At 40.3% G+C, this 144179-nt stretch overlaps 1 protein-coding gene across 5 annotated transcripts; it reads right to left on the bottom strand.

Annotated features, from left to right (window-relative positions):
* Positions 1 to 57245: 57245 nt before the first annotated feature.
* On the bottom strand, positions 57246 to 118516 carry CTBP1 (C-terminal binding protein 1). 5 transcript variants are annotated; one of them, XM_030450363.1, is made up of 11 exons: positions 118287 to 118466; positions 96813 to 96901; positions 95097 to 95313; positions 91682 to 91836; positions 82980 to 83124; positions 78850 to 79056; positions 72460 to 72674; positions 68471 to 68601; positions 66182 to 66309; positions 64004 to 64121; positions 57458 to 58740 (listed from the first exon to the last, which is right to left on the bottom strand). In XM_030450363.1, exons 3-11 carry the CDS (start codon positions 95101 to 95103, stop codon positions 58554 to 58556), a joined length of 1293 nt encoding a protein of 430 aa, XP_030306223.1. In that variant the 5' UTR covers positions 95104 to 95313; positions 96813 to 96901; positions 118287 to 118466; the 3' UTR covers positions 57458 to 58553. The 5 variants fall into 5 exon arrangements, with proteins under 5 accessions (XP_030306224.1, XP_030306220.1, XP_030306223.1 ...); XM_030450364.1 differs by lacking the exon at positions 96813 to 96901 and having other exon boundaries at positions 57246 to 58737; positions 118287 to 118505; XM_030450362.1 differs by lacking the exon at positions 96813 to 96901.
* Positions 118517 to 144179: the final 25663 nt, after the last annotated feature.

Here is a 144179-nt window from a genome sequence, read left to right as displayed (position 1 = left end):
CAGTTTACCAAACTATGTAAAGCATTCTTGTACATTAGTTGTTTAAGGTAACTTAATGCACAAATGAAAAGGTGCCAAGGCACAATATTTAGTAGAGTCAAGCACAATACAAATTGCAGAATCATTCCCTTTTAAATATTGTTTGTTTTCAGTCTCATTAGATACCGTTACTCAAAGCAGTTCTAAACAAGAGCAAGGAGGGAGGGGGAAGTTAATTCATTCTGGGACTAGGAAAAGGATGTTATTCCCCACTTCCCAAGACAATTAGTAAATATGACTTCAGCTTCTGTCTGTCTTGGACTTTTAAGATTGTCCTAATCAACCAACCACCACCTAGATGTGGCCTTTTCAAGTTTCATAATAGATTTTATGCCCCAAATAAGAAAACTGCTTTGATTTCAAGGAGCACAGGCTGCAAGCAGAGCATAAAGTCATTGCTCCTTGCAACCCCAGACCCAGCATCCTCAAGCAAGTTCTCTAAATATTTGCAAAAGACCATTGCATAACATTTAATTTCATATTCAGTAATCATTTCGTCACTGGATTCAGATGACAAAGTGGATGCAGATGTTCATTAGCAACAAAAACATATGCAAACAAGGAAACCAGCCAAGAAGCTGCTAGCAACTGAGAAGTCCAAGGCTGACCATTACATGTTGCAATCACAAACATCTATCTTTAGACCAAAAAAAGAAATCTGACCTCTCCGCCACCTATAGGAGTACAAATTAGATTTTTCTCAACCTACCCATACTTCCAGGGTAAGGCCATTTTACACAGGGTATATTTAAGCCTCGGTGGCAATAAGCATGCAGAACAGTTTGCAACTTTCCAGCTACCCAGGATTTGGTCCTACAAATCTTCCCATACAAACAGTCTTCCCTGTCACACTTTTTTTCCAGAAAGCTCCACTGGTAGAGACTCACTGGCTTTGCTGATCATATTGCTGGTAGCAACAATAGGTAATCAGAAAGATTCCTCCTGGGACCTTTTCCAGAGGTATTTTCTCCCCTGGCTTCCCAGTGGAAGAGGACACAAAGCAGATCATCTGCAGGGAGCGACAGCTTCTGTTTGTCACATCAAACATCCCAGACTCTATCCTGGTCCTCTGGAGGGAATCATTCACACGGAGAAGATTATCCAAATGGATTAGCACACAGCCGGATTACCCAGACACACAGCTCAGTCAGCTAATAAACCAGCACCTCGATGTTTTTTCTGCCTTTTAACCTCTGGGTTTCCAGACTTCTGATACTCATCCCTTTAAGCACCACCATACTTCAGGAGATGCTGAAGGCACGGTTGGGATGTGGGAGCCATTGCTCATCAGCCACAAGATGTCAGTGTTGCTGAATCTTATTATTCTTACCTGCAAAGAAGCATCTACCGAGGCTGGGGAGGGCAGCTCTCACCACTGGCTTTTATTCAGTCAATCTAACAAAAATAAAACCAGAAATAATGCAAAACCAAGGAAAATAAAAATCTTCATGGCAACGTGTAATTTGGGATTAAGGATAATAATTACAACTTGAACTACATAGTTAGTGCTGCCACCTTCTCCTAACATGCAAATCCCTTGTCTTCCAAAGTCCCAACTCCTGCAACACTGGAGCTTGGCAGGTGGTTCTTGCACAGCAACATTGCTTGGGAAGGAGCAACCAGAGGTGTTTCATTATGAAGACATCAGCTCATCCCACCAGCAATGAGACTGTTCAGGAGGTCTGACTCAGAAATTGAAGAACATGCTATTAGTTATCTCCCTATTTTACCCTTGGTTTGTACTCCCACACCCCTCTGGCTCTGCCAGCAATTTCTGCCCTCATGGAGATCTCTCTGTGCCCAGACTTGTTTTCTCTCTGTCTCACATCCCCAGCTGTATGAGAACATGTTTTTTAAAACCAAACTACAAATGGCATTAGTGGACAATCTGGTTTTAAAACACCCTCTCCTATTCCCAGCCTTTCCAAAAATGGCCAAGGTCAGGCAGAAAGGGAACTTTTGAACCAATATTGTTGTGGACTCCATGTATTGTGAAACTGCACCTCGGATTTCCTCTGCAGACTGACTGACCCAATGTCAATTATGTTTCTGCTTCCTACTTGGTTGCAGGAGATTTGTTTCACTAAACACTGACTTGACTTCCACTGCTAAGTATAGCAGGGCAAGGAGAAAATTAGCATGAGAATTCCTGTTTACATTATTTGCCATCATTCATGGCCTCTGAACTTGTTTACTTTTCAAATTGAAGGAAGTAAAACTGTGGTGGGAGTAGAGACAGGACTCCTTACCATGAAAAATAAGATTACTAGAGATAGATTAATTGATAAACACCTAGAGTTATAAAAATACACAATGGAGACATGGCTGTTTGAGTTGGGAAGTTAAGCAGACAGTTTAATACAGCTGATCCATCTATACTTTCTTTTCAAAAACATGAATATATCTCACAATAGCAAATCCAGATATTCCAGTTGAGGTGGGGGGAGTGGGTGGGTGGGAATATCTAGGGGAGAAAAGAAGATTTTTCCTAATTCCTACAACATTCATCTGCTTTCCCTGTTTCTCCTTTTCTCCCCAAAACACAATCCATTCTTTGAAAAATGCTGCCATGGGCAAAGCAACAAAAATAAAGCTCGAGAAAAGTCTTCCCTTCACTTGTGCTCAACACCTCAACTAGGAAAATCCATTCCCTGTTTAATAAAAATCAGACAAGTTCTGACAGCACCTCCTTGTTCCATTAAACAGTCTGGTTGTAAAGACCATAAATCCCTATTTTTATCTCTGTCCTGACTCTGCTTTGTGTCGAAGGCACCTTTTTCTCTGCCAGACTCAGAGATTCTGTTTGCTTGACCCATTCCTGCCTGCCCTGTTGGTGACAGCAGGCACAAACGTGTCACTGCTCTCAGGGCTGTAATTCCCAGGTTCTGGGCAGAGCCACGGGCTGGCTCCTCACTGCCTGCACAGGGATCACTTGTCTGCACTTTCCAGCTGCCTGGAAATCTGGTAGATTAATGCCCAAAGTGGTGGAGTTGGCAGGAGCGCAGTGGAGAGATTCTGAGAAAAGCCTGACAGTTTCTGTTGAACTAGCTTGCCTTGTTAAGAAGTTGCATTTGCCAGGGTCATCTCAGGATGAGGTTGACTGGGATTTAGGTTGGGGTTTTTTTGGTTGTTTTTTTTTTCCCTTGGGTCCCACTCAGTCAAGAAAGTTTTCAAGCAATTTCTAAAATTTCCAAGTTATTCACCAAAACTGCAGAGAGCTGCTGAGGGTCTGATACAAACCCTCAGGGAGCTGGACGTTAGTTCTTCATATAATTCCTGGAAAAGTTAAAGAGGTGCCTGCAGCAGGGTTATTTGATCCATCTCATATGTATAGAGCAGGCTGGCTTAGCTAAACAAAGGATTGTGCTTCAAATAACCAGAGCAGCCTAAGAGGAAAGGTTAGGATGGCACGGGAAGGGGTTTCATCAGCCTGAAATTAATAAAGACAGGGATGGAAATACAAGACTTAAAAACTAGAGAGTGGAGGAGGATCTAATTTCAGGCACTCTAATGGAAAGGTGAAGCAGGCTCATTAATGTGCACCCTGGCAAAAGTCAGTTCTGGCACCACAGCCCTGCCCTAAAGGGGATGCTCTTTTCACCTGCTTTTTGGTTTCCTCTCCCCTAACAAACTTGGGATTTTGCTGGTGGGAAGCAGGGCAAGGCATAATCCCAGTGCACTTAGGTTTTTTTGTTTTGAGTTGGGACTTAAGGAAAAATACAATTCTTATTTTACATTATAAAAGGCTGAACTTCAGCTCTATTGCTTAATTCAGTTTCACATGCAATAACCTTTCAAATGGTGCTTGAAAGTCAAGTCAAATTTCAATATAAATGGTATTGCCAGGTTAACATTAATGTATGAGACACTGCCCTTTATGTTTCACTATCATCCCTTTGAATGTGTTGAACAGTAATTTTAATAGAATCATAAAAATCTTCAATTTCCTCTGTGGATTTAACCAATGAACGAGCAGTAAAGAGTTATGCTCCTGTCTCATTTGTAAGGTTTGTGGTTATTTTAACATCTCAGGTTTTCAGGTCTTCTGTACCTAGATCCCACTAAATCTGTTCTCTCTTTTTTTAAAAACACCTTCCCAGTTTGAACTGCTCAGACTCCAGTGTGCTTACTTGCTTCTTCTAACAAGGATATTCAAACTGGAAGCTACAAGTGGAAGAAAAAAAAAATAGAAAAGAGGTATGAGAACATTCTGACACCAATGTTCTTCATAATTTGATTTCAGCAAATATTCAGTTCTATGGATTAAACAATGGCCCTGGAAAGCTATTTAAAGATGTATCAGAAGTTGGTACATTTTCAGGGCTTAAAGTGAGAAATTTAAGCCCACAAAGTGATTTCTTGAGAAACATTCAAATGAGAGAAGGCATTGGGGAGAGCAAAGATGCAATCTCAGCTTAAAATATAGCCTTCCAACACAGAGCTCTGTGGCTGCAAGAGGAAAACAAGTCACTGCAAGAGCCAGGGGGGCAAAGAGGGTGTGGGAAGGCTGCAGAAGTGTCACCCCACACCTGCAGACACCAACTTTGGTGGCCCTGGTACCATGGCCAATGCAGCCACCTCAGTCAGGTGCAAATGATTATGTACAAGGATGGAGAATCAGTCCCTGGGACCCAGGAATACAGCTTTCCTTACAGGCTGAATTAGCTGTACTGGGTCAGCTGTGAAGAGCCTGATTCATCCTTTCCCACAAAGGGACAAAACTTGGCCATGAGCAACTCTTTGTCTTTCCAGTCAAACACAACCCATGCCCAGCAGGGAAGGATACCCAGGGCCCATCATACCACCCTGCCTTCCCGTTCCCAGCACTTCCCAGCCTTCACATCCTACAGATCACCCTCTCTATGCCTGTAGGGTTTGAGCAGCAGTCTCACTCATGTTTTTCCTTGCCTGATTTGAAAGAGGAATCACACACATCAGCTGAGTGCCTTTAGAAATGATAAAATGCTGCAAAAAAGAATATAGCTTTCCAATTTTTAATTATTCTGCATTCAGGCTGTGAGCAACGCTTGACTGCTTAGACAGAGGTGGCTTGAGTAGCACCTCATAACTCACAAATACCTGGATTCACTTATAAAAAACTTTGGCTGATTTTTCTGGGTTGGTTTTTGTTTTGGTTTGGGTTTTTTTGCCTTGACATCTCCAGGAAAAAAACTATCATTGAAAGCTGCTCTGCTTTTTCTTAGAGAAAAATATTGGTTTGGCCCTGTGAAAATGCAAAATGAAATATTCCAGCTCACCCCAATGCTTCTGGAAGCTTGAAATACGACTGGAGCATCATTTTAAGGATAGGGGAAGCATTTTGCTGCTGTTTGAACGTTTGCTCAAACTTGGCCCAGCCAGCACTTCATCTGACACACTTTCAGCCCACTTGTTAAGGTTTAAAAGTGCAACTTCCAAAACCTGTAACAGCCAAAAAAAATGTAACCCCAGTCTCAGAATGCAGGAGCAAAACTGGAACTTCTCAGGCTTCTCCTGCTGCTTCTCCCTCCTTGATCTGCCCTCAAAAAATGGGTTTATTGGGCAGTAAGACATAGGTTTCACATGTATTATGGGACAAGTCTCTCATGGATGACCACTAGCAGGTCATTTATTTTTTCACATGCCTTACTACAGACACCAGCTGTATGATTTCTGTGATCTCTGCTACAAACACATAAAAATAGGATAAAATATGAAAGGGCCTGAAATAGAGGATTGTAATCATCTTATTCTATTGCCTGTCCCATACAGAAATTTCTGGCTTCATTCAAATCTGTATGATAGATCCATGAATGCCTCTTCACAAAGCCATTGTGAACAGAAATGTAGCATTTTGGGGGAATCCTTATGATACTGTAACAATTAAAAGGACAGAAGGAAGCTTATGATGAAACTAATTAGCCCACAGTACAAACAAAGCCAGTACAAAACAAAGCCAGAGGCCATACTTAATAATGGGACTTAAATACCTGTGATCACATCATCTGAGAATTCAGTATGATGCAAAAGAATCAGTGTCAGAATGGGATTTCAAGAAAATCTTTAATTATGGTATTTTTAATTTAAAACACTTGATTTATCCTTAACGTTACCAACATGTAGGGGTTTTTTCTTGCACTCATACCTTAGCTCTACAAGGTAGCCTTTCCAAATTTTTATCTAAAATAGCCTGAATAGTTGATATTGATTGATTTATTATGTCCCAAATGGTCGACTTATTTTTTAATTATGGACTAATATTTTAATTTCTTAAGAACTTCCTTTAATGCTTTGCAAGGGAATCAATGATTTATACAATTGCATACAATTAGCAATACCCAACCTTAGATCCAACCAAACCCTAAAACCTTAGGGTTTTAGTGGAAAATGTCCTAAGATTTTACCATTTCAGCATCAGTCCTGCAGTGACACTGACCTACAAGAACACAGATCATTCCTTTTTGAGAAGGCCACCTGTATAACATCAGAAGGACACAAGGCTCTGAGCCCAGACAATTCTTAAGTGTGTTTCTGAATTGGGGCCTGGATTATACATCAGCTGCAGTTATTTGCAAGTCCCATTTCAATACCCAGCTTTTTCAGGCTGTGTTTTTGTAGTTGCAACTTTCCACCTCCTCCGCACTGACTCCGGCGATGTTATTCTTGGCTAATAGCAATGGTGAGAAAACTGAATTCCATCTGCTTCCACCAAAACCAGAAAATAGACTGTGAGAATCAATAGAAGGCTGCACTTGTTACACACATTTGTCACAATCAGTGGCTTTGCTAAGGAAACGGGGCCACAGGTCTGATTTGCAAAATAAATAGCAAGTCACAACATCTGAGCACCACTTGGCTCAGGTCAAAGCCTCCTTTGGCAGCTATGGGTCATCAACTTTCAGGTGTTGCATGGCCCCTCCAGGCTGGTTCAAGGGGAAAGATGTGTTTTGCTGTACAAATGGACAGATCAGGGTTTTAACACAAGTATAGGTCTGGCTGTGTATTTATCAACAAAGGTTTCACTTTACATTTGGTAGTTTCTCCTCCATGGTGTCACATTCTTGTCAATAACTCCCTATCCCTTGTAATTTCATATGTAGTTACTGGGCATCACCAGAGATCTCTCTGTGACAAACAGCAGCATCATTTCAGGTTTTCTCCCTAGTCAGTATTGCCAGAATTGAACCCTGTGGTTCTCCTTGGCTGAGCTGTCTCATTCATGGTCATGACCAAACCACAAAGAGGCAAGCACACAGGATTTTAATAAACCTTAGTGCTTCATGTACAGGCACAACACCACTCTTCCTTCAAATCTATATTCTGACCACCTGGTAGAACATACCAGTGCCTTGCCTGCATGTTTTTATAGCAAGCATCAGCTGGGTAGATGATTTCAGTCCTTCATCAAGAACTGCTGGATTCCTTCTCAGAGTATTGTGTGTTTAATGTATATTTTATCACAGTTTGCAACACATTTGCCTGATTCTGATACAGTTTCTGTGGAAAACAGCATATTTTTACAGATGGTGCTGTGACATAACCAGTGTCAGCTCATGGTTTCTTCCTGTGTCAAAAAAACCCCAGATGGTAGCAGAGCATCTCCTTCAGGCACCACGTCCCTCCACAGCCTGCCCCCATCCCCAAATAATTCAGGATGCAGGGGGAGGTAGAACCCATCCTCCCAGGAGATTGGGTGTTCTGTATCTTGGGATCTCCTCAGCACCCTCAGGTCAGAGGCACAGAGATAAACTGGGTTCCCCTCCACCCACTGCCACCAGGAAGAGAACCAAGGCCACCCCAGCTGCCAAAATTTTCCCCTAGGAATAACAGTGAATTTAAAAGGTGATTTGGAGGTTCCTCAGTCCTCACAAGGCATGCAATAAAGTACCTAGAACACTTTTCATAAAAATATGGATGCTTACACTGAAAAGCTCAAGTGCCTGGAGCTTCAAATTTAATGCCTGTTGTTTGCCAAAATACATAGGGAAAAGGTGTGCTTGAGTGCTGCACAGCACCAGTAAAAAGAAAAGTCATTTAAAAGGAGCATTGTTGGGTGAATAATGCCCTTATGTTAGTTAACAGGATGGCTTCAGCTGGAACGCTGTTTGCCATACCTGGGCTTGCATTTTAGCAGTGCATGTGTGCTGTAAAACCTGGGAAGTCCAAGGTGGTTAATTCCAATGTACAGCAGCCTGAAAAGACTCCCATAGGCAGAGAGATTTAAAGCAATATAACAGCCTTTAACTTAGAGGGAAGCAAGTAAAAGGTGGAAGAACAGAGGTGTGTAACATAAAGAAGAACTTGGGGAGTATAAGGTAAATTCAGGCTTTTAGTTTTTCCTAGAAGCTTCCCTATAGCACAATGCAGCTTAAACATAAAAATTCTTAAATGAGCCAAAGAAATATTTTCTATGTCTCCTAACAGCTATGAAAATGTTGGAGGAAACAAGGAGTCAACAGCTTTAAAAGAGGATATGATATAATATTATCATATCAGCTGTCAGGAAGGTGAAGCTCGTATAATAAGCTGTATTTCCACAGTACAGTGAGTGCCATATGTAAATATGTTCTTACATTGACTGGGGAAAAGTTCAGGAGTTTTGTGCCAGGAATTAGACACTTTTATACTTGTTTGGGTTTTGTTGGATTTTTTTTTTTAAGGCTAAAAACCAAACAGTGAAATAGATCATAGCTGGGAGGAAAATTAAGCTCTTCAAGTATGGGTCAACTGAAAAGCCCAGGTCTGAAGGTACAAGCTGTGGCAGCCCCAAATCCTGCATTAATCAGGCAGATAGAGCAAAATGTTCTGTGCTTCTCTGCTTCCTGACTCCAGAGGCAACATGTCCTGACCACATGTGCCCTAGGACAGCCCCATAAAACTTATAACCAACATCTATCTTGAGAACAACAACCAAACCCAGGGCATCTCAACCTGAACATGTGAGCCAGACAGAGAGGTAAATGTCATAACAGGGCTGAAGCAAAGCCACATCCTCTGTGTATTAGGCACATATAGATATAGCTATATACATATATATATATATCCATGCCCATTGATGCTAAGCAGTGAATTACTCCAGCAACTTTATGAGCATTTGAAAGGGTCAATATCTTCCCAGATGAATTTCCACTGACTGCCACTTACTCATCTCTGTATTTTCTTCTTTTGAATATCTCTGTGTATATATATTAACTCAGTCTTTTAAAAATATTACAGAAGATAGAACATCACCTTTTTTAAAAGCTGTTTGAAGTTGTTGGTTTTTTGAAACACCTTGGTTTTAAAGATTTGGTGTCTGGTCTTCTAATAAGACTTCCTGAGTTTGAATCTTTCAGGTGTACTCAGGTCTGATTTCCAGGTCGTTTCTCATAAAGGAGCAGAAAGCAACCAGAGTTTTAGAAACAAATTTTTTCTTAAAATGAATTGCCCACAGGAGGTGAAGTTTCAAGATTGGTCATTAAATCATGCAAGATTCATAACTAGAGTCATTTTCTTAGCAGTACTTCATCAGATTAAGTTATTTTAATCATTTTGATACTGTCAAACACAGCTGTCAGTGCAGCTTGCTGGAGACCAGCTTGTGCATATAAACCTGGCCCCTCTTGCTGCTAGATTTTCTGCTGTTTCCCCCCAAACACAAACCATTTCACCCACTGGAGCTGTAACAAGGCTGTGTCTCCTGTTCCATTTCTGTGCTAGCCCAAAAGAAGGTTATCACAAGAAAAAATTTAATCTCTTCATCATCCCTGCCTTTCACAGCTGAAACTTCATTCTTTTTTTGCTATCACCTGCTCCCAGTTACCTGGTTTCCCAGTCCAGTTTGCAGAGATATTCAGCCTTGCTGAGTTCCTGGCATCTGCTGCATCTGATGGTCAGATGGTGGTTTGTGTGTGGTTGTGTCATCAGGATGCTGGGACAGCCCTGCAAGTAAAAAAAGACATAGTGACCCAAGAAGCATCCAGAGGAGCCATTAAATATTTTGATAGAATGATAGAATGATAGAATGATAGATAGATAGATAGATAGATAGAGAGATAGATAGATAGATAGGTAGATAGAAAGAAAGAAGATGGAAAGAGAAGGATAGATAGACAGAAAGATATGAGAGATTGAATTATATACATATGAGCAAATTATTAATGTATATACTGATATTAAAACCCCTCTGAAATGGAGGTGAGCTAGTTCACAGAGTAATCCAAATCAGTTTTATTCTGGCACAGTAAAGACAAATACTGACTTGGCACCCATGATATCCCTGCTCCAGTCTCTCAAGCTGAATTAATGAAAAGCTGTGCTCTAGAAATTTTAATAATAAAAATAGCATCATCACGACAAGCAGTGCAGTGGGATGGCTGACAGACCACACTGCTACATTAAACAAGACCAGTAAAGATAAATAAAAGTGATCCAAGAGGCTGAATATTCTTAACTACTATAGAATCAATCACAGAATCAAGGTTGGAAAGGACTTTCAGGATCATCAATTCCAACCATCAGTCCTACACCACCATAACCACTAAGTCAACTCCCAGAGCACCACATCTGCTCATTTTTTTTTTATACCTCCAGGGACAGTGACTCTACCACCTCCCTGGGCAACCTGTTCCAATGCTTCACCACTCTTTTGGTAAAGAATTTTTTTCTCATATCCAATCTGAACCTCCCCTGGTGCAACTTGAACCCATTTCCTCTTGTCCTATCACTTCTCACTATGGAGAAGAGGCAAACACCTGCCTCACTACAACCTCTTTACATGTGGTTGTAGGGAGCAGTAAGATTGGGACAGGCTGGTGGAAAAGATAGGTGAGAGTCTGGCACTCAGAATATTCCAAAAGCTTCATGAAAAGCCTTGTACTTGCAAACTCTTTGCCCTTCTTGCTCTGGGAAATGACCCCTCCAGCCCCCTGCTTCTCTCTGTTCAGCAAAGAATTCACACTGCTAACACTGAATTTCTGTAAGCAAGATCTCCATGATGTTCAGCACATCTCTGAAGATTCGTGCTGCAGTGTGTGGGTGAGTGTCCTGAGCAGAGCAGCTCTATCTTTGAGTAATTTGTGAAGAGCAAAACTGGTTCCAGTTCATTTTTGCAAGAGCATCTCAGCCACAAAATAACATTTCCCATACTGTGATATTTATCAGCTGAGCAATCTGCAGAAATCCCTGAATTTTAAGGGGAAAATTTGACAGATTGTTTGTTAAATGCAAGTTACTGAAAGCAGTAAATGACTTTTTTTTTTACTACCTCTCCCTGATACATGCAGCTGAACACACAAATCACCGAGTTCACTGCAAGTCTGGAAAAACTCACAGTTCCGGAGTTAATCATTAATATTGTGGGGCTTCAAGGAGGTATTTTTAAGATTGCCACAGCATGTGGGAAATTCCCATGTGCATTCCCTGCAGGTTTTCAAGAAATAGCCCTTTCTACTTGGCTCAACTGCTTTTGTAATTGTTTACATAAACTGAATTGAAATAGCAAGGTCAGATATTTTCCAGAAAGCCAAGGAAAACAATTTACCATTCAGTTGAATGAGAACACACCAGAACAATTCCAGCATTAGCCAACTTCCTTTTCTTTTTCTTGCTTTACTACAGAGTACAGGATAAAACACTGAAACTCCCTACTTGAAAGGGTAGGCAATCTTTTGGATGCAGAAACCCCAAACAGAGAGGTAGGAACAAGCTTAACCTCACATATATACAAAGCAAGGCTGTTTCCCTTCATTTTATTTTCCAGGCACCCAGCACAAGCAGCAGTATCAGCACAGCTCCCAGCATAAGCTCTGGGAACCTAAAATATACATTTATTAAATTATAATTGCTTATTTTTTAAGGGATCTCTACCTCTCAAGTAATATTACCAGTGGAGAGGACAACCAATAATAATCTTTTTCTCTTTTTCCTCTAAATTTAATATATTTCCTACTAAATCAAACCATTTTCTGCTGACATTTTTTTATCCAAAAAAACTTCACTCAGATGATGATGTTTGGGCTGCTTAATCCCAAGGGCTTTGGAGGATTTTTGAGAGCTATGTAACTGGAAAAGTCATCCAGTCCTTTAGATGCTTTGGGAAGAGAAACTCTTTTCCATCTTAACCCTGCTCAGCTGGGATAGAAATCTACTGTAAGACACCCTGGCCATGACCTCCAGTGGGTGTTTTTTCACCATCAATGGATGTTTCAGGATTAAAGGAGTGTAATACACACCCAAAATGCCTGTATTTCTTCCAGGAGGGGAGAATCCTTTCAATAAACCCCCGTAATACATACATCACAAATCTCATAAAGCTGTTTTGCTGAAGTTTGCACCATAGCTGTCTCTCCTGACCTGCTCTCAAGGTCAGCAGCTCACACCAGGTAATCTTTTCTACAGATGCACTGCTTGAGACATTTCAGCTGATTTAGATATCTGGAGACCAACACAGACCTGTAAAAAGTATTTCTGAGAATTAGACATCTTTTAGAATGGTGCCAGTATGCAATTTTACCATCTTTACCTCCTCTTCCCATTTAAAATTTAGCACTCCCTGGGGTACTGGAGTACCAGCAAAGATGTTGAAGCTCTTCTGGTCTGTACTGCCTATCCAAACACCAGAACAGACCCAAGGCTGGGCATTCCATACTATCATAGAAAGGCTTGGATGGGAAGTGACCTAAAAGATCATCTAGTTCCTGCCTTTTTACCAAAAACTGTTTTAATGAAGGCTCCTGAAAAATCCTTGCTGCAATGAGCAACACACCCCTTGCAAAACAAATATCAGGATGAGAAAATGCAGCCACTGAAACAGTGGTTTAGGCCAATGCTTTCAGGAAGGACAAAGATCAATTATTCTGAACCCAGAGGGAAACAACAAAAATGAGGGGAGGTTTAGGACCCATAAATTATGAGGATAGATTAAAAGGATGGGATTTGTTTAGTCTAGAAAGGAGAAAACTAGGAGGAATCATGATAGACTCCAAACAGATGGCCTTGTAGCTGTAGAAGAAAGGAAATGACCATTCCCTGTGCTCCCTGGGAGCCTGGAAAGAAGCATTGGTGTCATGCTGGCCTCGAGGGGGACATGAGAAAGGCAACAAGGAAAGGAAACAAGTTTCTAACCCAAAGTAGCGATAAGCCCTGGAAGCATTTCCTAGGGAGGATGCAAGTCCTCTGTCACTGGAGGTTTCTGAAAAGATGAGACAAACATGTGCCAGGAGCAGTTAGTGTGAATATGATCCCACCTGCATGAGGAGATGGATTGGGTGACCCCCCAAGAATTCTACCAGACCCAATTATTCTGTTCTTCCCTTCTTAAGATGTGTGGAGCTGTGCCTAATCACTTGACACAACCCATCTATAAAAATCAATTGTCTTACAAAATTCCAGTAGGATAATCCAGGACAGCACATTAGAAGCAAATTCTGAATCTTACCTCATTTCTTTACACAACTGTCTTGACACCACAGACTCTGGTGTCCAGTCCTGTTTTCCCTCTGGGTGCCACAGGTTGGCTTTGAGTTTTTTAAGGGCACATTCAGAAGCTTGAGTAAAAAGTCTCTGTCTTAGTAATTAAAAACAAAGCTGCAGATGTATTCAGAAATGGAAAACAAGGGTTACTAATGCTATAATTGATGGTAAGGCAGTAGGAAGGAAAAGCACACAGACCAGGATTTATTCTCCAGTCATGCACTGCACTTCAAGACAAGCAAATTCACAAATGAATTCAGCTATTTGGTTTTGATGCTCCAAAAACATCTCTGGAAGGAATACGAGTATGCTGCTCATACAGACTCCCTTCCCAGCATCCTCAGTAATTCAGGTCCAAAACTTATTTCAGTTTGGAACTCTGTTCTATTGGGTACCAGATAACTGAGCATCACTGTACAGATGAGCCCAGATTTATAGATCAAGTCTAACATGAGCTTGGGGAGCCTTCCCAAGGCTGGCTGGCCATGGCAGGAGCCCACTTAAGGACTCCAAGTGTTGTTTGCCCAAAGTTGTGATCATAAAGATCTCCTGTGAGCATGATTTACCTAAGAGCAAACAAACCCATCCCATTGCTTAACATCTCATGCAGGCCCAGAACGCTTGGTAAAAGGTCAGAAAACCACAACAAAACCATTTCAAAATGTTTTTCATTACTTCCTCCCACCTAAAAATGTTCCTCTGTTTTGGAGGCTGTGATCTTTGCAGAAACTTTCACAGACTAAAACCTTTCTTATTCTAAGAGGTCCACAACTCTTGGGATCTTTTTTGTTTTTCTGGTGAGGTTTTTTGGTTTGCTTTTTTTTTTAAATCACCACCACCACCACCCTCATTTTTCAGAAATTCAGCTGGCAATTCAAGAGGTCTATTTTTGAGTTAATAAGTTACTGTACAATGTCTACAAAAAAAAATCTGAGACAATCCTGCTGTTGTTTGGGCTGACTGTGCCCTCCCCTGTCTTTTTTAAGGGTTTTGCTGCTTCAAAACTCCATTGAGATTTTGTTGTGATTGTTTGGACATATGTTGTGTCCTGCAGACACTGCTCTTATTCATAGGCTTTGGAAGATCAAAGAATCATTTCCAGCCTTTGAAGCTCACCACTTTAAAATCTACCTTCCAAATCACTGAAGAGTTTTTCCCCAACATCCCAGCATCCTATGGTACCTTTATAAGCTTCTCTTGCAGACCCACACAAGCACAATGCCCACCTTAATCTCACCATCAATTAAATGCAGTTGATGAAATGTGGTGCCTGTCCCCCTGCTTGGTTGCAGAAATCATCCTGCTGGAACCCTGCAATGGAAAACCAGGTGAGGAAGAGAAGAATTTCTCCAAAATTAAGGACACAACATTCTCCAGTCCCATTTCAGTGTTACCCTGGTGCCTCCACCACCTCCTTGCCCAGTAGAAAACTTGGAATGATGCCACAAAGGTTCCTGAGGGATAGCATTTTCATTCCAGGGAGATGGAGACAAAGAGGTGGAAGTGGAGTTTGCCACACTGCTTGCCTGCTCCAAGGGGAAGCTCAGTCTGACCCCCTGCATGACAGTTGATCTTATGGGGTATTTTTTACCCAGGTAAAACCTATCAGGATAGGACTTTTTCAGCCTTAGTGGTGACACTGGCTCCCGTTCAGCCATCCATAACTTTAATGCAGCCTGCAAAGCCATGTGTGTTCCTGCTGTTTGAGGTGGACTGCTGGTGAAACTGCCTTTTAAAAAATCACAGTATTGGGCTAACGATGGGAATATTTTAAATTAATGAAAGGATGTGTTCTGATCATAACTCATTAAGTCTAGAGTGATAAGTGTTACTATCCAATAATCCTAATTACAAGCAATAACTTCTTTCTCCTTGGAAGGGAGAATTTCAATTCACTGCAAATCCAAAGCAATTTAGCAGTAAGCCTGACAGCAGGAACAAGAGAAGAGCCACATCTATTTGGGCAACATAAAGCAGCGCTTGCTTTACAACAGTGTTTAGTGACTGACTGAACAACTGGGAAAACTCAGCAGGGCTGCTTTTTGAAGAAAAAGATGAATATATGTAAATTCATTGGGGCATGACAAGCTGACAGTGAGCGCAATAGCAACACAATTATCTGCCTTCAAACAACAGTATGGAAGGCACGTTTCTTTAATTCATGTGATGCCATTAAAAAAAATAAATAAACAAAGTGAAAGAGGCACGTGGGCTGCTGTATTATCCCATAGAGATGGTAGAGAGACCTTCTGCAAGGGCAGTAGTCCCCCAGGCTCAGCTGCAGAGAACACAGCCCCACACTGCTGGGAGAAGGTTTTCCACAGAATAATAAGCCAAAACCAACTGTGAAAAGCTTTGGGAGTCTGAGTCCCTCATCCTCATCCTTCACAGTAAATAAGGGATAAGTGATTGGTGTCGAATGAAAACAACCTTCTCCTCCACATTAGAGAATGGCAAAAGAAATTATAGAAACCTCCAAATTCATAGGGATCTCCTGGCACAAGGCTGTGGCAAGGAGAGTCTGGAGGAGTATGAGAGTAATTATTCCCCACAATAGTTTTCTTTTTGTGTTGCTTTGCACTAAGGATGCTGTGTGGATTGCTCTCCTCTCAGTTCCCAGAGCCAATTACCTCCTGCAACCTGGGAGCCATCTCATCAGCCAGTTTTGGGATACTCTGGAACAAAAGGTCTGGTAGGAACCCAGAGACGTGTGTAAGTCTTCACGTGCATACTGCAAAACAAATGTCAAAAAGTTTTCAGTATTCACAAAGAAACACAGAACAGCCTTAAAATAAATGGATTGATAAATATATAAATAAATGAATAAAGTGTGAAGAACTGCTCTCCTGTTTCTTCTTAAACAGGATGAGACATGAGGATTCTTCATGTTCCTGCTGGAACAGGGAATGCCAAGGATCACCACTTCTCAATTATCATTTTACTGCTGCACTCCACCCACCTCCCCATCTTGCTTCAAACAGGACCAGCTGACGTTTCCTCTGAGACCACAAATATGATATCAAGCACAGCAAGCAGAACCATAGAGCATTATGGAGCCTGATTTTGCAATCCTTTTTTTTTTCCTCCACTTCCTCCCTTGTAATAAAAGCCTCATGTGTGGCAGTGTCACACTAGTGCAGACAGAAAGTCCTCTCCTCCTCCTCCTCCAACCCAGTTTCTGCTGCTCCAAGCTCATTGCCATGAAGGACACAGCTCCTTACAGCAGCAAATCTGAACCATGGATTAAATAAAGCCACCTGGCTTTATTTTTTTTTTTCAATCTCCCCAGTGCTAGGGAGCAAAGTGATTCCAACCTGTAACACAGAAGGCTCTTCCCACAGACTTTCTTGGAATATGGCAGAGCTACTGATTTTCCTGTAAGCCTTGTTTCCTGTGATGAGTTTGAGACCAAATTTAGAAAATACAGTTGGCTGTACATTGTTTTTATATAAAACACAGAAGGCAGGTTTTAGCCTAAGAAATGTCAGTCTTTGAAAACATTCAAATTACACTTTTCACAGCAGCTGAGATTAATTAGCCTGAGTTTCTCAGGCTTTTCCCTTAGATTAATAGACTGCCAAGAGGAAAGAGTGCAAAGGTGCTCCTACCACCTCATTTCATGCTATTTAAACATCCTTGATATTTAGTCTTCCTTAGAGCTCCTCCTTTAGCCAAAGGAAACAACTTAAAGAGGCAGAGCAGAGCCCACTGCTATGATCTCCCTGGGCAATGCCATGGAAGTCTGTATCACCTTTCCAGATCCTTAACAAGAGATCTTACTTTTGGAAGACTGATGGTAGATGGGATGAAAGGGATGTCCTTCCTGCAGACTTCACCTGAGCTCTTACCCAAGAGCTTTTTCTACACTTACCCTCTCCTGTTTGGCACAGAAGATCTTGTACCCAGTTCTGCTGTGCCTTTGGCCCCTCCTATCTGGCTTACTGGGCTGAGAAGGATCCCAGGTTCTGCTGGAACGTAAGGTAGAAATCAGGGTTGGGAAAAAACTGCTGTCCCAGACAGCTCTCAGAATAAAAAAAAAAAAAAAAAAAAAAAAAAAAAAAAAAAAAAAAAAAAAGAAAAAAAGAAAAAAAAGCCAAACTACCAAACTAACTTGTTCCACGATGGCCAAAATGTTGCAATGAGGATAGGGCTTGCAAACTGAAACCAGACAAAACTGGTCAGTCATGACACTTCAGGTCTATGTTTCCCAGAAGTTTCAGTGAAATATCACTCATATTTCTTCTTGTTACCAGAAGGCATGTGGCAATATCAGAATATCAATTTTGAAATGCCACTACCTTTCAAGCAGACCAACCTGCTGGAGCTGAGCCTTTCCTGCCAGTATTTTCCACTTCAAGCCACTAGCAGGTCCTGACAAAATAATATTTACATTAAAAAAAAAAAAAAAAAAAAGGCACATCTGACTAGTTCTGATAACCTTGCAGAGCACACTGCAGCGTGGATAGAAGCAACATCAGTCAAGTGCAAATATTTCCTTGGTTCCTTCCCACAGCTTCCCAAATGACAGCTATCAAATGGATGTTGGTCTGCCCAGCCAGCTGAGAAAGTGAATAGAAGATTTTGGAGCCCTCACACCTTTGGTGAGTTTAAATAAATGACACAATAAAATAATCAGCCTGTTTATGTATCAATATACTTTTTCAAAATATTAAGCATATAAGAAAGCTCATACTCAAGAAGGTGGCTTGAGAAGACAAATTCATCTTCTTTAACTATGGTGTAGATGCTTTTTTGAAAGACATAGGCACTGGTAGATATTAGTTTAGGGCATTTTGAGTTTTTGGATTGCAGTATTTCCCTATAAGGAGTTAGCTTTAAAATACAAGCATTCATGTTCACTCTTCTGCTTTGCTTCCCAAGACCTCTCTTGGCAACTCTGTTTTTTCCAGCATGTGGCTGTGCATGGTTTTGTTTTGGAGGGAGAAACATCCTCCCTGGCTGCTACCAAAATTAAAAATCAGCTCCTGATACTAATACAGGTTCTTGGAAGAGTGCAGCAATCCCATTTGCAGCTAATTGTCAGGTCTGAGATTCATGGCAGAAACTGATGCTACAAGAGGCACAGATGCAACACCTTCAGCCTGGTCCTGATTCCAGGAAATCAAAGGACAGGAGCTGAGAGCCTGAAATCATTCTCACAAAGGGTAAGAGTGAAAGATAAGACCTCAGTCTGGGTCCCAAAGAACTTCAGGGATTGATGCACCTTGAGCTCATCTCCCAGGGATGGATGATGCTCCCTGTGCCTGGGCTCTCTGCACCCCCACCTTGAGCCTACGTGCAGCCCTGTGTTTATTTGAGGCAGAAGGATTTTTTAAAAGCTTTCATTGGCTTGCACTGGGAGGCAGGTGGCAGGATTAATAGGTGTTCTTCAAAGCTATAAACTGCATGGTGTGTTTGCTCAGACTTTGAGCCGTGAGTTACTGCTGTAATTAAATCCAGTAGGAGAGACCATAATAACATTCTGACTTGATTTCCAGTGGCAGAGCATTGATTAAGAGAGCTACATAATAAATGAGGAGCCTTTCAGAATCACACTGTTGATGCTATCTGTAATTTTTTTATAATTAGAAAAGCCCAAAGTAAATTGTATATTATCATTACAGGCATTATTAATCCTACCCTCTTATAATATGAATTCTTCTGTGATTACAGGTTGCAGCAAGCTTTTTGTAATTTTTTTTTTAAGATATGCAGTGGTTTGGTCTACAGAAGTCCTTCAAACAGCAGATAAATTGTACCATATTATTTCAAACACATGCAAAACCAAAGAAAGTTCAAGCTGATGGCCCAAAAATCCAAAAGGGAACACATAATTTAAGGGCAATCATTTTCCTATTTAAAGTCTGAGGCACAGTGAGAAGAACATTCATATAACAATCTTTTATTCAGTCCTTTGCACAGAAGTTTTGAATAATAGAATGTGGAAGAAGTTAGAGTGGGATATTTAATGATTAAAACCCAACAATTTATAGTTCATTCAGTTCTTTTTGAGGGGAGTGACCTGAGAACAGGGTTTTGTTCTTGAATAAAATTCTACCCTTTTTTTTTTTGACTCTTTGGTTTATGATGTATCTTTTCTCTATCTTTGCAGCTCTCTTCAGTGAAATAAGAGTTACCAGAAGATACATGGAGACTTCTAATTTACCAAGAAGGATGACTGATAACTGATGACTCTTACAAGCACCCCCACTGCATTCAGAGGCATTGATTTCTCCTGTGAGCAGCTGATCAGCAAAGTGAACACAGGTTGAATCATTTGGACAGCATTTCTTCAGGTCAGATTTAGCCTAATTCGTTTTGTTTGATGTGACAGAGAAAGCCTGGGCACCACTATTTTTTATGCAGTTCTCCTTCCCAGCATTTTAGAGGGACATTTAAGGGCCCATTTTTTTGAGATTGCAACATGAAAATTAACCTTAGATGAGTAGCTAAGCTGCACCTTTCATCACCTGTTTTCTACCCACAGTTTAATTTCAGGTAAAAAAGAAACAGAAAACAAAAAACATGTGAGATGCATTGAAATCCCTTTAAGCACTTGAGGATTAGCACAGCATCCCTAGGGCTTCATGCACTCACAGCAGACAGCAGGAAGGTCTCATACAGCACTTGAGCTGAATCCTTTGACCCATGTTTGATTGAACAACAGATCTGCTAATGTCTGATTCCCCTTTTAACTGATTTGATGAACATACTCCATGTTCCAAGAGAAAAAAGAAAGTTTTTAGCAACTAGTAGTGCTAAAGCAAAGTGCCTTCATCACCCTAAGGGAGACAGAAAGAACTGGAACCACTTGTAGTGAACCACAGACCTGTCCTGAAACATGAAGAATGAGGATAAGAAGCTGCCAGAGAACGGAAATGGGAAAGTGCAAACAAAAATAGACAATTCTCTCATTTCTGACCCACAAACACTGAGAATCACCCAATCTCAACAAAAGCAGCCATCATGCAGAACAGATCCCAAGATCACTTCTTCCCAGAACTGAAAAACCACCCTGCCAAGACCACCAAGAAACCAGGACCACCCAACCCCAGCCTTTGCCAGCCAAAAGCCTACAGCTCCCACTTGGCTCCTGAAAATAAGGCTACATTAATGCCTGGTAAAGACTATTTGGAGAATAGTTAAAAGGAGATTCTGAACATGTTCCAGTCACTGAGTGTTGATTCTGGCAGCCACAAACTGAGTCATGCTTGGTCCCACACTGAGCTGCTGCACTGCAGGCTGGGGCTCCCTCCAGATGGTTGCAGATGCCTCTGAAAGGGGAGCAGCTGGTTAATGTTTTCTTGCCTTGGTTCCATGCAGATAAAACCATTTCCATCATGGTTACCTTTTGACAGAAAGTGGTTTTGCTCAATTCACTTCAGGCTCAATGAAAGGTGTTTTTTAGCTGGAGACAAAAGGGTTATTCTGGCAGGTTCTGGAAATGTTTTGCAGGTTTGCCTGTGATTTAAACTCTTGAGCCAATCTTGCCTGAACTTATGACAGATGTAAATGCCCCAAGTGGTCCTGTCACATTAAATGCATTGGTTGTCTTGTTCACTTATTAGTCTCATTTTGCCATAACATGCACTGACTGGCAATGAGCTTTGATTTCAAGACTTTTGGAGAGATTCCAACCCAGAAGAGCATTAGTCACCATCTGAACTCTGTCTTCATCAACTTCTCATGGAATTTTAAGACATTCACCTTGAAGAACAAATTCTTCTACCCCCAATTCTTGTAGGCAAGAGTTTTCCTTCTTTAATTTTTGCAATTATTAACAATTAAAAGAGATGGAAAAGCAATATGATGGAGAAATTCTTTTGCTCCCCAGCTGGCCAGGATTATATCAGCACAGAGGTTCATAAACCTGAAACAACACTGATTAGTCCAGGAACTGGCACTTGATCTGATCTTACCTTGGAAGTTTCAATGTCAGAGCTCATCCTCAGAGTATATTTAACTTTTATCTTTATTATAAAGCAAAGATCCCTCCCACCGACGAGCATCCTTCAGTTTTTCCCTCTCTTGTAGGAAGAATTTACTTTCATCTGACCTGCCAAATCCCACTGTGTCAAACCTTCCTTCACACAGGATTCCTCCATCCAATATTTTGAAGCACTTTGCTTCAATGCTATGCAATAACTGGGGTAACCCAATTTACCTGACCAGGTTTAGAAGCCATATGGTGACTAATCAGTCAGATTTTCTTTCTTAATCCATAGATTTTTACAGTATTACTATTAAGAAGCTATTAATTTCTTAATACATTCTTTTAAATGTTATATATTGATATTTTTCTCTTATCCTGAAACAGACCAGGTATCTCATGGTCTAAAGTACCTCTTATTCCTCTTTGACCATGAGGTCAAGAAAGACACACATCAGGAGTGTGGATTTTTTTTTTTTTTTGTCAGATTAATCCTTGGTCAATCTGGATTTACATATTTGAACCCTGAGACTTACAAAACCAGCTCTGTTATGAGCATGAAGAGCAGGTGTCACAGTAATAAGCAGTTCATTTCAACAGGAAGAAATTATTTCTTGTGAAGTGTTATAATTGACAGTGATATAAAAATCACCACAGATTCCCTTACCTCTGTTGGGAAATGTGTTTTGCTGGTACACTGTATATGGAAGCACAGTATAAATTGTCAGCATTTTCTTTCCCCACTAACTGCTTTCTCTGCCATAAAAAGAGCCTCTGCCTGAAAAAGTAAATTGATTCCATGTGCAAACACCTCCACAAAATTAGTGCACCTAATAGTAGATGCACTGCCCCTTTATAGAAGCCCCTATCACTTGCTGCTCTGGGAATAAGGCTGATGGGGTGATTCAAGACCATCTTATACAGCCCACAAGCAATTATTGCTGGAATAAGAACCCATTTTATACAAAGCTGTATTTATCCTTAGTTTGAAATGATGCTGCTTCAAATTATCTGAGTGACTCTTCAGGGACTGTGCTCAGGCAGTTAACTCATTAACATTGCAGTCTCCAGATGGGCAAAGACAGATCACACGGATTTAGATCTTTAATGAATAGCCAAATACAGCAGCTCCTTTAAAATTTATTGAAATATTTTCTAACATAGCAAAGAGGTCTCTCTGATCTATCTTAGTGTGCTGCTTACAAAATCTATACTGCCTTAGAAAGCAATCCATGGGCTGGTTTGTCTTTAAAGGTGCTGAAATACTTGCTGAATGTATTTGGCCACCTGACTTGCAAAATTATGGCAGAAAAATCCTATACTCTGACTTGGAATAAACTTTATTTCATGTGTTTAAACTTCAAATGTGTCCCATACCTATGGTTCATGTACATGTGGTTGTATTTCAGCTGCTGGCCTAAGTGATTGAAGCTGAATCAAGTCTGACAGACTGAGATGTGTCACTGTACTTCTGCTTAAGAGACTGTAAAGCTCCTCCTAAGAGAACCCTAGGAAATACTTACTTCTAGAATAGCCCAAATCCTAAGGAAAAGGTGAATATAGAATTTAACCTAACCCTTTTGTAGCCATTTGCTAAAAAAACCAAAACAACAAAACAAAAACCACATGAAACTAAAACAAAGCAAAGGGGAAAAAGAAATGACCAGAACAAAACAAAACAAAAAATGTATTAAGGATAAGCCAGAATAGGAATGTTAAAACACTTGCAAATGCTGGAGTTATCATTCCTTGAAGAACCAGAAAATGGCACAAACCTACAATCTAGAGGGCTTCCCAATTCCTGAATGAAATCCCTACATCAACAAATCACTGCTGTGCAGCACTGTGCCTGCACACAGACTGTTGTATCACCCAAAGCCTCCACTTGCCAAGCTGTATTCTCAGATGATGCTCCACTGTCTTCATTCAAGCCTTATCCCAAAAGCAAGCACCCAGAATTTGGTTGTGATTTGCTACATTCCTCTGCATTGCTTCAGCAGAGGTCCAGCCTGCTAACACCTACAGGACTAAAACCAGAGCTTTGCACCACAGAAAGATTTGGTGCTCAGAATCTGAGGACAAGGCAAATCAAAATAAGTATCATCTGGAGAAAAATGCAGCTGCAGCTGGAACAAGTTTGCTAATGGTGGTAAACTGCCTGCTCTAGTGAAGACAGGAATATTGGTCAGAAATCAAACAGAAGTTACAGAGCAAGGATTCAGTGGGTGAGAGTCAATGGCCAGGGCTGTGAGTTTGCTGTATAATCTGATATGTTTTGGACTGAAAACCCACGAATATAAATCTTTTCAAGTGTCATGATTTTGATTAATTCATCCCTCTCCTCTCTTTGTGACACTTCTAAGCAATTCACAGAGCTCTTGCCTGATTCTTTTCTCTCTCCTAGGAGAAGTCTACTGTTTCACAGAGGTAATTCACTTGTGTTATTAAAGCCCCTCAGCTCACAGACAGATTCACACTCCTATATCTCCATGCTAACAGGAATTACATGAAACATGGCCTCACAACTCATTAGAAGTTCCTGGAATAAAGAAATTACCTCAGCTCCACCATACTGATTTCTTTGCCATCACTGCACATCCCATCCCCATTGCTTTTTGCCTCCAGTAGTCCTGTCCTGAACATGAAGATCAGAGAGAGAGAAGAGGGAAACTGGTGCCTTGTTTAACTCTCTGCCTGATGCCAATACTCTTCTTGTTGCAAGCCAGAATAATCAAGGACCCAAAGTAAATTAATTCTCGATTCAAACATTCCTATCATTCCTATGGCAGAGAGATCCCTGAAAATCACCAGCACATTGAAAAATTCTTTAGAGGTTTAAAGCTCCCCGGGCTCTCTCAGATAAATACAATATATTCAGAGAAGGCAACAGCAAGGGAGTTAGTGATGAACAGCATCCTGTTGCCTTACCAGAACACTTACCACCCAGATGGTGGCACCTTTGATCAGTTGAACCCAAGCCCTCCCATAACTGGTCTGACAATTGCCCTCTCTCCGCTCACTTCAGGTATTTAATTACATGTAAATGAAGAGCAATTATGCAAAGCAATACCCTCTCAGGAAGGAGAAAATGACATGGCCATGAGAATTTCTCCCACTAAGTCACTTACATCTCTAGATTCGCAGGGACACATCAAACAACAGCCCTGGAAGGAATCAGAAGTGCCTTTACTATCAGTGGGCACCATTCCTGACAGATGTTTGACCAGTCTGTTCCTAAAGACCCCACAGTCACAGGAACTTCACAACCTCTCCTATTCCAGTGTTTTCTTGCCCTTTGAGAGGTTTTCCTAATGCTCGGTTTAAATTCCCCTTAAATTAATTTATGAACACTTTGCCCTAAGCATCATGAACACAGAAAAACTTCTCATCCTCTTTAAAATGGCCTTTCTGGAGGTGGTCAGCAGGCCTTGCTTCAGCCTTTTTTGTGCCACCACATAACCCCAGCTCTTTCAACTTTTACACACAGATCAGAGGTTAAAATAAAAACAAACCCACAAACCACAAGGAAAGCCCCCATCTTTAAAGAGACCTTCATCAGAAGAGGATATTGATACTTTCCTGGAGAACTGCTTTATAGCCAGTTACTTCCCATTCTATTTGCTTAGCAAATTATTTCTGGCTCAGAGTACTTTGCACTTGTCTCCTGGTGAATTTAACTCTCTTTTTTTCAGATATTTCTTTATTGTATCAGACAAATAGGCCTTCCCAGATGTATGCCTGTTGCAAAGTTACTAAGAAAACCTTCTTTAATTTTTTTTTCTTATAATTGAGCTGTAAATTTTGTTCACTCCCAACCCAATCCACAAGGGTCTCTACTGCAGTTTTGCAGTAAAGGAAATTAGAAAGGTTTGACCCTTATTTTTGACCAGCCCAGGTTGACTGCTATTCATTTACCAATCATTTTTGTAAATATTACAGACAATTTACTATGGTTGATTTTTTTTTTCCTCTAAACTGTTGTTAAGATGCCTGGACTATAATTGCTAGGCTATTCTGGGAAAAAGGATTTTTTCCTCCTTCTCCAGTATTCTTCAAGTTTATTGTAATTATGTGCTCACAACTTTCATTCTTGATTGAGTAGCAGACCAATCCCCCCTTTGATCTTCCTCATTCTATTAATGGCTCTCACAGAATTATTTCTGTTTCTATTTGAGGTCTCATTTTGTGCCTTGGCCTTTCTGGTTTTATCCCTGAATATTTCTGCTCTTCTTTCAGATTTATTCATAGAAATCTGACCTCTTATTTTCTCCTGTGTGTTTCTGTCTGGTATTAACATCCCAGAAAACCCCTTCATCATCTACACAGCTCAGCACCTACTGAATTTCCTAATTGTGTCCTTAGCTTACTCTGAGGAACTAACAACTTTATTTTCCTCTTGTCTTACCTCTTGGGAGATCTGATTCACAAAATTTCACTCGACTGACATCTGTCTTCTTGAAACCCATTGCTTTTATTATGGTCTCTCCCACCATCTCCTTCTGATACACAAGTCCTGAGGCAATTTAGAAGAAAAAAAAAAGTTAGAAATCATCCAGCAAATAGAACAGTTCTCCATCATTAAATGCTAGTAAAGTTGAATATTGAGAGGAACAAACTAAAATACTTCATCTGTCAAGTAGGGAGAAACAAAAATTGGGAGGGGAAGATGTAAGAGAAATGGGAAACTACCAGCATTTGCTCATGTAGTGTCAAAACAAATTATTGTTTTGGAGAGCTTTTCTGCTCCTTGATTCAGTGAGCCATGCTCTCACAATCAGACAGTTCTGTTCTTCTGCTTACCCTCAAAAATCAAAGTAATAATCTCCATCGTGCAGCCAATGCAGGACACAGGAGCCCAACCCCTCTCCTTGAGCAGGGGCTCCGTGTTCTGACACCCTCTGTACCTGTTTGCATCAACAGCTTTCAATTCCTTCTGTGGGCACAGCATCCGTTTTTAACCTTGAACTTCTTAAAACTTGTTTACTCAATAAAGTAGCTCTCTGTGCCCCAGCAAAGAAAGGGAACCCATCTGCATCTTTTCTGAGGTGCATTCACAAGCAGGCACATGAGTTTTTAAGCAGCAGCTTTAAGACCCAGCTTCCCCTGACAGGCTGCTTAACCCCCAGTGGAATAACTTCAGAAAACATGGCAATCAGTCCAAACAAGCCTTTGACTCACAAGCATTTATCCACTACCCAGAAGCAGATATTTGAACAACTGTGGGTTTGGAACAGCATCCCCCAGTGCTGAAAATAACCCAGCAATGCACCTCATTACAGAAACCAGCACAGCCCCAACTTCTGCACTGCTTCCTCCATACCAGGCTTCAATTCCTGGACCTGCTGCCTTTTCTCCAAGGATGGAAACAGAGAGAGGTTCCTCATCATTGTTGCAAGGGATTGGGGATCTGCAAAATCCCTCATTGAGGTTTTGTTCATTCAAAGACATAGACCAAAGGTACAATAATGCTGTGGGTACTCTCCAGTACTCCCCAGTTTCACTTCTGATGCTGCTGAGAGAGAACCAAGACCCCTTTTTGTCTGGTGGGGAAAGGACGTGGTTTTTGGAGGCTCTCAAGACAAATCAGAGTGTGCAGCAACTGATGGCCATGGAGATGGTGCCTGCAGAATATTCCAGCACCACACTGCACACATGTAGAGGTATTTCTTTGGGTGCCCCATCACTGCAGTAGGTAGATGCCTAGTTTGGGGTCTTTCCCTCATAACACAGGGTTTATGGAATTTGACAAAAAGGGAGAAATAGGGATAGGAGTGTTTTAGATACTTGTAAAATAATAAACCCAGGCAGGACATGGAGTTGTTGGAGCAAATCCAGAGGAAGGCTACGAAGATGCTCAGAGGGCTGGAGTCCTCTGACGAGAGGAGATGAGAGAGTTGGGGTTGTTCAGCCTGGAAAAGATTCCAGGAAGATTTGAGTGTACCTTCCATACATTCCAGTACCTGAAGGGGTTACAGGAAATATGGGGAGGAATTTTTTATGAGCCTGTGTAGTGATAGGATACAGGGGAATGGTTTTAAAATGAAAGACATCTAGATTGAGATCAGATATTAGAAAGAAGTGTTCAAGACCAGGCTGAACAGGGCTTGGAGAAACCTGGTCTGGTGGGAGGTGTCCCCAGTCTGATTCTATGGAGCTGGGAAGAACAGAACAATGTTAGCCTTTCTCTCTCTCTTTTTTTTTTTTTCTTTTTTTTTTTTTTTTTTCTTTTTTTTTTTTTTTGCATTTAGACATTTTACTCTCTGGCCTGTGGAAATACAGGGAACAGCTGCCCTTTTGGCTGGACAGATGAGCCCCAAAACACTGCAGGCACCAATGGCCAGTTAGTTCTGGGCAAGGGTCCAGGGGCTGATCTCAGTCCCCAGCCTTCTGCAGGGCTGGGGAGCAGCCTCTGTAAGACAGCACATGTTTTGGTTTTTCTCTCTCCTTTTGGGATGATTATCAGCAAGAACCACTCTCAAAATGCCTCTCTCTCAACATTTGAAGAGGCAGGAGAACACCCTCAATGGAAAATCCCCATATCTGAAAGATCCTGTGCCTGGAAGCTGGCCAGGGCTTGCTGGGCCACAGACCAGATTGTGAGACTCAGCTTTGCAGCCAAGAATTTTCCCTGCTGGACCAAAGAAATGCAGGAGTCTGTTTCCAAGCAGCAGCAAACAGAAGAAGAGAAAAAAAAAAAAAGAAAAAAAAAAGTGCATGGGGTGAGATGAGTCCCAGCAGCCCACAGCAGGCAAATGTAAGCTGATATTTTGCATCTCCAGCCCCTGTCTGCTGTGTGGTCCTGCAGCATTGGTGTGCCTGAGGATGTTTCCCAGGAAGGAGATGGTAAGAAAGAGCAAATGTTAAGAAGACAACAAACCTGAGTCCAAACCACCAAGGAAAACTGCCTGCACTGACTATGGGAGAATATCCAGGGAAGAATGCAGTTAAATGCCTCTTACTCCTCCCCACCTGAAATGACCAGCTCTGGCAAGCACCCATGAGTCTTCTCTTGAACAAAATCCAGCCAAGAGAGATGGTGACTCCCTATATTCAGTCATCTCTGGTTAACAGACTCACCTGAGACATGGGTATAAACCCTAAACGAACCTGAGATTGCTCAAACCCCATCTTCCACAGACTGGGGAGTATTTGCTTGAGGGGTTCTGTTAAATCCCTGAAAAAAAGCTTCAGCAGGAATTACTGGGAAGCAACTTTCCCTCTCCCAACCCCTTTTCATAATGTGCTTGTCAACAGCACAGTCCTGTGTAATGCAGAGGGATTACTTTTATAGCCATCTGCAGCAGAGATGCTGATGAATTACCCACTTTACAGCACTGGTGTTCAGCCCAACTTGCTGCAGACAAGGCAGGATCAGAGTGCAGTCTTGGCAGGGCTAAGGGATTGCTGGTCCACTAAAACTTCTTAAACTTGTTCTTCTAGTTACAGCTGGCTCCCCAGAGCAGCTCCCATTCCAGCCAGGGAAGTAGCATGCTGAAAAATTAATGAGGAGATTAAAAAAAATCTGATTAAAAGATGGATAGAAGATAATAAAGAAGGAAGATGATGTGGTTTTTAGAGGGAGAACAGGCTTGTGGACGCCTCTGGTTCTGCCACCTGGTAGGCATAACTTGTTTCTGTGGTCAAAATAGACCCAAAAATCTCTGCTTCAGAGGAGATCAGACTCCTGTCTGGACCTTGCTGCTCACCTCTGTACTTATGAGAAGCTGAAACTTCTCTTCCTGGCAGTCCTTACTAGCCCCTGCTGCTTAAGTTTTGGCTATATGTTAGAATCATAAAATCATAGAATTATTTTGGTTGGAAAAGACCTTTAAGACCATCAAGTCCAACTGTTAACCCAGCACTGCCAAGTCCACCACTAACCCCTTTCCCTCAGCATTACATCTACATCTCATGGCTTTTAAATGCCTCCAGGGATGGGGACTCCACTGCATCCCTGGGCAGCTTGTGCCAGGGCCTGACAACCCTTTCAGTGAAGAAATTTTTCCTACTATCAAATCTAAACCTCCCCTGGTGCAACTTGTGTCCATTTCCTCTTGTCCTACCCCTTATTACATGGAAGAAGAGGCCAGCACCCTCCTCCCTGCACCCTCCTTTCAGCCTCCTTTTTTTCCAGGCTAAACAACTTTCTGCTACTTATTTTGACACATGGTAGTGGTCAGTACCAGGGGAAATTAGGTTTCCTCTGGTAACAGCATCTTCCCTGGTCTACTGAGCCAGATGTAAGTTTTCAGTAGAATTCAGCCATTTTCATCCCTGTTTTAGGAGAAGGAATGGCTTGACCAGATTTGCAGGTGTGCCTGCAGGCTTGAATTGGTCATGATATTGACTGCACTCTCAAAAAATGTTTCATCCCTTAAATCAGATCTTTTCCCCTCTTTTGCCAAGAAAAGAAAGGGTAATTAAGAAAAAATTAGAATCACAGTATCATAGAATAACTTGGGTTGGAAGGGATCTCTCAAGATCATCGAGTTCCAACCCTCTTGCCATGGGGAAAAAAAAAAAAAAAAGTACAGTGAAATAAATGAACACTACAATAATGAAATAAAATTATCTTAAAGGTGGAGATTCCTGCAGAAGGGCATGAGAACTGAGTGTCCAGAGTGCTGTGCTGTTCCCAGTGGGCTCCAGACTGGGTTTGACTTTAATCAATGACACATGGCATTCCTGTAAAAGACAGCCCAAGGGCATGCTGGGGTGAATTAGAGAGACAATTTCAACCCTATCCTGATTTTCCTGCTTTTATGAGTTTAAATCTGATCTTTAACATTGTTTGAAAACAGTTTTTGTGGTTTAATTAGATCTAGTTGCAATAAGTCAACAGCCAACAGCAGCCCTAGGAGCCTATCTACACATCTTAAAAGCCTTTCAAATCTGCAGCTTAGCTCACTCTTCCACATCTACCAATCTGCTAAGTGTCCCTGTATGTGCTAATATTTTCAGATATCACCACCAAAGCTTGAAATAATATATAGATGCTTTTGTTCAAAACCCATGTCTAACAGTCTATGTTTTGATAGTTTAAATCTTCTCTTCCATTTGTCAAGCCTGCATTAATTTGCAGGGGGAGGCATGATTCAATCTGAACCTTATTGATAAAACCAACTAATGGTTGGAATTTACATAGAAATAATGCAGGCATCAAAAGACATCCAGGAGTTTAAAGCATCAGAAATAATCACAGTGCATTGAGTAAGATCATATGAATAATTCAAGAGCTTTAGCATCACAGTTTTGGATTCTTATAAGATCACAGTTCTTTATTCCAGAATTGTAAGCTTAAAGGAAAAAATTAGCATCAAGCTTTGTACATTTATTTAGATCATTAAAAAAAATATTACCCCCCCAGTAGCTCCCTATGACTGATAAAAGTAAAACCAGGTGTGCAGAACAAGATCAGTACTTTTTTAAGAGAAAGTTTTCTAAAATATCTACTAACAGCAAGACAGCAAAACTTCTGATGAGAAACAAAAACTAGGTATCATTTTTAATTTATTTTTTTTAATTTTTAGCAATTGCCTTAAGTATTTCTATCCTGCCCATCTACGTGGGGGCTGCAGCAAAACCCTCATGGCAGCGACTATGCCCAGGGCTTTCTGTCACTTCTTGGCTGTGTCCTCACTCCTGGCCTGGTTGCTTAATGCATTTGGGCATCTTTCTCCCACCTGAATTTCTGCATGGCTCTATCATCCATTTTTATTCTCTGTTGCCCTCTCAGTGCTCAGGAGGATGCTTCAGCCCTTGGACTGCATGGCCCAGATGGGAGTAGTCAGCTGCCCTTGGAGAGGGGTAGAGGGCAGACCCAGGTTTCAGCTCCTTCTCTAAATGTGTTTATTATAAGAGATACAGAAGGATCTTGTTTGAATAGACAACAGACAGGAAATTAACAGTTAAGGATGAAACTCCAGTCCTTCATTCCTGTGATTAAAAGAAAACAGATATCATGCTGAAAGAAAAAGACAATTTCAGCTTTCATGTAGCGCTGTCCTTCAAACAGTGCCTCACATCAGGAATTATTTCTCTGCAGAATCCAGCCACTAATTTCCTTCATTTAAAGTAAAAAGCATCCACAGGAGATTATAAAATGCTCTGTATTCCCCAACAGACAGATCACAATGGCTCATCCTGAATATGCCATTCTGTCCTACCACACAGATATTAAATGGCTGAGATAAATCGTGGCTTGGGGGTTTACAGACACATCATATCAGCAACAGCAGTGGATGACAAACTTCCTCCTTTAGACAGCAAACACCCAATTACCAGCATCATCTTCCTTCATGTGTTGAATAGTGAAGGAGGGGTTGGCATCCACAATTTTTCACTTCTCACTAGATGGAGGCTGATACCACAATGCATGCTGCAACGGAACGAGTTGGTACCCAAAGTCATTCATAAGTAAAATGCCACATTACACAACCTGTGGTGATGTTACAATGAGATCAAGAAGTTTACTCCATCTTTGCATCCCTGTATAATGTGGGCATGTGTGAGGAGGCATGAAAACAGTCTAGGTATGTTTGCATCACCAGCAAATATAACACTTGTGATGAAAACACGTTCTCCAGTATAGCAAATACAATAATCTGGTCTGATCTCATAGCTGGCCCTGTTTTGAGCAGGTGGCTGGACTAGGGACCTCTTTAGGGCCCTTCCAATCTGCATTATCCAATAAAATGAAAGAGAATAGATTATATCAGGTGCCTAAAATCAGCTGGGTCTTTAATATTTGTTCTCTCCCTAGACCAGGCAAACAGGGTTCAGAAAAGGTTATTATAAGGAGCAATAACCATTAGATCCCTGCTTGGCCAGCTCTCTGCACACTCTCACCAATGGATGAGGTGGTCAGCCTGTTGGAGGATCCCGAACAGGCTGGAGAAACAGGCTGATGGGAACCTTGTGGGATTCAGCACAGCACATACCAAGTCCTGCATCTGGGGTGGATTAAACCTATCCAGCAGTAGAGCAAGGGAATTGAGAGGTACTGTAACTAAGGCTGAGAAATCCTCTTTGGAAAGAAGCAAAACTTGATTGGGCAAGAATTAAGCAACTTCAGCCTACTTTGAAGATGGCCCAGCTAGAAGCAGAAGCCAGACCAGATATCATCCAGCCAAAATAATTCAGTGAATTCAACCCTTGACCTGCCCAACACTTCCAAGCATGGGAGAAGTCTCCTAAATGAAGTGCTATAAGAGCTTTCTTGCTGATTTCAGTTCAAGATTTTAAAATGTTCTTGAGAAACTTGCAAGCAATAAAGCACAAGAGAGTTAGCAGGCTGCCTATGATGGTCCCGTGAGCAGATCATTGGGCTTGGACCCTCTGTGACCAGAAGACCACAAGATCACAACTTAAAATGGCCTGGTGTGGTTAGAGGGGCCTGCAAATTCTTTTTAACCATTCTGCTTGGGGAAAGGCATCCAAAACCTAGAAAGAAGAAACACCTCACCATTCCTAAGGGGAATACAGATCAAGAGACAACTGGAAGAGGATGGTTAGCAAGTGGGCACATCACTAATGCTGCAGTTGTAACTTACAGGCATTAAGTATTGGAAGCAAATCCCACACTCAAGTCTAGCAGCATCCAAGTTACCTCTCCCAGCAAGTCCCCATCTCCATTTTTCACTGCCCAGCAGCAGCCTTCATTTTATTGGGTATTAAGGCACAGCACTGGGCCCTCCACAGGCACAGCATTCCCAAAACCAAACATGGGATGAAGCTGCAGAGAGGGAGGAAGAAATCATTTGCATACATTAACCTCTGGTAACAGGGACCCTGCAGAAGGGTGACCCAATCCTTTACTCCAGCAGACCCATTTCCAGGCTGAGCCATTCCAGCTCAGGAACTAGGAAGGGTGCAGGGCCTCAATAAGAGGCTCAAGGCACACACACACTGTTCAGTACCTGAGAACACAGCACAAGATTTTTATACACCTGTTCTGACAGCTGGAAACAAAGGAACCAACAGGGATGCACAGCCCCACCTCAGGTCCCTTTCAGCATCCCTGCTGCTCAGAGGCTTGTATCAGGCTGTATGTTGTGTGTCTCCAGCTCATGTCAGTCATTTCATTTGTAGGCAAGAGATGGTGTCTGTTGCTCTTTTAATTATGGAAAAGTTGTCTTTGCACAATTGAAACAGACCCCTCTTCTGCTCTTTATCAATATTGAACATGCTTCCCATCTCTTCAGCACTTGCAGCCACACACCATTTGCTCATAGCTGCAGGCTATGTCAGTGAGACTTTGAGAGAGCAACAGAAGAGTTCCTCATCCAAACAAACAGCACCAGGGAGTTGACCCGGGTGTTGCAAACGCTGTGAGGATGGCAGCCAACTGGAGCTGCACCTGCTGGAAATGGTGTTTTTCAATATGTACACTGAGTACTGTGACAGCCCCAGCATCTCCCTCGGGAGGTGTTGCTGATGCTTCCATCTAACCTGGCCTTTCAGCTGTGAGTGAGCATCCAGGCATGGATCCCAGCATCCAGGAGGCTGGGGTGCTGCTCTGCTAGGCATCAGATGGATGCACAGGGAAGGAAAATCTCCCCTGCAACAGAGGGACACACACACAGAATACTCTGAAGGCCCTGGAAGTCCTTCCCACTCTCCACAGGGAAATCAAGCTCTGATCATAGGCATCTAATGTAGCCATGCAGTGCTTACTGATGCAAATACCTCAGGGAAGCATTCCCAGCCTTCAGGACAGGGCACAAGCAGTGAGGAAACAGCCCTGGAAGGGAGCAGTGAGTCCATGTGTTTGCCAGAGATTCCTCTGACCTTCTCCAGACCTGGGAGCAGCATCCATCAGGGACCAGCAAGAAGAAACCTGGAGGGTGCCAAGCCAGCTGGTTAATGAGTGGCAATAGATGACATCTAAGGGTACTTTTTTTAATCACAAGAGATTTTTGCTTCTCTAAACCATTGTAGTTTGGCAGCAGGGAAGAAAGTTTTCTGCTGACCTTGCCCTTGCAGCCCTGGTGTGGGCAACATAGAAATATTTGGGGCGGACAGAAAAACTGTGACTGCCCCAAGAGTGGCAAAAAAAACTTGCTCAGTAGGGGCTGCTACAGAGGCAATGGTCACTTCTGCTTGCAAATCTTTTCCTCCTGCTCCCTATCCCCAGGAAAACTCACCTTTAGCTCTTTAGTTCTGGTTCACACCCAGAGGACTTGCTCCTGGGGATGTAGGCCATCCCACTGCAATGTCAGGCTCATTCCCATGGAAGTGGGGATAAAAACATGAAGGAGAGACTTGGGTGACCAGGAGTCAGCACTGCCAGCAGAGTACAGAAAGATTGCAAATAGAAGTGGTCACATCCTGGAGCCCTGGACACACACCTCACCTTCCCCCTCTCTGCTCAACATAGGTGGTCTGGATGCTCAGTCCAGGCAGTGACAGCTGATAGTGTCCCAGAGGCACCAAAACTCCATTTAACCTATCTTGGATAACAAAGCTGTAAAATTTATTTTAAGTTTTCCTATGTTCTTTCCCTCCAATTAGAAGAACACTTCAACTCACAAACTACCACCAGCACTATAAGGCAAACCAAGAACCACTGTATTTATGCCTTGAGTCATTTCATCACAGAAGCAAAATTAGGCTTTTGCTGATTGCCAGTGGCTGGGAAAATTTAATGAATTGCTTTTGTGATAGAGGATAAATGACATCAAACCTAGCACACTCTAAGTGAGGGCTTAGCTTTCATTTGCATAGTGATTAAAGCAAAGTTGTGAATCCCATTATTACACAGGTAATAACTACCTGCAGCTTTTAGACAAAGGCTGACTTATTTCTAGTGGCTTTAGCAATAGTTTTTTTCCAGGACTGGTGATTCTGGACCCTTCTTTCTGAGCTGTTCAGCCTAACCTCATCTCCAAATGGCTTTGAAGGTCAGCACCTTCCAAAACTGAAATGCCACTGAGGGCATCCTCCTGCACATGCAGAAAATCACTCCTTGTTTTTTCAAAGCCCAGCTGTCACTGCTCTGTCTAATGACCATATATGAGCAAGCATCAAGAAAACAGAAGATCTGTAGGCCAGAAAAAATGCTAGGAGGGTGTGACTGTTTTACTGCAAGAACAATACTAGGGTGTGTAACAATATACAGAAGAAAAATGACACTAACCAAGACAATCCAAACAAACGTGACATCCTGGACAAGTGCTGGCACTTGAATTTCAGTTTATGTCATTGGACTTTTGCTTCCCAAAACTCCAAATGTTAGAGCCTGAACATTAGTCAGAGCAAAGGTCCATCCAGAGCCCAGAGTCTTGTGATTTGCACAGGGAAGGAGAGGATGTAACTCTTGGACAGACCCCCAGGTTTCTGGCAAACCAGAAGTTTAGCAACAACTTGACCAGGAGGAGCATTTGAACCCCTGTTTTGGTCAGTTGTCACCATGTACTGACCTTCTCACAGTTTGCCAAAGCCCTCTCTGAATCCACCTTTCCTTTTGCAACAACCTGTGCCAAGAAGGTCAGTGACACCAGTTATATTCTGGGTAAAAACTACTTCAGTCAGATTGTTTTGTTGTTGTTAGTTCTTGCTTTGTATAAAACAGCAAGGAGTCAAGACTGCTGTGCTCTGCTGAGCAAACCCAGAGCCCCTGGAGAGGATCACCTCTAAAACACTTGTTCTTCCATAGCTATTACCCCTCTTTGGACCATTTCCAGTTCTACTTAGTGCTCTTGAGAGAATTTGGCCAGATCAGCAGGAAGCATTTAAGCTGAGAGCATAATATGGCTTTACACAAGAGGATGATGAGGGTCATTATACCTTGCCTGGAAGTGTTTAGATGCTTTGCAGACACCTTCCTATCAAGTATTCAAGACCAGAGATGAGTCAGCAGATGCAATAGCTTCATATTCTTGTGGACTTTCAGAAATTATGATTTCAGGTCTCCCTTGCACCTCAAAACATAGTGCCAGGAGCCAGGAGAGAAACAATCCTAAAATTTAAAAAGCACAGTCAGGATGTCAGGGCCCAAATGCTTCCCAGTGCTGGCTGTTATCTCAGCTCAACACATCCAGCACTGCACTCTGGGGAAAACAAGCTCAAATTATCTTTGGTGGAGGGGCTGTCATGCACTGATGTGTTCAGAGCACATGAATGGAAGCTCAGGTCCAGCAGAGGTGGCCCAACAGATGATGTGTCCTCCTGCTTCCCTTCTGGAGCTTGAACTGAGGTTGCCTTCTGGCTTAGTTTTGAGGTTTTACAATTTGATTGATCAAGTGCTTAACTCACAGCTCCCTCCCTGTGCTCTGGCTGGCTTCAGTACAAGCTGGAGCCAGAATGTGCAGCTTTAATTTATACCACTAGAATAACACATTCAGTTGTTCTACCAACAGAGAAGCACACGTCTCAGAAACACCTTTTGCCAGCTTTTTCTTCTTTTTTTTTATAACAATCCCTCAGCCAGGGGTGCCCTTCCTTCCCCAGCAGCAGAACCCCAGCCTTCCTCTGGCACTGCAGCTCCAGCTGAAAAGTCCAGAGAGGGTCCAGAGAGGGTCTCCAAGGCACCACACAGCTGCACTCTGCTATTTCCCACCAGACAAACACTGAAGCAGAGGGAGATCTCTGCAATTCCAGAGGCTTGTAGGAAGTTTTCTCTTTCAGGATGACTGGGGCTGCTCAGTAAACATGACCACTGAGGTGTCAGAGCCCTTTTCCACCAGACTGGGTAGGCAAGAAACATGTAGGCACTGATGTCAGGGGCTCAGCCACAGCTTCAAATCCCTGTATCCCTGAGGCTGGGAAGGCACTGTTGCTATTCCCATAGGGAAAGAACTGCACCAAGCTCTCTGCCAAGGCCTGATGTGAGCACAGCCAATGCTGTGTGTTCACAGCCCCAACCCTGCAAGCACAAAAAAGCCCAGATAGGAAAATAAAATTGTTCATGGTGGTATAAGTAACCACATGAATATGCAGGAAGACCATAAATTCTTTTCAGACTGCTTTGGCACACTCACACTTGCTGATTTCTCATGGAGGAAAGGTGAGGCAGAGAATGATGCTTTATAAACTGCAGATAAGGGCTCAACTGGGAGGTTTATTGATAGAAATGTGATAAGAGAGAATAAATGGCAGCACTGAAAAGATGGTTCTGCTTCCAAAGAGTGAACAGAAAAGAGTGTTTAGCTGCCTTTGTAATCATGTGGCTTTTATTTCCAGCTGCAGTTAGATATCACCTGGTGTCTCAGCTATGCAGAAATTGGAACTAATACAATAAAAAGTCCTTTCCCATGTGCAATTTTCAAGTGCCTGTAGGACATTTTATTGCTCAGATGATAGCTAATGCTTCCAAAGGTATGCAAGGCAGGTAGGAATGCTTTTCTTTTCAGCTATCACTTGGATCTCAATCTGCAGGGTTTTTAGGCAGTTAACTTCTGGTAAGGCATTCAAGTTTCACCACTTTTCATGAAAATCAAAGTGGGCTGATTAAACAGGAAAAAAGATATCAAGGATCTTTCTGTACCAGGGATTTAGGCATATAAGTCCCAATGCTCTACAACTTCAAAAGGGCTCTAAAGATCCAAAAACAGCCATAAACCACCACACCATGGGGGCTGCAGACTCACCTTCTAAATTCTACAACAGCAGCCAGGACTTTTTACCAGGGCTCACATCTCAGTGGCCTGAAACCTCATGCTGGTATTTCAAGCAAGGTTGCAAGGACACAGGACATTTTGTCTCTTGGTTTATTCAGTAGTATTTGGACCTTCTGCTGCATGCTTCATTACCTTCCCTTTGCATGTCACTGCTTTTTAATGGCACAGCTAGGAATCAAGCTTGAACTATCCTTGATGTGTAAACACCTTTGTTTCACATTATCAATCTACTGAGAAAAGAATTGGAGCTCTGTTTTCCTTTCTTCCTGAGATACCTTAAAGCATTTGTTGGTTTTTTTTTTTTCCACAGGAAGGCAGCTTCTCTCTGAGACCACTTGGAAAATGACCTTTTGACACCAAAGTGTGTGATGAAACATATGGCCAAGCTTTATCTTGGCATGGAGAGGAGATTAGCAGAGGTCTCTCCCAAACCAGGTCACTGCTGCTGCACACCTGCCCCCCAGCTGGAGCTGCTGGAGCTGGACCCAGCACAGCTCTGCCATGCAAAAGGGGCCATCCCATGCACAAACAATTTGCAAAACCCCAGACAACTTCTACCTCCCATCCCCAGTCCACTCAGGCTCTCATCCCCTGGTTGATTTCACTACCTGCACAGAAATTTTCAGCTTGGGGTTCATTTGGGTGGGAAACTGCACCTTGGATGTCAGTAGCACGAAGGGCAGGTTTTAATGGTTCTGATTCAGCCTGGAAGTTCATGGAAATGATGGAGCATTTCATTACTCCTATAAATCCCAGTCAGCAGGGAGGGCTGCAGCTGTATGAAACTCTGACACTGCTCTGGAAGTACCAGCCCTGCTCAGCAACCTGGAATGTCAGCCCCACAGCTGAATCTTTCTAAAATGTTCATCAGATGATTCATTAAAGTTTCTTCTTCAGGAAAATAACAGATGGGGTGGGTGGATGCAATAAAGGCCTGAAAAGCCCACAGCAGACCCATTTTCTGTAAAGTCTGGCAAATGCAGCCAAGCCCTAACAGACTGTGGTAACACACCTGCTAGTGTAACACTCTTACACCATCTCTTAGGATCTAATGACCATGGTCTAAAGAGCACTGAATGAGGTCAAAAGCTCTTGGGGTTCCAGTGATACTGATGACTTGAGAAAATAGAATTCACATCTTTAGATAACCCTGCAGAAAGTCAGTCATACTCATTCGGAGAGCAGCAATTCCCTGACTCCCAAAGTGCTGTGGGATATGCAGTTATTGTGTGGTCCAGGCACCTTTCCACCATGTGTACCACATTGCTACATCTAAGTCCACAAATAAGCCACCTGAAGTACTGTACAAAGTGTTCTCTGGGTCTCTATATCACCAGGAGCCCTCAGACTCCTTTGTCTCCTTTGTATCTTCCCTGCTCACCATGTCAGAGACCTTAGGAAGGAGCCAAGGCAGTTGTTGTGGTGCCAGGGGATATGGAGCAGTCAGCTTATCCCATAAATAGAAGCACACTTGGGCAACAGACAGTCTGGATCCAAGTATCTGTCCCTGCAGCTCCTGCATGCTGGTTCTGAGCTGTACTTCAAATAGCAATGAGATGGTCATAAAACCAGGTGAGATTAGACAGACATCAGAGTTTCTCCCACTCAAAGGCAGGTTATTCTAGTAGCTATCTGCATAGGAGACTTCCCTCTACTAGAAACACTGACAAAAACTCAGATCTCAGCATCTGGACATATCACTATCAAGATCAGTAAAATAAAAGGCATTTAAAATACAGGTTGAGAGCAAGGAACTAATAGGAATGCAACACGTGTACCAGCACTTAATACTTACTTATTGTGAACCATGGCACTGTACAACCCCACTGAAACATGACTGATCCCTCAAGGTTGGCTTTGGCCCATGGGTATTTGAGCCAGCCCCAAGGACAGGTTACTGAGGCTCTACCACATTCATTTATATTTCTGATGTAGTGCTCTGGAGGGAAAGAAAGTGAAGAGTTGTATCCTATCCTCTTGGTCTCATTCCATCTCAGCAAAGGGGCTGAGAACAGGTCCTTCCAGCAGGGCCCTGCCCAAGACAATGCCTCTGATCTCCAGGGCAGCCAACAAAGCTCTGAGCAGATCCAGCATGGTTACAGACATGATGGGAAAAAAATGACCTATTTATGGGTATCCTAAATAGGAGACAGCCTGATACTGGAGACTAGTAGAATAAGTCACCAATGCATAAGAAGTATTACACAGGATTTAAGTGGAAACTGTTTAAATAACACTTGGTATTCCTGCAAAAAACAAAAAACAAAAACAACCCAAAAAGATTTTGAAGCTGGAACTTACCTCTTAAGTAGATTTTCACCAAGTTCAGAGGATCAATTCCATAATGCTTTCTTAGGCCAAGTTAACTGCCCCACAAGTACCAGTGTGTGATTCCAGATGGAAATTAAATTGAGGACTCCACTGAGCAGGAGAAGTGTCCAACAGTGCTTTTCAGTGCCATGAAAATTCTAGGGAAAAGCCAAAGTGGATGGGTTCCAAAATATTTCAAACAGACAAACTCTTCAGTCCAGACAGCTGAGAAAGTCATTGATAGATTATTAGAGAGTGAATGACAACCTGAAAAACTGTTGTCAGCACACCTTGGAATCTGTGACAACTGAATTAAGAGAGGATTGGTTTACAAGGAAAAAAGGCAAGAAAGTGTTATGAAATTTGTAACTTTACTGAGTAATTTTTTGGGTGGATAACTGAGAGAACTGTTCAGTCCTCTTGTAATCAGCTATAGCTGGGGTAAGAAGACAGAATGTCTTCATCTCACCATTTCTTCATCTCATATTAAGAATTAAATGATGCCTGTGCAGGTCTACCTCACATCTGGTACTTCCCTCCAAAGCCTTTGCCATCCTTTAACCCTCCCATCTTTACTCCTCTATGCTGAGTAACTCAAATGCCATTTTTATTTTAAAAAATACAACAGCAGAGGGCAAAGCAGCCTTAGCTTCACATTGTGCCAGGCCTTGGCCAGGACCAGACAGATGCCCTCTGCTTGGGCAGGGCTGACATTATATATACAGTTCCATTACTGGGGGTCTTTAGCACAGCCATACCTGGGTTCAGGTTTGAATATTTGCTATGAAATACAAAGCCTTGCTAGTGACTAAGCAACTGCTTGTACTTGGAACCCACTAAAAATAAACCTCTCAAAATAATTTTAAAAAGAACTTTTACCCCTGATCATTTCAGTGATCCAGTAACAGGACAGAACCACCAACAGCTGTTTTGACATGAACAGAATAGACTATTCCAGCTGAAAGGGACCTACAAAGATGATCTGGCCCAACTGCTCAATTCAGGGCTGACCAAGTCAAAGAATGTCATTAAGGACATTGCCCAAATGCCTCTTAGACAAGGCTTGGGGCATCAACCACCTCTCTAGGAAACCTGCTCCAGTGTTTGACCATACACGTGGTAAAGAAAAACTTCCTAGTGTCCCATTTGAACCACAGATTTGAACCATTTCAACTCAGGCAATGAAGGGTCAGGAAAAAGCAATTGGGGAGAAGGTGGCATTTCTTAAATCAGCTTTGCCAAGGATAATAGATTTAGATCACTGTTATCCTGATAAGGGACTGCCCCCTGATGCTTCCCTCAGCCACCACTGTTCTATTCCCTCAGACCATGGCTGCCACCTGGTTCTGTGGTTGCTGCTGCTCCCAGACTCACAGCACATCACAAGGTGAAGCCCAGCATGGTAGGAAACCACTTGTTTTCTCCACCACTCATCCAAGATGTTTGGGGCTTCCCAAGGAGCCTTATGCCACCGTGCCACATTGACCTCTCTCTGCTGCTGTCTGCATACCTTGCTGGTATCACCTCATCAGAAAGGAGGAAAACAGCTATTCACTACACCACCCTGCCATATTTTCTTTCTTTGACAGTTTTACACAGTTAACAAGTTCAAACAGCATCCTGTGCCAGGGCTTGTGAGCACATAACCCCAGCAGGGTAATGGTTGGCACATTGGTGCTACCCATGTGCTGCTGGGGGTCCTCTCCAAGGCTTTGGGAACTCATCCCTCCTCTCTGCCATGTATGTTTGCTGTCCTTTGCTGCACAGAATGGACAAGTCCAAAACCCTGCTGCTCCAAATTCAGGTCCAGACACAGAGGATGAAGAGTTTCTCACCTCCTGGATACCTGACTCTCATCACTGGCCTGCATCTCCTCAGCCAGCAGTTCCAGCAGCACCACAGTGCCTACAGATGGGTCAGTTTAACCTCATTTTTCATTTTCTCCACACAAACATGAAAACAGCTGAATGATTGACTGCACCCATCTCAGCCAGAACTTTCCAGCTCTTCTGACAGTGAGGCAAGGGGGAGCAGGGCCAAGAAATTTACCTCGGCTGTGCCTCAAGTGAGAAAACCCTCGGGGTTGGCAGCCAAAGCCCTTCCCAGTCGGTGACCACAGTGAGCAATTTCCCCCTGCAAAGCACTTAGCTTGAAAGCACGAACTTTGAACACAGGACATAAATCAGATCTCTCAGTGCTTCTCATCCTTTGCTTCTCTCAGATCCTGTTGGAGAGGTACAAAAAGCTCAAGTTACAGAGTACCAGAGCTGCTGATTCACAGCAGAAATCAGCAGTAAAAGCAGCAGCCTCAGCCTGCCAGGCTACAGTCTCCTGTGTGACCCTCTGAAGAGGTCCAGGACTGGAGAAACCTCCTACAGTGCAGCTTTGATGGGGTGATGAAAAGTCCAACCCAGTCTATGCCTCACTATAGCATGAAGATGGCAGAAAGCTCTTCTTCCCAGTGAGCCTCAGAATTTTGGTGGGGCTGCTGGGGGATGTGCAGAGAATCACACATAAAGCTGCTGCGAGAGAAGAGTCACAGCATCTTACCCTGGCAATGAACTTCATCTCTCATTTCCATTTTCATTGGAATATCAATTTGCATTTATTAAAAAGCCCTTACTCTCCTCTCTAGGAAAAAAAAGAAAAAAAAAAAAAAGAAAAAAAACCCACAAAACCACACCATACCACCCTGATCTAAAGAAAGTGATTGGTTTACACAAAATCCTATTAGTTTAGCTGATTGCTTCCAAAACATTTCTGAGAAAGCCTTCCATTACCATACAAATGGTTCTGGGTCTTTTTGCAGTCTAAAAACTGATAGATAGAGCAATGATTTGGGCAAAAATTCATCCAGGCAGCTGCTCCTGCAAGCAGGGTGTGAGCCTGCACATCATGGGAGAAAAGAGCAGGAAAGAGCTGGGCTCCATGAAGGCAGTGAGCTAAACACATGGGAACCACACGTGTGGGGTTCTATGGAAAAGGAGGAGGAGGAAAGAGATAATGGGAGAGTTTGGAGAGGAGAAGGAGGCTGGTGGGCTCATGTGAGGGGATCATGTGCTGGAGAAGAGCAGCGAGGGAGCGTGCCCACTGCCTTGGCTGAGAGCTGCATTCCTCTGCCCTGTCATCATTTTCTCCTCCTTGCTGGAATAACCACGAGATCCCAGAGGCTTTGCCTGTCCGATGAAGCCAAGAGAGCAAACAAGGCTATAATGTTATAGACCTCTGTGTAAACAGCTTCTGGAGGTGTTGGCATTAGGTCCATCCCGGGGCTGTGGGTCACTGGTTGCCTCGTTGGGATTGCAGGCAGCTCCTTGGGTGACATGAAAACAGGAGGGAGCAAGGAGAGCACCTTGGGGAGAGGGCATTGTGGTGGGCAGGAGACTCCCTGGGTTCATAAAAGGGGAGCTCACCACTGAAGAACTTGCAAAGTCTGCAGACTTTGCCAAATCAGGGGTTTTGAGTCACCAGACAAGCACAGATCTCTGCAGTCATGTGGGTGCTGCCTGCTCCTCTCCTGTCAACTCAGCATTTCTTAAAACAATCCCCAGAGGGGCTTTTGTGAACCAGCCAGCCATGTGAACAAGATTGGGATCCAGATCTAAAAAAACATGATAAATCTGGAGGGGCTGATTTCAACCCCCAAGATCCTAAATTTGGGAAAAGACCCTGTACAGAGCTTGGCTTTTTTTTTTTAAACTTTAACAACAACCATTGCAACCACCTGTGACAGAACAAACATCTCATTAATAACAGTCATGGGGCACAACAGGATGCAGTAACAACCTCTGTAACCAATGGAATACAGAAAGCCACAATCAGCCTCACTGGCATTTGACAAAAAAAACAAAGGGTGAAAAAAACAATATCAGTAACTACTAAAGATGCAGCATGAGAGAGCAGTAAAAGTGTAAACATTCAGCAGCTATTGCACATAACATTTACATGCAATTTCCTCCTCTAATAAGCCAAATAGAAAGAACGAAATATAGAAGAGCTACCAAGGATACCAAGGAGACATCATCAGCCATTCCTGAAAATAAAATAAAACATTAAATCCCTGGGACTTCTCATCAAGAGGGAAGGAATCAAACAAGTCCTAAAGCTGTGTCTCTACTTCCCTGCAAGCACCTGAAAATCCCATGCCCCGAGCTCAAAGCAAAGGAGCTGAACTACCCAGTCTGGGTCTGACCAGCCCTGGTTACCTCAGGCCATCCTGTTTCAGGAGCACTGCATGGAACCCAGATGCACAAAGGGATTGTGAGGGGCTCTTCCACCTCAAGCATTTCAGCCACCAGCACATACCAGTGGCACAGGGCTGGCTGGGCTGTGACTGACAGCCAGACAACAGGCATTGGGTAGTGAGGGGTATAAAACAGGCACCCAGTCAGTTCAGCAGCTTTGTCCCCATTCCAGTAAATTCTTCCCAAAGTCACCTCTTTCTTCACCCTTTTTTTTTTTCACACATAACTTATCACTTGAGGGTCAAAATGGCACCAGAGCTGAGCACATGCCCTCCTGCTTTTTGGATTGAGATGAGAAAGCAGAGAAGGTCCATCCAACAAGAGCATTAATCACAACTGGCCTTAATCCTGACTTTTAGAGGAAGCTGGAAAGATGGATGCATGAAAAGCATGAACTCACAACACAGCACTGTCAACACCAGCAGCAACTTCCACACCTGCTGATGGCCACATCTGCCACAGCAGGACAGCACAACACCTGTAACACCTATTTGCAGGTGGATGGGTAACCTTCTATCAACTGACCTAAGCTTTCTGGGAATGTAGGATCTGCACTAACCAACCAGGCTGACCTCAGACCTCACACCAAAGGTCAGCAGATGCAGGAGAGACTACCAAAAAAACAGTTTCCTTTCCCTGCCGGCTCCCAGCCTGGCTTTCCCTTCAGCCAGGGTATAAAAACAAGGAGCAGCAGACAGGCAGCAGACAAAATAACTTTCTCCTTCCACTCATTTCCAACCCTGCCCAGAGTTTTGCAGCTGCAGCCTGTCCCTGATGCCATGAGAGAACTAGAGAGGAGCCAAAGGGAAAAACAAAAAAGCCCTTTCTGAAGATATCAGGCCAGTTGTACACTGGGAAGGAAAACCCTTGCTGATCTGAGCCCCCTTCCCATCTGCTCCATGGAGGTGACTGGCCGAGGCAGTAGAGCATGAGATTTGATTATAATTATTGTCTTAATGCAGAGCTGAAATTGTTCCGAGCATGCAGAGCTTCTGGGAATAGGCAAGCATCCAAAATAATCTTTGGACAGTAAACTCTGTGACAAAGAGTTGGCATAAACCTTCAGACATCACAAAACCCTTCGGAATCTACTGCCCATCGAGCAGGGTTCTCCCTGTCAGTCTGTGGTTTCACCTCCAAACAGCTCCCACCTTCAGTCCAGCCTTGGCAGGCACATTGTTTTCCAGCAAGGAAAAAACCACATATATCAAGGGACCTGAAACCAGCTCAGCCCAAATAAATCAAACCCGGTGGCTGCCACTCTGTGCTTCTCTCCAATCAGTCAGTCCCAATCCGGTACCACTGGGGACTGCAGCAAGAGAACTGGGATAAAGCCCAGATCTCTAAAGGTATCTGGGTGCTTAAATGGCTGTTGGACAGCTAAATACCTTTGTGGACTGGCACACATTTCATGGGACAGAAATAAGTTTTCTTACGAGGAAGAAACCAGCTTTTTAACCAGATTTTTTTCCTGAGAACTCCTGCCAGGCTCCTTGGGCTCAGCAGCACCTGTATCTCAGGCTGTGAGCAGGCAGATGCACGGGGCACACCCCTGTTCCCCCATCACTCTTCTCTTTAACTCCAGAAGATGGAAGCATTTACTGTTCCCTTGCCTGTCATTAAATACACCTGACTTCCTGGAGGCCCTGCAAAGCTTTTAGGAGTGAGCAGCACACAGCAAATTCGAAATAAGGGGTTTGCTGGTTAGAATGGATCGTGCTGTGCATCCTCAGGAAAGGTGTTTGCTGCAGCCCACATCACGAGTGGAAGCTTTTTGTCTGTTGGGTGAATCCTGGTGGTATAACAGAACGTGGGGAGCACTGGGGGAATTTTCCCTGATAATTAGCAAGTGTGCACAAGGCTGTTGGCATCAGTGAAGCAGGATTTGGTCTCTCCTCTGAGTTTTCCTAATGCCCAGCCACCACAAAGGAATCTAAACAGCTTAGGCTATTCCAGGTGGGCAAAGGACTGTGTAGGGCAGGAGCTCACATAAAGTCAATCCAGGAGAATTAGTATTCCTCCTGGCTGTTATATCCTGCCTAATTCTAACTCCTGTAGGAGTTGTTTCACCACAGCATCTGCACGCTGGGCTATGAAATTCCTATTGTGCTGACTTGGCTGTGGGTACCCCTGCAAAGGAAATTCACTTAAAACTCCCTCTGGAGTAATTCAAAGTTGGAATGGACAACGATAATCTGCAAGAAGGTTGCACGGGCATTAGTCTGCATTTTGAATGGAAGTTCCCCTCAGTGCCTTTATGTTTCAGGTTTAATTTTGTGACTCTCAGGTAATTCACAGCCATGTTTCCCTCTTCCAGCACACTCCTGGAGCACGTTTTCTCCTGGTATCTGGAAGAGCAAAGAGCCATAAGAGGTGGCCTCGGCCAGGTGTGAACCAGCCTTCCTGCTGGGAAAGGTCCTGGGAAAGGAGACTGTGGACACTGGGAGTGGGTGCTGCCAATACTCAGTTCTCATCCTGTTGTCAAGTGCAAGATGTTTTTATTAATTGTGCTGCTGAACCAGACCTGTGATCTCTGCCTGCTGTGCCCAGGCTCCTCTCCCAGCAATCCCATGCTGTGCTGATTTGCTTAACCTCTGCTTTGTTGCACATCTCTATTACTCTGAGTGGTCAGAGAAAGCCCCATCCATTGATTATAAATGCTGAACATCTTCAAGATACCTGATTAATAAGCACTTTATAAGTCTGCTCATGCATGTATGGGGCCAGATTTCCTCATTTGGTATGCATCAGAAAATATTTTTTGCTTAGTTCAATAAAACCATTTGTATTCATCCTCACTGATTCCACCATTATTTTCCCTTGCTCAGCAAGATGTATATTACAGTCTGTTTAATTGTGTGTTTGATCTTTACTACTTAACCAGATCTATTTATCATTACAATGCATCAGTACATTATAAAGCTTTCAGGCACATTTATCTGCATAACAAAGCTCCCACTACAGAAGAGTCCTCCTGGGAAATAAAGCTACAACAACAAATACTTTAATGCAATTCACTTAACAGTACAAATATTTGTAATTACAAAAATCTTGAAGTGTGCTTCTTCCATAAATGGCATGTTTTTACTTGAAATTGCTTTCATAATGTGTGATAGTGCCTCCAATTTAAGGAGCTAGTAGTTTCCTTACACTTCAGAAAGCAATGCCAAGTTAACCAGTGTTTTCCCTTTTGCTAAGGCAGAACTCAAGTTCACTAATGTGCTATTGAAAATTCTGTTGCACCTAATAAAATGAGAACATTTAAAAAACACTAGTGGGTGATTAACAACTGCTATACATACATTACAGCATGAGTGCAATGTTAGAAATAGCTGCAAGCCATGTGTGAACTAAATCTGCAACAATCAATTAACCATTAATTGCAATGTCTGTTAGCCATTGATTAACCCTTTATAAATAACAAATACATCACCCCAGCTGGAAATGGGGACCACCAGGTTATAGTATATGGCTACTTATGTTTCTTATGTCTACCAAAGACAAATATATGTTGCCAGCTGTTGTCATTCCAGTATCATTTTTATGCATTTAACATTATTGTTACTCTATGAGCAGAATTATTTATTTTTGCTTTTGCCTTGCAGCAAATTACTGCACACTGAAGGACACCTTGGGAAATCAGCTTTTGTGGCTCTCATGTCACAAGAAAGGCCTGGAGGTAGTTATTTTTTCTTATCCTGAAGTGTGTCATTCCCAGATTGTCTGGAATATTCCTGATCTGGACAGTGCAACTGCAGCTCTCTGTATGGAAAGGACCTGGGAGCCCTGGGAACAACCTCAGTGGGTATCCAAGGGACCACTGTGGGCAACCTCAACTGAGCTCTGAGCACCTTGTACATTTTGTTGAGAAATCAGGCCCAGCAGAACTTTTCAGACCTGCAGCTATTCTCCCACCTACAGGAAATCTCCTGCCCCCAGACAGTGGCAATGGGAGCCTGACCTTACCAGAGCCATCACACCATTAAAGCAGCCAGAACACCCCAAAGCCACAAAGAACTAAAAATGAAACTATGAATACAAACACTGATGGAGTTAAAAAACAAACATAAAATAACATCACTAAGATTCTGAAGGTAACAATTCAGAATTTAGCAAAGTCCAGACTTCCAATACTTCATGAAACCTCAGCATGGCCACATGAATACTCAGATCCTAAGTAACAAACATCATTCTCTGTTTCACATAGCCAGCATCTATCACCTTCCACTCACAAGACCAAAGCTCCATTATTAAATAACTGCTCAAAGATCTGCTTCACATCCAGTGTGTCTGCTTAGACCTGACCCATTCCTCCTATGCCTCATTTTAACACACAGACTGAAATGTCCACTCTGCCAGAGGCACAGAAGTAGAGGAAATCTAATTCTGCCCATGTTCCTCATTGCTCCAGAATGGTAGATTCCCACTGCATTCCAAATATTTCAGATTATTATTCCAGGGCAAAACAAATAATCTTCTTTCTCAGCCAAAACTTTTGCTGAGTGAAAGGGATTGAACACAGCACTGAAAGCCATGACAGGAGCTGGGTGTGCAAGGGATGAGATTCTTGTCCCAGCACCTATGAAGAGGAGGTGCCACTTCCTAAAGAAGGTTCTGTCAGCAGAGCAGGAAGGTGCAGAGCTGCAAGCAATATTGTTAGGGAACAGGACAATAAGGGCAGGACAGGCTGGGATGTGCAAAAGTTGTCTGAAAGGAGCCAGCCAAGAGCCAGCTGCTGTCACCAGAGAGAGGGACCTGGAAATTTCCCAGGGAGAGCTCCTAAAAACTACAGAGAAAACCAAAAAAACAGACCACGGTGGAAATCTGGAACTTGAGACAACTCCAGTTGTGCAAAAGCACAGGGACATGTTTCACAGAGGAAAAAATCTATTATATAGAGTCAGGATAACAAAGAGCTTAATCAATACCCAGGATTAAGAAAATGCCCAAGGTGTCTGTATTAACCCTCTCTTGGGTTTGGGTTTTTTTGACAAATCTTCCTATCCGTGCCTGACAAACATTTCAAGCAGGGACTTCAGGAAATCATTAACATGTTTATACCTACAACAAACTGTTTACAGGGTCTCTGTCCTGAATTTAAGAAGGGAAATGACCTGAGCTGGGATGCAGAGGTGAGCCAGGACTGGCACAGCTTTACTAAGAGTCCCACCAGGCTGTTTAATACTTCCTCCTCTTCAGATTCTCTGATATGATGACAAATTCTGCTGCCAAAATGCTCCAGGCAGGTTTAAAGTTTAAACACCCAACACGTCATTGAGAACTGGAATATCTACAGACTTTAAACTGAATATTCTCCACGTGCAGTACCTAAATATGCCATAATAGATTATTAAAAAATTTATATTTATCGAGGTGGCTTAAAGGCAGCCACGTTTTAACGGGGGTTTCACTCAGAAGTTTCGATGCACACAGTGTCTGCTTTGCCACCTGGTGGCTACTGCAGAGAGATTATCAATGGTTTTGTGTCTGTCACCTAAAAGGCCCATCAGGTCGCAGATCTTGGAAAAAAATAGCAGAAGGAGAAAGCAGCAACTCGAAAAATGTGGCATATATAACAATCACAAACCAGCTCACCCGTAGTTCTTAAATTTAGCAGAAAAAGCAGTAGAAAAACTCATGAAAAAAAAGGCTCATGAAAAGCTCATACAACCTGACTGCTCCAGAGCCAGGATAGGGCCCTGGCTTGGAACAGGGAGCAGCAAGGGACTTTTGAGAAGGGAATTTGAGGAAACAACAGCTCAGCCCCTGTCTTCATTCCTATTGTAAACTGCAGAGGTTGGCACGGAACAAGCTTAGATCATCTGTGTCACTGAACCCAAAGTTTGGGGTTGGTACCACAGCAGCTGCTGCTCTGTACCTTCACAAGCTCAGGCTTGTCAGATGGAAAAGCAAATGATTACATCACGTTTTTCTAGTACATTTTCATATTTTTACCTTACCCTGGTGGTCAGAATGAAATTTCTATCCCCTGACACGGCCACCCAGGCAAAGGTTGCAGCAAGCAAACTCTTCCTCCCCAAGCTGAGCAGTCACTACATTTCTGAAAATTCAGAGCTCTGGAATAAATAAGTAATTTTTAAAAATTAACATCAAAAGTAAAAAAAACCACATTGCCCCCTACCCAGGAATCTATCTCCCCAAAGGGGTTCAAGAGGCTGGTGGAGCTGAGCCTAAGCAACTTTGAACATTCCTAAGATTTGGAGTTTTACACCTTGTAATAATGGGTGATATTTGAGGTCACTTCCACCCAAACCATTCTACAATTTTCTATTGGGGGTAAATTATTGGATTATCAAATTAGTTTTTAAAAGACAGCACCACAGGTTGGAGAATTTTCATCCTTCTGTCTCCTGGAGAGGGATTTTCATTGGGCTGCAGGTACCTGGAGAAGGGACAAGAAGCAGCACACAGAGGCACCTCTTCCAAATGGCATTTAATTTCTACAGAGTGCATTTCCTAAGGAATGAAGCCACTTTGAATCTAGAAAATCAGATTCCTTGCCATGAGTTTACACCAGACACACTCAGATCTGCACAGACCATCCCTGGGTTATTCTACTGCAACTTCAAGCAGCTAATTGGAAAGACTACAAACCCAAGGAACTATTCCTCTTAAGCTTTCATTTAGGCCACCAAACACAAGCTGAATGGGGAACCCAGACAGATTAAACTAAATCTAAGAACAGACATCACCTCAAGGTTAGTCAACAGCCTTTTCAAAGGTGCTGCATTGGTGCATCTGTCTCAAACAACACAAACTACTGGGGGTCACTGGCAGCTGCACTGAGAATTCATTGCAGATGGAAACTCAAATGCTTTGGGCATGATAACAACATCATAAATCTTACCACATTTCCAGCAACATTGGACATGGCAAGTGAAGAGATTTCTCCAAATGGTGAAGTTTGGGCCCAGAGCCTGTGTCATCTGTGAGGACATTCCCTGGAATGACACACTTTGCTCTAGGATGCATTTGAAAATTCAAGTGGGATGTGTGCCACAGTCCAAGGGGTGACAATTTAATGCTGCACTTTTAACAAGACCTATTTTTCTGTAAAATGGGATTAATCTCAGCTACTATTTACATGATGCATTAATCCTTTTTAGAGGCTGAAAACCTCTAAAAAGGATCTTTCTGTTTCAGGGGAAATTTTTCATCTCTTACCTGTGCTTCTTTCAATACAAGGGCTGTATTAGTCCTGTGCTCCTGGTCTGTAGCAGGAAAAGAAAAAAATAAAGCAGAGCTGCTCAGAACATGAACTCTTGAAAACCTCCAGTTCCAGCAATCCATTTCAAAGGACAGGCTATTCACTTCATGCTTGGAAAGGAAAATGATGGCCTAAGAGCTAAGTACAAATAGCTATAATTTAAGAGATAAAATAAATCTATCACCATAACTTCATAACACGATAACCACATTTCACACTTGCCCTTTAAAAAAAAAAACACTGGCAAGCAAACAGCAAAATGACTTAAATCCCATAGCAAGAAGTTGGAAGTCCCTTGACTCAATTTTAATATGAAAAGTAATGGTGCTGCTAACAGCAAATACATTACTGGAAAACACCAAAAGCAGATTATCTTTCGGTGGGGGTTTAACAACAGTAAAATACAGCACAGACTTCACTTTACAGGAAGGCTTAACCAAAATCCTGCTGAACAGCAATGGAGATTTACATGGGATTTACTCGGATGCTCTTAGGTGTTGCTGCCTGCTCAGTTCCTGGGCAAGGGAACATGCTGGGAAGCCAGGAGCTGTGTTGGAGGCAACTGGCTGGAGAATTCAATCCACTGCATTGGATAGGATGTTTTGAAAGTGGACGGAGGGTTTGGGAATGTCAGCTCCTCAGGAGATTTAATTTTAGAAGTCGATTTGCTTCCCTACCCCTTAGAGTTCATCCAGGGAGGACCAGCTCCATAAGCTTTTCCAAAACTATACAAGGACTTTACTTTCACACCACAGTTGAAGAAACAGTGCTGTCCCACTGGCACAGAATTGCCTTCCTCTAAATACATCAGATTTGATGTGTAAAAAAGCTCTTGTGGCAATACAAATTAATAATCTTGCTCCTTTATATTACTTTAAATCTTTGAAGCTCAAAATAATTTAAATGTATTATTTTAAAACTTCCATACTTTATTTCTGGAGCAGATCATCCACACTTCCACCCAGCAACTCCTTATCCATTTTAGGCAACACATGAAAGAATGGGGACAGACATAGTTAAAGACTGTACAAGGAACAAATGTCTTTGACAGACAGACTGACTGACTGGCATGCTCTGAGAATGATCTAAATCATCTTGGAAATATCTCAAACCCCTCTCATCATCCCAAGGACAAACTTTAGCCTGTTTATGGTGGCCTCGTCACAACTGTCCCCCAAAACTAACGTGACTCCTTCACTCTGTTACATCTCTGAGTAGATCTGGAAAGGCAAAGAAAAGCTCTGAGGCTAAATTTGAAGAGCCAGAACTGCTTCTGTAGTACAGGAGCTGCATAAAAAAAAAAGACTAAGTGGATGATACCCAAGGCAAAAGTAGACATCAAAAGTAGAATAATGGATTTGGGTTTTGCACGATACTGTGCATGGAGGTCAGCAAAGGATAGAGGGGAAAAAACATTTCTCTGTACTGAGCTGGAACTCACAGATGCAAAACAGAACCAACCAAAGGACATTTCTTTTAAAAAGGGGAAGAATTTTAAAAGTAACTTTCCAGGTCCCCCGAACACTGGAAAGAAAAAGAATCATAGAATCTTCTGGGTTGGAAGGGACCTCAGAGATCATCAAGTCCAACCCTTGATCCACTCCCACTGCAGTTCCCAGCCCATGGCACTCAGTGCCACATCCAGGCTCTTTTTAAATATCTCCAGGGATGGAGAATCCACTACTTCCCTGGGCAGCCCACTCCAATGCCTGATCACCTTCTCAGTAAAGAAATTCTTTCTAATCTCCAACCTAAACCTCCTCTGGCACAACTTGAGACCCTGCCCTCTTGTCTTGCTGAGAATTGCCTGGGAAAAGAGACCAACCCCCCCCTGGCTCCAACCTCCTTTCAGGGAGTTGTAGAGAGTAATGAGGTCTCCCCTGAGCCTCCTCTTCTCCAGATTGAACACCCCCAGCTCCCTCAGCCTCTTCTCATAGGATCTGTACTCAAGTCCCTTCACCAGCCTAGTTGCCTCCTTTGGACCTGTTCCAGGGCAGGAGGCAGATGCTGAGGGAAAACCAGGCTGGAATGAAGAAAGAGACCCAGATAAGGTGCATTCTGCAAAAGGCTGACACACACTGGGGACAGATGCTGGGTGAGAGGGAGCACTGGGGCTGTGAGAGAACAACCACTGCATTCAGCATCTACTCAAAATGGAGTCCTCACTACCAGGGAGGTGCTCAGCTCTGCCAGGACAAATGCAATTTGAAAACTGAAACAATGATTAAGTTCTTCGAGGGCTCCTGACAAGAGAAAAATTGCTGACCAAGGAAACTGGAAAGTCAACAGAGGCAAGAAGACAACAGCTTAAAGTCAGAGGTCAAAAAGCCCTTGATTCCATCTGCAGAAGATAATCATATTGGACTATGTCATTCAAATGGACAAAAATACAGAGCCACAAAGGAAAGGATGTGCAGTATAATGAAAGGAACTGGAAAAGAAAACAGATGAATAGCAGTTTGGTCTTCCTGGAAGATGTGTCACTGACCTCAGTAATAAGGCAAGTTGGCTAATGTGTGAGATGCTCAACAAATTCAAGTCAGCCTCTGTGACCTCACAATCAACACAAAACAATAACTGGAATTTAGAGACAAGGAAAGCCAAATTAAATAAAACAGTTTACAAATTATAGTGATGGTTATGCCCATTTTAAATAAACTGACAAAGGAAAAGAGAAAAAGCCCCATCACTCGACATTTTAATTCAAAGACTAGAAATCTTTTGGAAACGTTTACTTAAGTCAAAACACAGTATCAGGTTTAATAAAGCAGCATACCACATTTAATGGCTTTACTAAGTGGTCAGACAAAATGAGCCAATATTACTTCTTGCCCTTAAAACCAATTTTTTTCCTCCTCCAGTTTACAGAAAGCAGAAAGGTTGGAGTGAACTGAATAAAGGAAACAGTGGCAGTGCTGCCTTATCCTTCAAGCAGAACAAGTGACATTATCGAAGCATCCACTGAGATTCAACAAGAGAAGAAAACTCTTGATCTGAAGCAAGGAGTAAGTTGTTAGAGCAGTCACAGTCATTTGGAAAGCCAGCCTCAATCATTTGAGGTGGAAGGTTGGGCAAGAAAATAATAGGGCATTTTCTCAAAAACACACACTAAAAAAGACAAGACTGGAGGCTTGTTATAAAGGAAACAGAAGTGTTTAACCCTGAATGGAAAAGGCCTCTAGTTTTTGGTTAGCAACCTGGTATGACCTTTAAACAATGTTCTCACATGCTGGAATGGAAAAACAAAGTTTTAAAAAAAACCACAACCCAACAAAATCCCAACCACAAAACCAAACCCAAAAAACTCAACCCAAGCTGTACAGCCCTCAGGACTGACTCTCAGTCAGATTTCTCCTTCCTCCTCAGTGTTTACCATTTATAGTCCCTTCCCCAACTCAGCCTAACCCAGCCCAACCCCTTGGGTTTCCTTTCATACTTTAAACCCTCCTCACCTTCAGTCATTTTGTGACATAATCTTCATAATCTTTGCTGTCACTTCAGCTTGAGTTCACCTTTTCACAAATGCATGACCAACACTACACACCAAATGCTCCAGGTCCAGTGTAGCATCTCAGATCCATCCATATCACTACCAGAAATACTGTACCAGATGCATTTGCCAGCATCCTGCCCATTTCCATGGCTGCCCCACAGTGACAATCCATCAGTCCTACCATGGGAAAATTCCCAACAGATCCTTTTTCAGGCAAGTTTTTGTCATGACTTCAAACTACTTGGTTTTGCATTTGCACAACCCATTTTTCTGATTCTAAGAACTTTTTTCTGTGATACCATCCAATTTCTAGGCTGCAGTTACAGTACACCTGCCCTCCTTCTTGGACAAGATCCTCAATTCAAACACCCCCAAAAATCCTCTCTGAGGCAGGAACTTTGATTGCCTCCTCTCTCACCTTTCAGCACTGCCTCAGGTCACCTCTTCTGTCATTAATTTCCCTACTTTGTATTTTCCCACTGACTGCACCTTCTTCTGTCTAACCTGTATTTAGCACACCCTTTACCAGATGGAGGAAATCTCATCACATTTCTACTACCCAGCAAAAAGCAGTTAGAAAAGTCAGGCATGAGAGCCTTTGTTAAGGTACACTTTTCCAATTAGTCATTTGATCCAACCTTTTTTTTTAAAAAATAATCAGCTTTTCAGACCATAACCCAGAAGTCAGTACTCATCAGTCCTGCCGTTGCCAGGGTGGCTTTTCCTTTCCACTTCAACGTTAACAGGAACCTGGAGTGCACCCTAGCAGTCAGAGGAACAGATATAAATCAAGCACAAGTAAGAAAGTAGCCAAGACCTTACCAGCACAGCAGCAATGCCCTGTTGAGCCCATCCATGAAGTATTCCAGACTCAAATCCTGCAAAAGGTTGTGCCCGAGCAAGCAGAGATGACTCCTCAAAACCAGGTAGCTGAAGGACAGGAAGCTTCAGCCCTGAGCCCGAGCACCACACAGAGTAAATCCTGGTACCTTTATCTCTAGTTTACCCATTTATTGATTCACTGCAAAGAAAGCTTCTCTACATAAGCCATGTTCAAGATGAGGCAAAAGAAGTAAAAAAAAAAAAAAACAAACCATCTTGGTTTTCCTCAGGAAATTTGGTTGCAAGCAAGACTGTCAGCAATTCTTTGCAGCAAGATGTTAAGTCTGTTTTATGCATGTTAAAGAAGCACCTTCAGCCTGATAAAGCACCTTGTAATATGAATTACTAATGAAATACAAAACAAAAAAAACCTATTGCAGAAGACCACACTTGATTTTGTGTAAATTTTAGGCTACAAAGCTGTTAGAAGTGTCTTTTCTGCGACAGATTGCAGATTTAAGGTTGCTTTCTACTTTGCTTCCTGGGGGGAGGACAAATCCTTTTACAATCAAGTAAACTGCAATGGGTGACATTTTGGGCTCTACATGTTCAAGGCAAACAAGCTTCCCCCATGGAGACAAAACTTCACTTACAGAGTGCTCCTTGGGCACAGACCCCCAGGTGTCAATCAGTCTTTTGTGACTTGCAGCCTCTCCAGATTTTCCTAACAAAAGTGGAGGTCACTCTGCAGACCCTGCAGGAATGAGGGACAGTGACTCCTCATATATCCCATAAAATCAGCTCACTAACCTTAGCTGCAGAGTTACTGGCTCAGATGAGCAGTGAACAAGCAGACTACCAAGGAGGTTTATGTCCAAGCTCACTTTTGCCCATCCTGAATTTCCTTCTTGCAGCAGCTAAACTGTTGTCTTGTTCTGAAATTGTGTAGGAATCTTATCCAGGAGCACAGGAAAGGCCAAAAGAGCTTCCAGCTGAAAATCCATCTGCCTTAAAAACAACTCTACCTGTGCTCAAAGAAACAAACTCCTTCAATAGAGCAAACACAATTTGATCCTGCTGCACACTTCCATCATCACAAAAGCAAATAAAACAATGGACACTTCTCACGTTGGACTTCGGCAAAAGACGTTTATTATTATTATTATTATTATTGTTGTGTTGCTGTTGTACCTCCTCTGCTCTGCCCACAGTGGTGGCATAAATGCTGTTACCATATTGTAGCTGATGATGCCGGTGTACAAATCAAAATCCATCTTAAGTTCAAACTCCATTAGAAACACAGGAAAAAAGATCAACATTTACGAAATGTAAAGGGAAAAATGGTATGGAAAGAATTTTTTCTTTTTATTATTTCTCAAGCTTCCAAGACAGTATTACAAACAACAGAGAGCAAAGTAAAGCTAGAAATGAAATACTTGACAGCATCTGTTTAAAAATTACAGCTAAGGAACCTAATAAAAGCTGAATAAACAGTTACTAGAAATAAAAATTTTTACACATATGATATTTGTCTGGGATTTTTATTTCTTTAAAATAATTCATACAAATGGTTACAGTCACAAACATGATTTTAACCAAAAATATTGCTAGCCTACCACATTACCAGGAAGGAATCAATGTAGGCAATGAAATGCTGCTACTTTTCAGTAGTCTAGTGCCTTTTTCGCATACCACCAATAATATATACTTTAACTGGTGACAAAAAGCACAATGCTTGTTTATACAAAACCTTTTTTTTTTTAATTTTCCTCAAAATCTCTTTGCAAGGATGTCTTCATTTTGAAATAAGGGAATTCATGCCAAAATTAGGAGAAACTGTTTCTCTTCTGTTTACTAAATTATTCTAAAAAATAAGACAAGCAGGTAGAAAAAACAATGCACTGTGTGGCGTAGAAAGAAAAATGGGAAGAATTCATTGTCCTGAGAAGTTTGCCAACTGCCTCATTTTTGGGCATGTTTTAAAATATAAAAGAAAGGATTTTTAAGCTCAAAATTGGTTTGTTGAATGCCTCCCTTATGTTTTTCCTTGTTGACAGCTAAGCAAACAAACCCTTTTTAATGTTCTAAAAACTGTACACAGACAAGTACATTCATGATATAATTAACTACTAACTTCTCTTGCTTAACAAAGAACCCATAGGACACAGAAACAGTGAATCAGTCCACTGGACAGGGACAAACTACAATTCATACGGAGGAAAAAAATGTTTCCAAATCTTCTTTTTTTTTTTTTTTTTTTTTTTTTGTCTCCCACCTTTTCCTTTTATACTGTATATTGGACCAGTTTCTAAAACAATAATCGTCTCCTCCTGTAAGTTCATGGTTTTGCCTTTACTGAAAATCCAGGGTTTGGTTTTGTTTGTCTTCCACACGCTGAAGTTGAGATCTCTGATGCTGGGAATGCTGTTTTCATGGGCTACAATTGGTCGCTTGGGTGGTCTCTATCAGCTTCTGGTTTGACAGTTTGGCCTGGAGAAGGAGCATGGGGTGGGTGGGCTACAGCAGGGAGGCCGTGTGATAAAGACATGGGGTTGGGGACAATTCCTTCTACTGCTGCAGGTATGCCAGTTGAAGCCACACTAACAACGCCTGGGGGATACCTGCTGAGAGCAGAAAACAAGGACATGCATTAAAACCAAGGGGTGACCGACTGGAAACCCCCCCTTTGCCTCCTCCTTGAGCTATAGAGATCCTTCTTTTGTTTTCAGACTAGTGAGAAACAGGTGGGTTAAGCTCCAGATGAGATACCGTATGCAGGTGCTGCTAAATAAAGCAAAAGAGGATGAATTTTACCCAAATGAGAAGTAAAGGCTTCCTAGATTGCTGCTGCAGGTTTCTGATTGAGCAGCCTGAGTGACAGCATAGCAAAGGAAGCTGACTGTAAGTACTGCTCCTCTCAAAGTGTGTCTCAATACATATTCAGGTTAGGTCTGTGCAATACCTATCTGTCTTCTTATGAATTTCCCACAGGTTTGGCCTTTGGGATTTTTTCCTCCTTCATTCTCATGTAGAAATTCTAAAATTAAATTGTTGTGATTTTTAAAAGTATTTCTTTAAACTGCAGTTGCAGCTTTCTGATGGCCCCCCAGAAAAGCCAGCGTACCCACACACTCATAAGATGACAAATTCAAACCTATTACACCTGAATAACTTTTCCAGCATCAACCTTGCCACTACACTGGTCTGGAAGAGAACTACCAGTAGTTGTGCACAGGACAAGTGCTTTAGACAGACCGAAAGAAATAGAGATGCAAACACAAGAACTATGGATGGTTTTAAAGATTTCTTACTCTATCTGGATGAACACCAAGGTCTAAATATTTTATGAATTAAAAAAATAAAAAATCCCCCTCTGATTCAGCTATTTTCAGATTTTCTCTGATGCTCTTCAGACTAGAAACAATATTGTAATGCTACTGTTTCAATCCTGAAGTACAGATGTAATTGATGAAAGCAGGTATTTCACAGCACTGTGTATAAACAACAGCTCTATGTACACAGTTTTAACAAAAAACATGTTCTTTTTTAGTGAAACACCTCAATACCCAGTTGCAAACTCTTATGTTGGCCACTTAACACCGGCCCTTTGCCTCCCCTCCCCATGAGAAAGCTGCACACCCATTCCTGGCTCTCTCCTGATACATCCTCCTCAGCCAAGCATCTTTGGGAGAGCATCATCCATTTAAAAGCCCAAACACACAAACCTAATATTTACTCACTGTGGCATTTGCTACCCTAGTATTTACTACAGAACTAAATTGGGAGAAAAGGCACTTGTAGTCTTGTCAAGCTTTTTCAAATATCACATTATTCTGCTGTTGATTTTCTTCTCATCTCAGTTCAACACTGAATGCATCAGGGAATTTCACTTGGTTTCTGCAGAATCTTAAGTAATGCTTGTTTGTGCTGCTCATCCTCAATTTCCTCAAACTGACAGAAAATTAGTGCTGAACTTATGCAAAATTCAGAGGAGGAAAAAAGCTGGATGAAAGCACATTTACTTGCTCTTGTTTCTTCCAGCACAGAAACATAATGGGTTTTTGCACACGTGGTACCAGAGGGGCTCAGTGTGCCCATCAGTCATGGCACAGGGACAACAAAAACACCATACAGTGAGTGGCCTGGTCATCCTGGAAAATATTCCTACAGATTGTACCCCTAACTGTAACCTGGGATGTATAACCAGCATGTGAAAGATGATACTACCTGTAGGTCAGAGAATTTAGTTTGAAACTTCACACCTATTTATAGGGCTTCCTATGCTAATTTCTTCTCCAGAGAGGTTCCTTAGAATTAATTTGCAGTTGCTAATGGAATTAGTTGCTTGTTTCAGTACCTCAATTTAAATCTTATTAATCACACTCCTATGAAATCTGTCAGACTGGTTACTGATTTATAAATTCAAATTTAATTCTGGAACATCTTATCTGTTACCCTAAGTGCTTTGTAAAAAGCACAACATGAGATGACAAAAACTTCCATTTAAAGGCCTGACAGCAACTGTTTCCAACACAGAATCTCTACTTTCTAACAACCTACCCCCTGAGCATCAACACACTGGAGCTGGGAGAGATGAATGAGAGAGCCAACTCCACAACTGCATTTCCCTCAGGAAGAAAAGTCAGAGCCTCCCCTTGTGAAATGGGTGATCTTAGACCAGGAGCACTAACAGTACCTTTACAAGTACAGTAAGCAGCTCAACTACACAGGTTTAATTCTCCTTTAAGTCCAAATATTCAAATTGTGTCTCTGAAAGTAGAATATATAAACTCAACAGCCTGAACAGACGGGCACTTCTACATAACTTTCCTCTTATGTTGCTATTTTCTACTACTCTCTTCTTAACCAGCAAATATATTCCCTTCAGTACTTCTTAGAGTTGCTCTCAGTCTTCCTCCACTGGCAACAATAAGTTGAAATAGCTTCCAGGTAAAATGTCCACTGAATTAAATTTGTTTTCTGGAAGCAGAAGTGAGGGATCAGTTATACCTTCTCTGTTACTTCATACTCTTCATTCCCCTTCCCAGATAAAGTCTTAATTTACAAAGAAAAACACAGTAACCCTCTTAATTATAACTGAGAGGCAACTCTAAATTCTATGGTAATCTCCTGTATTTTTTAAACAGCAGAGGCACCTTTAACTGTGTTAAGCTCTGTTCAAGAAACTGAGTCTGTCCCAAAAGATCTTAAAATTTAAATGCATGCTATTATCTTACATTACAGAGTCTGAAAATCACCAGTGAAATATCTCAACATGAAATAACTTCTGAATTACCAACTCTATTCTGATCCAAGTACCTCTTAGGCACCTGGATATTCTCATCCTCTACCTGTTAGAAGGTAGGAAAACATGTCAACATGTCTATAAATTGCAGTGTCAATGTTTATTGACTGTCAAATTTCACTTTGTCTTTGACCTGAACGTCCTGTGACACAGGAAATGGCAGGGGTTTTTTTAACAGCCAGCTCAGTAACAAATAGGCATTAACAACACAAAACCAAGGTGTATTATTGTTGCTTCATCAAGACTATAACAAACAGTTCCCTCTCAGGAATATTGTAAATCTTCGTTTATGGGATAGCTGCTGTTTGCTTGACCTTTTGTGTTGATAGGGTGTCTTGCATTTCACACAGTAAATGGTTTTGCTTTCCACAGAATAGGATAATTTTCAGATTAGATTCTACTGATCAATGCTCAAGGTTTCTTTCTTGCATTAACATCTGCTAATTTAAGAACTGTGTCCTACATCAAAATTAAGAAAATTATATATCCAGAACAAGCCTTGTTAGTTTTAGTTCACTAAAAGAGCTATTCACATTTTTTAAAACATATAAATAATTATGCCAGGTCTTATCTTTTAATGCAATTACATTACTATGATGTGATTAGCACATCTGAAACATCATACTGCCTGTGAAAGACTCCAGAACTCAGCTAGCTGAACATAATCTTGGACTGCAAAGAGATGACAAAAGAATTTGTTTTAAAGAGTCAGTTCACATTCTTTACTTAATCCAGGTAGGAATTAAGTCTTGGCAAACACTGCTACTGAAACCAATTCCTTCACAAAGCTTGAGCTTCAACGTCTGTGAATTTGATACTGCACAAAATAATAACTGCCTTCACCCACACTCAAGCACCATTCAATCATCCCTCCAAAAAGAAGCTTTTCTCTTTCTGTATGACTAATTTCTCCCTCTAAAGTCCCCAAATGATTTTTGAGTTTGAAAATAAATGTCAACTCAAAATTTATATATGAATGATTTTCTTCAGTAAAATAACTGAGACAATGTCTTAAAAATGCACTCAGTTCTGTGCTTATTAAGCTTAAATTAAATACATATTTTTTTACCTTGTAAATCATTAACTTCCAAACCATGCTTATATTAAAATCCATTTCTAGCTGTGAAGCTTGCTCCTGCTGGACTTGTGACCCCCAAAATGAGAATAAAAAATGCATTTTATTTGAACACACAGCCCTGCTCCCAACTGCCAGGACAGGCTTGGAGTTACTACCCCTCCTTGAGCTACACCTGCCTTGAAGCCTCAACCACATTCAGCTCTAGCCTGAGTACTCCAAACTGGTCATGAAACCACAGGCAGTGTGGAAGAGAAGGAATATGCTTGAATTTTTAATTTAAGCAAATAAAACACCCCTTCTCCAGATATTTAGGGCTACAGGCATTTTTTTTTTTTAAATAAACATCCTGATGTGATGTGAGATATGCATGGTGATCAAGTTACCCTTTGCCTTTGGTGCACTTATGGCTGCTGATAAGGAGATGATGACACTCCCCTCATCATCTCTAAGTTGCTTTCTCATGAGACTGTCAGAAGTCACTGGGACACAAGAGCTTTGCTTCAGCACTGCAGATAGAGCTGGGTTCTGATATGGTGTAATATCAAAAACAAATAATCCTGTATCTATTTTAAAATGTGGGGTAGCCCTCCTGAAGAAGGACAAAGATAAGGGGGATGTGTGACAAAGGACAGTGGAAAGATTAGGACAAAGAGGTATAGAAAAATAATTTAAGGATTGTACTGCCCCTATCCCCAAGGCTCTGAGGGAAGCAGCTGTTTGTAGCCTTCTCAGACACTTTTATCCTATTTATGAGTAAATGCCATACTGGAAGATAAAAAATTGCAGACATTTTTCATAAATCAAAATTGTGTGAAGCTGGCTAATAGGAAAAATTTGCTGCTAAAACAGCTGCTAGGGATAAAGGGACAGAAAGACTCTCAGGCAAACAAAGTAACTATGGAACAGACAGATGTAAAAAAATTGCCTCTTTCTATTAATTATTAAGAGCTGATTGCACAGTTGAGAATACGTACATCACGTACTTGAAAAGCTTTTGCTTAAAAATTAAACATTTCATTTAGAAATAACTATTTCAGTCATATTTCCATAATCAACTCAGACTATTCCACTGTATTCACTACTGAGTTATTTGTTCTCTCTTCTGTCTGGAGGCCACCAAACCACACAACTAGAAGACTTTCAGCAGTAAACTATTGTTACCTACTGCTGTATCATTACCTTCACATAAAGGAACATAAACTTCCACTTCACTCACTGGAGATGACCAGTACAATTTTACTGGAATATTCAAAAATATTTATCTTGTTCAGATATTACTAACAACACACACAGAGGTAAGAAAAGGAAACATACTTATGCACTGCATGACTGACTTCAACCAGCAGAACAAGATTATTCCCATGAATGCAACAATTATGAAAACAATATACCTGAGGCCTAATCAAACCCCACTCAATTTATTAATAGGAATGTCTTTTATTTATCCTGGAATACCCACCTCTGAGTTAAGAAGGTATTTATTTTAGACCTGCAGCATGCTTACCTGTATGCAGCACCATTGAGCTCTGGATGAACAACTGCAGGATCCATGCTGGCCCAATGTGTAGCTGCAGTCAAATGATCTTTGTTAACACAGTTTTTCAGACTGTCTGGAATACGACCTAGGATGAAGTGAGGGAAAGGGAATTTAAAAAAAGCAAACAAAAACCAACAAGAGATTTGTGTCTTATGCTCTCAATGCACTCATGTTAAAAACAGTTAACTACCTGCTGATTTCTGTGGGCATGTTCTGCCCCTCTCCCCTTGCAAAAGAATATTACATTATCTGTGTAAAATTTATTTCATAATGATCTCACCATGCTCACTTTTCCATTTCTTTCATTACTGTTTTTAGTGCTTCTCATTATTTAATACTTTGGATGTTTTAATGTTCAAAAATATATTCAAAGACACTAAATACTTCTTTTTTTTATACAGCAGAAAATCACTGACCTTTTTGGATGAGACAAACAAATTAACATCTTCATTATCAGATAGGAGTCCCTTCCTTATGCACCACTTCCCTATCAGTTTCTCTCTCTCCACCCTCTCTCTTCTGTGTTCCCCTATGGCTTTCACTTATCCAGCTTTATCCCAACACTTGCTGTATCCATCCTACAGTAGTTTCACTCCAATTCAATGTCATTCTCACCTCTCTAGTGTTGGTCTCAGTTTGATCTTGCTACAAACCATGTGCAAAACACTGAAGTGCTGACAGCTTGAACAGAAATCAATGATTTAGATCACTGATAGCACAATCACACACCTTTAAGAAAATACAGGTCTGTCTTCCTAGGCACAGATGTTTGGGTTATTGCACAATATTTAACATAAAACTAGCTTTGTATAGCAGACTCTTCAGTTTTCAGATCTTAGCCCTCTTAGCCTATTAATGTTTATTTGCAAATCAATCATCACTCAGGTAGGTATCATACACTGGTTTGTGCAATATCTCACAGAGCTATTTGGGAGCAGGTGATAGTTATGAATGTACAACTTAATAAATGCACTATTAAGAGTCCTTCTGGAGTCACCTCTAAAACAGAGAGAAATTGTCCTGTAAAGGGCAATTCAGATCAGGAGTTTAAGAGGGGCCTTTAAACACCATCCAGAGGAGAATCTTCTTTTTGCACAGGGTATAAAAGGAACTAAATTGCTGAGCCCCTCTAGGAAAGGCTACTGCTAGTGCTTTTTGTATCACAGAGCAATGAGTTGGCACTGAACTACTCTCAAGGTGACACAGATGGCCCTTCATGTCTGCAGAGCATTCAGTCTATATTGCCAAGGGGGAAATAGCAAAGTCCTACTAAAGAGAGAACATTAGAGCTTAATGAATCATTTTCCAGTGTGAAAATCCTTCCTTTTATTTTAGGCTACAAGGGATTCAAACCAATGCCAAATGGCTCACTCTTCTCATTTTATTTATTAGCAGTGCATGTTCAAGCAATAACTGTTTTCTCTTATGTGAACAGTTTACAATTACATGGTAGTTACATAAGAAAGAGGCTTTGCTCTTTAAAATGCCAGACTTCTTTAGCAGTGCTTTAAAGACAGGAACATCTAAAACACTGTATCCTCCCAAAAAGATATTGAAAACTTTGCTTTTATGTAAAGAATGAGTTGTTGAGTTATGAGCATTACTAGGAACAGCATGAAGCTCTAGGTGCTTTATCTTTGAACAGTAGAGCCTTAAAGGCACTGAAATTCTAGACTGTCCTCGAAGACAAATTTGGATTAAACTGGAAAATATAAAGGAACTGAAGAGTAAAGAATAAAGGAAACAGAACTGCTTATGACAGGTGTAGGGGGGCACTTAGGAAAACCTATGAAATACATCAGCAATATCTGAATGACTTGCAGTCAAACCCATCAAATGGATAATACTTAGAAGAAAAAAAAAAAAAAAAAGGCTGATATTTCACAGATAATACATTTCTGCTACACGGAAAAAGTATTGATTTTGCAGTGCCTGCCTTCTCTGTAACTGCAACAAACCTCCAAAATGATCTATTCCAGTTCTGAGAGGAGACGTAGTGTATACTTGCTTGTTTTTATGCTTCAAATATTAGAAGTGGTAACGAAACCTAAGGTTTGTTCTTTCCAGCATCTTTCAAGACTGAACAACGAAAAAGTTTGTTATAAAGAACCACAGAATAAAGGAGTTAATAAAGCAAGTCAGTACCTGTGATTGCCCTTCTGATCTCTCGTGCTGCTTCCTCCCGCATCTCAATTGAGGCTTGTTCACTATACCAGGCTGCATGTGGGGTACAGATCAGGTTTGGTGCATCCTTCAAGGGGCCCTGACTAAAGCTAAATGAAGATTTAAAACAAGATCAAATGACAAAAAATATTGGGGGGAAGAGGGGAAGGAAGGGGTAAAAAGGGGTAAAACCAAACAGATTTGTACATACAGAGAGTCATTTCTGCAACAGAAAACAACTGCATTTCTATTTCTATTGTTGGGGGTTTTTTTAGCTCTATAAGTTAATTTGATACACTATTAATGGAAGAAACAAGCAATCACCTCTCATAGACTCAAATGGTAGAAACTAAGTACAGTAGCAACATTAGCTTCTGCCCAGTGCACTTACTGCTAACTACAGTCACTGCCACTCCAGCTCTGGTGTAAAAATGCATATAGCAAGACTAAAATCAATTCAGGATGCCATTCAATTTGCCCATTTCATCATTGTTTTGCTTTTACTGCATTAGCCAACAAAGCTCTGTTTTCTCAAGAGTCACTGTCAATGTGACAGTCATTTCAGGTAAAAAATCATTCAATTATTTCCAAACAAGAAGTGTGTCCATCAGCAGCCTCAACTTTTTTAGATGATTCAGTGATTTTTTTTCCTGTTATTTAAACTACTTTTCTTCCCTGTTCCTTTATGGAAACTCCAAAGAAAGAAGGAAATTTACAGACTGATTTTCAGACAAAGCAATAAATCTGTGTAAAAGTGCTATCACATATAACAAGTAAAGAAACTGAAAATAATGGAAACTTGCTCAACCTATCAATTTTCAGTTTTAATCATCTTACAGACAATTGTAACAACAGGAGAACACATATTTTAAGGAGAAATCCTGCTTTCAGTTGGCCATCATTCATAAAAATGACAGATTTCATCTGTAGTTCAAACATCAGAATATCTGGCAAAACTCTTGAATAAGGAGTTGCATGCTGCCATCAGATAGACATGCAGCACTGAAGCCAAAGGAAATTGTGGCTGTAATCCTGCAACTGAATCTCTGCAGATGGCATCTCCATGCAGTAAATGGGGCTTCCTATAGGTGCAACAGTCTGCTTGTGCAGATCTGCTATCAGAATTGAGAAGAATTGTATGTAGCTGAAAGTCCCTGGTGCTGTTCAGACTCTGGCTTTGCACAGTACTACTGCATTGTGTTGACCACATTTAGAAGTAAATGAGTGCAGGGTATGTATAAATAAAACTAAATATTTGTGATGTGGCATTGTGCCTCAGTAGATATAAAAATTCTGCCAAAAAAGATATTGTTCTATTTTTTTCAAGCTTCTATTCTCCCTTGAAGAAGCTGATATGAGACTGTCCTCTTTCTTGTCTTTACAACCTGCCCTCAAATCCTTAATCTGTTCCTCTTCAAAGTTATGTACATTGTTTCAGATAAAATTAACATTTCTCCCTGCCCAGACTTAATAACTGAAAAAAGCTTGTCACATACAAGCTGTAAACTAAAGCAGTCTGTTCTCATAACTATAACTCAGATTCAAGATTCAAGGGCAAATAAAACAGGCTCATTTCTGATTATCAGTACTGATACCATAATACCAATGCCACTCTGTGGAGTGGTATTTTTCTGCCTAAAACATTGGGCTTCTCAGTGTCATTCAAAAAAACTAAGGCTTGTTCTACCAGCTCTGCTATCGACAGCAGTACTACTACCCTGATACAGGGTAAACAAACCAAAACCTGCACTCTGCCCACCTTCCTTATCTTAACTTTTCTTTCAGAGTTGTGGCTTTCCTGCAGAGGCAAACTGGGCAAAATGTCTATTCATCCAGAAAGGTGTCAAAGTAATTCTTTCTCACACCAAATCTCAACTCTGTCTTCCGAATGGGTCTGTTCCAAGATCAGCATTAGGTGCCCCCAGAGCTGCATCAATAACACAGGAATGCTCCCCTCAAAAGCCATGCTGCAAAGCCATGCCCAAGGATTTGAACCCAAGTGCCTGCTATTTCTGCTGAACAAATTCATTGGATTATTCTTTTTTAAGGCATTACAGCTTGGGTGTCACTTTTTTTCACTTCCACAAACACAAGCTCCATCTACATTTGCATTAGTCCAGTGCTGCACAGATTCAGGTTGCTTTGCTAATGAGTATTAAGCTACCAAATGAAGGGAAAACTCAATTTACTTGTTGCTGTTGCTTGTATCATGCACTAAGACTTAAAAACAAGAAAGTGAACAAAATAAAAAGAAAAGAAAAGGAAAAGCACCTGAATGGTTCTGACTCATGTACATCTAAGGCTGCCCCTCGTATCCTTCCTTCCTTCAGGGCCTGTGCAAGTGCTTTTTCGTCTACTAACCCACCTCGAGCTGTGTTGACCAGGAAAGCCCCTTGTCTCATCTAGGGAAAGTTAAAAACAAGAATGATGAAATAAAAATAAATGAAATAAAATCGTTGTGGCATTATTTTTTGTACTCAAAAGAAGCATCCATTACAACAAAGGCTATTCAGCTGATTCAACCTGTAACAGTTGTCTTCCCTTTCCATCAGAAAGTACCACAAAATGTGATTCTTCTAACATAAAATGCTATTTCACAGCATTTAATAACCTTTTGTTTCTTGTAAGTAGTGTTCTTTTAATAGAAGCGTTGTTTCAGATATTGTGCAGTAACATGATCAAAAGATACAACTGTGCATATGAAAGTGACAGATCATTTTATGCCTTTTTAGTTCACTGTGAAATTGCATGAGACAGAAACTACAGCACATTCTTAAACAAATTCATATTTTGTGGTTTTCAACTTTCACACAAATAAAAGCCTACATGAATTTTTCAGGAAAATAAATGCTTTTGGATTTTCAAACACTTTTCCCTTTAGTTGCCAAAACACAGTAGATCTATGTTTTATTTATTATTGTTACTTCAGCTTCCTCCTCACTGTGAGACTTTTCAAATAAAGGTCTAAAGAATTCACATATTATTCAATCAAAAGGCATGAAAATGAATTTGATTGAGAACACTGTGTGCCCAGGAGAGAAGCTGCTCTGTGCATTGTGCAGATTAGCATTGTAGATGACACTGTGTAGGGAGAACTACATGAATTTACACCATAATATATCCACAACATGAAAACAAAGTGGGAGTTTAAAGAAGAGAGATGGTACTGAAAAAAACAAACAACTACATCCTGCTTCCAGACACCCTGATACTTTATCTTTCACCAGATACCTCAAACACAGCTTCTGCTCTCTGAAGCAGTTTTGTGCAGGAAGGTCAGTGTATGAAGAGCAGGAACCATGGGGAAGACAAATGATAAAAAACTCATTCTGTACTAAGTCCACCTCTCATCATAAGAACAAGAAACCCCCAATGTTTTGACACCAAGTCCACTTGAAATGTACACATCAAACTAAAGCTTTGTAAATGGATCCTTACCCTGAAGGACTGATTTGAAATACAAAATTCATGAAGATCAAGAAAGTCTGGATGAAAGTCAGCTATGAGATTTTTTTTTTTTTTTACATGAGATCATAGGAAAGATTAAAGAATTAACATGCATATTCTTGCAGTAAGGCTAAAAGAAAAAAATCCAAGCTAATTTTACTGGCCAATTCACTGGGTTTAGTGTCACTCTGCCTACCTCCACCTGCAGACTCTTGGGCTTAAAGGAGAACCTTCTGTTGGTCTGTAGAGCAAAAGCCCACTTACAGGAACAGACTAAGAGGTACTTCTTTTAGTTTTATGTAATTACCATGGAAAATTAGAACAGTAAAGAAATGGCAGAATGATCTTAAATTAGCCAAGTAACAACCAGATGCTGTGACAGCTTCCATCATCCACTACTCCATCTCCACTCCTTGGCAGCTGTGAGAACTAGGTCAAAGCCAGCACAGGAGGAGCTCACCGAAGTGGCAATCCCACTTTCTGCAGCCATGCATATATGCTCACTGAGGCTTATATACCCTTCCTCTGGGCTCTTGCAATTACATAATTTCAGTTTTAAGTATGACCTTGTGTATCTGTATGCCCATTAAAGGACTTAACAATTTTATTCAAAGTAACCTTGCTCAAGTTTTTTTTTTAGGACTATTTACAAAACTCTGAAGCTAGTACTAAGACAAGTCCAAGTCAAACAAAACATGGCTGCAAAAATGCATTCTGCTGGGAATTAACTACATGACTCATGATAAACTATAAGAATGGATGGAGCTGGAGATGACCCTTAACAAGGGGTGGAAGTTTGAAAGAGCTTCTCAGCTAGAACTCCTGACAGCTGTTAAATTCACCTACACTAAACCTACACAGCTCCTTTAAAAGTTGTTGAGTTTAAAATGCAGTGTCTGCTTCTCAGATGTGTAAAACTAAAGACAACCTCAGCTTCTCTTAAGAGCACTTGATTACCATGAGTTTAACAAACACAAGCTTGAAACACTTCTCTGAGCTTATCTGGCACCTAAAAGGCCAAGCATGACTGCTAGGCAGAATGCTAACTAATTAAAGGGAAAAGCTTCTGAAAGACTGACAACAAATTTTCAAAGACATTTTAAGGTTATGTAATTTCAGATTCTAAACAAAATTCAAGGTGAGACTAGTGAAACAAGATGCCTCATTCTTGTCTGTACTGTGTTTAAAATTTGTTTTTTATGAGCAAGCAATATTGGACAAAAGTGACATGCAATGCATTCTAAACATTTTAGACCAACTAACATCTGTCAGCCTGAAAAACCTGTTCTCTTTTTGATATGTAGTCAGAAGATCTGCTCTACACAAACTAAGCAGTCAGAGGTGTCACTATTTTATGGTTTACACACCAGCTGTTACAATGCAGGATGCTTCATCCCAAATTTTATCCAAAGCAAGAACTATCTTCTAGCATTTTAATCCTTGCTTTAATCGTGAAGGGTAACATGATACTCTTTACAGGACAGACTCTATTATATGCATTTCATTTCAGATGGTATCACTCAAGTTTTAACTTGTTTTGTTTGTTTCTGATTAATGCTGTAAGCCCTCTCCAAAGCTCACTGCATTTATCCACCACCACTCAAATACTTCCTGTGATAAAGTGTTCCAAGTTTCACAGTCCACTGTATCATGAGTAAACCACTGCTAAACCTCCAGACAGTCCCACTGAACTCAGTGTGCTTGGGTCTAGATGTCTACTTGCAAAGACATCTCAGAATGTAATACCCATTAAATGTACCTGAGGACACATCAAAAAAGAACATTCAAGGCAGGGTGACACAGCTCTGTTATCTTAGAGATTTGCATTTTACACTTCCTAATTTTTTGAGTTTTAGATCCCAAACCCTGACTTAAGGTTGGGGTGGGTCTGCAAAATCTGTAAAATCTTAAATCAAGAAGTGTGCTGTACCATCAGTTTTCTGCCATCATACATGACTGTGGAACATGTTTAGTAATTAATTTAGTTCTAAGGTTCAAAAGTAGAAGTGAAACTATTTCTCAGAAGCCAAGCAATGATTTGAGTGCAAAAGGTTGCTGCCATCATTGTTACAACACATACAAACACTGCATTTATAAACAGCAGCAAAACTATTACATCTTAAGAGTTTCTTTTCTGTACACTACCTACATTCTTATATCTCAACATTAGATTTCTCACTCTGACCTACACTTCAAGTCAGAAACTAAACATTTAATGTAAAGGTTTACTATTATATTAGAAAACAGCAGAGAAGTTTCTACACCTAGATTTTGAAATTATTTTAATATTACCTAAAACTTTGGGGAGAGATTAGTACTAATTCCAAGAAACATTTTTCCAAATAATGCAATGCTGTAAATGTGATCCATCCATGAAGTGCTCTGCAAGCATCAGGACTGAGCACAGGGGGGAGCCATTTAGTCATAATCCTTAAATTGCATCTAAAAAACCTCAAACTGAGGAACACGAGTGAAAGGCAGAACTTTTACCTGAAAATGCACAGGTTAAGGAAATAGCTACTGGAAGACATATATAAAGTGCTATTACATGAATGTGACTTTATTAAATCTGAGCAACATTAAGAAGAGGAAATAGTTTCCACAACCACAATGTTACTGAGCAAAAATGACAATAAAATCAGCAAAACCTAAGCTGCCAGCTACTTCCTAATAAACTATAAATTTGCTTGATGTCAAAGCAGCAAAAGGGAAAGAAACAGCTTTCAAATGAGAATCTGCCTGTTTACATAAATAAATTTTACACAGTGTCAGCCACTAGCACCAGTGTGGAGGGTGCCCACAGAGATTATTACCTGCTTTATGGTGAAGTCATTAATAAGATGATGATTGTGTTCATTCAAGTTGCAGTGCAGGGTTACACAGTCACTGTGGAACAGCAGGTCCTGCAAAGTGCTCACCCTCTGCAGTCCCAGAGCACGTTCCATGCCATCTGAGAGGTATGGGTCATAGAAAATCACACTGAAGCCAAAGGCTTTGGCACGTAGTGCTACTGCTTGCCCAACACGCCCTAGAAGAAGATAAACATGCAATGAGAACAGATGTGAAGCAGCCGGTGTAAGGTAACCTCATCCTTCCTATTGCAACTGCTTGTAAGAAACTGTATAGTTTTGTACAGTAAATAGATGATAATAAAAAAAGAGGCAGCTCCCACCCCATTTTAAATCATAAGTGAGATCAGAAATGTTACATTTGGGCTGTTTCACATTGCTTTGTTCAAAAAAATGGAGGATGTTTGCACCTTTTGCAACCAGAGATCTGAAATGCCAAAAGATGTCATGTAATCTGCAATAATCTCTGTAAAACAAGGGCTTGCCTGCTGGGCCTGTTTATGGTAAAACACTGCTGCTTGTGAACACATCCTGCCAAGGACTTAATCTTATCCACGTCGGACCAGCTGGCTTTAATAAAAAGCTATAAAATTAATCCTCAAAAATGGATGCAATAAAAGATAATTTGTTTAATCTGAAACTCAACCATTCTCAATGCATGGAATCTCCTTTCTGAACTAATCTTTCATTTTGAGTAACATTCTTTCAGCATTAAAATACCTAGAAAAATCTGATCATCTAAGGCTCTAAAAAGTTTTTTATCTATCAGAAGTAACAAAGAAATACAGTCCAACACGTGGCACCTAGTGAGGAAAGGTGTGGTATCATTTGGTACCCACATTGACCTTAGCTTTTTTCTGTTCCACCTTCCTTACTGTGGTAAATGGTGACTTTGAGTTGTGACTGAATCACTGTTTGGGCATGACTCTATGCCACAGGAGGTGTGTGTTCCCCTTAGTTACACCACTGCTACAACAAGGAGAAAAAAACCTGAGTGAGTACACCTAGTGAGTAAGGGTACTTTAAAGAATAGGAATTAACACATTTTTCTGGTTAGAAGACTAGACAAGAGATACTCATATTGGAGTGGTATAAAAGTTAGAAAAAGGCATTTCAAAGCATCACTAGACACACCATAATAATCATGTCTCATTTAAAAATAAACTCAACAAGTTTTCTATTGTAACATCTGAATTTGTTCAAAAATGCATCAAATTAACACAGGGAAATTTTGTGTCTTTCCAATTGTGCTTGAAGGGGTTTCCCCTCTGCTGTTCAGTTTCTCTCTGAATAAACTCAGAAAGCCACAGGAAGAGAGGTTTTTTTTGTTCATCCTTTAACCTGAACACAGCAATTCTGCAGTGCTTAGTGACAGATGTGCTTGGAATATTAAGCAGTATGTCAATCTGAAGGGGGCTGCCTGCTTTTCTTCGGGTACACCAAGTTAAAATAGCCTTCAGAATCTTTTATTTCAATACTTGCATACATGTTATTTGTTTGCTTTTCAAGCTGCTTTTTATAAACTTGAATTAGACAATTTTCAATACAAACACATTTTCAAATTTTGGCATGTTCACAGCTCAAGGAATCTTTCACACAATTGTAAACAATTTTTTTTATATAGGAAGCGTATCACTTTTACTCCAGTTTCATTCATTTACATATGCAACCTTCTGTCATCTGTTCTTTTTAACACTCTTTACAACACTAATACCTGAGGGGATTCATGACAGTGAAATCTCTTACAACAGACTCTGCAGCTAGAGCTACACTTTCCATTCATTGCAACCACGCTAATAAACCAAAGCTCTCTTCAATGTGCACAAAGTTCCTTCTGAAGCACCTGGGAATCATATGCATGTACTTCTGCCCACAACTGCCTGATTGCAATTATTTTATGGGATAAAACTCTTATGAAATTGACAATTCATAGTTAGTCTCCATTGTCAGACAAATACATGGGTGGACACAGAATATGACAACTCCCTTTTAAACTACAGTCCAAAAATATGGTACAGACACAAACCTAAAACGTTTTTTTCCTTTCCTGAAAAACTTCTATTATGTGAGACTCTCCCGGGTATGATGGGTGGCTCAAAGCCCACCTCTGCACATCAACTGCAACAGAACAGCACACAAAGCATCCCACCTTCAGTACAGCTCTATGTTAAATGCATACAAAATTGTTATGAATATTTTTGGCTGCTTCCAGGGAAGGCAAATTCTAGAGTTTCAAATATTAAATCAACTTCTTGGTCTGGAGTGTGGGAAGAATGCTGAAAATGCATGTTGCATACAGTTGCAAAAAAAGCAGGAACTAACAAATGCCTATTTTAGAAATTAAAGAATTATACAAAGATCTAGGAAAGCCCATTCATCATTCCAATGACACCAGAAGTTTGAAAAGAGACTCATCAAAAACCCCTGGGTCTCCTGTTACAGTCTGACCCATCTGCTCCCACCAAGTCTCCCAGTTTATAGGACTCTCTGACCTTGCCTTTGCCAATGACCTGATTTGAGTTTGACAGTTTAGTAGCTGCAGCTGACAATGACTCCAGCCCAGCCCTCAAGCACAGAATGAGCATCCTGTGCTGTATTTTGAAATTTTATAAAATGCTCCTGATACCATGGAAATGTTGATGACTTGTCTGCAGACTTCCATGGAAAGAAAAAGTGCTTTGACTTAGCAGCTCTTTCCTCTCTATGCAACAATAATGGAGAATCTGGGTAATTTTTCCTACCTCTTGGGAGATTTCTGAGAAGTGGAGAATGCTGGTCTGTTACATTTCCTGCTGAGCACATAAGAGACCTAGCAGGACTGCTCAGGGTACATCATTTATTGCATTGTAATACCACCCAACTCTTAAGCCTTAATATTGTCTGATGATGCAGATCAGTACTTTGGCCAACATCTAGTCAGGACCATGGGACTGTTTAGAGAATAAGGCAGGTGAGGAAAGACAAACTGAATGAGGACATTAATCATGATGTGGAGACAAATGTATATGGAGGAATTTCACCTCTCCTGAGTGAGGAAATGCATTAGTTATTAGTCATCAGCATTTGTAACTGGGAAGGAAGGGGAAGGGAGTGTGACTACATTGCCTTCACTGCTGTAAAATTATCATTACAGCAGAACTAGGTCCAGATATCTATCTATCTATCTATCTATCTATCTATCTATCTATCTATCTATCCAAGTACTTACGTACTGCTATCCTTTCAAAAAAATCCAAAATATCTATAGATATATGGCTTTCTTTTGGGTTTTTTTTCTGAATGCAGGGCCTCCTATCCAAGCCTGTGATGCATCACTTGAAATACAGGGCACTGGAAAGTAATAAAGATTAAAAGTGACAAAGACAGCTGTTTAATCATGTGATATTATTATTTATGTAAGGCTAAAAGAATCCCACACTTCATAAAGACAGAAAGACACACTGGCTAAGTGTGCTCAGAGGCTAACCAAACAACAAAACAATGATGGTCTCCAACAAGCACATGAAGGAGGCATTCTGCTGTTGAGTCTCTGCTTATCTTGAAGCTCAATACAAGCAGAGGATGAGAGATGGGGTTAACTTTAAGGAGGAGCATGGAGCAATAGGATTAAACAGGATAGACCAAGTGTCAAAGCAGGGATATGCATGAGAAGAAGCAATTAAAAGAGAGTGGGTGATGGAAAGAAAAAGGCAAGTGAGTCCTGAGATTTGGCTACACCAGTAGATAAGGAAGCAAGTAGCTGGAATTTGGGAAGGAATGACAGTCATTCCCTAGCACAGAGATAGGCAAGAGCTAGGGTGTTTATCTTTAACAAGAGCATAGCCCAGGAACAGATGTGAAGAGAAGGTCTGGTGTTAGCTATTTCAGCAGCAAAGTGACAAATTTGAGCAACCACTGCTAAAGAGACCACAAGTTTAAGAAAAGAACAGAGAAACACAGCTGTGGTTGAGATGACCTTGGACACACACTAACAACACTGCACAGAACTAGAGGAAAGAAGGCCTTAGTAACAGATGATGAGAATTCTTTGTTCTGTGAGTAATGTATTCATTTTACAGCCATTTAGTGGCTCATCACTGCTGAGGGTGACAGGGCTAAATAAGAAAAACTAAACTGAGGGAAAAGTACACATGTGGGAACAGGCCACTAGAAGAGAAACATACCCCAAAGGCACTCTGTTCAAGGTGGTTGTAAATACACCATTTTAGTCTAAAACTAGAGACAGGTAGCATCTCACAGGGCTCTGTCATAGAAAAAAGTGTATATCACAGCTTAAGTGCCTGAAGTGGTCACATGTAAACTCCAGACCCTACAGTCTGGAGAAGAAAAGGCTCTGAGAAGACCTTACTGCAGCCTTTCAGAACTTAAAGGGGACCTGTAAGGAGGAAGATGGCAACAAACTTTCAGGTTTAGTTTGTAGTGACAGGACAAGGGGTGATAGTTTTAAATGAAAGAAGGCAGATTTAGACTAGATATTAGGAAGAAATTTTTTACAATGAGGTTGGTGAGACATTGGCACAGGTTGCCAGAGAGGTTGTAGATGCTCCATCCCCTTCAGACAGTCAAGATAAACCTGGACAGGGTTCTGAGAATACTGATCTGCTTGAAGATGTCTCTGCTCACTGCAGGGGGGGTGGTTGGACTAGATGGCCTTCAAAGGCCCCTTCCAACCCAAACGATTCTAGGATTCTATTTCCATATCTTCTAAGACTACATTTTTATTCTTCAATAATGCATAGGTACAAAGGAGTTGTCAGATCAGGTCAGAATCAGAATGTTGTGCCCATTCACATGCATGCACAAAAAGAGACAGTGGAAGTTTTAAAAGCTGACTTAAAAACTTGGATTTTGCTTGAAATTGTGAACATTATTGTAGGAAAAGACAAAGCAAATATATAAAAGGCTAGGGAAAATTACTGGTTAATAAGTGAAACAGATGTGTACCTTTTAAAATCAGATTTTGCTAACCTTTTATCATATGCACAAAAAGCTTGATTTTTAAAAGGAAAATCAAAACCTAGCCTTTTAAATTGTTCCTCTATACTTTTCAATCATTTACAACAAAAACAACAAACACAAGATTCAAAAGTCAGTAACAAATTACCCCTTTTTTTTTTTTCTAATCTTAATCTGGAATTTCTGCAATACAAAAACTGCAATGTCAATAGGAAAGGTATCTCCAGCAAATATGCACCCAGCTTGGGAGCAGAAGCCTAAATTTTGAAAATAAGGTATGCATTTCCATTTTTAAAGCGCTGCAGGCAATAGTCTATTATTTATGTACAGATACTGTGACTGTGGGTGCAATAATCACTGTGTGTTTAATTGAAGTGCATAATTATATGGGTACAGATTTGAGAAAGCAACTTGACGAGTAACTTTATGAAAGCCATATTTTAAAGACAATTCTTTGACTGAGAAGAATTTTTTGCTGCCTTGAATACTCATTGAAATGAATACTATGAAATAACACCAGGCTATTTTCAGCTTCCAAACGTAAGAGTTCGTGGCTTGAGTTTTTTGACAGCAATGTGTAACTGAACAGTCATTTATGTATGATGTCTTGTTGTCAAGATCATATTATTAATTCCTGTGGATGAATACCACAGCAATTACATCCACAATCTATCAGATCTTTTATAAGACTGAATAGTTTTTAGACAAAAACTGACTTGCTTGTTTTTCTTCTGCACTTCTGTAACAGACAGTAATTAATTCATCTCAAGCAAGCCTGTCCATCTGTTAGATGCTGAAACACATTTAGGGCCATTCGCAGAGGTAAGTAGGTGATTTTATTAGGTCTGGAAACATTTAAAAGTTGCATATTTTTTTTCCTCTAATTTGAGCTGAAATAAAAATTCAGATGCAGCCTCACCAAATGCCTTATATAACAACTCTGCAGATTGTTTCTGAAACAAAGACTCTTCAGATATGTTAAAACAGTAAAAGGAAAAAAGCAGAAACACACCCCAGATGTGACAACAGATAAGAAATATACACATGTGACAGTGAGATGAAGTAGCAGGAACCTTCTCCTAAAAAAGGAAAGTGATGGTGTCTCCTTTTATTACAACCAGTGTGCCTGAAACCAGGCAATATGATAACAGAATGATGTACAGAAGCTCAGAGAATTCAGAGAACATCAGAAAAAAAAAAGAAAAAAAAAAAAAGAAAGATGATGTCTTAAGAGGAAAAACTCTAGGCACACAAAGATCAGAGATGGAAGTATTATACAGAATGCTTGAAGTCGAGAGGAGTGAACTAAGTGTTCCATTTTTATAGCTCAAATCTTCATCATGTCTTTTCAAGCAAAGAAGGTCAGGAGCATTAAACCACCTATTCAAGCCAACATACCTAATCCAATAATGCCCAAAGTCTCCCCTCTGATCCTGGCAGCTCCAGAAGCCACTTCCCGAATCTGTTCAACACTCTGTACTCTCGTGCCTTCTCGCAAAGCCTGGTGAAGCCAGGTGGTTCTCCTGTACAGGTTCAGAATGTGGCACATGGTAGAGTCTGCTGTTTCTTCTACTGAAGCAGCTGGCACATTACACACTGCGATCCCTGCAAAGAATGGGGGAAAGTATACAGTATACCAGTTGCCAAATGTTTCTTACTTTTTCCCATTTACAGTAATTCAAGAGTGTGATGTTTAAATTTGTAAGTATTTCAATACCTATTTTTAAACAAATACTAAGTTTCTGACTGTACTGGCAGACAGAATACTTGAATAACAGTTGATAACTACATGCAAACATTTTTTCTGATTGTATTTTTACTATTTATTGTGTCCAGAAGCTACAATAAACAGTAAACTGACCACTGAAAACACAAAGTACTGGAGTTGTCAGGTAGTTCAGAAAAAAAGTGTTCATTTCATGTTCACAATGAGCTAGCAGTTTGAAAGAGCACAGAGAAATATGCTTGCTCTCAATAGTGTAGTTAGTGATCACTGTTTAGATTTAGTTGTGCAAGGAGATTTCCACCAGTGAGCAGATATCTTCCCAGAAGTTATCTATACAAGTTATAAAAAAGGTAAAATAATTTATAATGATAACTTTTATAAAGCTCTCATAAGATGAATCTCAGTATTTCCAACTGGTGTCTGAGTAATCGTGACACAGGGAGGGACAAACTGTTTAGTGTTGCACTTGGGATGTAGAATTACAACAACAAACAGAATCCAAGTCCTTTTGTGGTTTCTCAAATTGGAAAGATAACTCAGCTAATTGTCAACAGAGAAATACAAAATCTGCTTCTCATGGCATTTAAAGATAATGCAGAAGTAAGTTCATTTTCCTAAGAGATTAAAAGTCACCAGCTGAAAAGGGTGTAACATCAAGAAGATAAAAGACCATTACAGACTTCCAGCCAACTGTGGAAGGTGGACTGATTAAAAACTCTGAATATTCCTTCTTTACTTCAAAAAAAATATCAGGCAACAAGTGATTATAATTGCATGCAAGTCATCCTATTCTGCTTCTACCTTCCAGTACTCAATATACAGCAGTCAAGAGAAATGTTTACTAGAAAAAGTTTGAACCTTTTTTCACTTCTCTTCCTTCTTTCTGTTTACTACATCATCTCTCTCTAATCATCAGCTCCCACAAATGTTTGTTTCTCAGTTCTGCTGACTGAGATCACAAACACTATACAGTATAATTTCACTCAGAAAAAGTGTTTTGTATTCTAGAAAACACCCTAATACTGTTTTCACTCTCTAGATGTTTGGGTTTTTACATAAATAAATATTCAGCGAGTCCTCAGCTAACACCAGTGTATCTTACAAAGCAAGGAAAAAAAATTCTCTTCAATAATAGTAATAACAATAATGTGACAACAACATATTTTACATGTTTTATGTTCATATACCTTCATTCAAATGCTCAGTACTTTTTTATAGCTTTCGTTAGATCAGTAAAAACCAACATAGGAACCTGCAGGACTACTTTTCTCTGTTGTGTAGATGGTGTCTGCCGAGTCACTCTGAGACTTATATAAAGATAAAATAGCATCAATTGCAGTAATATTAATCCTGGCATCCTGCTAACATCAACAGTAGTATGAAAGTCACCATTTTTTAAAATGAAAAAAATACTGCAAATGAGAAGTACAAGACTAAATAGTAGCATCCTTTTCAGTGCCTAACATTAAACAGATGCACTTGTTTATACAGCAGCTCTTTCATGGAGCAAAAATGCAGGTTTTAGATGACAAAGCAAATTCAATAAGCATATCTCCTGATAGCTGGCACCAACAAAACAATGCCTTAAAAGGAGCTTAAGAAGTTGTATGACATATCTGGGAAGAGAAATAAGGAATTGCACTCACCTAATACCTTCCTCCCTAACACGTTTCCTTAGGGAACTTGGGGGAGGATAGGTAATTTTGCTCCTAAACTGTAGGAATTTCTTTTTGCCTATTTTTCACCAACTTTAGAATCAAATAATTTCTGAAACGCAGAGACATGGTGAACCACAAAAAACACTAAGAGAGGGGCAAGGAAATGAAGAAGAGAGACATTTCCAGTAGGAAAAGACAGCACATTTCTCTCATATCCATTACTTCTATGCTCCCTTTCCCCACTACTTTCAGTGACCTTGTGCTGAGGTTCAGTGCTGAAAATCTTACAAATCAACTGGCATCAGCCTTGACTCCCACTTCACTTGCATTCAGCTGGACTCACAACTAATACGTTTTTTCTAACCAACAACTAATAAATGGGAGAAAAATTAGATTAGATCTTGAAGATTTTTATCCAAGAAATATCTGCTTTCGTGCCTTTTAAGCAGAAGAAAAGTGCTAATACAAAGATAATACTGAACAGGGAAAGCTGTTAACAACCCCAGCAGCCAAATCATTGAAAAATAATTCAAAGTTACTCCAAAAGGTCAGGAACGTACCTAAGACTTTTAGACTTTAGGTCTGATTCATCACTGTATTTCAAGAATGAATCAAAGCTTTTTTTATAAAGAGAAATTAACTCTCATGTTATCTCCTCAAGATGCATATTATTTCTATTAGTTCAGCAAACAGAAAGTGGTTCATCCCATTATTTGTGAGTTAGTATTTCATTTCAACCATTTTACTCTAACTACTAAAATCAGAGATACTATCCTGCGAGCCCTCCAGCATTTACTGGCTGTTGACAAGAGCAGAAAATTGTATTTTGTATATGCTGGAATGCACAAACAGGATGGATCTTAACTACGTAACTTATGTTTAATCACAACACAGAAACAGACTGATCAGAAATGTGGCCATTTAACATTTCATACAAATGAGACTGTCCCAAATTTGTTTTACTCTGACTTGAAGAATGATGCAGATGCAGTTAGATTATAAACTTGGGTTACCATCCAGCATGGAGACTTGCACAGAGAGTCAACAAACCTGCAGATTTTCCACTTACCAGGGTTCCTCTGCACAAATCAGACTCCTGACTGGCCAGGGCCTTGGACCTGTTACTAGTTCTTGGCTGTTGGTCTCAGATTTAACCGCAGGCCAACCTCTACTTACATAGGTGTTTTCTGGGGCTCACAGAGCATGCACCTAACTGGGGCACTTGTTGTAATCCTGGAACACAGCCTTGCATCCTTTCAGACCTGATCTTTATAAAAACTCAGAGAAGTTGTGAGCTTCTGCCTGCTGTGCACACTATGAAGCCATTAGGAAAAGGTGATTATTTTACTGTAATTTACTGATAGACCATATTACAGCCCCTCACCATCCTTGGTGAGTTGGAGTTTTTATTAATGGAGTTAATAATGGAGTTATTACTAGAAGCGAGTACTTTCACATTGCAGTAAATGTTTTCAAGATCTTCTAACAGCATAATGGGAAATATACTTGGTCACCTTGATCTTAGAAAAGAAACACAGTAGACAGACATTTATTCTGAGTGATAGTGTGACCTTTAGATTATAGGTAAGAGAGGGTTTGTCCTAAAGCAATAAAAGTACAAATCAGACTGCTGTTTTTTACAGTGGAACACTAAGAACCAGTATCTTAATTTATTCTGAAGAACCAACAATTGAGTCTCCTATGAAATCTGTATTTCTGTTTTATGGAGTGGTTTGGTACTAAATCTCATGCATCATAACTAAGTCTGAGACAATTGATAACTTTCTCATTTCTTATTTAAACAGTAGTATGCCATGTTGATGGAATTATATTTTGTGATTGGATTACAGCAGCAGTAGTTAAAATAGACAAAGGGTAAAAGAGAAAGAGATGAAAAATTACAGCCTTAGTCCTTGGATTCATATTGAACGAGTGGACTCATCCTGTCACAAAGCTGCTAATGTTATCACATAATTAACTACTGTATTTCCAAAATTATTTTTAAACAGTTCCATGAGAAAATTATACAGCTAACATACCATGTTAGTACAAACTGTACAGAAAACACTTATGCGAAGACTTAGTTGCTATCAGATTTCTAGAGGTAAGCAGAAGAGGTAAAATAAAGTCTTTAGGAGTCATACCTAAATCTCCAGCAGATTTGATGTCAATGTTATCAAAACCACTGCCAATTCGGACAATTATTCGAAGTGCTTTAAATTTCTCCAGGTCTTCTCGTGTTAAAGTGATAGTGTGATACATCAGTGCACCCACTGCTTCATTTAGTACCTACAAATAAAATGGAAGAAAAAAGAAAAAAAACCAAACACATTTTTTTTCTGTCATAGTCTCTCAGCTCAATCAGCATACATATTTTCAGGTATAAAATACTGTCAAAATCCTTAAATCCAGTTTATTTATTTTAAGATTTATTTCTCCAAATATCCTCCAGCCTCTACTTAGTATTTTTCAGCTGATGTATCCGTTCTAGCTTGATGAGATTTGCTTTAGAAGAACTAAGTGACCTATATTTGTGTTCTTATTAAGAAGGAAAACTCTTCTCATTTCAAAGGAGATGCTCTGCAATATCAAACCCAAAGTAAAAGTACCACCGGACTGCATCTGCAGATGAAACACAACATGGGACCAAGCACTCACTTTTAACACTTATCTTATGCTTAGGCAGCTGACATTCAGTTTTGAATGGAGTCACAGAGCAATATCTCTTTGCCATCCACACACTGGTACAGACATTCACTGCCCTATTAAACAACTTGATAACTGAATAAAAAACATTCAGTAACCATTACAAAACCCTTAAGACGACAGAGAGTGAAATCTGTCCATTAAGATGTAAGAACAAAGTGTTTGTCCCTTAGAGTATTTGTACTGCAACTGTGTAAGACCTCACTGGAAAACTGGAAGGCACATGAACTGGTAGAGCTGAGATGCCAAACTAGACATTATGCAGAAAAAAGGAAGAAAGAAAAAAATTCTACAAAAGCAAAAAAAGTTGCAAGAGAAAAAATTTGAGGGGGTGAGCCTAAAAAGCAAAAGTAAATTGACAGCATCTTAAAGGCCAGAGTATCTTTTAAATTGTTAAAGAGTTCATCCAACCTAATCAAGAGAGGTGAAGAGGAAAGGGTACAGAGGAAAGTGCCTAGTATGCCATTCACAGCAATTCCAAATTCTACTACCAAATAAGCAGTGACACATCTGACATGTTTCTTGTCCAGAAAGCAGAAATTATTTTCTTGTCTTTATACACAAATTGTATCATTTCACTTCTTCAAAACAGTTCTGTTTTCACCTTCAATGCACTGCCTACTATCCTCATTGTTCTACAAGATACAAAACACACACAAATCTTTTCAACACCTAAGTAGGTGAAATTACTTCAATAGGTTGCTGTGATGCACTTCACATAAAAATTCTGCAGAAGCTTCATATTTCTTTTTCAATAGACTTTGGTACGTGTATATTGTGTTATCCAAGTTATTTTTGCTCACGTGGGTATTTCTTAGGGTACTGCAAGATAAGTAACAATAATGAACATCAATGTAAATAACTTTAAAAAATTTCAGCACAACACATTGCTGCACACAGAGGATTACAACTGTTGGAATCCAAGACCTGCAGCAGTGACTTTAAAATTAAAATACATAAAGAAGAAATCCAAACTCCATAAAAATGCAAGATAACCACTTCTTACTCCATACTTCACAAAATTATATTAATTCAACAGGTGCTTCTGGTTTGGTAACCCTAGTTCTACGTCAGATAAGGACCAGAATCCTTTAAGCAGAATTTTGATTTGTCAGAGTAAAAGCTGAAAAAAAAAAAAGTTACACATCCTTAAAGAATGCAGCTACAACATAATTCAAAGAACAGCTGTAGGCTCTGATCTTATAAACTATTACACACACACAAAACTCCTTGATTTTAAAAGGTACAAAAAAGTCCTTTGGAGATTACATCTAGCATCACCAGTCAGAAAGGCTGCACTCAGCAGAATGTGTTTCCTTGTGCTGTTACATGGTGTTAAAACAAAACAAAACAAAACACCACACAAAACAATTCATTGGTTTTGCTTCTACAGCAACATTACAGACGGCAGGAACCAAGTCAAAGCCCATGCCTGGGGCAGTCTATGCAAGACACAGAATCTCTCACAGACTGAGTGTTCACCTAGAATGTCCTTAGGGGTTTTTTGGCCAAATAATTCCTAAAAGAAAAGTGTTCCTAAATCTCATAGCTCCAACAATATGGAAATTTCTTCTCATTCCCAGCTTCAATTTGTTCACAGCCCAGCTTGTATCCAATTGTTCTGGTGCCAGTGTTGGCCATTGGCTTGAATTGTACTTTCTCTCCTTGGCATTTCCAACCCAAGGGTATTTACAAACAATTGTATCCCCTCTAAGCATTTGTCTGCCTGGACTTTACAAGCCTGGTCCTTCTAGTCATGTCTAGAATGATGTCCTTCTACCCCCTTGATCAGTCTAACACTTCTCCATTGAAAAGAATTCTACAGTCAGCTCTTCTTGGGTGATCACGACTGCACCCAGTGTGCTACTGGAGGTCTCTATGTTACACCAGTGCATGTACTGGAAATCTCTCCTGCTCAAATCTCACATGACATGATGTTTCTGCATGGCCATCAGCAAGCTGCCAGCTGACTCTCTGACTAACACAGAAATCTAGATCCCTCTTCTTGAAGTACATGTTTCTGTTGCACTCCCAAGTTTACGGTAAAATTTCTTCCTTCGAGTCACAGCACTTACTACTTCAAGCATCAAGATCCTCAAGGTCAGGATACCCTGGGTCCTCTCCAATTACCCAAATCCTTCATTCTGGGTTTTATCACATACCTCTCCTTTGTCCCTGCAAGGGTTGCTCTAGATGATCATCATGCAGGAGAAAAAATCCTCTGTTCAGTTATCTAAGGTCAAAACCTATACTGGCTGGGAGCTTATGATGATTTGCCTTACATGTCACAGCCAGATCCTTCCTTCCCTTCTCTCCAAGACTGGCAAAAGCCACTGTTGTACCCCACAGTTTTGTATATTCAGATAGGACTGCATTAAATAGGGGCTAAAAGACAGTGCTGTGGCTCAAACACTTATGTTTTAAAATCTTTCACTTGCGAAGCTGCTTTTCATTTCAAAATCATCCATATTTTCTTAACCAGTCAAGACTCTAATTTGGACTCTTAAGAACACCAGTCTGGACCCCTCACACTGTATTTTTGGGCTCATCTAGGTTATGCTTGGCACTACGAGATGAAAAAATACTGGGAAGCTTGGGAACATGTTCAATAAAAGGAAAAATATTCTTATGTATGGCTTAATGCTGACACTAGCCTTTTCCACAGGATAATACTTACACATGGTATGGGATACCCATTAAAATTTTTTTCATTTTCTTTTTAGTGTTTGAGCCTCTTCCAGGATTACAGACCAGTTATAGCATGGCAATGCACTGCCAAAAATGTAATCTGGGACTGTGTATTATTTCACATTAATGTGATAATTAAATTATATTACTGCTTCTTGCAACTAGCCATGTGATTGAAGTATAACAAAAAGGCAGAAAATAATAGCAGAAAATCTGAAGTCAGAAACATTCATCATTGATTAATGTTAATAATGCCACTTAAAGATTAAAAGAACTAATAGTGAAAGTTTCTGTATATGAGGAATTATTTGTATAAATTACATTCTCAGTCATTACATTCACTAAGTGCACACAAGGAAGTCTGACAAGCTTGTCAATGAGTAAAATCAAAACTTGAACTAAATCCGAGTACAACACATGAAACTGAAATGTAAACAGTTCTGGGAGATGAAATAATCTTTATAAAAAATAACTGCATAGGAGTAATTTACTGCTCACTTACAGAAGCACACCCAGTGGTGGATGCATGAGAGAAACAGGGAGTACACGTGGTTCTTTTTGTCACTTTCAGTAATGAAATTTATACATCATTCACCAAAATCAGTACAATTTTTTACAAAGATATAAACTCGTGTCAGCTTCAGGGAGATAACATTTAACATGCAAGCCAGAGATTTCAGATCAGCACAAGCATGTGGCAGTGTGACAATACCCTTTCACAATCTTCCCTGTGGAAAGAAGAATAAAATTTGATAAAGCACAAGCAGAGGTGGCCACGTACCTTCTACAGCCACTCCTCTCTTCCTTCTTTTTCAGGAAGAAGGCATATTAGATGGAAACACAGGAAACAAGCTGCCTTCCTTCTGTTACCAAATGATTATATACTCCATCTGCATAATTTCCATGCCTTCAGACTTACTTCCAGGTGAAGCTACTGCCTTTTCCATGCCCTCTTCAATGAGATGGCATCCTTTCCAATCACAGCTGCCTGGACAGCTCTGTCTGTTGCTCATTAGCCTCAAAACAACTGCTCTGCTTCCTCAACATGCCAGGTCCCCAAGGCTCTTAGAGAACACATGACACTGAAGTAGGAGACATTTCTGTTCTGAAGAAGTTAACAAATCTCCAGCACTGGAAGTTGAAAGCCTTTACAAACACTTTCTGATCTATTATTTTCATCCTATCTCAGCACAAGGCTACTCTAGCCATCATGCCAAAATGCTGCAATACATACAACTCAGATTATTCGGTGAAGAACTCTTCAACCTCTTGTTTATTTTGACAGAAAAAGCATAAATGTACCATAATATGCAAAGAACAGAACAGCAAGGCCTCCTATTCTATGGTCACCTGAAGGTATATTGCTAGACTTTTTTATGAGAGCCGAGATATTTTGCACATTTGGGCAGAAAAAAAAAATTCCCTAAACTAAGCAGGACTTCCAAGAAACAGCTGCACACCAAATTTGTAATCAATGATCTGCCATACAAGGGGAGGCTGCAGCAGACCTGGAGCTGCTCTCAAAGCCTCACTACATTACAAAAGGTCCATGTGAAACCACTGACATTAAAACCAAAAAGAAAAGGCAGCTTGCTCAAATGGTATTTAGTATGTCTCCAAAAATCTGCTGCTCTTTACAAGTTCCTGTTTCTTTTTATGAGATTATCAGCTCTATGTTAGGTTCCTGTGATCCATGGTGCTGTCAGTTAACCTACCCATTTCATGATACACACTTTAGTCAGCCAGGATAGAGTCTAGTGTAGATCCTAAATGTTAATATTTAAGTTTATACTGTACATAAACACAAACACATATAAAGTTTTTAAACAAGCATAAACAAAACTTATTTGCAAGCTTCTGAAAACTCTCTTTAAAATCTACTTATCTGCACACTGTATACAATACATTTATATACATGACATATGACAATGCATTTCTAGTCTTTCAAAAGTAGATTTATGAAAAATATATGCACATACATACAAATACATACACAACTAAACAAACAACCTGCATAGCCTATAGGAAACTTCCTTTTAAAATTATACTTACTGACAACTCTAAGCAGTTAAAGGGACAGAAGTGAATTTGAGACTACAGACTCTGAAGACACTTCTACTAAAGAAAAGATTTTAATAAAAAATCTTTAACAGGAATTCACTGTGTTAACTGCTATGCTCTATTAATAAGACTGATTGTGTTTCATTTCCATTCACATTTATCAGATGCTATGATGGACTGAACATCTATACCAAGGGATCATTACATCATGAAAAGTCACTGATGACAACATATCAACCCACAAAACTCTGCCTTTAAAATCCTCTTAATAATCACCAGCAATTTTCAAGGCCCAATGATTCACACTAAAACCTGGTATTGGGAAGTGAAAGACAAAGCTATTAGATAACCAGCAACACTTGGCTCTAATCTGTCTGTAAGGTTGATACATGCTGCTTGCTGGGTACAGCAGCACTTCCATTCTGCTTTTTTAAAGGGTATTAGCTCAGAGCAGACATTGGCACCTTGCCCCTTCTTGTAAGGCTGCACTTAACCTGAAACATTGCCACTGGCAAATCCAACTTCCAGTCTCAAGATCTGAAAAGTTCATTTACTACACACCAGTGATAACAGAACATTCTCAGTGTTTCTAAGGCAAGGTATTCAGTCACAGAGGAATTCTTTGGATGCCTCAGAACTAAATGGTGCTGATGTCAGTAAGCAAAGCATAAAAAATATACACGTGGTGCAGCTGGCAGTGTTATGGTGTTCACTTCAACATGAGGCTGCTATTAACTACAAAAAAAATTGGAACAGCATTTATATTATTTGTTGTCCACATATTATTTTGTCCTTGTAAATAGAATCCATCTGTTTCAAACTTTTGACACTGCTGTGAGATGGGAAAACAGCAAGAATAAAGCAACTTTGTATTTATTTTTATAATGTTGGAAGGAGGTAAGACATCACATTTTATTTCTCAATATATAAAAAAAGGGAATCAAGCAAAAAAAGCTTGGGTTGAATATTCATCAAAATTGAAATAAATAATTATCATTATCATCTTCAATCTTTACAAGATAACCTTGTTAATTAAAAAATAAAGCCAAAACCCCCAACATTATCCATTTGTATGAATCTCCAATTATGAATGAAAACAGAAAAGCTTTCACTTCTTTCATTTTTTCTCAGGTAAGTTATTTTTAAGATTCTCATTCATTATCAAAATATTGAATTCAGTTGTATGCACAGCAAAAACACTGGTCTTTTTTATCAGATGTTAAAGAGAAGGTTGAAATTAACATTAGGTTTTGATAAAACCTTACTGTTCCAAATTAAGACTGTCACAACAAAATAGCTTAGGTTCTGAGTTTATGCACTGTAAAGATGGTCTTCCATATGACAGTACAAGCACATTAAAAAGAGATACAAGATCAGAACTATAATATTGCCAACTCCACATCTATCTTATAATTCAAAAATCATCCAAAAAGAAGATTTTAACTATACTATGAGAAACAACTAATGAACTGGAAAAAAAAGATGTTTGTAATGCAGATCATATCCTAGTAGGCACAATTTTAATTTTTTCTGTTTTCCTACTTGCATCAGAATTTTACTGTGTCTAAAACACATGTGAAGAAAACAAGGTAGTGGTGCTAGGCAAGTACTGATGCAGCAGAAAATAACCTAAGAACTCATTATTGACTACAGTTCTGACAACAGCCTGATCTTGTGTGGGAAGGAGGGCAGAAGGGCAAAAAGAAATCTGAAAATTTGTAGTTTTCCACCAAGAAACTACATTCAGGACTTCAGGTGAGGGAAGCCATCTCTTGTGTTTGCCTGAATGATGAGAATCTGCAGTTCTTGTTTGCTGTGCTGATACAGCATAGAGCTCTTTAGTCTTCTCTGTTGTTTATAAAAGAAAGAAAACAACATATTATCACTTAAAGATTTTAAAAGTTTTAACAATTAAAATGTAATAAAGATGGTTTGTTAGGAAATAACAAGCTGAACAGTTGGTTGATTGGTTCTCACCAGAAAGATGCTGACATAAAGTGGACTATAGAAAATAAGCTTTATTCAGCTGATAACAAGTTCCTGTTATTTTCAAATTGCTGTCTTCTTAAGAAAGTCAAAGATATTAAATCTTTCACCCTATACACTTTAAAATGTTTAACAATGCTATGTATTTCAAGAACATGAGAAGCAAACGAACCATCGTAATAGTGATGAACTCAAAACAGTGAAAAGCTTCTGAAAATCTGTCACAAACCCAAAGGCTGCTTATAATTACTGTAAGTCAAGCCTAATGAGGTATCTGTAGAGAAATAGGAAGACTGAGGCAATTTGGGTCAGTTGACACAACTCCTTCACACCTGAATCAGGCTCAGCAGCACATGAGACAGGACAAACACCTATTGAGCCTTTAAGTCAATACTTGGATGTGCTTTTGTCTGCTGTGAATCTTTGCTGGAAACAAAGAAAATGTGTTCCCAAAGAAGGCCCTCTGAATGCCCTTCACTGCACTTGACCACTCCTCTGCTGCCATTTATTACATTTTTCACCTTCACAGAAGCTGTAAGGCCTGGTTTCATCCTTTATCAGCTGAAGGAATATTTGGCCTTTGAGGCCAGTGACTTCAGCAAAATTAATTCTACCTCAGCAGAAATATGGATGTGGAAATGTTCTAGCATTGGGCAGCAAGGATTCAGGGTTGACATGAGGCTCGCATGCTGAAAGAAGTCTCTGAAGAGAAAATGTAGATGTATTGGCCAGCTGACTCCCTTGGCTATTGTGATAAAAAAATGAGTATCCCTCTAAGAAAACGAGATAACCTCTGGCAACATTAAGAATCACAAGTTGCTTTACAGCTGCTAAAGCACCAGGAAGGGTGTTAGATACAGTCAGAACGGATTTTAAAATTACTTTCTTTTCTAACTACATTTTGGGCTAGCATTTGTTTTGAAACTCTTTGAGCAGTGTCAGTTCTCAATGCACAAGGCCTCCCAACCAGATCTGCACAACTCCTTGGCTGAAGAGAGATGTTTGCAAGTTCCTCATACAGACAATCCAATACTAAGATTCAACTTTTCAGCTGCAAATTAAGCAACAATGTTTCCAGGAAGAATTTCAAAACACCATGTAAAAATAAAATTTTCCCAGAGGTATCTCTCCATGATTCTCATCAACTCTAATTCAATAGGCAAGCATATGAACAACATCCAGTCAAAGATACACCACACAAAAGCAAACACAGATATTTTCATCTTTGTTTCATCATCATATTTCATCACTTACTGGCACTGACCAGACACTCACTAAATCAACCATTAACTAAAATGCAATAACTCAACATATTTTCATAGCTGACACAACACTGTATCTGCTCATCTTCCTTAAAATATTTCTGGTTTTTTTGAAACCTCTTAGTTGTATCTCTAAACATTACCTTTTCATGAATTTCTTGTGTAGACTGAGCATCACAAAATGCCACTGTGGCTACATCCTTCAGAATAGGCATTTCTACTGTACAATCCCTGCCATCCAGCAACGCTACCAAAGGGCGCGGGTGCATGGGCCCATTCATGATCGGAGGTCGAATGCCTATGAAGAAAGAGAGAAGATTTGTTACTCAGGCCATGAAAATGGAATAAAACCCCTAGGTTAGAGCTAGTCTACTTATTCTGATGGCAGAAAAAGATTTCAAAGACTGAAGCTAGTAAAACAAACAAGTTTACAGTCAGCAATCAACCAAACCCTGAAGACCTCAGAAAAACGTGTCATGGTGGTTCACGAAGATGAAACAATGAAGACTGATAAATCCACTAAGGGAATAGTACAGTTGTTTTACATCCTTACTATTAAGAAGTGTCAGTGCAAGCTTACTCAAGGTTTATGCTTTGATTGGATTCCACACCTTTGTGAGCTCTAGACAGAGTGAGAAATTCCCTGTCCAGACTTGTAGGAGTATAGCTTATGGAGTACCATAAGCAACTCAGCTGAGGATTTGAGTATTCAATTTACATACATGATTATGATCTGCTAAAATTTAACTGAAAATGCAGCCTGCAAGAACAAAACTTTGAGTTTATTGAAGATATACTGTGCAAGTGTGCAAGCTGATTGCTGATCTACTTAGGTCTGCTTAGACTTAAAAGTTTTACAAAACAATTCTGTAGAGCTTAGTCAAACACACACATCATAATCCACCACTGAAAGCTCTTCCAAAATATGAATAAAATGTCCCTCCCTGAATCAACATCATGCCTGGAACATCATGGAGCGACAAAGAAAAACACAGTAAATATCTGGGGCAAGAAAAATCAGTTGAAAGTGCAGACTTCATTTATATCCTCTTTATGGAGTCTTAAAATGTAAAGTAATCCTTGTAACGAGACACTTAGAGAGCATCTTTTTAACAGTATAGATGCTATAAATATACAAAAGTACTCAAGGGAATAATATTAAACCATTACATTTACACAAAAGTAGCTAAGCGCGGGTGGAAAAAAAGGGACTTCCTGAGGAGATAAGGAAAAAGAAAAACAAGAATAAAGTACATGATATTTTTTCCCTTCTTTAAAACAAGTACTTTTAAACACTGCAAAGTGAAGCAGGCTAGATTTCTTGTATGTAAATTTCCATACAGATTTTTTTGCAATGTGAACTTAAAAACATTGCTTTTTGCTTGACAATACAAGTTAATCCAATACTAACACAATAGACAAAGGTTCTCCAGCTACCTTCTACAAGCAATCCCTGCATCTAAAGTCCCAGCCTGTGTCAAAAAGCAAGCCCCAAAAGACTCATTTGCATTTTGGTGCATAGAAAATTAGTAGAATCCCATCTGTACAAAATACCTGGTGAAGAAAAACAACTGCTGGGGAAAAAAAAGGTTTTCAGAAGTCAATAGAAGCAGCATGCTCAGGGACCAAGCTCAGGTTTGGGGCTGAAGGAGACACTCTCAGAGTCTCAACTGTTCACACCCTGCACCCATAAATTCTACATCTGCCCTTGATTAAGTCAGGATGACAGGCCAGTCCTTCAACATTCTGGCATTCAAGTTCTTTAACTACTGAAACAGTTTTTATCCCTCAAGAAGACAGAGCAAGGGCCACTACACTGGGTTCTTTTCTGTTCTCCCACTGTCTGCCAACAACTCATGATCCAATGGGCTGACTCTGAGGTGCTCCCCACAGCAGACAGGCAGTCAGATGTGAAAACCATACACTGCTTTTCCATGGGTACAACAGCCATAAAACCAGCAATTCCTTAACCTCTACTGCAACTGACATGCATAGAAATATTTCTGGTACACAGATTCTTGCAATAATATCCAGCAATCACAACTAATTGGAAGCCTTAATACAATTTTTAAAAATCTTGCATCTTGGTAAGTTACCATTGCTACCAGAAATGGCCATAAAACCTTCACACAGTCATTTTTAGAAAATAAATCCCAAACTAATAGTGTGGTAAAGAATACAATACACAGTGTAAAGCTACATATTTATCCAGAGAATAATTACTATCATTGAATGGAAATTCATTATAAAACCCCACATGAAATTTACTTAGAAACACCCTAAAAATAAAGCATGTTCATGTTTCTTTCAAACTAGTCTATATCATGGCATTAATAAAACATAACTGCCTTGAAACAAGTCTAGAAATGACATGGCAAGTTTCATTCATATTGCATAGAATAACTGTGCTCATTTTAAAACTGAAATGTTATGGTCATCCTCTTAATTGTCAGTCCAGCAAAACCAGGATTTGACACCAAGTCTGAATGCTAGCAAAAAGGAAATTAAAAAAGGAAACAGAACTATATAAGTTGTTGAAGGTGAACGGGGAAAAATATGGCACGATTCCCTTAGAGCTACAACTGAAGCACCTCTGGATTATATTTGCTTTTCTGTTGACAAACAGGTAACAGAATATGACATTATAAACTCTTACTTTCAAGTCACTTTTCTGACAAGAGCTATCTCAGAAAATCGTTACATATAATACCATGAAACTCAAACCTTAAAAATAATGGTTTATCTAAAATACATAGAGGTGTGGTCTGATTTCTCCCTCACACCACAATATCTATTGATTTCAACCAAGTTATTTCTGTCTAATGTTGGTGCTAAGTGGCATGCTAGAGCCCCCAAAGCATAGAAACAAAATTCAGAAAAATAGTTAGGATAAAGCCTCTTCAAGAGAATCTCAGACTTTGTTAAGAGTCCCCAGAGCTAAAATACATGCACTGACCTTGACCACAAAAACAAAAATCCTTTCTGAACTTCAGCATAGACTTCCTGTTGCACAATCTTTCTGCCTAAATACCATAGCACAATCACAGACAATAACTCAACACTTAAGTAAACTTACAGTAACCTAATCACAGAGGCAGTCACTATTTAAAGTTTGCATTTGGAAAGACACAGTTTCACTATGAATCAGAATCCTTTGAACAAAAAACTTACTTCTTCCACCATTTAGATATGTTCTGCCTGTTTATCTAGAAATGTCATACTGCAACGTGTGTTTGGCTTTGTAGCAGACCCTTGGAGTGGCAGGATATAGCAATGTGTATTTAAGAGCAGTGTTTTCCACTTATTTAACAGTAAATCAAGCAACTTGGTGCCAGAGAGGAATAGCTTAAACTGGTAAAAAGTGATATTCAAGTCCACAAATGTAAAACTAATTAAAAAAAAAAATCACTTAGATGGCTTATTTAAGTATATGGTATTGCATTTCACATAACACAGATAAAGCAAATTATACCATCCACCCCCACATCCTAGAACTTTTATTACGGGAAAACAATCTCAGTTTATCCTAACTTGAGGTGTTCAGGAACCCCTACCAACCTGACATTTCTTAATCTGAGCTTGATTTCCAGGGTCATGAATTCGATTTCTCAATGCTTTACAATCTTCAGTATTCTGAGGCAAAATAGCAGCCTGTCATTCCATCCTCATTTCCATGTCTTTAATTTTTCTTGCAGCCTCCTGTAATCTTGAACCAAAGCTTTTAAACTTCTTATCCACTGCAACCTCTGTAGCCTGGATGGCGTTCAAATTTTTACTAAAAATTAAACACAAAAAATACATTAAAACAACATTAAGGGTCTGACTCATGCTCACAGAAGCCAGGAAATTCAAAGTTAAAGCTTCTCACTGCATCTGTACCCTTCCCCCTTTCCCTGCTGGCTTCCCACCACTCCTGCTGTGCTGCCACCAGCCATTAACACATCAGGGGAACCAGGGGACTGTTCAGACAGACACACAGCACCTTGCACAGGACAGCAGGTGTACTGTAAGCAGACATCTCTGAACAGTCAGCACCACTCATGCAATAAATATTTTGCCTAAGTAAGCAGGAATCTGAGGAGTGTGTGTGACCCCAAATAGGACCCATCCTGGAGAGCCAAGCACTCCAGTGAGCACTGAAGACAGTGTGAGAAGCCTTAACTCTGACCTTCCTGGTTATGCTGGGTAAAAGTCAGGCCCTTAAGGTTATCTAAATGTATTTAAGAAAAAAAACAAAACTCCCCTGAAAGCTCTAATCCAGCTACTGGTTTGGGATTTTTTGCTCCCCCACTGTCCATCCATTGTGTCCATCCCCCCTATATGGTGGTGAACCTCCTGCCCCAGTAACAGCTACAGAGCCAGGGACTGATGGAATTTTTTTAAAAGAATACCAGGTCTAAATGTGCAAGAACAGACAGGGCAGTCGCCTGTATACAGCAGCTATTCACCACACACCTATCAGAGGAGTGCCTTTTCACAGCTGCCATCTGGACTACCTGCTCTTAGAAAACAATTCAGAAAACCATATTCTGGTTCAGCTTTTAGGCAAGAAAAAAAAAAAATCTTAGAAACTTAAAGAGCAGCTTTCAGCTGCAGAACCCAACAGGAGGCCAGCCCCATGCACAGGCATTTCAAGTGATTGTGACACTCTCAAACCAGAGGATTAATGAATTTATCATTCTGCTTCATAACCAAAACTTGAGGACAACTCATGAATTATTACCTCCACATCTCTGGCAGCATGGGGACTTACAGATTACCAGACTGACCTTAGCATGAGGTGTACTTTTTTGAGCTTGAAAGAAAAAAAAGATCTACCTAGTTTCCTCCCTGCACCCCACTACCTGCACCTCCTGTCACTCCTGAAACAAAGGTGCACCACTGGGTATCTCAGTCAAGGGGAGAGGGGAAAAATTGAAGCCAATACTATTCTACATACTCAAAACTGGAGGATAAGAAAGCTCTCCCTAACACACTTTAGGCTGTTATAATTTAAGCTTTCATAGAACAAGCTTTTATGTTACAAACTGACAGTAACTTAAGGTGATCACACTGCACAGAGAACTCAAAGCAGGCTGTCACCATTTGCTGGCATCAGGAAACATACCAAAATACAACCAGGTAAAGCTATTAATGATGATAAAAAATTAAATTGGTATATTTTTCCTGCTACTGATGAGTATAACATCATTCAGATCAGGAGTCTTTCAAGTAAGGCATACATGTTAAAAGTAAAGGACATTGTCAGGTTTGTAGGCCCAAAATTTGACCTACCTTTCATTTTCTTAAATCTGTTTGCAAACTCCATGTAACTCTTTAAATGTGTTTTTCTTTTTTCAAAACAAATGCTTCAATTCTTTTTTCTGAAAAACACATCAATGCCAGAAAGCACAACACTTATCAGTAACCCTATAAGGAGCAAACCAAGCACGCACATGAAATGGAGCAGGGCAGCACTGCAAAGGAGTTTTCATTTTCACATTTCCAGGGATTCTTACAGGTGTAAAGATTAAATAAGTAACAAAACTCCCTTGACAATGTCCTTTTAAGAGTATTTGTCCTGCAAAACTCCTTTGTAATCAAAGGGATTTAAGTTTTTAACTAAATGTGAACTACTGAAAAATCAATATTTACCAAGATCCAACAATTGCAGGTTGACCATTCAGCTCATTTACAATCAAGAAATGTAATATGAGAGCAGTCCCCTGTGGCATTTACCATTCATTTATGTTCTTACCTAGGCTGTAGATTTGGTCAGAGCTGTCAATTATTTACCACATGCTCTCAAAAAAAAATTTGCTTTTCTTAAAAGTAAATGCTAATAATAATTCAAGTAAAGAATGTGTTGTCAAAACACACAAAAACCATCCCGCTCCAAACATGAACACAGAAGCTGTTATCAATCAGATTTGCCAAAATGCACTACTAAAATTCCTAGAAATGCCTTGCTTGAAGAACATATTTTAAGGTTCCCAACACATCATACATTTTTAAATTTTGGATTTGTTTTGCTAGTCTCATAGGTTTGGGCACCACGACCTCAAGTGACATTTAGACTCAAGGCAGAGCAAAACTCTAAAAGCAATCAAGTAGAAATAAACTTCAAAGTACAATGCAGGCACACAGATCAGTAAAAAAGATGCAAGGAAAAAACAAAGCTTACCAACATTCAGCATTTTGATATTCAGCATATTTAGATGCTGAATATGCAACACAAAAATCTCCTGATTCCACCAGAATCAGAGCCAACCCCTTTTGTCACCACTTTTGGTATGACCAGGATGCAAATCTCCCATGATTTGGGATGTGGGATTGGGAGGGGCAGAGAGGAGAACATTTTTAAATAAACATCAACAAGGGCCATATAAAAAAAGTTGACAGCTGCACTCAGAAGCCTGATTTACTTAACAGATTAAATTTCATTTTTTTCTCACTCAATGTTTTTAACTACATTCCATGAGATTTTAGTAACATGCTACAAATCATATTGAAATTAGTAGGACCAATCCCAAATTCACTTGCTAAGGAATCAGATCTGGACTTCATGATATTAATGCAAGAGAAAACTAAGCATAGCTTCCTTTAAAGTGTACGTGCATTATCTATTGAAGTCCATAGGGCTCAGAGGTTAAAGCTGAACTTTACTGGAAGAGCACAGCTGATGAATACTATGGCACTCTATGCTTTTTATTTACCCGGACTTAGTGAAAACAAGTCATGTTCCTTCTTTTCTTTTTCATTTGCAAGAGACCAAGAAAAATAAAAGTAGTTTCCGGCACTGTGTTGACCCAATGATGTGCAAAGCAGTCACACCCACTTATATCCTCTTGCAAAGACTGAAATACACCCAGCCACTCTCCAGGATATTCACAGCTCATTCCCATACACAAAGTCTATAACCACAACCACAAATACATCATCTATCCAATTCCATGGCACTTAGATTTAGGTATACATTACATCCTTAATTTACCACCTGTGAGAATGGGAGTGGGCATCCAAGAATTGCTACAACACACAATACCAAGGCCTGAACATGGATTATTTCGAGGCAACCATCTTACTTAATTTTTCCTTTCAGTGCAATTGAAACAAAATAAGCCAATGGTTTCTATTTGGAAAAATCACACATTTTCTTGCCACCACTGGAATCTGAGACTCACAATTCCTCATTATTTCTCCATGTTCACATAGCAAGTAAACAGATTCCCAGATACCGGTCTGATGACTGTGACAATCTGGGTTTCTGTTCTGTTTTCAACTAGTGATCCCTAACCAGTCTTTTTTAAACATCTCATAATTTTGCTGTTATTTGTCTAACATCTGTCAGTATGCACACAAAACCCTAAATGCTTGTCTTGGTACAAAAAACAAAGGTCCCATGAGGGACATATGGGAAGCGGATGATCAGAAGGAAAGTTCTGCTAAGGGGAAACAAAATCATCTGGCAACATTTTCTATTGCTACAAATGTACTTCAAACACAAACATGAAAACTGCAACTATTGCACATCTGTCAAAAAATTACTCAAATTACAAATTTGGAGCATGCTATACAGATATGTCTGCTATTCACTAATACATTTCAAAATAAGACTGGAGACAATATGAATCACACCTATTTAATGTCAAATGAACAAGCAATAATAGTGTAATGTATTTCTGTAAAATGTTTTTTCCATCATCCTTTGAAAAGTAAACCAAATTATAATATTCAATAACAATTATATCAAGTAATAAAATAAGTATCAGCAATAAAAATACACAACCCCCCCCTCACAAACACTGCTTTCAAGTAACAGATACATGAAAGCTAACTCCCAAGAAAGCCAAAACATTTTAAAGGACTGATCTTTCTCTGCATACACAGCTTTTCAGGGCCTGTCCACAGTAAAAAGTTCAGCGTTTCAAGTATTTTAAGCTTTATTAAGTAATAAGCACAGGAAAGGGAGGGAGAAATAAATAAATCAGCAATGGTGGTGCTGCCCTAGCTGAGCACATTCCCATTAATCCCAACTTCAGAGAAATTCTAACTATGCCCGCCAACTTTTGTTACTTATCCCACAAGTTTTATGGGGCCTGATAACCAACAGGAACCACTGCAGTGAAGCTCAGGACAGTACCTACAAATTAAGAATCACAGAACTTGGGAATTAGGACACTCCAGCAGCCCTGTTTGCCCATAACTACCTATGGACATGGATTTTCCAGTTATTGATGAAGCAGTGGCTCTAACATACAAGAATTTAGTGCAGAAATCCAGCTAACATCAGAGGCATTCCCACAGCACCCCGTGTGCTGGGGATACATTAGGATAAACATCCACTGCTTCTTCCCCCAGGACAGCGACCATGGAGTAGGCTGCTAATGGCAACCAGGGTGGAACCCACCTTAACACACACCCAAACTCTTTTTTAAAATACAGCAGCTTGTATTTCAGCCCTTAAACTTTATAGGCTGGTGGGTGTGACTTTAAGAAAGGAGAGGGAAAAAAAAAAAAAAGAAGCAGAAAAGCCCTGCTGACAGGAACTGGAAAAACAATCTGCTTTAACATTGTAATAGGAGCAGAATGATTAACTCCCTGAGCCATTCCAGTAACAATATAGATCATGCCAAGACTTACTAAAACACTTTCCACGGAAGAAGCAGTCCTGAAGATTTTGAGGACAATATTTAGAATACAGAACACAAGTCTAGGACAGGCTGGTGAAACAGGGCCACAATGCCATTTGAAGTGAAATACATCAGTGGCTCCTTTACCCAAGTATTCAATATAAAGAAACACACAAGCATTACTTTTTCTTTTTAAAATCGTATTATTGGAACTGGCACCATGGCTATGATATCGATAAAAGCTGGGCAGCCACAGACAAGGAATGACACTTGGTGTCCTGTAAAATACTATATTTGAACAAGGAAAAAAAAAAAAGTATTTTTCTCTCCTCTAATAATGTTTCTTATCTAGCAAGTTATTTTATTTCAGAAGGTTTGGAGGTATTTTGGCAGGTTTTTTACCTTGTTTTAAGCCCTTGCCTGAGTGGTTAGAATGCTTTGAGAAAAAAAATACGACTTTTGAGCATTGTCAATACAAACACTTTGCAGTATAAATTTCATATTATGTTTTAAAGACACTGCCAAGGATTTATTCCAGAACATAATTTCTGAATGCAGCTGGTACTAATGGTTACTCTCTGTGGTTCTATTCTCCTATTTTTAGATGTTGTACAGGATGCTTTTCAGAGAAAGAAACCCAATAACACGAGCCAACAACAAAGGCCTCCTTTATTCTGATCCCAAACATTAAAAGCAATTTCTCTCCCAGTACACCTGTACTTTGACCAAGAACGTTAAACTGCTACCTGAGGCACTCTTTATTTTTGTTATCAAAAACTCTGAGGATAAATAAGTGTGGGGCCTCGGATAACAAATCAGTTTCACCACCTTGATTTTTTTTTGAGGTCAGCACAACACACTGGAGTGACACTAAAAATAACAGCATGGAAGTGTTTTACATATTGAACACTGACCTCTCCATTTTCTTTGTAAAGAAAATGTAAAAGAAATTTCTTTGTAAAAGAAATTTTCTTTTGTGTAAATTATTTTTTATTAAATTATTTTGGAAAAGTATCTATTGTGATTCACCATTCTCTCAGCTGAATTATCACAGTGCTGTATGTGTCAGCAACACTTAGAGTGGAAAAAAAAGACTACTATAACTCCCTCATTTAGGGATGGGAAGGAGGGAGAAGAAAGTTCCTCTGAGATACATAGCTAAAACACTTTTTAAAACCACACACACACACACATATATATATGTGTCCCAGACTTTTACAACTAGTGTTTTAAAAGAGCCAGTCCAACACAGAATTAAGACTTCTGGTAAATGAGGATAATAAACTCCCTCTTAAGTTACACTCCACTATGTTCTTCCAAAAATCAAAGCAACTCTGACCAACGCTTATCCAGTGCAAAGGGCTCCTTGAAGTTCTTTTTCTTCTCTCCCTTTTCAGTTCCTCCCACAGCACAACCTCTGCTGTTCTCTGTCAATACTAAGAAAACAGTTGATAATTACAAGCTAGAAAAGAGTTTTGTTGTAAAAAAATGAGAAAATCAAACTCAGTCCTGCATCTCCCATCCAGGGCCCTCTGCAAGCAAACCAAGCTTAAATAAACAGCTTTTTCTGTAAAGATGTTCATTTTCAAGGTAACCAAACAGGATGTACAAAAAAATGACAAGCTCACTGAGAATGGGCCAATAAAAACAGACAATGTGCCAAATAAAACAGGCAGTTTAAGGCAAAAGCTAGGTTTATATTATTATTATGTTACATTTAATCATAATGTAATAAAACTATGATGTTAGAGAGCTGTTCTACTGAGCTTTTCTTCAAGGAGAGTTTTGAGCTTCAATTACAAAGGCCGTGGTCCCAGTATCACAGCTAAAGCTCTACTGAAAAACAGTTATAATCAGGAGTTATTCCCATGACTTGAGTGAAGCAAAATACCTCTTCCTACATATAGCACGTACTAAAGGGGTTTAGAGCAGGCTTTTGAACACTAAGTTGTTTCCACTGAAATGGTGAAAAGTCAGAAGTGTTTTAAAATGACCGATATTTGCATTTTTCACTATGATTTACAATGTTTCTTTTAGCTCTGGAGTTTAACAATCTTTAACTTGTAAAAGGTCTATTCACATCCATTAAAATGCTTTGTCCTTAGGAAGTCTACACCACCACAATGTATTATGAAACAATTCTTAATACACGTTAATACTACTGATTCCAGGCTTCCCACCTGTATTTTAATCAGAAATGTTTTCTGAGTTTTGTATGCTAGTGAATACGACTACCTTGCAGCAAGTTGAAACATATATATTTCTTAACAAAATACCATTAAGTCACTTTCTACTACATTACCTCGCAGACAACTGATTTTATTGTTTTCTGACTTCATACAATGCCTACAACAATCTCACAGAGGGCAAGTGGCTTGCAAAATGAATGGAGTTACTGAAAACTGCATAAATGGCTGCATCAGAACTAACAAGTTGTCAGTGCTTGAGGACATGAATCATGACAACAATCACAGAACAGTTTGGGTTGGAAGAGACCTTAAGCACTATCCAGTTCCAACCCTCTTGCATGAGCAGGGACATATCCCACCAGATGAGGCTGATCCAAGCCCCATCCAAACTAGTCTGAATGCTTCCAGGCATGGGGCATCCACAGCTTCCTGGGCAACCTGTGTCAGTGCCTCACCACTCCATGTGAGTTTCTTCTTAAAACCTAATGTAAACCTACCTTCTGCCAATTTAAAACCATTATCCCTTGTCCTATTACTCCATGATCTGGTAACAAGTCCCTCCCCAAGTTTCCTACAGGCCCCTTAAGAGACTGGAAAGCCACTATAACGTCCGCCCAGAGCCTTCTCTTCTCCAGACTGAACAACCTTAATTCTCTCAGCCTGTCTCCACACAAGAAGTGCTCCAATCCTCTTACCATCTTCATGGCTCTCCCCCTGAACTAGCTCCAACACCTCCATCTCCTTTCTGTGTTGTGCTCCAGAACTGGACACAAGACTCCAGACAGGGTCTCACAAGACCAGTGTAAAGGGGCAGAATCACCTCCCTCAACCTGCTGATCACACTTCATGCAGCCCAGGATGTGGTTGGCTTTTTGGGCTGCAGGCTCACACCAAGCTTCTCATCAACTAAAAGCCCCTCCAGGGATGCTCTTAACCCTTCCTCTACCCAGCCTGTATTTATGCTTGGGATTGCCCTGACCCCATTCAGAATGGGGATTAAGTCAATTAATTGTGTTCTGTAGTCTGTCCAACCCTCCCCACCCCCCAGAGCATGGTTCTCACTGCTGCCTTTCCTGGACAAGAAGTGCCTACTTCAGGGAAGCAGGGGGAGAGAAAAACAAACAAACAAACAAACTCCTCATTTTACAACAGCCACAGAATGCATCTTTTCTCCAGTTACTCTGACAAGTACATCAAGATGATAAAAGGGTGGGACCCATTTATTTTTCACTCTTCTCTGGTAACAGGGGAAGGGGAGGGAGGAGAATTGGTTTTATTTTGTGCATTCGATGAGATCCTGTCACACAGGAAGCAGCACAACCTCCCTTCTTTTCACAGCTGCGTCACGGTTTGTAAAAATCTGATCTGTTAACTGCTGAAAAGACAAAAAGCCCTCATCTTCTGTACTAAGCCCTTTCTTAACCTCAGAGAAAATCACTCGCATCTAGCTAGAAGAAAACTCCAAACTGTCTCAGTAGCAGGGTTTGCAATGAAGCAAACTACTCCTTTTCCCACTTAAGTTATTTTAAGAAAATATTAAATGTGAAAATGTGGGATTTACAGCTATAGGGGTTTGTTTGTTTTGTTTTCTATTTTTCTTAACTGTCCAGAGGGAATGAGCCATATGGTTGCTGAGTAATACCATGAAATTCATAAAACAGGACTAGTAACATGAACAAAGTATTCCTAATCTGCAGATCTGTAGTTCTTTTATTGAAATTTGTCAAACCCTGCATAGATTTATGTTCTTAAATTGAACTGCATGTATTTAACTTTGAGAATTAAGAGAAAGCAGTGCTGCAATACAGCCAACAGGCCAGATGAACTGATGGTTTATTAAATATGTAAAACAGTTACGAGCAGTATCAATTGAATTTGCTTGCTTTGCATGCTCCCTATGAAATGGTTACTGAAACAAAGTGTTTGAAGTCTGGAATGGGATGGAGAAGTATGAGCCAAAGTACATTAATTCAAAACCCATTTTTATTCTGTCTATCCAGTCTCTATACAGCTCTTCAGACAACAGTCTGTAGCTATCAGAAATTAAAGTGAGATTAAATCTCATCCTGAAGAACTTCAAAGCAACTACACTGAAAGCAGACAGTCTGCATCTGCTTATAACAGGTCTTAAATATTTAGCTCTCTATACTTAAAATAGTATGTGAACCTGCTTTTGACTGTGCTTCTATAAATGTGGACACTAAGAGTCTAACTACTGGTCACGATGAAGACATGTCCTAGTTCTACTTGTTCCCCACACACTCTGCATCATACCATGAATGATGGTAACCACATGTAACTACAGTAGTTAGAAAAAGTCTGCAAGTTCACTTTTGTCAGCATTCAGGTATTTAAGAAGCTGCAAACTCCACTAACTGAAGTCACAAAAGATCAATTAAAGTATTCCCTCACTTTTGTCAGTACTGATAAAAGCAACCTTATAACCTTTGCCAAGTGAAATCAAACATCTACAAGAAAACAGTACTCTCAAACATTAAAAAAAATAACAAACATCTACATTAGTAAGAAGAGGAATGGAGTGGCGCAACGTTATTGTAATGAAAAGATGAAAAGGGTTACATGCTTTCTGGGCTTAAACTAAGGCTTTGCTTCACTGATTCTGTCCAGTCACATGTATAAAAATAATTTTTATACCAAGTACTTTCTTCTTAATACAGTGCACATGATGCAACAGTGTATTTGTTTCTTCCACTTTAAAAAGAGTACATTTTGCCCTCTAAGACAGAAGAAAAGATAATTTACATTGCATTGGAAAGCACACCAGCATTAATGATGGGGAATGATGAAGAACGTAAATGGTTTCCATTTTCACATTCAAAAACAAGTACCTGCAAATTAATGCTAAAAGCAGCCAGCCTATAAAGCAGCCATGTTTCCATGCCAACTGATCACAGAAATACACATAATTCAACAAAAATAAAAAAAAAAAAAGAGTAACCTACAAAATAAGAAAATAAAAAGAAAGCAGAAGTGCTGGAAATCAAGATCCTGACCATACCCAACTATTTTACCAGCCTAACAAAGAACACAACAAAGGCTGCAATTTCAGACATGAACAGTACACAGCTACCAGCACTTCCTCATTACAGTTCTTCTAAGAGCTGTCATTCTCTCGTCAACAAGAAAACACAGGATTCAGAACACCTCTATTAAGAAGGAGGGAACACTAGCACAACAGTAGCAATTCTTACAGAGGTTTCACAGTTGGCTGACACAAAAGCACAAGTTACTACTCAGTGCACATCCTTCATTAGATTTTCTTTTCTTTATCTAAGAAAGTCTTGCTTTGTTCCTTATCCCTACTGAGTTGTTCTGGGGTTCTGCAATCACTCAGCAGAGTGAGGCACTGCTGCTGGAGTGTTAGCTACTAAACAAATGCATTAGGAATGGGCAGACACCCATCTGCACAGAAGCAGCTCCCATGATGTGCACACAGATATCTGATGTCACTAAAATTGTGTACATGCACGAGCAGCTGCAACTTTACAGTTGTAAAAAGATGTCACCTCTTTCTGTAATGCAGCAAAAAAATAAGTTAGAAGTTCCTACAGAAAACCACAGTATATAAGGTCCACAAATATGCATACGAATGTGGAAAAAACCTACTTATTTTAACCAAGCATAGAACAGATACAAGTGTTTGTGCTCATACTACCAAGTTTGTATTTATGTGAACATGCAGCTTATGTGACAGTAGGCCTACACACTGAACTAAAAAATGACAGGTTTACATAAAATAATTTTTAGATTCATTTACTAGCTTGTCTGCATAGAGACCTTAGTGGATGAAAGGGAGCAATTATATGGCTTTGTCTTGACCTAACCAGAGAACAATAAAGAGTATGGGTTTCACCAGACTTTTTTCCTCTGTATATTCAGAATTCACTAAGAACTGATCTGTTAGATGTGACAGTTACTTGCTGCCCTTCTAAACAAGCACTGATAGCAAAAAACCATACATCTTCTAAGAGAAGCTTTGCCATTTAAAAGCAAAAAATATATTCTGGTAGAAAAGACCTAAGATGAAAAGCTGAAGTTACTGAGATCATCTTTTAACAAGAACAGTGTTTGTACTGCATCCCAAGAAAACTGAAGAGTAAACAATTAGCATCTCTGAAATCCTTCAGTAGTTTCTGACTACTTTTCCCCAATCTTTACCTAAGGCTGGCTTATTGCTACTGGAGATTTTATAGAGGCTGAAAAATGGTAATTCATCTTGGTAGAAAGGCCATGATTTCTAAAGAGTTCTTCAAGGACAAACTATTACTCTGAGGCAGTATACACTAAATTCCTGTTTCAGATCCTCACAGGAAAAAAAAAAAAAAAAAAAAAAAAAGTAAGAAGTCTACAGAAAGACTTCAGACACACTAAATATTCCTAATTGATAAAATATGCCAAGTCCACAATAACCTTTGCAGTATGTAAACTGTTCAGCAACTCTGACAGTATAAAGATATGAATTCTGACAGGGAAAAACGTATTTTAATAAATTCCTATCAAGCTTTAATATCATAAAAATCACCCCTACTGTTACTGTCTGCAACACAGCAGACAGTATCCACACTTCCCTGGCAATTTATTCCTGCTGTTTTGGAAGGACTAGCAGTGGCAAAGCTGAGTAAGATAAAAGGTCAGTTCAGCTTCTCAGACCTTCATCCCTTTTCATCTATTGTCAGAGACTACTGTTTTACCAACACCTTTCCACTTTTTGGAAGCTTCTGAAAGTTAGTTTTGTAATAGCTACATAGTCTCACTACCATGTACAAAATCATCTGTAGAGTGCACTTTTTTTTTCATCCAGCACTGCCTTAGGCAAGACCCTGGAGGTAACAGAGCAGATTTGATGTTATTTAAACATAAACAGGAGAACAATAATGAAATAAAAAAATTATCCTCAACAGAGCAACAACTGGGAAAGCAAACAGCAACAATTTCATGTTCAGCAACACTTCTCCCATAGCCTTGGCCAGCCCAGTCTGTTTACATAAATGGGAGAAAGAATGCTGCCCTGAACTTGCCCATTATCCCACAGAAAAGGTATTGTGGGAATGTTAACTTTCACCTGGCTGACTTCCAACTATTGGCAGAAAAAAACACCATTTTAAAGTTTTCATAGACTGAAGAATACTCCACATTTTCCAATATTCCAACTTAAGTATAAATTAACAGGCCTTGAGCTAGGTCCATATAAGATGGGTGTAAAAAGATGATCAAACTACTCTGCTAAAGAATGAATCAAGGGATCTCGCATCCAAACCAAGCTGACAATATCATATTTCATAAACCACGACAGCTTTTGAGAAAGCCAGAGCATTTCCAGAATAGCACAAACATTTGCAATGACTGTAAGAGCACTTACTGGACAATGTGAGTAGGAACCACAGGAAGTGCCATCCCTATTTCAGCAGTGCTGCCTGATGTTGAGATGCAGATCTAGCCCCATGTGGCAAAGATGCCTTCTGAAGCCTGAATTCTGTTACACAATTAACAAGAGAGAAAAGCACCTTGCTGTGCATCTGGTATCTGAATGAACCCCACAACAGAAACCGCAACACAGGAGAGAGCCAAGCACAGCAATTGTGTTGCCTGGAGAAGACCCCAAAAAACCAAGCAAGAATTCCTCTTTTCTTTTAAACAGAAGGCATTTTCTTGCTCTTTCCCAGCTGGCATTTCAAGTAGCTGCCTTTACTTAACAGTACTCATCCTGACGTTTTTAATAATCATGCAACATGCAAACCCAAACTGAAAAGATTACCCCTTATAAAGCTCTCTTCCAAAGTTCAACTGTTAAGTAAAAATAACTTGCAATCACATCTCCAAGCCTTTGTAACTCAGCAGGAGCAAGAGTACTCAGTGCTAGCATAACATCCCCACATTTCAGTGCTCAGCACATGGAGCTGCAGCACTTTCCTGGTTTGTTTCTGTGTGTGTCCTGTCAAGCTCATCAGTGAAATACAACTTCCCGATTCAAATACACAAGAGGGAGTTGTTTTTTTGCTTTTTTTTTTTTTTTTTAATGTTTAAAGAGGAAGGGCTCTAATGGTGGAAAGTACATTTTTAATTTAAAAAGGTAAGGTATCACCACAGCATAATGTTTTGCAGAGCAATGTGTTCAGTAAAGCTGCAGGCTGTCTTTCCATTAAGTGCATTTACCTTAATTCTGTTTACCAGTGAAAGCACACCACCTCCCAAACCATTTCCCTGGGACAGAACAAAATGCAACCAAGATCCACCGAGGACCTACTCAGAGCACCATCAACAACAGAATTTAACTTAATGCCACTCCCAGCAGATCCCAGAGCACCCTCCTACCTCACTGAACACACGGTGGGATTAGGCACAGAAAAACAAAGTCAATTATCTCAGGCCACTCCTGAGGCTATTTGCAAGGACAAGACAACCAAGCTCATCTGGGCCATTCCACTGCCACTTAGGACACTTGCAAGCACTGCTGTCTTTGCTCCCTTCTCTCTTCCAATTCTGTCAATAATTAGACCAAGTTGGTTCTGAAAGTCACTACCCTGCACTTCACTTTACTTCAGAAGCTAGCCAAGACTTTTAGTAATTAGAAACTCCTTGTATAATTATAATAACAATTTTTTTAAAATATAAAAAGAGGACTTCAAGCTTAGGTCTCACATAGGACATGGCCTAACACAGATGCTTCAGGGAAGCTCCTTTTAGAGAGAGGTACCAATCTCTCACAACATTCTATTTATGCCTCAGTATTCCTGTAAACAATTTTGCCCAACAAAATTGTTGCTAAGAACCACATTTTGATTTGGTTTCACTGATTCCTAAATACCTTAATGAAAATGTGAAATAAACCTAGTTTACACTCACACAAGCTTGCACTAGCTTCACAAACTTAATTTAAAATTGTACTTAATTAAATGTGAGCAATTTCCCAGGTATCATATGGCTTATTCATGGCCTGCTTATTTCGCTATGCACTTTTGTGATCAAAGAAATCTTGAATATAACAGACAAGGTTATTTACTATTTATAAAAATAATCACTTTTTAATGTTCTTTTTTGGAATTAGCCTTCTGAAATGAAAACTAATCTTCACTAATTCTCTTTGAAAATCTGAGAGATAATTAGATTATTTTTTAGGTCCTTTTTCTTCCTGCACAAAAAAACCCCACTTGCCAAGGCTCTTTAGGGCATTCCAACAGCTTCTAGACTCATAGAAACTACACTTTGAAAAATTCATCCTTCCATAAGATAGTAGTCTAAAGACAGTAAAAAAACCCCAAACTTTATTTTCAACTTCTTAAGCAGTTTGATTTTTTTCTTTTACTCTTTGCGGGTATATAAAAAATAATTTCTATGTATTTGCTAACAGATTTTTTTTTCTACATATTTTTTTAAAAAACAAAGCTACAAAGCTCAGAAAAATCACTTGCAAAATTTCACAGGTTTAAAAACAACACCAGAGAGAAGATGTTAGCAAAGTTATAATGAATACAAAATTATAATATTCACAGTATTTCAGGTTCTACGCTACCAGCTCAAAGTAACACTGTTTTGTGCTTTCTTTATTTAGAGAATAAGATAATTACATCCATGATTTGGGAAGTCCTCATAATCCTAGTTCTTTCAACCAAGTGACAGAACTTGTTGCTCAACTATAGGGAATAAGCCAAACCAATCTTTGACCAAAATTTTAGGAAGAGGGGTATCCTGTAGTAACTTTGGCTTAGCATATAGGATACAGCCAGGATCCTACGGATTTGTAAGCCCACTCCAATTTGCCTCAATATCAACTGGAAACTCAGTAACTTAACATCCCATGGGATCAAAATCTGCTAGGAAAGGAAGAGTTGTGCCTGCAGCTTGCTGTTCTCCAAATTCCTCCTCAAAATCCTTTTTTATTCCTTGCTCTGAGGAGGTGGTTCTCACTGCTGAATACATAATGCTAGATTTGAATTTTAGATGACTGCAGGGTGGTCATGAGATAAGTACCAAGTGTATTTGTAAGCCTCTGTATTTACAGTAAGAAGGAAAGTCATCTGGATTCAAAGATTTAAACCATGAAACTTTTTGAACAAGGACATGGTATGGAAAAGTCTCAAAGAGAAGACTGCCAAATACAAGTAACATATATAACCAAACCCAAAAGGCAATGTATTGTGAAACCCTTTCAAAATCATACAATACTATGGGAATTAAGTAAACTTACAACTCCCCTGCAATACTCTCGTCATAGCTAATTTGTGATTTCCTGTATGCTCAGTACTAACAGTACAATGGAGTCTCTATTGTGAGCCTCCTCCCACAAGCTTTTAAAAAATGCAAGACATTCTTTTTATCTAGACTGGCGTGGCTAAAACATATCCAGCTCAAAACAGATAAAAGGTTATTTTCTTAGATGTTGCTTTTCTTTGTAAAAATAAAAAATAAAGTCTGCTGTCTGCTTGTACCGAGTTCAAAGTTCACAAATGAGTAGTGCTTTGGTGGCTAAAATCCTGACCACCATCTCAAGTGGAACAGATGTAAGAAGCTGCTTTAGTTTTAGGACTGGAAAATATTTCACATTAAGAACTATCTGCAAACTAGTGCAATTCAAATAGACTTCGACTGATAGTCCAGCAGGGGCTGAGAAGCAATGAAAATATGACAAAAATCAACAAATAGTAACTGCTATATTAACTACCAATCTTGATTGTGGGTAAAGGCAATAGGTTCTTTAAATGCAAGTAACTGGTGTATAGATGTAGTGAAAATTGACATCACTTTTTTTTTGTTACCTTAAATTCCAAAAGCTAGTGCAAACAAACTAAAATGAGCAGGACTTTCCACACCAAAGCCAGAAGGAGAAATGCAAGACAGTAATCCTGGCTCAAGGCAGTCCAGGAAAAGAGCACAACTAGAGGTGCTGCTACTATTCCACCAGGCAGAATTTGGTAAGGATACAAAATAAAATTAAAATGCTGCAGTGGCTTTGGCCAGCATCTTAATGATATGTCTTGGTCAAAAGATATTATATTAATGTAGATAACAACTCAGCTAGCCAGTTCTAGTCAGCATGGGGACGCACACATAAAACACTAAAATGCTGAAGATCTCTTCTCAGTAATGCTGATTATATGAATGGGAAAATCAACAACATGAGAAAGGTTGTGATACACACTAATGCTATTCAGTAAAGCACTAGACACGCATTAAGATGGTTGGTAGACCACAAATGTGAAAACACTCATTATCTGGTTGAAAATAAACAGTTTAACATATCTGGTACAACACATTAAAGAGAAAAAAATATTTAAATATCAGTTTAAGAGTTTGGAGACTGGCTTGTGGTTATCTCTGCTAAACACTTTTGTCCTGCGTGACTCTGCAAAGACTAAAGCTACACACTCAGCAAGAGACAAACTGGCTGCAACCATCTAATGAAATTTGACTCCTCTGGGAATTTTGATGAACTATTCCACACCACCATTTCTGCTAAGCCATACATTTTCTTTATGGTATTGAACGTGCCACGCTGCAAATATGCAAGAAGCAACAGTAATTTTGAACAGTTAGGGTTAAAACAGAGGGCTCACAATGAAAATCCAAGTAGAAATCCCATAGAAGCAAGTAGAAATTCTGCATTTATAACTGAAGAATACTGGGATCTGCACTACTGGCAAGGACATTACTGCCTGTCAGCCTCTTGCAGCACCTCTCACTGACTGTATGGATGACTAACAGCTGCCTGCGGCAGCACTCCCCTCCTGCAAATCCTCCTGCATATCAGCCCCATCTGACTGGAGAGCACACATCCATGTGTAGAGCCTTTCTGGCTCATTCTCCCAACTTCTGACTCACCCAGAGGCTACGGTGACATTCTGCAGAGTGAAAAAAAAAAAAAAGTATGTGTAGTAGATGATGACGAAAATCCCCTGCAGTGCTGCTTCTCTCCTGGCTTTCTTCTGAGTTCTGACTCCCCAGTGTAGTGACCAAAAGTGATGCAGGACAGCACACGGGCTGCTCCTCTGCTTGGCTGGGTACAGGGCTTTATGGCACACAGTGTATGTTCCTGTCATAAGAAAGGAATACAGCTCCATGGGAATGCAGCAGGGAGAGCCTTAGATAGAGTTGGATTTGCCATTCCTGCTGTCATTACAAGGCAGCCATGGGCTAATTCCTACTGATCGTGTTTGGAGTGCGGGAAAGAGGGACAATCCCCCACACCAGCAGCAGTCAGCCTGGCTTTCCAAGTCTCGAATGAGAGCAAAACAGAAAGCAGGACTACTCCTTTGCTGCTTCTAGAACTCAGCTTTATTAAACCACTTTCTGCTTTACCTGTGATTAGACTCTGTTGTGACTGTCCAGTGTGGCTGAGGGCCTACATCTCTTTTGCACAAGAACAGACACATTTCAGTAAACCTGCATAACACTGAGCTGCCTGTCGTGGTTTCCCAACTGCAGGCAGCTCTCACTTTGGAAGGTCACATGTCAACTCAGCACAGAAGGTGGCAAGAGCAATGATTGCTTTAAAAGGCAGCAAAACAGTTTCACTCTTGTCATGTTCTGCATGGTAGTGTGAGATTTAATGTATGCTTCCAGCATAGCCCACTGGGATAGACTCTTATCACAGGGCGTGTCCATGTGTGACACACAAAGATGGAATCTATCAAAAAAATATTGGGGCTGTTCAGGAAGACCATTAGTGCACATCCAACCATAAGAAATCTGGACTGCATGCAGGAGTTTGGAATTGTGACTCAAGTGTAGAAAAAAAATTATTTTCTCTGCTTCCTTTTTTGTGAATTGGCACCAGAGATCTCTTACAAAGACTACAAGGAGAGGAGGGGTAACGTGGTGAGGTCTGGCATCCATACAGAGTCAGAGAGCGTGAACAACTTTCAGACTTATGTAACTTTGCCCGTGGTGACACAACTCTCTGAAGTGGTTTGGGCGCAGATAAGGGACATCCACTGACCTGTAAACAGAGCTATTAAAATATGCCTTAAAATTTTGTAAAGCAAAATTATATAATCACATGACCTCATGTTTTAATACTGAAGCTACAAAGGCTTCATATCCAAGAGAAATAAGAACCTTTCTACTGAAACCCCAACTTCAGAATTACTCTGAACAACTGTCCCCAGCCCTGAGGACAGCTTTTTCTGCTTTCTGGAGAAAACCTTTTCTGGCTGACTACTGTGGCAGGGAAACTGCAAGGAAGTTCCTCCAACAGCCCCGTGTGAAAAAGGTAGTTATAACGAGATGAAATGAGATGAGCAATGGTCATCCAACATAAATACCAAAATGAAACATGCTATAGCATTAGCAAGATCAAGTTCAAAGGGAAAAAAAAAATCAAACAATGTCAATTTTCAATTATGTTGATTAGACACAGACTGGATAATTAGTAAATGGAATAATATACAGGAAATGTGAATGTGATATGCTTGGGATGAAATGACAAAAATATTTCATAAAAGAGACAAGTTAATTTATAATGATCTTCCTCAAAAATTAGATTCTTGCTCTGCTTTAGCATACATAAGCATGCTATGTTTTGCACATCACAAAATAATTAACCTATTCATGTGTTATAGAGACACTCTTCAAGAAAAAGGGGCTTGGGGTTGATTTTATTCGAATTTTACCTTGTGAGATTTTTAAAAGTTATTTTTTTACTTTTAGAGCACATGTGTAGTGTACCCTTGGTTTGGGTAGCCATCCCTCTGCCAGCTAAGGGGGTGAAGCTGCCAGCTGCCCCCTGGGCTCTGGTGTTGGCAGCTGGCAGAGCAGAGCCAAGGGTGCGGCTGAGGCACGCTCTGCTCCAGATACTCCCTGTCCCCAACGTGGCTGCAGATAGCAGCTCTGAGGGAACACAAATTAGACAAGCCCAGGGACTCTCTTGTATTCCTCAAGGAACTGGATGGGTCTCTGGTTGGGTTCAAAAACAATTTGAAGTTTTTAGTCATTCTAACCAAAGCTGAGCATCAAAGGACAGGGCCTCCACAAGTGCCTAAAAAAAGGTCTAATCCATGGACTCGCAGCACCCTTTTTCACAGCATGAGACACTTACTCCACTTTTCTCTCTCTCTGAAATACCACCACCCTAAGTCCTACACCAGTTTCAGACAGCACAGGCCTTAATATTGCCAGATTCCCAAAACACTTCCAAACACATTTACTGTTTAGCGAGATGGGCTGAGGATCTTTTCCAGTGCACAGCCATCCTTTCGTAATCACAGCCCAAGAGATCCTAAACCGCCCACCACAACTGGAAATGCTGCTGTACTCCTCCAGTCTTCCCAGAGGAATAGTGCTGAGGGAGCAGAGGGTTGTATTTCAGCAGGAAATGTTAATTTTAGATTTATCTGTAATGAATGTTTGCTATGTTTTCCTGATCAATACACAGATTCAAATGAATCACCATCTTTGCTCTCAAGGCGGTAGGAGAGAAAGAGACCCGAAAACACAGCTGGGAACTTCTGCTTTCCCAAACTGTAAATCTGTTGCTGCAGTGTCTGGGAGTGAGAAAGCACGTGTGGCAGAGGAACTAAGGCTAAAGGGCTCTGTACTACAACTTTTATCCTCACCTTAAATTTTAGGACACATATTAAAAGTGTAACTCCACCTCTACTCTCTCACTAAATAAATAATTATGGGGCCAGAAGGTTAGGGAGCCTCAGATGAGGCTGCTCTGTTACTATACTGCCAACTGCTAGGGGATTTGAAAGCTTGACACATGCTGTGGAGTATCACCTCATCAATGTTCCCAGCTGGCTTGGGAGGTGAAAACCTAAATATTACTCTTAAAGGCAAGGCTCCAACACACAAGAAACCAACCTCTGCAGGCTAAGTTTCACAAAACAGTTATCACAAATGCATGCAAGGGCAGAAAAAGTGGCAACAAGCAATTCTAGTCACTATCTGCCTGGTTTTCCATCGAGTGTTTAAATTCACACAAGCAAATTAAAGATCACGTTGCTTCTCAGCATCTTTTCTTAAAAGACATTTAAATCTGTGCCTTTCCATACACCACCGTTCAAACTATTTTCTTGTAAAACAACCTTTTTTTCTTCTTTTTTTTCACTCTCATGTCGTTCATGTAAACAACTTAGGGCTAATGTCAATTCTCTCCCCAAAAGGGGTTACTCAGCCCAGTCACCCATCTGCAGTAGATTGATTTCACATCTTAAAACGTTGATAAATGCATTAGTGTATCTGTATGATAACACTTCACAGTAGCTAGCCCAATCCTAATCTCTCTGATCACACTTTCAGCTAAGTACTGCGACCACTCTGTTTACATTGTAAATAAAACAATAACTCTTAGAGGGAGATTAGTAAATTCAAGCAACCCGCCTTTTTAACAAAGGACAGATGCTATTTATCTTTATGATACAGAAGGGTAAGTCAAGAGCTAACCAAACTGACAGGCATAAGGGCACTTGTAATTTGTTTTGTCATGCTATCAGGAACTCCACATTATGATAATGTATCACAGCATATACAATATTTACGATGATGAACCTTTTACACTCAGCATACTGGGTGCTCAAAAGCTGCGTGGCTCCAGCTCCTGCTTAACTACATCTGACAACACAGAGCTGAAAAATTCACAAAGGTGACTGTAGTAGTTCCATTTCAAAATAGTAGTTTCATTGACTAAACTCCTCTACTGAGTACAACTACAGCAATTAGTCGTTCACACAATTAGTTCTCAGCATTATTACTATTTTATTTACCAATTCAGTAACGAAACAACACCATCCCTGATGGAGAAAGACAGGATCTACATGACTGGAGGTGTATGTGTGTTTACAGAAGGACAGGAAACACACCACTGACTGCACCCATTTATACACACAATGTTGGTGAGCACAGAAACTCCACTCACATATCCCAACTATCATTTTACATTAACAACGACAAAAATGAGCAAACTCTCTCAATTTCTTTCTTTTGGTTAGGAATTACAGCCACTCCATAAACACATTTCTTGTTCAGACTGGAAGGCTGGCAGGTTGGAGGCAGGGGGTTGTTCGTATACACTAGTGAATTGCAACTGGACAAAATACTTTGTCACTACCTTACTCTTGGGAGGGCTGACATAACAGTAAACCAAAGCAGATATTATCTGTCAAACGTTAAGGAATTCCCATAATGAAATCTTCCTGCCTTTGTGATCAATAGAGATCAACGTTATAAAATACACTAAAGTTAGCAGTTTGGGCTGCTAATTTTACATGCCTGCTTCACCAACACAGCTAAAAATAGGTAAAAGAGATAAGAATACAGAACAAAGAGATGCACTGGACAATTATCGTTCTACTAGCACAGTCTACTTCATAATGAGCTTCTGAACCCTTATTATTTATAAAGGGTATAGATTTTTAAAGTGCTGCTCAATGGGATTTCAGCTGAAATTATTTAAATATAGATTTTAGTTTTCTTAGTATTTTCTTGGTCCCTTCCTAGCGGGATAAAATAATGAGATTTAAAATATTTTAATAAGGACATCACGCTACTTGCCAAGAGGCTAGAATGTTAAATAAGAATATTTACATCTCCTAAGACCCAGGAGAAGGAATTGGTGCAATGTGCCTGAAACACGCACGTACATCGCAAATACGAGAGTGAATTTTAATTCACTGAGAAAAAAGTACACATTCCCTTCCATTTATTAGGCCTCATTATTTTCAATGAGGCTAAAGGGATTATTATCTTTAGCTGCTCCATCATGGCCTAAAAGCAAACACTCTTCCTGATAACGACAAGAGTTATTAAAATACAAGGTGATGTTAAATTGTTAATAATTTTAAGTTACAACAGGTGAAATTTTAAAAACCACTGCTGATAACAGTGTTTTCTAGCATTATTCTGCCCAGATGGCTACTGTGACTGAAATCTTGACTTTTGAATTTAATTTTTTACAAGAAAACAAAGCAGCATGGCAGACTGACTCACATCTACATGGTGAACAGGCTTATGTTCTGCTTTGTAGCCTTCTTTTGGTATCATTTGCTTAGAAAATGATAATGTTTATAAACAGAACCAACATTCTGTCTCCTTATGTCTGCGGGAAGGAAAAAAAAATAACCTTCATATTAACATGATAATTTATGCCAAGCAGTGCTGCAGGCATATCTGTAACACCACCCTGTATGTATGTTATTCATGGTACCTTAAAAGCCAGTAGCAACCCTTAAACGTATTTGCTAACACAAATGCTGAATAAGAAGGAAAAAGAGAAATGCATATTTACAGAGAAGAACCTTACCTTTCAGATACATAACTCATCGGTAAAATTTGGCAAAATCATTTCAACAGCCAGGCCTTAAGTACTTTTTACAGCATTAAAATGCAGCTTTTAAACTTCCTGTATATTGAAATATTAGCACAGCTTCCCCCCCCCCCCCCCCATGGCACTTTAGCAGCATTTCTCTGCAGTTCAAAGCCAAAGGCACCGCTCAACCCAAGAGCGAACAGGACCAGGAGAAAAAAAAAAAAGGAAAAAAAGGAAGGAAAAAAAAAAATCCCAAATTAATATTCTGGATGCAGTTTTCGCTTCGACTTTTTCCTTAATATATTTAAGGATTTATTTTCCCCGCAGCCGAGCTCCAGTCCCCTGGCTGCGCCTCCCCCCACCTCTAGTTTTCATTTCTATTTCTTATTATTTTTGTACTCCAACCTCCCAGCAGCCACCCAGGCAAAGTTGGGGGGGGGGGAAGCCCCGTTCCCCGCCAGCACCCCGGGGGTGGGGGTGGTGGCTGCCCGGAGGGGCCGGGAGCGGCGGTGACGGGCACACAAAGCGCGGTGCTGGCGGCGGGGGCCGATCGCACACACACACCCCCCCCCCCTCACACTCCCCCCTTTCCTCCCCGTCCTCTCACCCCACCCCCCCTTCAGCACCGGTCCCCAGCGCGGCGAGCAGGCCGGCGCGGCGGCGAAGCGGGGGTTCAGCTCGTTACCTAGAGGCAAGCCCTTGTTTAGTAAGTGGGAACTTCCCATTGAAGCGTTAGGTGCGGGCTGGCGGCGGGGAGGAGGCCGTGGGGGGACCGCGGCTCCGCGCCGGGGAGGCTGCCGGCGCACATAGGAGCCGCCGCGGCATATGGCGGATACTCCCTGGGCGCCCCTGAACTGAGGCGCCTGGGCGCGCACCCGCGCGCATGCCCGCCCGGCGCGCCCCCGCCCCCCCCCCCCCACTCCTCCTCCCCGCGCGCACGCGCGCCGCCTGCTCAGGGTGGGGTGCGGGGGGAGCGGCCGCTGCCTCCTCCGCCGGCTCGGGAGGGGCTTCCGCACCCTCGTCTTGATCTCCTGGTTCTAGGCGACGCATGGATGATAGGAAGAGAGCGCGGCGGGCGACAGAGGGGGCCTAAGAGCCTTGAGGCTTGGCGCGGCCGCCTTGCTTTGTGGCTGCCCAGAAAGCCGGCACCGAAACCTGGGAACTTTTTGGGGACCCGATGTAGACGCTTCGGTTTTGTTTAAACTTCAAGGGAGTTAAACGCTAGCTGCGTTCGACACCCTGCCTGGGCTCCCAAAGTGCCAGCTTCCAGCGAAATGACGAAACTTCTAGTGTTTCGTCATTTTTTTTTTGGTGGTTTGGCTCAGGCTTTCCACCTTTATAATATCCGGGATGGAAAACTTAAAAAAAAAAAAAAAAAAAAAAAAAAAAAAAAAAAGGAAAAAGCAGCAAATCAGCCAAACTATGTTCTTTGCCCATGGACACGTTCCTGGCATTAAGTCCAACACACTGGGTGAACAAGACTGGGCCCTCTTCCATCCTAACCCGCGGTCCCCAGGTGAGAAGACGCCTTCTGGCTCCCATTTCTGGTAGGAACGCCCCGTGTCACCACCACAGCCCGGCTCGGGGGTCCCGCTCTGCAGCTCCATCCCCGTCCCCACAGGGGGGTCCCCGGGATGAACGCCGGGACCCAGGTGGTCCCGCTCCCCTGCAAACCCTAATGGACTGCTATTGCACCACGTTAATCCGCATTCACACCGCATTCAAACTACCTGCACCACCCTGCGCGGGGACGGTAAGGAACAAAACGCCGCTCCAGGATGGGCCAGACCCTCAGATAAGGTTGTTGGAGCCAACAAGCGTCGTTTAGGGGAAAAGGAAGGTGATATCCCGATGTACCCTAAAACCGGTCGCTGTGATGAAGCCCCGAGGCTGCCCGGGTGCTCCCCTGCCCGCTGTGACACCCGAGCCCTGGCCTCACACACAGCCCTGCTCCCCTGTCACCTCCTGGGGGGGATAACACCGCTTTCACTGACCAGGGCACGCACAGGAATTCAGTGCTTTGCCTCTGCGCTGCTCAAAACGGATTCTACACGGACCTGTGGGCCAAAAGCAGCCGCTACGGACAGCGCCCGGCGACCCCGCTCCGTGCCACCACACGGGGGTCCCCCCGGGAGCCCGCCATTCGCCTCCCTGCCAAAGCAAGCGGTGGAGGCGGCGGCGGACGAAAACCAAAGGTTGGGTCAGCTGACGGCGGCCCCGCCCCGCCCGGCCCCGCCCGGGTGAGGGAGGGGGCGAGGGTGGCGGAGGGCGCCGGCGCCGCCATGGCCCCGCGCTGCCGCCTTCCCCTCCCGGTTTTTCCGCTCCTCAGCCCTCGGAGCTCCGGTTCCAACCATCTGAGCAACTTTTACTCCTCTCGCACCGTCTCCCCCCTCCACCTCAGCGGCTGCTAGGAAGGGGAGGCACGGCCGGGAGCAGACAGGGTGTTTGCTCGTTGTGTCCCCACCCCACGGACGAGCCCAGCGACCGAAAACCCCATCTTCTTGGGGGTTTTTTGTTTGTTTTTTTCCAGAAATAAAACCCTCGTTTTCTCTCAGCGGTTACGCGGCGAACAAACCCCCCCTAAAATCCACGCTGCCATAAAGCAGCACCCCAGGGGTACCAGGGGACCCGCCGCCCTCTCGGACCCCTCAGAGCTTGGGGGGGGGGGGGGGGGGGGGGGGGGGGGGGCAGAGGGCAGGCCGAGCTCGGGTAAATAAATGCCCGGTATTCCCGCTGTTCCCCGAGCCGGGCGGGCACTCGGGGCCTGATTCTCCTCAGACAGAACTGGCAAAGCTCTTACCGAGTTCGAGGCGAGGGGAAGCGGGCCACCAAGCCGGGCCGAGGTTGCAAGGTCCGGCCGCCCCAGAGCAGTTTGTGATGCTGAGGGGCAGCGAGCTCGGCGGAGCTCTGGGCTCTGTCCGGACCTCGGCGTTCATCTGTCCCTCCCGCCGCCTTATTACTCCATGCCAAACTCCCAGCGCCAAGTTTCTGCACCTCCTCTCACGCGTTCTCAGTCGTTTTTGCGGGATGAGCTGGGAGTTAATTCTGCTGACTGACTGCACCGCTCAGCTCGGGGCTGGGGGTGATTTTTAAAAACTAGCGCAGGAAAAAGGAGGGGGTAGCGAGGAAGTTTTTTTTTTTTTTCTTTTCTCTCTTTTTTTTTTTTTTTTTTTTTCCCTTTGATTCTGCAGGACTCGTCTCAGTACTTAACATACCCGAAGTGATGGGTATATTAGAGGCAGCACAGAGAAATGGTTGCAGGGTGCCCTGGGCAGCACTCATTCACTGCCTGGTATTAGGAGCAGATCATCTCTTCCGTACTGCCCTATGCACAGGCTATAAATTTTCCTGTGGATTTTTTGGTTGGGTTGGTTTTGGTGGTTTTTTGTTTGTTTTTTCGGAGAAAGGAATATTTGAACCCAACAGTTATAAAAGGTGGTTTCAGCCTCAAAGTTGTGTGGATTTCAGGAATCCGTTCAGAGCACAAGTAAAGGAGGCAATTTGCCTCCAGCTCCCTAACAACTGCATTCTCCAGGTAGTGTCCATTTCATAGGTTTATCCAGCAGGATCGGGAGGTAACTCCCAGGACCCAGGACAAGTTTATACAGCCTCTGCCCTTCTTCATTTTCCTCCTATATTCATGGGAAAGCCTTTGTAGCTCAGTACAGATGTCTCACATCCCTCAAACAACACAGTTTCTCTAGATTCTCACCGTGCATCACTAGGGCAGCATCCAGCCAAGCACCTCATCTGGGGTTTGTATACATAAACAAATTTGGTTTTAATTACTTTAAAGTGGTTAACCACTTTACTGCCATTTATAAATGCTAGCAAATACAAAAGTATATAAATATCAAAGCTGCAAGAAGAAAATAATTATTTTCTTCTTTTTTCCCCCCACCATGTAGCAAAATATCAGCAAGAATGAGCATTAAGGGTAGAACATGCTTAAACCACACGTGAATACCAATATGGATATGGAACTATCTCCAAGAAAACATAATAGTGACAAAATGAAAATTCAGAAATTAAATTAAGAGTTCAGTTACATGTTGGTTTGGGTTTGTTTTGGGTTTTTGTTTTTTTATATAAAGAACCATAAGCAGATACAGGCAATGAGACCATTTCCTCAGTGGGGTTACACGACTGGGCAAATGTTTAGTTCTAAACTGGAACTGCTGCTTCAAGGAGGGAGGGGAGTGTGGTACAAAATATTATGACAAGGGGAGTGCTCTAAGTGAGGATAAGTTGGCATGATGAACAGATGGAGTATTCAATAACAGGAGGTTATTAATACTGCAGTTTGGTATTCTCTATGCTACTTCATGAAGGGATTCATATGCTTGCTCTTTTTCTTTTCTGATTATATGCAGACTTAACAAATATGCATACTATAGGTAATGCAGGACTTATCTCCCTGCCTGCACATGCATGCATACACGCATCACAAATTCACATTTCCTGGGAAAGCATCAAGGACTGGATCCCCAGCTGATTGTAACTGGACCAACTGGGTCCCTTTCCATAGCAGAAAGCTGATTTGCACCTGCTGAAGGAGAGGGGTTATCTGACCCTGTCTCCCCAGGCAAAAGGTCCATCCTCTCTGCCCTTTGACAGCTGCCACCAGGCACCTGCTCTATAGGATAAGCTATGGAGACTCTCAGGATGGAAGAAAAGAAAACCCAAACAACCAAACCAAACAGCAAAATCACCCAAGAGATACTGAAGTAAGCTCGCCTTCACCCAGAGTTCCCTTCCCCTAGATGTCTTTCAGTAGCCTAGTTTTAGACAGGACATGAGAAAATCCAGGAGCAGACCAGCTGATTCCAGTCAAGTCTTCTGCTACCCCATCCATTTTACTTCCTATGGTCTCCAGTTCACCTCTGGGTCACCAAACACTCAGTCTCTGTCACATCCTTTAGGCTACACACAGCTCCAAGGTAAGGCAAAATTTCACAGACCACAACACTCCCCATTCTCTCACCACATATTTTGGCACTGCTGTCACTGCAACTACTTGTCTTTGTTGGTGGTTTTTGGGTTGGTTTGCTTGTTGGTTAGGTTTTTTTGTTTGTTTTGTTACAGTAAAGTCACACAGCTGAGTATCTTCTGTCTTTTGCACTAAGAATCACAGCATTTTTCAAAGCCCCCAAACTGTTTCTTGGCTCCTTAAGAGTCAGCTGGAGGAGCAGTGTGCTGAAGAGTAAACACATTGCTTTAAGTGTACCTGTTAACAGCCATGTGTATAATTTAAGTACAAGTTTTATTCCCCTTGGAATGTCTAATCATAAGGGCATGACCTTGGGCTTTCAGAATTAGCTACATTAGGGTTAGAAGATGCAACTTTGAAGATCCCAAAAGAGGAAATTTTACTGTTGAATTGCCCAAGCAATGAGCTAAGATACACGTTGAATGGTCCCTGAAGTGAATAAATAAGTCTGAGAACATTCTTACATCTAGATATTAAGGTTGTGTAATTAGAAATTTTCCTTAGTTTGTCATAGCTGTGTGTGCTGGCTCCTTCATGCCTGGTTTTGCTTCGTTATCAAAAGTGCGTCATTCACTGTAACAGTTTTTAAAGCATCTTTTTAAAAGCTTTGCACATTTTTTAATCAAAATGTAAGATTATATTTCAAAGGAATCTCTTAACTTTTGTCAACAGTAAATCTTGCAGATGCTATTAGGAAATCCTAAAGGGATTTATGTCAGAAGGAAAGAATGGTCGGATGAAAAAGGCCCAACGCTTTAACTTTGTCCTGAAAATATATCTTTAAAATGTGTCATCAAAATAAGTCAATACCATTTATTTAAAATCTAGACAGAAGACTTTGTCTGGATTTAAGTTTTTCCTTAATTCTTTCTCTCAGATCTTGAGAAGCATTTGTTTATATAATACACCCATAGAGATCAGTATACTTTCATTTTGCAGTCAAGTATTTTAATTAGAGCTGCTTTTTTTCTAACACACAACTTACTCTGTGTGAAACTTCCCGCTGTAGGAAGCTAATGCTTTATGGTTGATGTGAAAGAGAAAGGCCATTTCTAAGAAACATTTTCAGCAGGTTCTGAGGGGAAAATGGCAAAAAGAATAACTGACAAAAGGAAAACACTTCATCTTTAAGAAACGGTGGTCATCACATGGATAAAATAAAATAGAGGACCTTCAGCTACCATAAAAGAAGGTTTGCTGAAGGATCAAAGTCATAGATTAAAGTCCCACTTAATGAGCAGGAAGTTCAGCTGTGTCAAACATTCAAAGTCATTTTTGAAATGCCAAATGTGCATTGCTCCTTCCTCAGAATGGAATGGCTATACTAGCTCTGTGCTGGAAATAGCAGTCCTACAAAAGTGAAAAAGGTTGCAGTGTGCTGAATGAATGGAAGAATAAAATCCCTTCCAACCAGTGGACACAAAACCCCTCTTCCCTCTGATGTTATCTGTATTAAGTGACTATGGGATTTTCTTCTTGATCTCACCCTCTTCATACAAGTGCTAATAACACAAGCACCAGGATGGAATTAAATCCTCTGCATTTTCTGGTTATCATGAAATGAGAGGTATCATCTTCCATCTAGTTAGGAGGAGTTAGCAGACCATTTCCAGGAAGGTTTGTGCTCTGGCTGAAGAGGAAAAGAAGATAGAGATGAACAGTGGAAGAAACCTATCGAGAACCATTAGTGGATGTCAGCCATTGTCCATCTGTTCAGTGGAATAAATCCAGACCTGAAGGAACAACTGCAACCTGCCCCATATGGCTCATTCCCTTCTGCACTGGCAAGGCTCCTTTGGGATTTGACATTGGATGAGATAGGAGAGAAGCAGCTCAATCTGTGTTCCCAGGAATGAACAGCCAATTAACATGAAAGAACAAAAAGTGGGTTAGTAACCCAGGGGGAAGGTTTTCTCCTTCTCACCTGCCTGAAAACTTGGAGCTCATTCAAACTATGTACATTGCAGAGATTCCAGGATGAGGCTCCTACTCCTAGAGTGAAGTCCTCAAAAATTTAACCTTAACTACTAACAGAACTATGTGGACAGCCCCTCAACCAACAACTCAGACCACTGATCCAGCTGTCTCCCAAGGTTTACAAAAAGGCATTTAGAAAGAATATATTACACTAAAATATTTCATTAACAATTATAATACAATATACTTTTCAAGCTAATGAACCAGCATAACAGCATTCTGCATTTACTTTTACAGAACTGGATTGCAGCAAGCTACTACTGAGTAGTAATTTACTTCTCAAATTTTAAATCAGTCTGGGCCTGGTCATGTATTATTTTCTATATGACTAAGGGCAGTAAGCACAGATCCATACAGAATAGTTATGATGTGATTCTCTCTTTAAAATTATAATGAAAAATAGATTCTCTTTGTGATGCTGCATTCTTTATGCAAAGAAACAGACATACATATTAAAGCCAACTGACAGGATCAAAAAACTGCAAGTTTGTAATAGATTCAATAACCTGTTTGGTGGTAGTAATTTCTCAGGTAGTATGGAGACTATTTAACCATCCAGTGGCATCATTCATTCACTAGGTGGCACAGAGGACTTCATACTTCCATGTTTGAAACACACACCACAAAGCTGAGAACCCTCTCAGGAATGATAAAAAAAAAGTATTAAATCAAATTAACATCTCACCAAGTATTAGTCTAGAGATTTTCTCTTAAACTAACTGCAAAGCTTAGGATTTTGAAGAACCAGCAAGGTTGCTAAAGAACAACACGATGTCCCAGTATAGGTTGGGGGCTGACCTGCTGGAGAGCAGTGTAGGTGAAAGAGACCTGGGGGTCCTGGTAGACAAGAGGATGACCATGAGCCAGCAATGTGCCCTTGTGGCCAAGAAGGCCAATGGCATCCTGGGGTGCATTATTAAGGGTGTGGTTAGTAGGTCAAGAGAGGTTCTTCTCCCCCTCTATTCTGCATTGGTGAGGCCGCACCTGGAGTACTGTGTCCAGTTCTGGGCCCCTCAGTTCAAGAAGGACAGGGAAGTGCTTGAAAGAGTCCAGCGCAGAGCTACTAAGATGATTAAGGGAGTGGAACATCTCCCTTATGAGGAAAGGCTGAGGGAGCTGGGTCTCTTTAGTTTGGAGAAAAGGAGACTGAGGGGTGACCTCATCAATGTTTTCAAATTTTTAAGGGGTGAGTGTCAGGGAGATGGAGTTAGGCTTTTCTCAGTGGTGACCAGTGATAGGACAAGGGGTAATGGGTGTAAATTGGAGCATAGGAGGTTCAAGTTGAATATTCGAAAAAATTTTTTTCCTGTAAGGGTGACAGAGCCCTGGAACAGGCTGCCCAGGGGGGTTGTGGAGTCTCCTTCACTGGAGACATTCAAAACCCGCCTGGACACGTTCCTATGCGAAGTGCTCTAGGTGGCCCTGCTCTGGCAGGGGGGGTTGGACTAGATGATCTTTCGAGGTCCCTTCCAACCCCAAGGATTCTATGATTCTATGATTCTATGAAAATGGCCATTGGTTATCACAGATCTTGAGCACAACAATGCACTGGCATTACACATCTGTAACACTGAAACAAGGCTCTTGCTTCATTAAATTTACTTGGGGTGACTACAAGTTATCCCTCTTGAATTTCATCCTCTTCCAAACTGAACACTGCTCTGTATCCTCATGAAATACTGCACTGCCAGCACTCCACATCACCAAGCACCAAGATAAGAGAATTGCTTTGCTAAAGAGCAAAAAGTGACCTCCAGTGAATCATTGCAGCTGCTCCTAAAACACACACCAGCTCCCTGGCACTGCCTCACCTTTCACTGGCTGATCACATCCACACACAGTTAAAATCTGGTAACACTACACCCTAACAGCAGTACAACATCCCTCAGCCACCTCAGATACCTTTGGTACCTCACACCTTGCACAGCAGCTATGACCAACACCAGAAAACTTAACATATTTGTGTGAACATAGCAAAATCTGCCTAGAAATAACTATTAAAGAATGCAATGGACTGCAGTAAAAAGTGCAAGCTCTAACTGAATTTTTAAACTCATTTCAATTTCATTTTTAAAGTAATGTACCCAGAAATTTGTAAACAAAATAAGAAAATAGTACTCTAAACAAACAGCCCTTTGTACTCTTAAGAAAGCAGGAAAATTAAGAGTGGAGAAAAACTGTAGCAAGAGACAGGCAGTGAAAATCAATTCCATAGTTACAACATATGGAACAATATCCAGGCTAGGCAATCCATAACAGTGAATGGTCGATGATTTTAGAACAGTAAAAAGACACCAGAAGGGTTTCCTGAATACAACACAGACCCCACTGGCCACAAAAACACATTTCCTATGTTGCCTGCTTCCATGTATCTAGCAACATACTAATAACACTCCTAATGAGTATACATTTTTCTAGCCAATATTTTATAGGCAGTTATTGGGAGGCACACCTTTTTGCTTTTACTAAACCAAAATTAAGCCTCATGTGTAACTTTTTTTATTTCTTATTTTCGAGACTTAACATTCAGTAGCTGAAAAGTCAACTGCAAGAAATCCTTATCGTTATGCAAGATGCTTAAGATACAATTATAATCCTAAGGGCCATCAGTTTATGTGCAAACTTTCACAGCAAGACAGAAACTTTCTGTATATTGAAAAAACTCATTTTGTATTGCTTTATAATGAAGAAAAGCAGACTGTTATCCCAGCAGAAATACTGCCTGATCATACTACTTCTATTCTTGTTGCCTACAATTTCCCTACAGAAGAAACTCTACTCAAATAGGTGATAATCAGTATCAACAGATTTACTGCTACTTGGCTTTGTATTTATTCCCAAATACCTGACTTAGAGACTAAAGCAGCACTGTGTCTTGTGATAGGATAAAAATTATTGGAGAACCTTTCCAAAGGCTTTGCCATTTTATTTAAAGTGCTGTGGAGATCACACATCTCATGAAAACATTTGCTATTACGTTGTCTTTGGAATGGTTCAACTCTGCACAGGAAAACACCATCTGACTGAGATGTTTCCTTGCCTTTTTACCACAGCACAGTGAAACTATGCTCCTCCACGTGTCTTTTGGGCACTCCATCATCTCACAGTGACCGTGACCCCCTACAGAACTGTGGGTGCAATTTTAAAGACAGCTCCCTGGCTGTGCCAGGCAGGCAAAGTGGCTGTGCTGATACACCTGGAGCATCTGTGGCACTGGGGACAGCCCACAAAGAGTTCGTCATAAGCCATAATAAAAAGGCATTAAAATAAGTCAAAGAACTTGCTATTATAGTTTTAAAATAGAAATTTCCTAGAACAGAGTCCTGAACGGAAAAGGATTTGGAACATCAGGTAAGCTTTGGGAACCACTTTCAGTTCATGCACCATGTTGCTTATTTGACTCTTTTCAGGATTTTTTTTTCCCATTTGTTTCATCAAGACAATTTTCTCATCCCTTAAAATATGCTGTCTTTTTTATGAAGTAGGGTACTTAATACTACCTTTGTGTAACAAACTACAATTTTTCACTAAATTGATGTACAATTTGAACTGTGAGGTTGCAAGAAACACAGAAAGCTCTTAAAAATCTGCAACACTGATGCAACAAAAAATTTCCAAGTTTTCATTTTCATCACCTAATTCTGGGGAGTATCTTAGGGTATATACAGGCACTCAAACTATTTTTTCCTTGCTTCAAATTCTTATGGTTTATTTGGGTCCTGTTTATTCCTATGACCAGCAGAATAATCATTGATATTAGAACCAGCTTTTATTAATTTGTTTCACTTTATGTATCTGAAAAAAATGAACCCAGTATAGGCTTTTACAGATTGTTAATTAATTTGTTAATTAAAATTATTTGATATGCTTTACGAACAGTGCAAGATACATCACAGATGATGAAGTTACTTCAAATTAACTAGCAGAGGGTAAAGACAACCAAGCTGAAATAATACCTAAATGTATATCGATAATGTATAAATAATTAATTAGCTTTTCCTGAAAGACCTGGAAACAAATGAGAACACTTTGTGTATCACTGTACTGTGCTGATCTCTAACTAAAGTGGCTTCTGAGACCCATGACCCAGAAAGGTTAAAGTTGGTGTCTTTCCCAGAGGCTGCACCTACATGATTAACATTACAGAGACACCCACATCAGAAAGAACTATCACAAGAGAGTAATGAACAATAATTCATGTAGATAATAACAAGTGTAAGGGGAAAAAAAAACCCAAACCACCCTACTTTGGTTCAATAGGAGTATTTTGCATGTTTTTCCTTTCACAGACCACAACCATAACTTCTACTAAACAGCAGCTACTAAGAGGGAAGGAATGATTTTTTTGTTCCTTGACATTTTACAATCAGATCCAGAGTTAAGTGTTCTCAGTCTATTCCTGGATCTTTCTTGACGAAAGATTTCCAATTGTGCTAAAATCTGTGGATGTTTTGAGATGAGACAGATGTCTGTGAGGCCGTGGGCTGAGGTCATCAAACTCATCTCACTTGTGACCTAAGCCTGGTCTCTTGGCTCCCTTAAACAAAAAAAAAAAAGGGGGGATGGGGAGTATGTGAGAGAAGAGAGATGGAAAGAACATTAAAGAAATGTCTCCAAATTTTTCAAAAATATGTTCTAATTAATTTTAAATCTGCACATGCAGATTTTTATAACATACAGCCAACATGATGCACACTGAAATGCTATGTATTTGGTCATCTATCATTACTGCTCCTCACAGTGTAATTATTATTTCTAGCATTATTAGCAGACAAATGTCTATTATTTCTTGATCATCTAACAAAACAGCTTTTCAGGAACTGCTTAAATCTCTTTCAAAGGCAGTTTTACTGCATTAAGTGGGTAAAATTGGTTACATTTATAAATATTTTACATAAATCTTTATTTATCAATGAATGGCTCGATTTCTCAGTTCTTGAAACAACCAAAGGAAAAAAGTGCCATGCTGATGCTGACATCATTTCTGCTGCTTAAGGAAAGACAAAATTGGGTCTCTCAAAGCTGCAGGCAAAATACTACGATGGATAACAAACATTCCTTGTGTATACATGACTGGAACGGCTGTCTCTGTTGGGTGCTGACTGTATGTTGCAGGGAAGAGAATGGATTCAGATAACATTTTTTTTGTTAGAATCAGCTCATGTGTACATGGCAGTATTCAAAGAGCTTATTTTACAATCACTGCTACATCCTTCCTAACCCCAGTGATATCTTCTTGCTTAAAAGAGCCAGCAAGCCACCAAAACACTACAAACCCCCCACAACAGAAATACTTACATATACTCATTGTACAGGGGTACATAAAAAAAAAACAAAAAACAAAAACCCAAAAAAGCAAAGATACATTGCTAGTAATTTTTCTGAATCTTACTCCCTTTTATGGCTGGAGGGCAGCCTAAATTTTTACATATAATCCACTGTTGTGATCACCACTGTTGCCATTCTACTCTTAGAAGAAGAGAAAAGGAGAAAAAGGTTTTGTACAGGAGCATTAACAGTTCCACTTGCCCTGTGGCAAATGGGGAAAATATGTCAATGTGAATTATTGTACTGTCTCCATGGATCAAGATTTCTCTCAGTGCTTTCAAAATTCCACTAACAGAAACAATTGCTAAGAGCATTTACTACTTAGCCTGCAATGCTGAACCAACTAATGCTAAAATATTATCTTTTATATTGATTTTTCCCTCCTACATTAACAAAGGAAAGAAATAACAAAATAATTTTAGCTGGAAAAATGGTGTACCACTCTCAAAAGGACATTCAAAGAATTTAAATAATCAAGGTAATTGCAAACCAGAATTTTCAGCAGCTCAAACTACCAAAATGTGAGGGCATCACAGTATAATTAATTCAGACCCAAACAAGTTGTACTACATATTCCACTTATTCCACTTACTACACATAAGGGTTACAGTGAGGAATGTATTAGCTCCTTCTCGAAAGAGAGTGGGAACACCCACACAGATGCATTAGAAAGAAGAATTTTAATATTGTGCAGTTATGAATGTACACTCATATCCAAAGCAATGAGAGAGATGCTAATAAAGAGATTTTTCCATTTGCTCTACTGGAGGGTTATCTGGATATTTATTACATTTTTTTAATCTCTCTGCAGGTATTAGATTATAGTTTTGATTAATTAATAAAGTACAATTGTAGAAATTCATGTACCACTGGGCAGATCTGGTATGGAAATTTATTTACAAACTTCTTGGTCTGACCAACAAGATAGCAAAAGAACGAAAAACTCACAAAATCCAGACACTGTGTACTTACACATTATTGATTATTTCTACCCAACAGCAAATTATTTTCACTATAAAATAATCATCGTGATTATTACACTACATTAATCACCAGGATTCAGAAAGATCTGAAAGAATCATCCAAGGCAACCATGAAGATGCAATACATTATAGTTTTGCAGATTGCCTAAGCTGATGCCACTGACATTCTGCTTTAAAAAGTTTTTGTTGTACAAGACTGGTAAAACCAAACACACATTAAATTGATTAAGAATCAGTTAGCTGAGGACATATTTGTCAATAACAAACTCTCTAAACAGAGACCTTTCTAATGGGAATCTGTCATCATCTTCCCCAGCGATGTGGACACTGATAGAAAATCTCTGCCAAAATGGCTGTGAACATCACAAAAACAATAACTGTCTGTTAAATATAATAGCAGCAGCACAATCACACAGTCAGTTTGGATCATGAATAAATGAAGATCACAAAAACAAAACTTGCTTTAAAACCAAGACAGAAATCCTTGTGACTAGAAGAATATTGATAGAATAGGGAACGAGAGCCCTGAAACTGATCTACAACTCTGTGTGATTCCAAGGACCACACCTTGACAACAGAGGATAAAATTTTCTTTGAAGAAATAGTTAAATTCAAAAAGAGATATTTTTTTTTCCATTGCAGACAGAATTACTGAGAATATTAATGATTAACTATTGCTGCCAGCTCTGGCATCCATGTTTTGTATGTTTTAAAGGATGCAAAATGAAAAACTTAGTGCTGGAGACAAATGCCTTGAAGAACACTACATATCCAGATTGTTCAGATTGCCAATAAAAAATGGAGAAATCACTTGATTGCACTAGTAAGTACCTTTGTAGGGAGCAATACCTGACACTAAAGTACTGCTTCATCTTAGAGGAAGACAGAATAAGAAAGAGCAGCTTAGAAGATAATTAGAAATCTGTATTTCTCTCTTTTTTTTTTTTTTTAAGTGGATATTATTGACTATACTATCAAGGTTTACAGTGATGTCTTCATCTCCTGAACACTTCAAATGCCTTCCTGAAAGATAAACAGTCAGTAAAAAACTTGGGGGCTGAACTCTATCAGGGTTATACTTGATACAAAGGGTTCGAGATAACCTTAGGATTCCACCCTTATCCTAATGCTCTGCGGAGCTACAGCTCCAAAACCATGAAGGTTATTGCTCAGCTCCCTGTAGGACTGAACAGATGATCTGTCTTTCACTGAGCATCACCCACTGATACACATTTGTCCCATTAACAGGGAGCACTAATGAGAAGCTGTGATGAAGAGGGATGTCTTATCATAAACCAGCTAAATTCCAGGAAAAAAACTCGTGGTGCTCCCAGCCAGAGCACTGTGGACAGACTAGAAAAGATTTCAACTGGACTTCAGTGGGATGCCCCACATCATGTGAAACACTGAACTCAAGGACTTCTTGTATGAAGTTAATACCAAGATGTTATTACTGTCAGTAATAAAAAACTTTGGGGTTGATGCACTTGTCCACCCAAGTACACTGAGACGTTTGGAGACTCACAAAGAATAAAAAGGTCACTGTGCCAAGTCAAACCTGCTCAAAGCCTGGTCTGCTCTCAGCTGAAGTTTCTGTAGCCCCTTCCTGACTCTACAGAGGGTATTGTTGATGGCAGAAGTGTCCTCATTAAGAGGCAATGTGATGGCAATATGTACTTCTTAAGTAGCAATGCTACAGCCACCTCGACTGGTGGTACTGCTTAAGCACCTTCTCTGTCAGGCACTGCAAGATTGTTCTTGTATCTAACAAGTAAAGCTGGATGTTGCCCATCAGATTTTGGTTTTGAAGCTGCTGACATCTTGACTGATAACACAGCATAGTCTTTTCCATTCAGTTTGCAAAAAAGTTGTGCAAGATAGAGCCTAGAGGAATCCTGCTGGCAAGTGCTTTTGTGAAGGGAACCGAGGCATCTCGTAACTGGGAGGAATTGGAAAGAGTAAGGCACCAGCCAACATTCAAAGGAGGTACAATCAATTCCTGACTCTGTCACCACTCATGTATCATCCTTCTCATCCTAAACCACTCCCATTGTATGAATCCAGGTTCCTCAGCTTTAAAATATGTATAGTATTCACTTATTAAACACCCTTGTGTGCTGTGAAGCCAAATTCATAAAAAATTTAGACACCTCACTACAACTCAAGAGTCACTCTCAGTACATCTAATGAAACCAAGGACATTCATCCGTGGTAGGGATCTTAGTCATGTCAGCAGTTCCTCATCATGCTGGTTTCAAAGCAGGTATGTAAAGCTTATTGTGCTGCCCTACAAAGACATATCATAAAATGAGCTGTAGGTAGCAGACTTAACTAACCTGCAGCCTGCACTCCCCCCACGGCGCTGGCTCACGCCCCGGTTCCTCTCCCCGTGTCCAATTAACTGAAGTTCCTACTGCTAGCAACAAAACATAACACAAATTTGCAGGCCCAGAGAATTACATTTGTTTTACTAAAACTACTGTGTTTTGGAAATCTCACCCAGAGCAGAATCACCGAGAAGCATGTGCATGTTTTTACACACTTTTTGGTGTCTTCTGTTAATGCTGCACATTTTACTATTACACGAAGAGTAAAGTTACGAAGAGTGGTCCTTGGTAAAGTAGATTCCAGATTAAGGAAAAAAAACCTTTCATTCTAACACAAAAAGCCAATTAGGAAGCTAAACTGTAACAATTATGATAGAATTCTATTCAGCAAACTCTTGAAAGATCACCAAAACAGTAATAAATTAATCACCTAGAGACACGGAGTACGGAAAGGAGAAATTAAGATGAATAAAAATTGTATTCATCTGTTAATGGAACATTCCCACCACAAAAAAAGCTACTGCTGTTAGAATAAGAAAATACCATGAGCCCCAGTCTGGTTTATACACATTTTTTTTTCAATGACAACCTTACCTATGTTGTTTAGAAGAATTAAACACAGCAGGTGTAAGACACTACAGCTTTCCTGAGCACTGGCTATCTCAGCTCCCTGGCTTTTAGCAATCTGTGTAACTGTACTACAATCACAACCTTATTCATTACTAATATGTCAGTGCCTCCATCTTCCTGAACACCCTTCTCACCTCTAACTTTGGCTGTATCCAGCAAAAACGTGTGTGTGCTCAGCTTAACCCATGCTGCAGGTGATGCTGCCCAGGTCCCATGCCTCAGGTCCACACACCCACAGATGCCCTGAAGCCTGCTTAGACCCCAGCCTGCCACAAAGCTCACTCCCTATCACTCCCCTACTGTGCTACCATGAATTGGAAGAAACACTTCTTGGAGAAAAAAAAAAAAATCTTTTTTCTGAGAACTGAAAGACACAAAATACACTAATCACTTCTGCAGTAATTATGGTACAAGAACTAAGTGTGAACTATATATTTGTTGGTTGTTTCCACAATCAATTTAGCTTGAAAACATCATTTTTCTGTTTTTTTGGTTTACTGGGAAAGAAAAAGGGGTGTTTTCCTTATGGACCAAGCCTTGATATAACTGAAATTAATCAAAGTTTGCTATTCAAGTATACAAGACTCAACATGCTAAAAGCAAAGTTTCAAGTTAAATTTGTAACTATTTATTACCCAAATTAACAATTAGTGTAAGTTAATTTCTGCTTCTCAGAGCTCTAAAATATTTCTGAACATGACAGATTGCTGCTACTCAGACAGCAGTTTTTAGATGGTTAAACTGAAAGACTAGCAGGATTCAATTAAACATTTAATAACTGTAGAGGACAGTACAGTTCAGTATGCCAAAACAAACTTCAGCTCACAGCTGTATTAAAATTTTGAAAGACTTTCAGAAAAATAAATCCCTATTTTATTAACATGCTTGCTCCAGCTGAAAGAATAACATATGCCATCATAAAATGAATGTTTAAATCAGTACTGTACATGTCCTGGATATTGCCTGCCTCAAAATCAACTATCTCTGTAACTCATTCAGATTTTTAGAATAATATGGAAAATAAGAACAATCTTTTACCACACGCACTCTCTTAGCTCACATCTCCCATTACAAATCAGCTATAGACAAAATGACAGGAAACCCAAATATAGCTATAAACAGGTATTTGTAGGCTGAGGAGCTAGCAGCTGTGCTGATATCCAGTACAGAAGTCCTAGAAAGCAGAAGAGGATGATGACTTTTTTGGTGGACTAATGCCTAGCAGGAAACTCCTCTGAGCTACAGAGCTTGTTGCTCCTGCAGCTGACAGAGCAACAGGATTTACTGCCTGCCCATCATCAGGTGAGGGCAGTGAAGTTGGATGGACTTGTGCCTTCTTTTCACAAGAGCTAAACAGAACCCGACACTTTGATTGTATTTGGTGTTTTACATGAGAACTGGCTGGTATTCAGAGAAACACAGAACAGGCTGGGTTGGAAAGGACCTTAAAGCTCATCCAGTTCTGACCCCCCTGCCATGGGCAGGGACATCTCCCACCAGCCCAGGTGCTCCAAGCCCCATCCAGCCTGGCCTGGAACACTTCCAGGGATGGGGCAGCCACAGCTTCTCTGGGCAACCTGTGCCAGTGTCTCACCACTCTCACAGGAAATCATTTATGTCTAAGATCCAATCTAAATCTACCTTCTTTTAGCTTGAAAACATACCCTATCACTGCATTCCCTTGTCAGAAGTCCCTCCCCAGCTTTCCTATAGCCCCTTCAGGTACTGAAAAGTCACTATAAGGTGTCCCTGGGACCTTCTTTAGCTGAATACCTCAACTCTCTCTAAACTTATCTTCATAGCAGAGGTGCTCCAGTCCTCTGATACTCTTTGTGGCCTCCTCTGGACTTGCTTCAACATCTCAATGTCCTTCTGATGCAGCTAGCAAACTCCCTGACTGTTGAAAGAGCTTCCACAAGGTGTGTTAATTGTTTACTGGGGGGGGAAAACAACTCCATTTGCTTTGCCTACGCTCCTGACTCTCTTTGAGCAGAGCCAATGCTCACCTCTTCCCCGTGATGCCATATTACACAGCTAAACTCACACTGCATACAGGTTTTCAAATCTGAAGATACTGGTTACAGCCAAAAGCTGCACTTCAACTCCAGCATCCCCAAGTGCCTTCATCTACTGCTGCTGAATGAGCAGAATCTTCTCAAGCTACAGATCCCTGCAGTCCTCTGCTTGCTGTCACCTCCAGGTAGAGCAGACGCCACCAAACATGACCTCTCGTTCCCATCATTCAGCCAGGGAACCATCATTCAACACTTCTGGTTGCCCAACCAGACCACAAATATCCCACCACAACCTCCCAGCTTGAGCAATACTGTGGCAAAGAGTACTGGCAGCCTTCTTAAACCTGAGAGAAATTACATCCACCACTCTCCCCTCATCCTGTCAGGTTTTCACTGAAGTGAATCTACTTGGACAGGCAGGATTTATCCATGCTGACTCTTCCCAGTCACCTCCTTCTGCTTCATGTCCCCATTAACACACTCCCAGTCCTCAAACTACCAAAGCAGTAGCAGAAACTTTTTCTTGGCTTTAAAGTCTCAGCTTGAGCTTTGACTTTCCTCACTCCATCCCTGCGTGCCAGGGCAGTATTTCTGAATTCCTCCTTCATCCCATACCATGCCCTCATACTTCCAAGATTACTGGAGGCCAAGTAACAACTCCAGATCCAATTCACACATCTCATTTCCTGAAGAATTTCATCTAATGATTTGCTTCCACGTTTCATTCAAAAAGAAGTCTGAGGGGTTTTTTTTCTTTTAAAAAAATCTAACTTGAGAGCACTGACATCTACAATGGGACCTGGATGGCAGCATGTGAGCAGCATTTAAAAGCCTACTGGGAGCAAAATTATGGTTCTTTAGCAGAGTGTGGCTCCTAAAATTCAATTTAACTGCTGCCTAGGACTCTTCTTAAATTCTTATCCATGCTACACAATATAACCAGTGAGGTGACTATTCAGAAAGAAACATACATTTTTGTTTTCTAGATGCAAAAATGCAATTTCAGCAATTAATTAAAAAAAAAACCCAAACACCAACTACCCAGATTAAGCAATATTTCTTAAGAGTCTTATCTTCTGACAGCCACAGAAATACCATCCTTTGTTAAGTTTTTGTAAATGTGATTATAGGTCCATTTATATATATGACATTTTAGCAGTAATTGCACTAGCACAGCTAAGTAATTGTTCTTGAGAATTTGATGATGGAAACAACTTTTTCTTTCTTGCATTTATCACCACTGAAAGAAAAATGCAGTGGGGTTTTATAATAAATAATAACCCAATTCCTGAACATTCTCAGTAGAAACCATGTTATTTAAATATAGTTCAGTCTGCTAAATGTTCCTATAAATGAAAGGTAATTTAAAACTCCATCAAGAATAACCTGATGACAAACTGATTTTTGTTTCAGTAATGAGTTTGTTTGGGTTAAATAAAATTATAACTTTTTTCACATTTTGTGAAGCTGAAGGTCCTCAAGAGCTGCTCCATGATGGGTTTGTACAACCACGTGTAAGCACACATAATGAAAGATTATTCATCTCCTGGAAAATAACAACACATGTTTCCATTCTTGTATTTAAGAGATGTACTTGACAAGAGGATTTTCATCATTCCTGCCTTCACTTTTACAGCACAAATATTTTGGCACTGAAGGTTACAAAGAAGATGAACAGATTTCATGTCAACACAGACTGGTATGAAAAAAATATACCCCTAGGTCATCAGATTTACTTGAATTTTCTGTCTTCTTTCAAACAAGGAGATTTTTTCCTGAGAAAAAAAAGAGGGAGTGATCTACATAGAAGGTGTGTAACAATAATTTATATAGTGCCTCACTCTTCTCATATAGTAAAACTTTATAGGACTCCCAAATACCAGCCCAATAGATCCTTGTGTTGAATACTATGGAAGGCATGGGGGAAAGGAGAGGACCCCTGAAAGATTTGTTACTGAAGTACAGAGCAAAATAAAAAGTGCTCCTCTGCTTCAGAAATTAAATAAATGTAGAACAGTGATGGCCAAATGGTACCTCTCAAATTGAAAATGAAATACTGAACTAGGTGAGACTACAGGCCACATTCAGTACCTAACTCCATACAGCAGAGGAAGTGACCTGAGCTGCAAGAAATATATATATATACATATATATATGCATATATTTGTGTGTGACATGTCAAAAAACCAAACCTGGTGTTTGGTTCACACAAATTCAGTGGGAGCAACCAGGCCACCTCAAGGATGTTTAAATAGGGGTTTATCAGTCCAGCGTGAGACAGAAGCATTAGGTTTTCATTGCTAACCTTTGTAGCCATGTAACTAATTCTTTCTAATAACTGAAAGCACAAATATGATGATTAAAATAGAGTCAATCTTACTAAGTCATCCTCTAGTAAAATGCAGGGAAGCAATTATATTCCTAAATTATTTACCAAAGACTTTTGCAAGAGGCAATGTGCCTGAGTAATCACAACTTGAATCTTAATTTAACCAAGGGAAAATCAAGAAACTCAACTGACAACACATACAAAAGGAAGAAAATAGTGTTTGCAAAACAAATATTACATTTCTCCCTTCTGGAATCTTACTGGGTATTAGTACTGTGTCATTTTAAAAATACAGTTCAACTGCTCTATCAACACATTTCTTTCTTGCTTCTGGAGATCCATGGTGCTGCTGCAGCACTGCAACACAAAACCTAAGTGGAAAATAAGAATGCAATTAAGCTGTCAAACAATACAATGAAATATTTAAATACATATCTGTCCTGGTTTGGGCCAGGATAAAGGTGATTTTCTGTCTTGTACTTTTGCTTTTAGCTGAGTCTCTTTTAAGTAGTTGTACTTGCTGAAATTAACAGCAAGTTTCTCAGTGTGTGCTTCTTCTAGGACTGATAACACTTGATGTTTATAGTTACTGCTAGAGACTGGTATGCAGAGCCAAGGACACTGCTCAGCTCTGATGAGAACATTTTACTGTCCAGGAGGATAAAGAGGTCCCACCTGAGCCCTCCTTTGGGGAGGAACAGACAAGATAGATGCCAGAATTGACCAAACAGAGTATTCCATCCCATACACGTCACACTCAGTATAAATTTGAGGGATCACGAGGGCCAAGCCAGACTTCTGGATTCCCAGATTTCCGGATTTCCTGCTTCCCTTCACCCAGCATCCTGGAAGGATTCCGTGCATTCGTCTGCCTGTGGTCCTGATCCGTGCCAGCCCATATCTGTGTGTTCCTGCCTCCAGTTCCCAACTGCTGCCGACTCCAGGAGTCCAGCCTGGACTTTCCCAGGGCTGCCCTGCAGCCTCAGTGGTGACGTGAGAGTTATTGGGGGAAAGGGAGGAGGAATGTGGTTTCCATTTTCCTGTATATTTGTATATATTTAGTAATTTTTCCTATTTCTCATTACTGTTTCATTAAAGTTGTGTAGTTTAGTTTCCAACCCATCAGTCTCTCTCCCTTATTCTCTCTCCTTTCTTTATCAAGGAGGAGAGAGAGATTAATAGAGAGTGTCTGTTATTCGGTTTAATTGCCGGGACAGTGTTAAACAGTGACAATATCTAAAACATTCAAACCCTGAATCTCTTCTGGCCAGGGTGTTTTTTCCCAGGCTGGGGAACCCAAGAGGCTGGTAGGTGCTAGAATATTATTTTCACCTGAAACATCCAAGCAGAGTAACAGAGTAAGACTGAGTAACATGCAAATGGTAGAGCTAGTGGCAAACATGGGGTATTAAGTATTGTCCTACCTACCTAGAAATATGTTTAAGAAAGAAATAGGAATTAAAGATAATTCCTCTTTACACATCGCACTCAAAGGTACCAAATGTCTCTGTTTCACCTAATTCCATCTTGAATGCTACTCCTACTGTTGGAATTTGTCTGTTCTCATGGCCTAATTGGTCCATCAATCCATCATTACAAATGTTCAAGAAATTATAATAAAAAGTATTTCAAGAAAAGGAACACTGAGAGCATCAGAGAGGAAATCTATCCTATTACATAAAAAAAGATGCACAAAGGTAAAAAAAAATTAAAACTAGAAACAGATGGGAATTCTATCAACAGAATGTGGAAAAAAATTAACTATTTTAAAATATTCATGAGAAATTAGAAAATAAACAGTGAATTGCCAGATGTAAAAGAAGCAGAAGTTCCACAGGCACAAAATCTTTTACCATGAATTTTCTTTTCTTGCATCTGCAAGAGCAAGGAACAAAAACCAGAACTTGTCATTCCTTGCCAGCATCTCAACAACTGCTTCTCAGATGGGCTGCCCCAACCACACTACCAAACAGATGAACTAGACTGCATATGAGTTAGCTTTTATGAACATAAAATATTTCAGCCATCAAAAAGTGAAAAATTCTTTTTAATAATGACAGAGCCACTGGAATTGTCCTTTCTTTTGGAAAAAAAAATTGCAGTCTACATATTAACTGATGCAAGTGCAATAAGCAAAATCCACTTAATTTTTTTTTTTTACTGAGTCAGCAACTGCAAAAAAGCAGCTGACCTCTGGAACAAACCACAACATCTACTTATAAATAAGGGTTTTGTTTTACTTATTTAATTCCCACTATCTCATTACCATCTGTCTGTAACAAGAAGGGTTTTTTCTGACCAAGTAGTTAACAGAAAGCAGCAGACAGGCTGGCTTTTTTCAGGTGGGTGATGACAAACAACTTAGACATCCTGACAAATGAGATAAATGTCCTGGTATTCACAGATTATTTCATTATGGGGAACATTACAGTAAAAAAATAAACTATTGCTCCTATTCCACAGTTCTCCTCTTTTATTTTAGATTTCCTGATAAGAATGATTTCCCTTAAAAGCAGGTACTATTCTATTTTATTTATGTAATATGAAAAATGGCAAATGTTTATGTTAAAACTGCTACAAGTGTACACAAATAAATTGACTGTTTTTGCAAATACATTTAATTTCTAACATTATTCCTGAGTCTCAGAGTCAGTCCATTATGTTTACAGTGACATAATATTAGTAGGTGGTTAATCCCAAACTAGTTTTATATAATTTTTACATGTTTTTATAGTAGTTTGAATCACTTTCACATGATGCTTTTACCTCAACAGTGTTGAGATTTATAGCTGAACAACTAAGTCAAGTTTTGCTCTCTGTCAGTGTTGTGGAAGAATTAGAAGACAATTTGTACACAAAATCATTAAATATATTTTAGAAGTCACCTGAGCTCTGCTTTCAAATGAATATTAAGGTACAACTAAAATTACTTTTCACTGAGAATGTAAAATGCCAAAAACTACTAAAAAAACCTTTCCTTTTTGTTAAATATTTTGAACAGTACTAGAAAGAGTGAGTACTGTATTTAATAATGACAAAATTCAATTATTTCAAGAATTTCTTGCAGTGAATGCCTGCAAGACTCCACCACTACCTTACTAATAAAGAAAAAAAGTACTTGTAACCTACAGACTGCAGCTGAAGTCCCAGCTAAGGGGAGGAGGCTACAACTGAGCTGCATAACTTTTTAGTTTCATTAAATAGCTTACATCCCACTGCACACCATGACGGTGCCATTCCACATCTGAGCCAAAGCTCATCCAATAAAAATGTGCACATGCAGGTTTTTGGATCATGTACATATATGTACAAACTCTACATTCAAGAGAAATGAAGCTTCAGCATAGAGCAGAAGGCACTCAGACTGCAGCAGAAGCCAAAATTCACTTGGAAACCTGCGTTTATTGACGGAAAATCAACCAGCTGAGAAATGGGGTATCTTAAAAATTATTCCAAACAACCTATTATTATCCCTATTCGAGTAACATCTAAATGTGCCAGATGAAATCATAGCCCCATGGCGTGAACTCAGAATGAGCAAATGTCTCTTGTTAGAGATGAAGGAGATAAGAAAAGGGGAAAAAAAGAGACAGGCAGTTGAAGTGACTCGCTTGACGTCACCAAATCCACCACTGCCCAAAACAACCATATAAAGCCACTCAGCTTCCTACACCAGCCTGGTTTGGAATTCATCTCCTCAAATTATTATCTACAAACTGACATCCTGAGCACCTACTTGAGCACAGAATTCCTCCTCTTTCATCACCTCAGCCCTTGAGGATATTGTACAAAAACCAAGGACTGAACCACAGCAATAATATTTATTGTGCATTTCTTATCCTTAACCCTTTCATCACCCACGGCACCACTCCTGCAATAATCAAGAGAGGCAATTCCACTGTTAAGCACACCAGGCCAAGAGAAAAATGGAGCAATGGGGAATTTTAAGAGCCCTTCTGGTTCAGATAATTTTAGGCAATTTTTTTCTGAGTGGGTAGTCAGTGCTAGTTAGTCCTCTCATGAAAGGCACCAATTCCTTTGAGCTCAGTCATATGCATAAGAAATCCAACTGGTCCCAACAATGAGAACTTGGACCTCTGCAGAAGGCTCCAGAGAGAAAACAACTGGTTATGGCACCACTGTTCCTAACACCAGCTTGAGAAGGGGAGGATGGGAAGAGCACTGGCACAAGAACCCAGCTGAGTTGGCTTCCAAGTGATCTGGGTACAAACACAAGTCAGAAACACAACTGCACAGCTGAAAACCATCCCAGAAATTCAGACTTCTCCTTCCAGCTTGTTCAACTGAATGCCCTGCACTCTCTGGTTCTCTCAGTAAAAGTATCCTTGACCTGAGCTTATCTGGAGAGGGAAAGAGCACAAAATTAAGTTGGTAAAATAAAATCTACGTCAGCAAAAAAGAAAAGTAGGAGGAAAAATATTTAGACACAAATTTATCTGCAGCCTGACCAAAGCAAATAAAAAAAAAAAGGATAAAGCCAGCATATAAAGACGTACACTAAAGACTTAGGAAGCATCTCTTATGCACAAACTCCATAAAAATCAGATTTGAAGCATGTCAGGGCTACTGTCTGCTTAGCAGCAAAACTAGAAAGCAAAGTGGTGCTGCACGTTAGAAGCCTAAACCTCCTGTTTTGCCTTTTGTAATTTATGAGAGCACACTTCAGCTGATGGGAAGTGATAATCTCTCTGAGGAGCAGCATTTGGAAGGCCTAAGTAAATCAGTCTTTCCTCTAGCTGAAAAGAAAATCAGAACATTACACTTCTAGCTCCAAACCAAGAAAATCTACTGACATTGGGTATGATAAAAATATTACCATATCCGTCACTTTTTTCCTTGCCTTCAATTAATTTTTCTCTCTGTCACATCCAGATAAATGCTGGCAATTTTTACTCCTCAAGCCTGTAAGCTGTTTTTCATTTTTGATATTACAGTGTCTATATAATATGTGTGTGAGAAAGAATATGATTTAACAGTAGTGTAATACTTGAAAAATGTATTAATATAGAAAAGCTTCTCCCATTTAATCTGAGACATATTTTTAAATTAAAAATACATCAAATAATCTATGGGACTCTAGTCCAAAATGACTCAAACTACACAATAAATCCATCATAAAACTATCTCCGTTGTGTGACTGAGACACAAAACTGCTGTCACATACATCTATAACTGTACATTTCAGCCTGAGGAATAGTAAAAGGAGTTGAAAAGGAACTTACTACATATTTTTGAGGAACTGTGTTTCTGTAAGTATTAACAGAGTGTGTAGCAAAATACTCATAAATAAATATATTTAAACTAAATTCATTAATTATCAAGCAATCAAGTACAGAAAGTAAAGCTATGAAAAACATCTAAGATAAATTATTTGTTAAAAACCCAACAGCATGACTGTACATCAAGATATTTTCCACTCATGCTTCTTGCCCTGCTTTTGTCACTTTTGTTCCTCAGATCCTGGGAATCCTCCTTTCCTACAGCAGTCGGACCACCTCCTGTGATTAGAACCCTGAGAACTGTTCTAGGTCAGACCACAGACCCAAACTGTTCTGCTTGCTGCCTTTGGCCACATTCAAACACAAAAGCCTCAGAAAAGCTTGAAGAAGAGTATCCATGTAGTAAGGCTGTCCCAAATATACAATAACTTGGTGCTCAGGAACCTCCAAAACAAGAGTTGATGGTGGGGGGCTTACCAGTACCCAAAGATTTCACCCAAATCGTGCCAGAATGGTCAAGAGCTCCATGTCCACACCAAGATGCATCTTCCTCTACCTCAAACCCCACCACAGATCTTCTAATTCTACTCCTTGAGGATGAAAAGGAGAAAGCTGAGCTCTCCTCTTAGTCCAGTACTTCAAAAGCAGAAGGAGAAAACACAGCACCAGTTAACTTCATTTACAACCCAAAGTCACAAAGATTTCTTCAAGCAGAGAAGTTTGTAAGCAAGTGTTAATATTAAAGTCAGGAGAAATTAA

Source organism: Calypte anna, chromosome 4B (genome assembly GCF_003957555.1).
Source record: "Calypte anna isolate BGI_N300 chromosome 4B, bCalAnn1_v1.p, whole genome shotgun sequence".
Lineage (NCBI taxonomy): Eukaryota > Metazoa > Chordata > Aves > Apodiformes > Trochilidae > Calypte > Calypte anna.
Note: the sequence above shows the minus strand (reverse complement) of the source record. Positions and strands in the feature narration are given on the sequence as shown.

What these genes read in the sequence shown, in the direction of transcription:
- CTBP1 (XM_030450360.1), bottom strand. Translation starts at nt 118,326, where the DNA reads ATGGGAAGTTCCCACTTACTAAACAAGGGCTTGCCTCTAG. An exon ending in CATGAGTCAGAACCATTCAG is followed by an intron (nt 66,310 to 68,470) that starts GTGCTTTTCCTT and finishes ATCTTCATTTAG; the next exon opens with CTTTAGTCAGGGCCCCTTGA. An exon ending in GATCAGAAGGGCAATCACAG is followed by an intron (nt 64,122 to 66,181) that starts GTACTGACTTGC and finishes ACTTCATCCTAG; the next exon opens with GTCGTATTCCAGACAGTCTG.